At 45.7% G+C, this 144,179-nt stretch overlaps 2 protein-coding genes across 3 annotated transcripts; both read right to left on the reverse strand.

Annotated features, from left to right (window-relative positions):
* Window positions 1–1,541: 1,541 nt before the first annotated feature.
* On the reverse strand, window positions 1,542–56,067 carry LOC138663853 (oocyte zinc finger protein XlCOF22-like). Its single transcript, XM_069750205.1, has 7 exons — window positions 56,026–56,067; window positions 19,702–19,832; window positions 19,393–19,572; window positions 19,186–19,309; window positions 19,004–19,101; window positions 17,171–17,261; window positions 1,542–3,135 (listed from the first exon to the last, which is right to left on the reverse strand). Exons 2-7 carry the CDS (start codon window positions 19,771–19,773, stop codon window positions 1,799–1,801), a joined length of 1,902 nt encoding a protein of 633 aa, XP_069606306.1. The 5' UTR covers window positions 19,774–19,832; window positions 56,026–56,067; the 3' UTR covers window positions 1,542–1,798.
* Window positions 56,068–69,985: 13,918 nt separating this feature from the next.
* Window positions 69,986–122,758, reverse strand: LOC138663857 (oocyte zinc finger protein XlCOF22-like). 2 transcript variants are annotated; one of them, XM_069750212.1, is made up of 7 exons: window positions 122,702–122,758; window positions 93,860–94,041; window positions 93,593–93,772; window positions 93,386–93,509; window positions 91,599–91,711; window positions 91,324–91,414; window positions 69,986–72,014 (listed from the first exon to the last, which is right to left on the reverse strand). In XM_069750212.1, exons 2-7 carry the CDS (start codon window positions 93,860–93,862, stop codon window positions 70,621–70,623), a joined length of 1,905 nt encoding a protein of 634 aa, XP_069606313.1. In that variant the 5' UTR covers window positions 93,863–94,041; window positions 122,702–122,758; the 3' UTR covers window positions 69,986–70,620. The 2 variants fall into 2 exon arrangements, with proteins under 2 accessions (XP_069606313.1, XP_069606312.1); XM_069750211.1 differs by having other exon boundaries at window positions 93,904–94,041; window positions 122,702–122,756.
* Between the last annotated feature and the right edge of the window lie 21,421 nt (window positions 122,759–144,179).

A 144,179-nucleotide genomic window follows, 5' to 3' on the forward strand; every position in this document is an offset into this window, starting at 1 on the left:
CCACACGGACGCCGAAGAGGGAGGACGCTGGGGAGCTCAGCGAGGACCCCGGCAGCACGTCACCGCCCCGCTTTGCCCCTGACAGGTGCGGGAAGGAAGGTCCGAGTCCACTGCAGTGATGGAGACGGAACGCAGCACATGGAGGAGGAGAGGATCACCGCTCAACCTCGGCTGCCCGTGGTAAGAAGAATTCAGGTGCTCCATTCACCGGCCATGACAGCACCTGCAGGACCTCTTCATGCCCCACTGGGGGACAGGAAAAACACTGGAGATAGCAGGAAGGGGAGGATTATTTAACCTCTTTGTGTTCCTGTCCCCCAATAGAGCGGGGAGACATCCTCCAAGGTGACTGTCGTGGAAGGTGACTAGAGAAATAGCCTTTATGGATAGTGGACAACATTGGCTATCATATATACCAATATTCCACTTTGCAGTCGGTACACTGAGGAATGTCCGATTGACCGAAACGTTTGGATCTATATCTTTTACTACAACTCGTGGATTACATTAAATTTCTACCTAAGCAATTTCTTGTGTGCCAAGTTTATTCTACAAGTAAAGCACAGTTTGGGAACCTACTTGAGCATCATTCTGTAGTTGTGCTTACTTTCAACATATTTATCTCCTCAGTGAAAGACATATGAAAGCCTGTGTAGAGTTTGCTAAAAAACACATGAAGGATTCTCAGACTATGAGAAATAAGATTCTCTGGTCTGATGAGATGAAGATAGACCTTTTTGGTGATAATTCTAAGTGGTATGTGTGGAGAAAAGCAGGCACTGCTCATAACCTGCCCACTACAATCCCAACAGTGAAACGTGGTGGCAGCATCATGGTATGGGGTGTTTTTCAGCTGCAGGGACATGACGACTGGTTGTCACTGAAGGAAACATGAATGCGCTCAAGTACAGAGATATCCTGGATTAAAACCTCTTCCAGGGTGCTCTGGACCTCGAAGGTTCACCTTCCAACAAGACAATGAACCTAAGCACACAGCTAAAATAACAAAGGAGTGGCTTCAGAACAACTCTGTGACCATTCTTGACTTTTCCAGCCAGAGCCCTGACCTAAACCCAATTGAACATCTCTGGAGAGACCTGAAAATGGCTATCCACCAACATTCACCATTTAACCTGACAGAACTGGAGAAGATCCCCAAATCCAGGTGTGAAAAACTAGTTGCATCATTCCCAAGAAGACTCGTGGCTGTTCTAATTCAAAAGGATGCTTCTACTTAATACTGAGCAAATGGTCTGAATACTTACGACCATGTGATATTTCAGATTTTCTTTTTTAATAAATTTGCAAAAATGACTACATTTCTGTTTTTTTTTTTCAGTGAAGATGGGGTGCAGAGTGTACATTAATGGGAAAAAAAAATTACTTTTTTGAATTTACCAAGTGGCTGCAATGAAACAAAGAGTGAAAAATTCAAAGGGGTATGAATATCTTCCATACCCACTGAAAATATATAACGGAGAAATATTCAATGACGGCGGAATATTGCATTTAATATGCTTTTAAGATATGGTAAGAGGCATATTAGTAACTGTGTTTATTGTTATTCAAATGTAAGTTCTCACTTGCTTTCTCATTTTCTTATTTGTTATTGTACAGTTTGTCAAAAATATATGATTTCTCTCTGTGTGAGTTTTCCTTTGTGGTCAACAAAAAAATTGATTTTTGAGCAAAGCATTTCTGGCCTAGGTATGAGAATGACTTTTCCCTTTGTGTGATATTTGGTGTTTATTAATACCTCTTTTGTTGGTAAAATATTTCTGAACGTGAACATTTGTTTCTACTTTGTGTGAGTTCGCTGATGTCTAAGAAAATTTGATTTCTTTGCAAAACATTTCCCACATTCTGAACATGAAAATGGTTTCTCCCCTGTGTGACTTCTCTGATGTGTAACAAGAATTGATTTATATGCAAAACATTTACCACATTCTGAACATGAAAATGGCTTCTCCCCTGTGTGACTTCTCTGATGTGAAACAAGATATGATTTATCTGCAAAACATTTCCCACATTCTGAACATGAAAATGGCTTTTCCCCTGTATGACTTCTGTGATGTTTAACAAAATAGGCTTTATCTGCAAAACATTTCCCACAATCCGAACATGAAAATGGTTTCTCCCCTGTGTGAGTTTTTTGATGTGTAACTAAATGTGATTTAAATGTAAAACATTTATTACATTCTGAACATGAAAATGGCTTCTCCCCTGAGTGACTTTTCTGATGTGCAACAAGATATGATTTATCAGCAAAATATTTCTCACATTCTGAACATTCAAATGGCTTCTCCCCTGTATGACTTCTCTGATGTCTAACAAGATTTGATTTATCTGCAAAGCATTTATCACATTCTGAACATGAAAAAGGTTTCTCCCCTGTGTGAGTTCTCTGATGTATATCAAATTGTGATTTGTGTGCAAAACATTTCCCACATTCTGAACATGAAAATGGCTTCTCCACTGAGTGATTTTTCTGATGTGCAACAAGATATGATTTATCAGCAAAATATTTTTCACATTCTGAACATTCAAATGTCTTCTCCCCTGTATGACATCTCTGATGTCTAGCAAGATTTGATTTATCTGCAAAACATTTCTCACATTCTGAACATGAAAAAGGTTTCTCCCCTGTGTGAGTTCTCTGATGTGTATCAAATTGTGATTTGTTTGCAAAACATTTCCCACATTCTGAACATGAATATGGCTTCTCCCCTGTGTGAACTCGCTTTTGTCCAACATGCTCCAATTTATGGTTAAAATATTTCCCACTCTCTGACGAAGAAAATCCTTTCTCCTCTGTGTGAATTTTTGGTTGTGTAACACAAGAAGTTTTGAGGGAAAAACTTTGTTCATATTCTAAACTTGAAATTTGCTTGTTTGCTGTCAGAGCACTATAATATTTAACTCCTCTTTTGTGAATTTTATTTTTCTTAATTGTCTGTGATGAATCAAAAGATAGCAAATGTCTAAAAGGATCAAATGATAGATCTTTGCTGTGAAAGGATGACGGTATATCTGGAATAGTGGCATTGACATCAGTTACATCTTGAATGCTATCAAGGTCATCTGATTTAAAAATTGTAGATGCCAATTGTCCCTCTGATCTCCCGTTAAAGTCATCTGCCAAGAATAAAGATTATTTTTAAATAAATTATGATGAATTATATTTTTATAACATTTTGAAAATACCTAAAGAAATTGTAAGTTATGTAGAAAAATTCAATTATTTGCTAAGACAAAAACAGTTAAAAATCTATCAATAGAGTTTTAAAAGCAATATGGCTTCCGTAAATCAATTCAGGAAAATCTGCAGTCTCAAAGCTAAATATCCCCCTCGATCCTGAGCCTTACAGTGTGCCCAAAGTCTGTTAGCTTCCATGTTTAGCATTGCAGTAACGAGAAGAACCCACTTAAACATTTACAGTGTGCGTGTCCCCAGAAGCACAAGCTGGGCACCACTTATTGGGCAAAAAAATGGCATATTTGCAATTTTCATTCTCCAACATCCAGTGTATGCTAGTTTACAGAGAATATCCGTGGAGTGAAAATAGTCACTACCCCTTAAGATGAAGCACTTTAGGTGATCTGCAAATGGCCCTCCCCAAATATTCAAGCAAAATATGTATTCCCAATGCCAAATGGCATACCTTTCCTTCTGAGCCATGTCATGTGCCCAAACAGTATGATATTTATTATTATTTAGGAGAAGCTGCAAAATATTTTGTGGTGTCCATTTTTTTCGATTTCCCCTTTTAAAATTTTTTAAAAATGAAGCTATATAAATATTTATTGTGATAATCCTTTAGGTGTACATTTCCTGAATATGGTTTATGATGCTATGAGGAGTGCAATTTTCTACAATATAGGCCCTAAAAAATAACTAAAAATGTGATTTGGTCCCCAAAAAGTCTTAGTTACTTACTGGTAATGGGATTTTTTGGAGCCCATGACAGCACCATGAAACAGGGGATCTACCCTTCAAGGACAGGAAATCTACAGACATAAAAGGGCGACACCTCTCCCTCGCATCAGTTGGATTACAGAGCATGAGAGGACTTTCCCATGGTTAATTGTAAAATATATGCCAATCCAAACAAACTAATTTCTCAAACGTGATTATGTACAATGAAGAAGTGTTCACGCACATGTGACGGGAGGGAATACAAGGGTGCTGTCATGGGCTTCAAAAAGTCCTGTTTATTCGATCCCCCATGACAGCACTATGAGAGAATTACAGAGAGGTAAGAATTTAGGGAGGGACCACAGCCTAAAGCATCTAGATCAAGCATATAATGTCTATAAAAAGTGGAAGGAGAAGACCGTGTAGTTGCCTTGCATATTTACTCACTCGAAACCTCCCATCTTCTCAGTCAGGAGTCAGCCCATGTGGAGTGCGCCCTCAAACCTTCTGATGCTGCCTTACCACTTGATGTATAAGCTAATGAAATGATTCACCTAGCTAAAGTGCCTCTTGAAATTTTAAGTCCCTTCCTGGCACCCTGGATGGACACGAATAAAGAATTATCCCTTTTCCAAGGATTAATAACTGACATCTATTCTAATACATCTAGCGAATAGAGCTTCTCCTCCTTCCAATTCTTAGCGTTGGGAAGGAAGAACTATCTCCTGTAACCTATGGAATTTTGAAGCTACCTTTGGTAGGTAAGATGGATCTGGCTTCAAGAAAACTCTACCCTCCAAGTACTGGGTGTATATTGGAAGTCTGGAATGGACTGAATATCACTAACCCCTCGGGCAGATGTCAATGCTATGAGAAGGGCTGCTTTAAGGGAAAGAATCTTTATTGGGGCTGACTCAATGGGCTTAAAAAGAGATTCTGTCATAGCGGTTAGCACTAGGTTAAGGTCCCATGGCATTATCCTCGCTTTAAGCATGGGTCTAGATCTAGCTGATGCCTTAATAAATCTAGCTACCCAATAATTCCCTGCTAGATCATAACTAAACAGGGTCCCCAGAGCAGATATCTAGACTTGGAGAGTTTTAGTGGATAGTCCTATCTCAAGACCATTTTATAGGAACTCCAAAATCTGACTTACTAGGACTCCCCCTCCCCAAAAAAATTTTTGAATTTGAGGTGGACATAAACTTCTTCCAGGTTCTGGTGTAAATTTTGGTGGTGGACACTTTCCTGCTCCTTAGTAGAATGGCTATCAGATTAGAAGAAAACCCTTTTTCCCTCAACAATGCCCTCTCAAATTCCATGCTGTCAGATGTAGGCTGGACACTCTTGGATGGCAGACTGGCCCTTGAGGAAGGAGATCTGGGAGCTCCGGTAATAACCATGGATTGGTGATTGACATAGTCCTCAGCCACGAAAAACATCGCCTTTTGGACCAAATGGAGGCAATTACAATAATCCTTGCCTTGTCCTCTCTGACCTTCCTAACTACCAATGACAACAGGGCTAACGGAGGGAAGGCATAAACCAGAATGAAGTCCCACCAGACAAGGAAGGCATCCACCACCAGTGGATCTTTTCTGGGGCCAAGAGAACAGAACTTTTCTACCTTCCTGTTCCCCCTGGTGGTGAAGAGCTTTATGTCCAGACATGTCCACCCCACATCTCTACAATCTGCCTGAAGATGGCCTGATAAAGCACCCACTCTCCCTTCCTGAGTTGTTTGCGACTCAAAAAGTCCCCTCTGATGTTCTCTGTTCCTCTTATGTGAAGAGCTGTTAATGACAGGAAATGGTTATCTGCTATGTTGAATATCCCATCTGCCACTTCCATTAAGAGTGTGAATAGGGTCCCCACTTGGGCAATGATCTCACCAAGATGGGCCCCCCAACCGTAGGGCTAGCGTCTGTAGTCAGTACTTGAAATATATGATTCACCCAGGGAACCCACCTGGATAGATTAGAGAAATCCAGCCACCACACAAGGCACTGTATTGAGGATGGGGATATAGATGTTATACCTTACAGGTTCCCCCTAAGAGAACTGTCATTAAGCAAGATGTCCCACTGTAAGGCTCTCCTACAAAATGGATCCCTCCGGGCGGACCCCACCTGATACCAGCCCATGTGGGGCGCCTTTGGGCCGCGTCACCAGGACCCACCCAGGACGCGTCCAATGGGCCTGCCCCGAGTGCATCACCAGGGCCCACCCCGGACGCATCGTAGGAGCATGCCTGTCATGATTCCAATGGCAGGGAATCACAAAAGGACAAGCACCAACGAGCTCTAGGGTGATGGAACCTGAGCTGACCGCGACCCTAAACCTGAACACACAAATAACAATAGCCGGGGAACGTGCCTACGTTGATCCTAGACGTCTCGCACCAGCCGAAGATCTAACTTCCCCTATTAGAAGAAACACAGACCTCTCTTGCCTCCAGAGAAATACCCCACAGAAATAGCAGCCCCCCACATATAATGACGGTGAAATGAGAGGAAGGCACATACACAGTATGAAAACAGATTCAGCAAAATGAGGCCCGCTAAAACTAGATAGCAGAGGATACAAAAGTAAACTGCGCGGTCAGCAAAAAACCCTTCAAAAAACCATCCTGCAATTACTTGAACTCATGTTCCAACTCATGGAACATGAGGAGCAATTACAGCCCACTAGAGCAACCAGCAGCAAAGAAACAATTATGTGCAAGCTGGACAAGACAAAAATAAAGCAAAACGTGGAACAAGAAAATCAAAAACTTAGCTTGTCCTGAAGATTACTGAAGCCAGAAGCTGAGGTAACAAAACACTCTGATAACCTTGATAGCCTGGTGGGGAAATGACAAGAAAGCCCGGTTAAATAGGAAACTCCCAAATCCTAATAGAACAGGTGGACACCAGAGACAGCAGAACACAAATCACCCAGTACCATCAGTAACCACCAGAGGGAGCCCAAAAACAGAACTCACAACAGTACCCCCCCCTTGAGGAGGGGTCACCGAACCCTCACGAGAACCACCAGGGCGACCAGGATGAGCCCTATGAAAAGCGCGGACCAAATCATCAGCATGAACATCAGAGGCAACCACCCAAGAATTATCCTCCTGACCATAACCCTTCCACTTGACCAAATATTGGAGTTTCCGTCTGGAAACACGAGAATCCAAGATCTTCTCTACAACATACTCCAATTCTCCCTCCACCAGCACCGGAGCAGGAGGCTCAAGCGAAGGAACAACAGGTACCTCATACCTCCGCAACAACGACCGATGGAACACATTATGAATAGCAAACGATGCCGGGAGATCCAAACGAAACGACACAGGGTTAAGAATTTCCAAGATCCTATAAGGACCGATGAACCGAGGCTTGAACTTAGGAGAAGAGACCTTCATAGGAACAAAACGAGAAGACAACCACACCAAGTCCCCAACACGAAGTCGAGGACCCACGCGGCGACGGCGATTAGCAAACTGCTGAGCCTTCTCCTGGGACAACTTCAAATTGTCCACCACATGACTCCAAATCCGATGCAACCCATCCACCACCATGTCCACTCCAGGACAATCAGAAGGCTCCACCTGACCAGAGGAAAAACGAGGATGAAACCCCGAATTACAAAAGAAAGGAGAAACCAAGGTAGCAGAACTAGCCCGATTATTAAGGGCAAACTCGGCCAGCGGCAAAAAGGTAACCCAGTCATCCTGATCAGCAGAAACAAAACACCTCAAATAAGTTTCCAAGGTCTGATTAGTTCGCTCCGTCTGGCCATTCGTCTGAGGATGGAATGCAGACGAAAAGGACAAATCAATGTCCATCTTAGCACAGAACGTCCGCCAAAATCTAGACACAAACTGGGATCCCCTGTCAGAAACGATGTTCTCCGGAATCCCATGCAAACGAACCACGTTCTGGAAAAACAGAGGGACCAACTCAGAGGAGGAAGGCAACTTAGGCAAGGGTACCAGATGAACCATCTTAGAAAAGCGGTCACACACAACCCAGATAACGGACATTTTTTGAGAGACAGGGAGATCCGAAATAAAGTCCATGGAAATGTGCGTCCAAGGCCTCTTCGGGATAGGCAAAGGTGACAACAATCCACTGGCTCGAGAACAGCAAGGCTTAGCCCGAGCACAAACCTCACAAGACTGCACAAAAGAACGCACATCCCTCGACAAGGAAGGCCACCAAAAAGACCTGGCCACCAAGTCTCTAGTACCAAATATTCCAGGATGACCTGCCAACGCAGAAGAATGGACCTCGGAGATGACTCTACTGGTCCAACTATCCGGAACAAACAGTCTCTCAGGCGGACAACGATCAGGTTTACCCGTCTGAAACTCCTGCAAAGCACGTCGCAAGTCTGGGAAGACGGCCGACAAAATCACCCCATCCCTAAGGATACCAGTGGGCTCAGAATTTCCAGGGGAGTCAGGCACAAAACTCCTAGAAAGAGCATCCGCCTTCACATTCTTTGAACCTGGCAGGTATGAAACCACAAAATTGAAACGAGAGAAAAACAGTGACCAACGAGCCTGTCTAGGATTCAGACGCCTGGCAGACTCAAGGTAAATCAGATTTTTGTGATCAGTCAAGACCACCACACGATGTGTAGCACCCTCCAGCCAATGACGCCACTCCTCAAATGCCCACTTCATGGCCAAAAGTTCCCGATTACCCACATCATAATTCTGCTCAGCGGGCGAAAGTTTTCTAGAAAAGAACGCACATGGCTTCATCACCGAGCAATCGGAGCTTCTCTGTGACAAAACCGCCCCCGCTCCAATCTCGGAAGCATCAACCTCAACTTGGAAAGGAAGCGAAACATCAGGCTGACGCAACACAGGAGCAGAAGAAAACCGGCGTTTAAGTTCCTGAAAGGCCTCCACAGCCGCAGGAGACCAATCAGCAAAATCAGCACCCTTCTTAGTCAAATCCGTCAAAGGCTTAACAACACTAGAAAAATTAGTTATAAAACGACGATAGAAATTAGCAAAGCCCAAGAACTTCTGCAGACTCTTAAGAGATGCAGGCTGCGTCCAGTCACAAATAGCCCGAACCTTGACGGGATCCATCTCAATAGTAGAAGGGGAAAAAATATACCCCAAGAAAGAAATCTTCTGGACTCCAAAGAGACACTTTGAGTCCTTTACAAACAAGGAATTAGCCCGCAGGACCTGAAACACCTTCCTGACCTGCTGAACATGAGACTCCCAGTCATCAGAAAAAACCAAAATATCATCCAAATACACAATCATAAATTTATCCAGATATTCACGGAAAATATCGTGCATAAAGGACTGGAAGACTGAAGGAGCATTAGAAAGTCCGAAAGGCATTACCAAATACTCAAAATGACCCTCAGGCGTATTAAATGCGGTTTTCCAGTAATGGACTGGATTATGAGTTTGTAACCATGGCAGACCAAGTACTAGAACATCATGTAAATTATACAATACCAGGAAGCGAATCACCTCCTGATGAACGGGAGTCATACGCATGGTCACTTGTGTCCAGTACTGAGGTTTATTCATAGCTAAAGGTGTAGAGTCAATTCCCTTCAAAGGAATAGGGACTTCCAGAGGCTCAAGACTAAACCCACATCGCTTGGCAAATGACCAATCCATAAGACTCAGGGCAGCGCCTGAATCTACATAGGCATCGACGGAAATGGATGATAATGAGCAAATCAGAGTCACAGACAGAATTAACTTAGACTGTAACGTACTAATGGCAACAGACTTATCAACCTTTTTTGTGCATTTAGAGCATGCTGATATAACATGAGCTGAATCACCACAATAAAAGCACAACCCATTTTTCCGCCTATAGTTTTGCCGTTCACTTCTAGACTGAACTCTATCACATTGCATTGTCTCAAGTGCCTGTTCAGAAGACACCGCCAAATGGTGCACAGGTTTGCGCTCCCGTAAATGCCGATCAATCTGAATAGCCATAGTCATAGACTCATTCAGACCCGTAGGCGCAGGGAACCCCACCATAACATCTTTAATGGCCTCAGAAAGGCCATCTCTGAACTTTGCAGCCAGGGCGAACTCATTCCACTGAGTAAGCACTGACCATTTCCGAAATTTTTGACAATATATTTCTGCTTCATCTTGCCCCTGAGAGAGAGCTAATAAAGCTCTTTCAGCCTGAATCTCCTGGTTAGGTTCCTCATAGAGCAAACCCAATGTCAGAAAAAACGCATCCACATTAAGCAACGCAGGATCCCCTGGTGCCAATGCAAATGCCCAATTTTGAGGGTCACCCCGCAGGAAAGATATAATAATCTTAACCTGCTGAGCAGGGTCTCCAGAAGAGCGAGATTTCAAAGAAAGGAACAGCTTGCAATTGTTCCTAAAATTCAGAAAACTAGATCTATCTCCAGCAAAGAACTCTGGAATAGGAATTCTAGGTTCAGACATAGGAGCATGTACAACAAAATCTTGTATATTTTGAACCTTAGCAGCAAGATTATTCAAGCTGGAAGCTAAACTCTGGACGTCCATGATAAACAGCTAAGGTCAGAGCCATTCAAGGATTAAGAGGAGGAAAAAAAAAAAATCAGCCAGGCTGCAATTAAGGCTAGGCAGCAACCTCAGAGGAGAAAAAAAAAAAAAAAAAAAAACTTCCTCAGACTACTTTTCCTCCTACTTCAGCCCAAACATTTTGGCCGGCTATACTGTCATGATTCCAATGGCAGGGAATCACAAAAGGACAAGCACCAACGAGCTCTAGGGTGATGGAACCTGAGCTGACCGCGACCCTAAACCTGAACACACAAATAACAATAGCCGGGGAACGTGCCTACGTTCATCCTAGACGTCTCGCACCAGCCGAAGATCTAACTTCCCCTATTAGAAGAAACACAGACCTCTCTTGCCTCCAGAGAAATACCCCACAGAAATAGCAGCCCCCCACATATAATGACGGTGAAATGAGAGGAAGGCACATACACAGTATGAAAACAGATTCAGCAAAATGAGGCCCGCTAAAACTAGATAGCAGAGGATACAAAAGTAAACTGCGCGGTCAGCAAAAAACCCTTCAAAAAACCATCCTGCAATTACTTGAACTCATGTTCCAACTCATGGAACATGAGGAGCAATTACAGCCCACTAGAGCAACCAGCAGCAAAGAAACAATTATATGCAAGCTGGACAAGACAAAAATAAAGCAAAACGTGGAACAAGAAAATCAAAAACTTAGCTTGTCCTGAAGATTACTGAAGCCAGAAGCTGAGGTAACAAAACACTCTGATAACCTTGATAGCCGGCGGGGAAATGACAAGATAGCCCAGTTAAATAGGAAACTCCCAAATCCTAATAGAACAGGTGGACACCAGAGACAGCAGAACACAAATCACCCAGTACCATCAGTAACCACCAGAGGGAGCCCAAAAACAGAACTCACAACACATGCCTCAGCATGCAGCCACTGCCTGAAGACACCACCAGCCGGCTCCAGACCATACTTATCTGTCTTCGGGGCAGACCACTGGTACTCCGGATACCTGCTCCGTCCACAACCGTGCAGTCCCACTGGCCCAATGTGGTGCTTCCAGGGACTCTGCACAGGACCCCCGTTGCCTGAACCATCCGGCCAGGCTTGGGAATAACTCCTTCTTCGACAGATATGTCTGTAGAAGTTCACCCGTCAAGGGCAGGAAACCAATTGATGCATGGGAGAGGTGATGCCCTTTTAGGTCTGTAGGTCTCTTGTCCTTAAAGGGCGGATCCCCTCTCTCGTGGTGCTGTCATGGAGCTTCGAATAAAATAGGTTTTGTAAATTTCTTTGTACATATGATAATGGGTTGTTTAAAGGGAACCTGTCACCCCGAAAATCGCGGGTGAGGTAAGCCCACCGGCATCAGGGGCTTATCTACAGCATTCTGTAATGCTGTAGATAAGCCCCCGATATTACCTGAAAAAGGAGAAAAAGACGTTATATTATACTCACCCAGGGGCGGTCCCGCTGCTGGTCAGGTCAAACGGGCGTCTCCGGTCCGCTGCGGCGCCTCCCATCTTCATTACAAGACATCCTCTTCTGATCTTCAGCCACGGCTCCGGCGCAGGCGTACTTTGCTCTGCCCTGTTGAGGGCAGACAAAGTACTGCAGTGCGCAGGCGACGGGCCTCTGACCTTTCCGGCGCCTGCGCACTGCAGTACTATCCTCTGCCCTCAAGAGGGCAGAGCAAAGTACGCCTGCGCCGGAGCCGTGGCTGAAGATCAGAAGAGGACATCTTGTAATGAAGATGGGAGGCACCGCAGCGGACCGGAGACGCCCATCCGACCTGACCAGCAGCGGGACCACCCCTGGGTGAGTATAATATAACATCTTTTTCTCCTCTTTCAGGTAATATCGGGGGCTTATCTACAGCATTACAGAATGCTGCAGATAAGCCCCTGATGCCGGTGGGCTTACCTCACCCGCGATTTTCGGGGTGACAGGTTCCCTTTAAGCCTTTTAAAGTCCTAAAAATATAAAAGGATGTTTGAAAAATGCTCTTGATATTTTAGTAGAACTACATAAGTGCTATTTATTCAATATTTTCTGTGGTATTACTATTTGTTTTAATGGAATACAATATCAATGTTTAAACTTTCTAATTCTTCAAAATATAGGCAAATTTCAAATTTTTCCATAAATAAATTCAAAACAAATTAAGCTAAAATTACCACTAGCAAAAAGCACAAAGTGTCACGGAAGCAAAACCCAACAATCTTATTATCACTTGTATCAGGTTAAGAGGAAGGTGCCGCATTTTTATATTATTAATATTATTTTAAAAAAATGTTAAATTCCTTAATTTTATGACATATTTTCAAGTGCACAGGATTTATATATTTTTTTTTAGTAATTTATTTTGCAGACACTGGGGGCTGCCATTTTGCTTTGCAAGAGTGTAAGAGTCGCTGCACGACACTTGCACTCTGCAAATACGGCAGCCCTGGGCATATAGATCAGTGGTCAGATGCCGAGCCTATCTATATCATTGTATCTGCATTAGCTGTGACCTGGGCATGCTCTCCTGGGCTGTCCAGGTCACAGCTATGGGAGGAGATCGTGGCCATTTTGTTGTAGCCCACAGCGTATCCTGTAGGCTTTATTTTACCCTGTCATTGCACACTGCGAGATCATGCTGGCAAATATCAGCGTTACCCCGCAACTGTGACCGTCACCCGCTGTAAAGCCACCGCCGGTACTGTCGGTCACAGCGCTGCGAGATCATGCTGGCAGATGTCAGCACTACCCCGCAGCTGTGACTGTCACCCATGGTAATACTACCACCGACACTGTCGGTCACAGCGCTGCGGTATCATGCTGGCAGATGTTAGCGTAATTCCGCAGCTGACTGTGACCCGCAGCGATGACTTGCGGTAAAAAAAGCAAGCGCGGGCTGATGAGACTACTTCTTCCATTGGGCTATGTCTGATGGGAGAGTAGTATCATCTGCTGGTGCCTGTGCTCACAGTTAAAGATAAAAAAGTTACATACAGTACATATTCACATAAAAATAAAAACCCATTATACTCACCTCACACAAATCCCCGACGCACTCGTCTCCTAGAAATAATGTAAAATAATAAACAAACCTATAATCCTTATCTGCCATAGTCCAGGTAATCCAGAATGTCCCACAGCGACCTCACGTATAGAACAGTCACATCGGGAGATGTGACCGCTCTACTCGGCCGCCGGCGATACACTGACAGGAGGTGATCGCCTCTGCAGTGTATCACTGCATCACCGTGAGAGTTCACCGGAGTTCATTAGCTCGGTGCTCTCACGGCATCGCTGTGTGAGAATTTTCCCATGCAGCAGTGGTGCCGTAAAGGGAGAGCACCAGAGCTAATGAACTCTGGTGAACTCTACCTTACCTCCTATCAGTGTGTCGCTGGCTGTCTTTGAGAGCAGTCATATCACTGATGTGACTGCTCTCAAAGTGATCAGGATCGTCGTGGGACATTATGGATTATCTTCTCGTCGGACAAATGAGGAATATTTGTGGCTTATTATTTTATTTTTGTTGCAGGAGATGAGTGAGTCAGGGATTAGGCATTCGGTAAGTATGGTTAATTAAGATTAATAAAGGACTTTATTCTGGCTGTGTGTTTATTTACCATATAACTATAGGATTAGTAATGGATAGGTGTCTTATAGATGCCTCTCCATTACTAAGCCGTGGGCTTGATGTCACCCGACAATACAAAGATGACATCAACCACACAAAAATTATCCCACTTGCCACCGCTAGAGGGCAAGTGGGCCGAGCGCCGCTAAGTGCCAGAATTGGCACATCTATAAGATGCTGAGAGCTGATGTTTTTAGCCTGGGTGAGGCCAATATCCATGGCCCCTTCCTAGGCTATTAATATCAGCCCGCAGCTGTCTGCATAGCCTTTCCTGGCTATTAATTATAGGGGGACCCCACATCATTTTTTGTAGAGGACCCCATTTTAATAGCCAGTAAAGGCTAAGTGTACAGCTGTGAACTGATATTAATAGCCTGGGAAGCTCCATGGGTATTATCCCCTTCCCAAGCTATAAACATTTGCCCCCAGCCGTTGGCTTTCCCTCTGCTGGTTATTAAGATTACGCGGGAGCCCACACCTTTTTTTTCTTTAAAATTAACAGTTGCTGTCTGATTACAGCCTATGTACGTTCGTTCTGTTAACGCTCCTACATAGGCTGGTGACCATGTGTGCGTAGGTTTGTGTGTGTTTGTGTTTACTTATAGGCTTAGTTATGGCGGTGTCGGGCTGATTGTGAGAGTGTGAACGTGAGCGTCAGTGTGTGATTGTCAGTGTGTGAGCGTCATCCTGTGAGCGTGTTAGCATGTGAGTGTGAGCGTCAGCGTGTGAGCGTGAGTATGAGCATGAGTGTGCATCAGCGTGAGTGTGAGCATACTACTCTCATAGACCAACACACTGCTCTCCTGAAATACTATGTGCTGCTGTCATCCTGCTCCTTCCACCATATATTTCTCTCTGTGACCTCCCATAGACCAGCACACTGCACTCCTGAAATACTCTGTGCTCCTGTCACCCTGCTTCTTCCACCATATATCTCTCTGTGACCTCACACAGACCAGCACACTGCTCTTCTGTTATACTCTGTGCTGCTGTCAACCTGCTCCTTCCATCATATATCTCCCTATGTGACCCCCCATAGACCAGCACACTGCTCTCCTGAAATACTCTGTGCTGCTGTCACTGTGCTCCTTCCACCACATATATCCATCTGTGACCACCCCATAGACCGATATCCAAGAAATATTGTTTCTCCTTGCGTAGACTGACATGCTAAGCATGCCGAGATGAGGAGACTTGAAGCCGCAATGCTCCTCTGGGAAATAATCAAATTATGCTCTCTATCCCCCTGTGCCTGATCTCTCTCCCCATGTGTGCTCTCTATCCCCCTGTGCCTAGTCTCTCTCCCCATGTGTGCTCTCTCCCTGTGCCTGGTCTCTCTCCCCATGTGTGCTCTCTCTCCCTCCTATGGACTCCTCTCCCCCCTGCATGTCTCTCTCCCCATGGGTCACTCTTTATCCCCCCTGTACCTGGTCTCTCTCCCCATGGGTGCTTTCTATCCCCCTGTGCCTGGTCACTCTCCCTGCTATGCACTCCTCTCCCACTGCATATCTCTCTCCCCATGAGTCGCTCTCCACCCTATGCACTCCTCTCTCCCTTACATGTTTTTCTCCCCATGGGTCACTCTCCCTCCTAATGCACTCCGCTCCCTCCTGCATGTCTCTCTTCCCATGGGTCGCTCTCCCTCCTATGCCATCCTCCACCCCGGAATGTCTATCTCATGCGTCGCTCTCCCTCCTATGCCATCCTCCCCCCCTGCATGTCTCTCTCATGGGTCGCTCTCCCTCCTATCACCTCTTCTCCCCCTGCATGTCTCTTTCCCCATGGGTCGCTCTCTCTCCTATGCAGTCCTCTCCCCTGCAGGTCTGCCTGATTGTTTATTGGGGGGTTCTGCTTATGCCAGTGCCAGGTGGCAAAAATAAACAAGGCCTTTCTGGTCTAAGGAAAAACAAAACATAATATACAGCACAGTCTGTGATGTCATGGTGATCAGACCGTTCAGGGAAAAAACATACACTGATTATGTTTCCTTGTCAGGACACACAGCACTGGAGTTCCACTCTCCAGGTCTACTGAACACCTAATGACTCAAAAGGCTGGCTATTGATATCCCAAACCACACCATGGAGTGGAGATATAGTGAACAATCTTCCACCCGCTCTATGGTTGTTCACAAAAACCCAGCACTTAAAATGGCCGATTAACCCCTCCCAACACATTGTGTGCTGGAGGAAACTTCTAAGTTTCAAATCACTGAAGCTAATAACCTCAGTGAAACATATCTCCCCTCCAGTACTTTGCTAGTGACTTGGCATGGTGTGACAAAGTGACATGTCAGATGTGACATACGGGGCTTGGTTAGGAACAAAACTGGCTGCAGCAGAAAATGCAACAGATTTAAATGAGAGGATTTTGTGCAATAACTACTGTAGACAAAAACTATGACTTCTCTAGATAATTATATTATGTGGTAGCTGTCAACAATCCAAACTACCACAGTGGACAATATTTTCTGTCGGACGAGTTTCTTTAACATTAGGACTACTGGACTCGTGACCCCGACTAGAACTACTGCAAGTAAGTAGTCAAAATGACTATACCAGTAGTCCTAGTGTTAAGAAATATTAGAAATTTAGAGAGAACTTTTCAACATAGTGCAGTAAACTGGAGTTGCACTCATTTATGATGGACCATTGGAGCTCATAGAAGTCCTGACATGAAAGGTAGAAAAAGTGTTAGTGCTCCCCGCTTCAGGAGAGATCCTGCAGTAATTTTTATTCCAGTCATTAGAGCCATTAACCATGCACAGCTTAGACATATGGCATAGCTGGAACATTTTTTCATGTAATTTATTTTGAACCTCTTTGATGTTAGACAGATCTTTTCTCACAGAAATTTAAAAAGTCAGGATAAAGGGAAACTCTGCTGTTATTGCACAGAAATTCACACTTGGCCAACATGAAAAAATATTACATTAAATTTCTGACCTCGTAGATTCAACAACGGATGACTCCATTCAGTGGTCTAGTGGCAGAATGGTGACCTTCAAATTTGATATGACCGGACAAGACCACTGATAAAGCAGTGTCAGCTAGTGACTGAGGAGAATCTGTGACTTCTGCATGTAGTGGTTATACTCACCTGGGTAGTCATATATAGGAATCTCCTCTTTACAACGCTCATCATCCCACACATAGGTCTGTGTAGTATTAATATGGGTCAGATCTTCACCCTGAAACAAATATTGTAAAAGTCACAGACAGATGGAGAAGTCACATCTATGATCAGCTCTAATTCTGCCATCTCCACCATTCTCATTACACAAGTATAAAACATATACTGTATATACTCGAATATAAGCTGAGATTTTTAGCCCATTTTTTAGGCTAAAAGTGCCCCTCTCGGCTCATACATGAGTCATTGTCCCAGGGGGTCGGCGGGGGAGGGGAAGCGGCAGCTGTCACATCATACTCACCTTCTCCAGATGCGTTCTCTGCACTTCCCTGCTTCTCCGATGGTCTCCGGCGCCCGCAGCTCTTTCTGTGTTCAGCAGTCATGTGGTACCACTCATTAAAGTAATGAATATGGACGCTTCTCCACTCCCATAGGCGGAGCGCATATTCATTACTTTAATGAGCGGTACCATGTGACCGCTGAGTATAGGTACAAGCTACCGGCGCACGCCGGAGACCATCGGAGAAGCAGGCCATACAGAGAGGCCACGCCAGGAGTGGGTGAGTATGACGGGGGAGGGGGAGCCATGCGATATTCACCTGTCCCCGTTCCACTGCCGGGCTCTGTCTTCCGCGTCCACTGGCTGTGATGTTCAGGTCAGAGGGCGCAATGACATGATTAGTGCGTGCCCTCTGCATGAACAGTCACTGCAGAGACCCGGAAGACACAGCGGCGCGCGACGGTGGAACAGGGACAGGTGAATATCACAATTGCCGGTGTCCTGAGCCAGTGGCGACTCCCGCACCTGGCCCCCATAGCTTGCTGGTGTCCCCGCCTGCCCAGGCCCCCGGCACTCAGTGCCCGGCGATGAGAGGTGAGAATGTCATATATATATTTGTATATATATATATATTTTTTTTTTAAATCGCAGCAGCAGCATACAGGGCATATTGTTCTATGGAGCATCTTATGGGACCATCAACCTTTGTGCAGCATTATATGGGGCATAATATTCTACGGTGCATATTATGGGGCCATCAACCTTTATGGAGCAACATATGGGGCATAATATGCTATGGAGCATCTTATGAGGCCATCAGCTTTTAAGCAGCATTATATGGGGAATAATATGCTATGAAGCATCTTATGGGGCCATCAACCTTTGTGCAGCATTATATGGGGCATAATATTCTATGGAGCATCTTATGGGGCCATCAACCTTTATGGAGCAGCACATGGGGCATATTATTCTATGGAGCATCTTATGGGGCCCCTCAACCTTTATGGAGCAGCATATGGGGCATATTATTCTATGGAGCATCTTATGGGGCCATTATTAACCTTTGTGCAGCATTATATGGGGAATAATATTCTATGGAACATCTTATTGGGCCATCATTAACCTTTTATGCCGCATTATATGGGGCATATTTTAATATGGAGCAACTTATGGGGCCCATCATGAACTTTATGAAGCATTATATGGGGCTCCTGATTCAATATTGATATTCAAAAACACTTAACCTACTGATGTCTCAATTAATTGTACTTTTATTGTTATCTATTTTTATTTTTTAAATTTACCAGTAGCTGCTGCATTTCCCACCCAAGGCTTATACTCGAGTCAATACGTTTTCCCAGCATTTTTATGGCAAAATTAGGGGTCTCGGCTTATACTCGGGTCGGCTTATATTTGAGTATATATGGTAATACTGGTGGATAAAACAAGACTGAGCACAAGACCTTCACAGCCATCTACACATCATAGTAGAGATCTCATGACACCTTCTCTCCATCTACCTTATGATCCTGAGGAACATCGGGATTTTCTTGTTTACAGTCCTGTGGATAAAGAGGACGGGGACATCTCTCTGGTGTTGTCCTCTTACTGGATAGAACTGGAGGAAACACATGCAGGGGACTGAATTTATTCTTTACATACAGATAATTATAGGCCGTGTGTATTTACTCCTGTTCATTACCTGCTGATGTGAGGGGCTGGGGATCCTCCATCATGATGTCCTTGTACAGATCTTTGTGTCCTTCTAAATACTCCCACTCCTCCATGGAGAAATAGACAGTGATATCCTGACACCTTATAGGAACCTGAAACATACACTGATACTGTCATCCCCCAGATCCCTTCATAGCGTTACTGTATAATGTCCCAGCATTCCCAACAGTGTCACCTCTCCAGTCAGCAGCTCAATCATCTTGTAGGTGAGTTCAAGGATCTTCTGGTCAATGATGTCCTCATGTATCAGGGTGTGAGGTAAACGCCCCGTGATTGGGCTCATGGCCCTTCCCCATCCCTCAGACACAGGGGCCTGACAGCGCTCACTAGACGTCTTCTTCACGACTGTGTAATCCTGGTTATGGAAAGACATATTAATAAATCTCACTGCAGACATTTCCAGAGTCCTCACCTCTCCAGTTCTGTCCATCTGTTATTCCCATAGATAAGAATGATGTAATGTGACATCATGAGAATCTCTCACCTCTCCAGTAAGCCGGAAGAGGATCTCTAGGGTGAGGTGTAATATCCTCTCTGTTACGCTGACCCTGTCCATCCTTGATGAGTAAATCAGAATAAAAGATCTCCACTGGGAGTATCCGTTCTTGTAGGAATCTGAGTGGGGAGAAGATGAGTGGTTGTAACATCATAAATAATCCAATATAATAAAACAATTACAGACGATATTCAGGGTAAATGTATCAGGAGATAGAACATGCAGATGTCTTCTCTGTCTTGCAAGGACTGGAAAATAAGATGAATTGCTGACTAACACATCCCCTTTATGCTCCCAATCACTAGCTATGTTGGCCAACTGATTGGCTGTAGGAATCGCAAGACCTTTGGGACTCAGCCGGAATTAGATACAAAGCAATGGTGGTATACTTTGTTATTTTACAATATTCTGTTTAACAAAACATTTAAATGGCCACTGTCACCCCTCCAGCCGTTATAAACTAAAAGAGCCACCTTGTGCAGCAGTAATGCTGCACTCTAACAAGGTGGCTCTTTTAGTTTTTGGTGCAGTTATTCCCAAAATAAAGCATTTTATAATTTTGCCAAAATACCTTTCTTTAGACCTGGAGGCAGGTCTTAACCCCCCTCTTGGAAACGCCACACTGCCGTCACTCATATCTCCTGGGGTGCCGGTCGCCGCCACCTCTGCGGTGTTTTGCTATGAAATCCGGCGCCTGTGCTGTTCTCTTCTGCCTGGGGCAGGCGCAGTGAGCTCTGGCCGTCTGACCTCACCTGCTGTGTTGCAGACTGTGCCTGTGCGGCCACCCAGCTGATGAATCCCAGCCCCGCAGTGTGTTATGCATTATGCATAGCAAAACACTGCGGAGGGGGCGGCGACCTGCCCCCAGGTCTAAAGAAAGGTATTTTGGCAAAATTATAAATGGCTTTATTTTGGGAATAACTGCAACAAAAACTAAAAGAGCCACCTTGTTAGAATGCAGCACTACTGCTGCACAAGGTGGCTCTTTTAGTTTATAACGGCTGGAGGGGGTGACAGTGGCCCTTTAAGGCTCCTATACACATTAGACTAAGGCTATGTGCACACGTTCAGGTTTTTTCGCTCTAAAAACTCATTAAAAAAGCATACATTATGCATTCTATCATTTAGAATGCATTCTGCATGTTTTGTGCACATGGAAGCGTTTTTTTCCACGAAAAAAATGCATCGCCAAAATAAAATGAGCATGTTCATTATTTTTGCGGATTTTCTGCGTTTTTCCCGCAATTCTATGCGTTTGGGAAAAAACGCACAAAAAACGCGTCAAAAAACACACAAAAAAAAACGCATGCGGATTTCAGGCAGAAATGTCCGTTTTTTGTCAGGAAAATTTCTGCAAGAAATCCTGTGCACATACCATGAGGCCATGTGCACACGTTCAGGTTTTTTCGCGTTTTTTTCACGCTAAAAACGCTATAAAAACTCATTAAAAAAACACACAGAAAACACCAAAAACGCGGTAAAAACGCATGCGGATTTCTGGCAGAAATGTCCGGTTTTTGTCAGGAAAATTCCTGCAAGAAATCCTGACATGTGCACATACCCTGAAGTCAGCTGGAATTGCAGGGGAGATAAGGATCTGGGATTTCTGAAGCTGATCCCTTTGTTTTCCCTTAAGATAAGCCTTTCTAGAGTAGTCTGCCAAGGACTTTCTCACAGAGACCACAGGAAAATCCAGCTGAGCAGAAAGGTTTACTATATGGGGAAGTCAGAAGAGACAGCTGCCAGCATGATCATTTGGCCAACAGTTATCTCATGAGTACGGGGTCATTAGTATTACACTGACTGGCCGGAATAATAAAGGTACCGTCACACTGAACGATATCGCTAGCGATCCGAGACGTTCAGTTTGACACGCAGCAGCGATCAGGATCCTGCTGTGATGTCGTTGGTCACTGCAGAAAGTCCAGCACTTTATTTCGTCGCTGGACTCCCTGCAGACATCGCTGAATCGGCATGTGTGACGCTGATTCAGCGATGTCTTCACTGGTAACCAGGGTAAACATCGGGTTACTAAGCGCAGGGCCGCGCTTAGTAACCCGATGTTTACCCTGGTTACCAGCGTAAAAGTAAAAAAAAAACAAACACTACATACTTACCTTCCGCTGTCTGTCCCTGGCGCTGTGCTTCTCTGCACTGGCTGTGAGCGCCGGCCAGCCGGAAAGCACAGCGGTGACGTCACCGCTCTGCTTTCCGGCCGCTGTGCTCACAGTCAGTGCAGGAAAGCACAGCGCCGAGGACAGACAGCGGAAGGTAAGTATGTAGTGTTTGTTTTTTTTTACTTTTACGCTGGTAACCAGGGTAAACATAGGGTTACAAAGCGCAGCCCTGCGCTTAGTAACCCGATGTTTACCCTGGTTACCGGCATCGTTGGTCGCTGGAGAGCTGTCTGTGTGACAGCTCTCCAGCGACCAAACAGCGACGCTGCAGCGATCAACATCGTTGTCGGTATCGCTGCAGCGTCGCTGAGTGTGAAGGTACCTTAACTCTGCACTACTGTAGTGCAGAGTATCGTCTGAACAATCAAATACTTATGTTTTAAGATCCCACTAATGAGGGTTGTTGAAAAATGTCTAAAAAAGATTTTAAAGTGAAAAAAAAAATCACAGTTTTTAGAACGAAAGAAAGAGAACATTCTCTTTATTGATGAAGACCTAGAGAAGGCATCTTCCATATATTTCAAATAACTTTATTATTTTATTATTATTCATTTTTTTAGCACCATTTATTCCATGGCGCTTTACATGTGAAAAGGGGGCAAATATAGACAAATACAATTAAACATGACCAAAAAACTAAAAAAAACAGGCATACAGGTACATATGGAGGGAGGACCCTGCCCGCGAGGGCTCACAGTCTGCAGGGGATGAGTGAGGATACACTAGGAGAGGGTAGAGCTGGTTGTGCGGCGGTTCAGTAGACTGGGGATCACTGCAGGTTGTAGGATTGTCGGAAAAGGTGAGTCTTCAGGTTCTTTCTGAAGGTTTCTATGGTAGGCGAGAGTCTGATGTGTTGTGGTACAGAGTTCCAGAGTATGGGGGAAGCACGGGAGAAGTCTTGGATGCGGTTGTGGGAAGAAGAGAGGAGAGGGGAGTAGAGGAGGAGATCTTGAGAGGAGAGGATCGGAGGTTGCGTGTAGGTAAGTACCGGGAGACCATGTAACAGATGTATGGAGGAGACAGGTTGTGGATGGCTTTGTATGTCATTGTGAAAGTTTTGAACTGGAGTCTCTGGGCGATAGGAAGCCAGTGAAGGGCATGGCATAGGGAAGAGGCTGGGGAATAGCGGGGAGACAGGTAGATTAGTCGGGCAGCAGAGGGAAGGATGGATTGGAGTGGTGCCAGAGTGCTAGAGGCCAGAGAGTAGGAGGTTGCAGTAGTCGAGGTGGGAGATGATAAGGGCATGCACTAGTGTTTTTGAGGTGTCGCGGTCAACTAATGCGCAGATGCGGGAAATATTTTTGAGTTTGAGACGGCAGGAGGAGGCAAGGGCTTGGATATGTGGCTTGAAAGAGAGGGCAGAGTCGAGGATCACCCCGAGGCATCGGGCGTGTGGGACTGGGGAAAGAGAACAGCCATTAATAGATAGGTCTGGTGGAGGGGTAGAGTGAGATGGGGGAAAGATGATGAATTCTGTTTTGTCCATGTTCAGTTTTAGGAAGCGAGCAGAAAAGACGGATGAGATAGCAGACAGTGTGGGATTTTGGTGAGTAAGGAGGTGAGGTCAGGTCCGGATAGGTAGATCTGCGTGTCATCAGCGTAGAGATGATACTGCATATCGTGGGATTCTATGAGCTGTCCCTGACCAAAGGTGTAGATGGAGAAGAGTAGGGGTCCCAGTACTGAGCCTTGAGGAACACCGACAGACAAGGGGCGGAGTGAGGAGGTGGTGTGGGGGAGGGAGCCACTGAATGTTCGGTCTGTCTGACTGAACTGAAAAAACGCAAATTTTTTATTTGAGGCAGAAAGAAAGCGAAAGACCCTCATACATCCATGGTACCTGTCAACTGTTTAAGATCCTAATTTTCATCTTTGGAGGTCGCTGGTATTTGCTGGGTTCATATGTATATGCATCAAGAATGGGGATAAACGAGTACCGGTATTTATTTTTTAGCTGGTGGAGTGGATGGTAACATATTGTGGAGGGCAACTTGTAGTGTCATAAAAAGTGTGTGGTGTGTGACAGGGTCACTGGCGCCGTACGTCAAGAGAGATATGTGTTGCAAAGGTTGCTTTCCAGTGTGATATGAAAGCCATAAGTTTATCCTCCAGCATGATATTTGCTGAGAGTATTCCAGTAGCTATATGGGTCTGGCTTTCCTGGTGGGTAGGTCAGAGATGGGCGGGACGCTTACCCACCATATCTCCACCTCCAGGGTATGGCTGGAGGGAGTTACATGTTCAGCCAGTTTTTTTTCTCTGTCTGTGTTGTGTGGAGGTACGAATCCTCCAGACTGAAGCTCCTGTGAGAGCTGCCATATGTGTTGTCCCATAAGGCAGATGTCATACTGGGAAGGGCTTTATATGAACTTTTTTCTTTCATTTGAGCCAGAAAGGCTGTTTTCTGTTAAGAGTTTGGGCTTATTGGTTTATGACGCAATAAACCACCCAAACACTTTAACCAAACTTGTTCCTGTGTCTTCCTCAGGAAGAAGCTAAGTGAGCCGACCTACCACAGGTGGGAAACGTAAGTACTATGGGGACCTAATACTATTTGTGGGAGAATGGCAGTGTAATGTGGAGCAAGACTGTAGTTGTGGGCAAAGTAATCGTCTCCAGCGCCCCAAAATGTTATATGAACCCAATTGTCCTGGACTTGTGCTGTAAGGGTGTTATGTCCATGCAAGCCACATAAAACCTATGATGCTGGTCTGCCAGGACTAGATGTTTCACAGTTCAATGAGGGAGACCACCATTCAAAAACAAACTTTTATTGAACATTAACTTGGGGAAGGTTATATGCAGTAGGTAACGGGTACATATCTTATCAAATGTTTCATTCATCATGCATAACACTTTCCTCACACAATTTCAATCCCTTTTCTTTTCTATTGGCTTACATGTTCTGTGTCTTCACTATTCTTCACTACTTCACCACAACCCAGCTCAACACTACAGTTCAGTTTGCAAGAGTCCTTTCCTCCACCAGTGGTTCTGCGTCCCTTTTTTAAAAATGTTTATTGCAGGAGAATTTTGGTGCAAGTATGGCCGGTACTTTCTGTATTTTTAAGACTATAAGAGGCATTGGACCATAGACGCACAACAAATTTTCAGAAGGAAATTGGGAAAAAAAAAATATATGAGTCAAATGGGGATCCGTCTTACAGTCCTGAATTCAGCTAACCCTGGAGGAGATCATCAGTGCAGGTGGAGCAGAGTCACGTGGTGTTTTGTGGTCAGACGATGATATTAGCCAGACTGGTGCGGAAGGTTCAGCGGTGCTCGGTGGTGTGGTGGCTCCACTGACATTTCGTGAACGCCCGGTGCCCCCACACATCCAATGCTGCGATGCGGTGGTCTCCGGGAACTTCCATCCCAGGCTGGTGCTGCAGGTTCAGCGGTGCTCGGTTGGTACAGGGGCACCGGCATCATTTTGTGAAAACCCGGAGCCCCCAAACTTCCATTGCCTCAATGCTGTGGTCTCTGGGAAAATGGCCGCTGGAGGCCATGCATGTGCAGATTGAGCTCTCGGGTCTGAGAGCTTATCTCCTGAGATATGTTTGCTAAGATCTCAATCTGCGCATGCGACCCCTCTGGCGGCCATTTTCCCAGAGACCACAGCATCGAGGCAATGGAAGTGCAGGGGATCCGGGCTTTCACAGCACTCCACTCAGGCTTACAAGACAGATACGCATATAGTCCCTTAGTAACAACAATCATCCTTTATTAGTTTCAGTCCTTGAATGCGGGTATAGGACCCTTCAAAGGTTTGCAACGTCCAGAAAGGGGGTAAACTACTTCAGCCATCCATAGATTACGACATGAGGGAGTCCCAGATACATGTCGGTTCTAGACCTGCTGGATAGAGGCATTCAGGAACTCTAAGCTGTTCCAGATATTGGATGAAGCTAGCACAACACTGCCTCCTCCAAGTTAATTTTCTTTCAACTTACCAGTCCTCTTCTAACCTTGTTTAGACCCAGGTTTTACTCCTTGAATCAGTCTCCGAACCATTCACAACCCGCCAAGCCACCCAGCATTCCCTTGCCTTCAAGCCACAGGCCTCCACGTTTGACACTATCGTAGACCACGTAACAGTCGTCATTCTCCAGGCTAAGTCGATTTTTCCAGCATCACTGCTCTTCTAATTGCAAGACTTGATCCTGTCAACTATGAAAAATGTAACGTGGCGCGGGGCAAAAGCCGTTGGCGAGGTACTAGTCTTCAGTGTCCCGACATGTTACACATAGGTGGGGGTCCTGGCTGGATGTGTCGACTTGTGCATAGAGGGCTTTACACCCGTGCAGGTCGCATGTAACGGATGACCCTGGTTTGCCAGAACCAGATGTTTCACAGTTCAGTGAGGGAGACCACCATTCAAAAATAAGCTTTTACTGAATATTAACTTGGGGAATGTTATATGCAGTAGATAGCGAGTACATATCTTCTGAAACATTTCCTTGATCATGTGTAACATTTTCCTCACTAAAATTCAATCCCTTTTCTCAATCACTCTTCCTCCTTTCTATTCCGGATCACGATGAAAGGAGAGCTTGGGTAGCATGTGGGTAAATTACATTATGTGGGGGGCTGGGGGGGGGAGATAGCACAACTCTAGGAAACTGCAACACATACCTAGAATAGAAAGGGGAAAAACTGACCCTGCACTGAGACTAGGCTGATACCCTATGATGGAGTGGGCGACCCATTCCTTGCAAATAGACCCACCGACGATCCTAGGTTAAACTCTAGCTAAGACAAATAGATAGGGGGAAGGAGGTCCCTGAAAGATCTAAGGACTGGGTATAAAAACAGGTCACCTCCTAATAGAAAACACAGAGACGGTTGTAGAAACCAACTGAAAACAGAAACTAAGGATAGCAGAACCAGAGATCCCAGAACTGCACAATATCAAACACAGAAAGCTATCAAAGCACCTAGCCAGAACTCTAGCAGATTAACACTGTTGTCCAGCAAGAAATGGGAGGCAGGTACTGGGTAATAAAGGGTGATACAATCACCTGACCTAAGACAACCCAGCACCAGGGGAAAAAGACCAGCAGCCAGAAAACCACAACAAGATGGCGGATGGTCAAAAAACAAAACAGATTCTAACACTGTCTTGTGGTATTGAAAATACTGTGGGGACATATTACCATGGTGGTACTGTGGGAACATTATACTGTGTTTGGGGGGTGGGCAGTACTGTTGAATGCAACACTGTAAATGCTGCTGAAGGAAAGCTAGTGCTATGATCTTGGATTGAGCTGGCGGTCCACCGTGAGGCTTGCTACCGGCAGTCCAGTTAAACATTTCACCCGCAGATCATGGGGCAGAGTACCCCTACAGAAGCAGCTTACAAATTTTACCAAAATTTACTGCCAGTCTCAGCCTCTTTATTTTGAGACTCCTACTCAATGATGTTACCTTAGGATTTCGAATTGTACTCTATTTTCTTGTTTGTTCTAACTGGGGCCATGAATAAGAAGGGACCTGGTGGACCACAAAGTGAAGGAACTGGACGCACTCTCAGCCATCCAATCTCAAACCGCCAATGTCACGAATCAAAGGGGAGATATTTTTATCATCCCACGTGCTGACACCAATATGTCAGGAAAAGGGGTTGTTTGGTTGGCCCCGGTTCTTTTCTGAAAGGGATTTATCTATATCCCACTTCCCAGTTGCAGCTCTCTGGCCCCCCTTACCCTCAGGTCAGTCAGCGTACTGCACTAGGATAATTAGTTGCCAGAAAATCTGCCTTACTTTGTACTGGCTAATGAGCACACTGCAGCGAGGGTGATATAACTACTCCCACTCAGGCGGGGACAATAATTATGAATGCCATCAGTCACTACCAGGTTTCTCAAAGGCGCAGGACAAATCCGCTGCCACCAGCTCCAATTTCTTCATTAACAACGGGTCCGGAGCCAACCCAATTGGTAGCGTAAGTCACTTCAGAGGATGTGACAGTACGTTATAGAGCAAGGAGAAACAAAGCTAGTATTTTTATATATTTTACTTCAAAAGATAGGCAGTGTTTACAAAAGTATAAAAGATATTATAAAATGAGACAATTATATATATACAGAATGAATACAAATAAATAGGGATTAACAGAAGAAAATAGACTTTCAGTTCTCTCATATCATTTGATAGCAGACCATGCAGTGCGGGGGAGGGGCATATGTCCCAGTGCATCGCAGATGTGACTCTCAGCTCGTTCCTTGGACAAAGACTAGTGAAGACTGAGGTCTCACTCACTTATCCCTGTGCCCAAAACCAAGGCACTCCCCCTGTGGTGACCTCACTCAGAGTCTGAATACTCCCCTTTCTTAAAATTATGAAAAGCCATTTCTACACATATCTTGTCGTATGAACCTCGTAGAAGAAGGACAAAGTTATTACTATGCTCAGCAAGACTTGGGGGTTCATTTAAGTATAAACACGTCTTGGCTATGAGCCCCAGTTAAGCAGTAATGCGTTTCTCAATTTCTGCCAAGCGCTGAGCTCCCAAAACCCACCAGTTGGGAGCCCTGCCCCTGCGGTTTCCAGAAATATGAACTGCCTATTTCTGTGAATATCCTGTTTGGATATATTTGGTCTTAAAGGACCACTGTAGCTACACAAAAGGATTGCCATGTGTTGCTACTCTTTTCTTTCGGTTTCACAGCTGCAAACAAAAACATTCCTGAGGGAAGGGGAAAAGAGTGGCTTAGAATTACAAGGAGCTGACAAGCAGAGTGAAGAGAAGAATTTTCTAGGTAGAGGGGGGACAAAAAAGCCCACAGCATGTGTCTGTAACCAGCTCTAATGGAACCTACTGGATGTAGCAGAGCTCAGTGTGCGTGATAATATTGAATCAAATACATAATATTCCTGACAGCCCACAAGCAGGGTGGATTTGATTTAAATCTAACTGATTTAAATCACGATTTAAATCACTAGTCAGTAAGGCTTGATTTAAATCAGTGATTTAAATCAAAGTTTCTACCTAACTGAATTTGACTCCGCAGAGGTCCCAGCCTCTTCTTCACGGCAAAAATGTTACAACATGAACAGAGTTGAGAAAAAGACCTTAATCTTATTGTTCTACAAACCTATGAATACAGAATCAACCCCTTCAGTGCCAAGTCCAAGAAGTTAGACAATATGTTTCTGATTGTTTGGAGTGGAATAGATCTGCACAACACAAGAAGAATGTGAATCTAAGAGTGAGGAGGAGGAAGGGCAAGCAGACAAGAAAATGAAAGTGAAACTTTGAGCACAATACTGCAGCATAGCCACAGACAGACAAGTCTGGATCTGTTTGTGTGTACGATCTGAGGTTTATTACATTCTTTCCTTATAATGGCAGCAGGCCGTAAAAGAGACCCAGTTTGGGAATATTTTAATGAAGCTCCTTCGCCTATCGGTAAGGCAGGCATGCGTGCAAAATGCAAACGATGCAACAAAGAGATGCAAGGCCTGGTGGCGCGAATGAGGCAACATCATGAGAAGTGCGGTGATGAAGATTTTGCAGTTTTGAGAACTGTGTAAGTAAAGCGAATCCTACAGAAACCTCTGGAAGAGCATGGCATTGTGAATGTTACACATATACAGCCTTTATTCTACTTAGTTAAACAACTCAACTTTATCTCATGATGGAAGAACCTTTGGATGGTAAAATATTTTCCTCAAAAAGCAGTTTATTGAAAAAAAAAAATCTGATTTAAATCAAAAAAATCCGATTTAAATAAAAAAAATCCGATTTTTTTGATTTTTTTAAAAAAAACATTGATTTTTATCCACCCTGCCCACAAGTAGGGTTGCAGAGTACACATGTGCAACGGACAATTAGGGTTTTATTCCTGAGAGACAGCCTGATAAACGGGTACCACATCTAAGGAAGGCAGCAGTCAAGCAAATTAAACACTACTCAACTGAGTCAGAAGTTGATGCAGAGAAACAAAATATCCATCCATGACAATTTAGGACATGGCAGTATAGGTGGAAGAGGCAGGGGAGGACAAATCCAACACTTTTTTGTTTATTATTTTATTTTTTTTTTGTTATGGAACGGACTTTAACCCCTTCATGACCGGGGGATTTTTCGTTTTTCCGTGTTCGTTTTTCGCTCCCCTCCTTCCCAGAGCCATAACTTTTTTATTTTTCTGTCAATTTGGCCATGTGAGGGCTTATTTTTTGCGGGACGAGTTGTACTTTTGAACGACATCATTGGTTTTAGCATGTTGTGTACTAGAAAACGGAAAAAAAATTCCAAGTGCGGTGAAATTGCAAAAAAAGTGCAATCCCACATTGGTTTTTTGTTTGGCTTTTTTGCAAGGTTCACTAAATGCTAAAACTGACCTGCCATTATGATTCTCCAGGTCATTACGAGTTCATAGACACCAAACATGACTAGGTTATTTTTTATCTAAGTGGTGAAAAAAAATTCCAAACTTTGCTAAAAAAAAAAAAAAAAAAATTGCGCCATTTTCCGATACTCGTAGCGTCTCCATTTTTCATCATCTGGGATCGGTTGAGGGCTTATTTTTTGCGTGCCGAGATGACGTTTTTAATGATAGCATTTCGGTGCAGATATGTTCTTTTGATCGCCCGTTATTGCATTTTAATGCAATGTCGCGGCGACCAAAAAAACGTAATTCTGGCGTTTCGAATTTTTTTCCCGCTACGCTGTTTAGCGATCAGGTTAATACTTTTTTTAATTGATAGATCGGGCGATTCTGAGCGCGGCGATACCAAATATGCGTAGATTTGATTTTTTTTTTATTGATTTATTTTGATTGGGGCGAAAGGGGGGTGATTTAAACTTTTATGTTTTTTTTATTTTTTTCACATTTTTTTAAACTTTTTTTTTTAACTTTTGCCATGCTTCAATAGCCTCCATGAGAGGCTAGAAGCAGGCATAGCACGATCGGCTCTGCTACATAGCAGCGATTTGCTGATCGCTGCTATGTAGCAGAATTGCACGTGTGCTGTGAGCGCCGACCACAGGGTGGCGCTCACAGCGACGGGCAATCAGTAACCATAGAGGTCTCAAGGACCTCTATGGTTACCATTCACAAGCATCGCCGACCCCCGATCATGTGACGGGGGTCGGCGATGACGTCATTTCCGGCCGCCCGGCCGGAAGCAGTAGTTAAATGCCGCTGTCTGCGTTTGACAGCGGCATTTAACTAGTTAATAGGTGCGGGCAGATCGCGATTCTGCCCGCGCCTATTACGGGCACATGTCAGCTGTTCAAAACAGCTGACATGTCCCGGCTTTGGTGCGGGCTCACCGCGGAGCCCTGCATCAAAGCAGGGGAGCTGGCATCGGACGGTATAGTACGTCCGATGCCGGTAAGGGGTTAAACAACCTAGAATCTGCAAAACTAAAACTAGCTATCCTAAACCAAGAGGCATAGGTCCAAGTGAAGGAACAGGTGGACGTGGCGGTATGGTGTTAAGAGACAAGGGAGGAGTAATCCAACATTTTTTTGGTTTGTTATTTTTGTATTTTTCTGTGATTTTTTTTTATATTTCTTTAATGGAACTTAACTAAAACAACCTAGATTTAATTAAACTAAAACTCGCTATCTAGAACCACCAGGCGTATAGTGGGTACGGAAAGTATTCAGACCTCTTTAAATTTTTCACTATATTTAATTGCAGCCATTTAGTAAATTCAAAAAAGTTCATTTTTTTCTCATTAATGTACACCATGCACCCCATCTTGATTATTAAAAAAGAAAAACTGAAATATCACATGGTCATAAGTAGTCAGACACTTTGCTCAGACACTCATAAGTCACATGCTGTCCAGTTCCTTGTGATCCTCCTTGAGATGGTTCTACTCCTTCATTAGAGTCCAGCTGTGTTTAATTAAACTGTTAGGACTTGATTGGAAAAGGCACACACCTATCTATGTAGGAGCTCACAGTGCATGTCAGACCAAATGAGAATCATGAGGTTAAAAGGAACTGGCCAAGGAGCTCAGAGACAGAATTGCGGCAAGGCAAAGATCTGTCCAAGGTTACAAAAGAATTTCTGCAGTACTCAAGGTTCCTAAGAGCACAGTGGCCTCCATAATCCTTAAAATGGAAGAAGGTTGGGACCACCAAAATTCTTCCTAGACCTGGCCATCCAGCCAAATTGAGCAATCGTGGGAGAAGAGCCTTGGTAAGAGAGGTAAAGAAGAACCCCAAGATCACTTTGAGCTCCAGAGATGCAGTAGGGAGAAGGAAGAAAGTTCCACAAAGTCAGCTATCACTGCAGCCCTCCACCAGTAGGACCTTTATGGCAGAGTGGATCGACGGAAGCCTCTCCTCAGTGCAAGACATAAGAAAACCCACTTAGAGTTTGCTAAAAAAAACACATGAATGACTCCGAGACTATGAGAAATAAGATTCTCTGGTCTGATGAGATGAAGATATACCTTTTTGGGGATAATTCTAAGCTGTATGTGTGGAGAAAACCATGCAGTGCTCATCACCTGCCCAATACAACCCAACAGTGAAACATAATGTTGGCAGCATCATGCTATGGAGTGTTTTCAGCTGCAGGGACAGGACGACTGGTTGCCATTGAAGGAAACATGAATGCGGCCAAGTACAGAGATATCCTGATGAAAACCTCTTCTAGAGTGCTCTGGACCTCAGAATTGGCCAAAGGTTTACCTTCTAACAAGACAATGACTAAGCTCATAGCTAAAATAACAAAGGAGTGGCTTCAGAACAACTCTGTGGCCATTCTTGACTGGCCCAGCCAGAGCCCTGACCTTAACCCAATTGAGCATCTCTGGATAGACCTGAAAATGGCTGTCCACCAACGTTCACCATCCAACCTGACGGAACGGGAGAGAATCTGCAAGGAAGAATGGCAGAGTACGCCAAATCCAGGTGTGAAAAACTTGCTGCATCATTACCAAGAAGATTTATGGCTGTACTAGCTCAAAAGAGTGCTTCTACTCAATACTGAGCAAAGGGTCTGAATACTTTTGACCATGTGATATTTCAGTGTTTCTTTTTTAATAAATTTGCAAAAATTTCTACATTTCTATTTTGTTCAGTCAAGATGGGGTGCAGAGTGTACATTAATGAGAAAAAAAATAACTTTTTTGAATTTATCAAATGGCTGCAATGAAACAAAGAGTGAAAAATTTTAAGTGATCTGAATACTTTCCACACCGACTTTAGGTCCAAGTGGAGGAAGAGGTGGACGTGGGGGTATAAGTGGAAGAGGAGGACTATTTAGCCAACACAGTTGTTTGGGTTTTTTATTTGTGGAAGAGAAACCCAAATTAAACTAATGACAAATAGAGTAGAATACTAGCTGTGTGCAGCCTGTCACCTGTGTGCAAAAACCTTAAACTTCCTCTGAGCCTCCTCAATGTTCCTTTGGACCTCCTGCCATAAATCCCTCAACCGCTGTACAGCAACATCAGCCACAGGGCACCCGGAGTCCAAACGAGAGAACTCCCCGAAATGTAGATTGAACCCGTCATGGCAGAACAAAGGGGAGATGCCTGTGGAGTGATTCACATGGTTATTAAAAGCGAACTCTGCTAACGGCAAGTCATCACTCCAATCCTCCTGCCTGGAAGTGGAAAGAGCGCAAAATTTGTTCCAACGACTGGTTGGTCCGTTCCGTCTGACCATTGGTCTCCGAATGGTATGCAGAAGAAAAAGACAACGCAATACCCAATTTTTTGCAAAACGCCCTCCAAAACCTGGACACAAACTGCACTCCACGATCAGACACCATACTAAAGGTCAAACCATACAAACAAACCACATGTTGTACAAACAACCTGTTTGTGCAGAAGGTAAAGCCACCAAGGGTTTAAAGTGTGCTTGTTTAGAAAACCTGTCCACAAACTACCCATATGACAGTATTACCCTTAAAAGAGGGAAGATTGGTGATAAAATCCATGGACAAATGTGTCCATGGTCTATCAGGAACTGGCAAAGGCACCAATTCCCTGGCCGGCCGATTATTATGAGAGCTCTTAGCGGGGGCACAAACTTCACATGCAGACACAAACTCCTTCACATCAGATGAAAGCGAGGACCACCAGAAAACCCTCGCGATGGCCCCACAAGTAGCCAAGATCCCAGGAAGTCCACCCAATGCTGAGTCATGAAACTCTTGAAGAACCCAAGAAGAAAATGAATTGGGACAAACCGCTTATCAATCGGTTTGGATGGGGGGGCATGAGATTGAGCCTCCCGAAACTCCCGTTACAATCCAGATGACACATCAGTCACCACCACCCCAGATTAAAGAATGGAGCATGGAGGATCCAGGCTCCGAAACAAGGCATTGGCCCTAACATTTTTGGAGCCATGACAAAAAGTGATCGAAAACTGGAACCGGGAGAAAAACAGAGACCATCTAGCCTGCCTAGGGGTCAACCTCTTAGCCGATTCAATGTACGCCACATTTCTGTGATCTGTAACCACCTCCAAAAAATGCCTCCATTTCTCAAAAGACTACTTGACCGCAAGACGTTCCCGATTTCCCATGTCATAATTTCTCTCTGCCGGGGAGAACTTCTTGGAGAAGGTGCATGGTTTCAGATTGGTCAATGTGGCGTGCCCCTGAGACAACACCACCCCCACCCCCACATGTGAGGCATCAACGTCTACTATAAAGGGCTCAGATGGATCTGGCTGTACCAGAACCGGGGCAGTCATGAAACATTTTTTTTTTTTACAAAAACGCTGCTACTGCTGAGGCAGGCCAGTTCTTAATGCCAGCCCCCTTCTGTGTCAAATCGGTGAGAGGCTTGATTACCAGTGAGAACCCCTTAATTAACCTCCGGTAGTAATTGGCGAATCCCAAAAAGCGGTGTAGACCTTTTAGGTCACGAGGTTGAACCCAATCTACAATGTCCTGAACTTTCTTGGGATCCATGCAAAACCCCTCCCCAGAGACGATGAACCCCAAGAAAGACAGTTCCTGGACAAAAAATTTGCATTTTTCCAACTTAGCGAAAAGCAGGTTCTCCCTGAGTCTCAGGAGAACTGCCCGAAGATGACCAACATGGGCCTGCATAACAGATGAATAAACCAGAATTTCATCTAAGTAGATAAGTACAAACCATCCAATAAAATCAGAAAACACAAAATTGATGATGTTTTGGAAGACCGCAGGAGCATTGGTCAAATCAAAAGGCATAACTAAATTTTCGAATAAACCTTCAGAAGTGAGGAGCGCAGTTTTCCACTCATTCCACTCCTGTACCCGAATCAGGTAATATGCCCCCCCCCCAAATCCAGTTTAGAGAACCATTTGGTCCCAGACAATTGATTGCACAAATCGAAAATGAGTGGAAGGGGATACGTGTTTCTCATGGTAATCTTATTAAGTTCCCAAAAGTTAAGGCATGGGCAGAGGCTACCGTTTTTTGTTTTTTTCCTTACAAAAAAGAATCCTGCGGCAACAGGAGGAACAGAAGGGCGAATATGTCGCTTGCGGAGACTTGCAGATATGTACTCCTTCATGGCGGACTGCTCAGGACCAGAAAGGTTGAACAACCAGGCCTTAGGCAACTTAGCCCCAGGAATAAGATCAATGGCACAATCAAAAGGGCAGTGTGGTGGCAACCCCTCAGCATGACTTTCAAAGAACACATTCTCGAAGTTCTTCAGGTACTCCAGAATACCCTCCAGATAGACGGACGACACAGATACAGAAATTAGACAGTTATTTTTACATTTAAGCACCCATTTAACAATCTCTCGGGCCTCCCAGTCAATGACCGGATTATGACATTACAACCAGGGGAAACTGGAAAACTAACCCGGCAGGGAGGTTGTCCAAAACAAAACAGGCTATATGCTCCATATTAACAGGGCCCGTGTTAAGGATGAACTCCTTAGTAATGGAGAGGATCCCGTCCTTGGTGAAAGGTGTAGAGTCAATAGCCACGACCTTCATGAGTTTCCCCAACCTGAGTGTCCCTATCTCACAATGGGCAACCAACTAAGAGTCAATCAGATTCACAGTAGACCCGCAATCCACAGAAGTAGAGGAGGGGAAAAAACAATTGTTCACACCAAGTTCTACATTCAATAATAATTTGAAGATTGAGGAAGACGGTAACTGGGAGTCTGGGCAGCCTCCTTGGCAGCTACCCAGACCTAGGAGTTTCCCGAGACCTTGGAAACCGGCGGACAGGAGGTGCAGTCTCTTCTCCAATGGCCTAGACCTCTACAATAAAAACAGAGATTTCTCTCCCTTCGTCGTCTCCTCTCCCTTTCCTTCGTGGAGACAGAACCCACCTTCATCGGCTCAGATGATGATAGGGGTTCAGGCTTAAAAGGTAACAACAGAGCCTCACGATGCACCACTCCCCTCTCTCGCAGCAGACGGTCCATACAGACGGCCTGTGTCAAAGCTTCTTCCAGAGAATCAGGTGGTGGATGCAGGGCTAGAACATCCTTTAAATGCTCGGACAGTCCCCTGAGAGCCGACTTATTCCATGACACTTCCGGTGCCCATCGCCTGTACTCAGAACAGTACGACTCGGCAGAGAACTTCCCGCGAGTGAGACCCATAATTGTGTCCTTAGCCAATCTCACTCGATCGAGTTCATCGTAAATGAGACACAAGACCTCGAAAAAATGATCCACAGATAATCTCTCAGGGGAGGTAGGGGTCAGGGAAAAAGCCCAGGACTGCGAGCCCTCACGTAACAAAGATATCACTATCCCCACCCTTTGACTCTCATCCACTGAGGACCTAGGACGAAGGGAAAACAATAACTTGCAACTCTCCCTAAAGACCCGGAATTTACTTTTATCCCCAGAAAAGGTATCCGGTAATTTTACAGAGGGTTCAGGAGAAGAAAAGGAAACATCTGAGACAGCTCATCCATACTGCAAGACGGAGGGCACTAACTGTATCCGCCAACTCCCTTTGCACCTGTCGGTGAGAAGCAACCAAAGCTCTTTGCTCCACAGACAGATTCTGCATCATTTTGGTCAGGTTAGCTACCTGATCTGACAAAGCTTGGTGCGGATCCATATCAGAGGAAAAATGGAAAAAAAGTGTAGAATTCACTCCACTGCCTGGTGTCGTAGAGAGGCAGTGAGTTGCTGAACTGTGAATTGCCGAGTGCTTTTTTTACAAGTTTAATTTTGTTGGTCTTTCTTAACCAATTTATTTCCACTCAGGTTTTCAGTCTGTGATTTTACTGTGTGTTTAAGGGTTAACAACATTGCACTTAAATCCTGAGGTGTAGCTATATTCACAAGGGGTTAATTAAGGGTGGGGAATCATAATTAAGGGTTTATACGTGGCAGCTGGTTGGGGGTTTCAGTCCATTGGAAGTGCATTGAGCTGTTGGTTGGGTTAGTGCAAAAGGAAAAAAAAATCCCTTTAAATCTTCATTCTTAGCGAGTGTGTCCGGAGTGTAAGTGCGAACGGAAGCAAGTGTGTGACTTGTGATTCAGTGACTTTGGATTCAGGGAGTTTGCAAGGGAGGAATCACTGAATTGCGGTTTGCATTTCATTAATATTTTATATTTTGTTTTACTTAACATTTCTGTCTGGTACAATCCCCATTAGGAAATGAGCTCCATATTTGACAATGCCATCCAGTGTACATCTTGCCACATGCATACAATCCTTGATCAGCCGGTCGAGGGTGCATACTGCTGTGCGAGATGTGAGCACGGTTTTGCATTTGGAAGCCCAGGATCTGGATCTAAATGTGCAGCTGGCAACACTGAGATCCATTGACAATATGGAAAGGAATTTTCTGCTCACTGAGCAGGGGCTCAATGGGATAGATGAGGGGGAGGTGGTATTATGGAGCTGCAGGAAAGTGAGGCAGCTAGCTGGGTGAAAGTTAGAAGGTGCGGTAGAGGGAAGAGTGCAAGGGAGGCTAGTCCTGATCTGGCACACCCAAATGAGTTTGCCAAGTTGGCAAATAAGGGGGGTGTCAGTGCAGAGGACCCAGCGGTCATGGTGCACATTGGCACAAATGACAGCGTTAGAGGTAGGTGGAAGGTCCATAAAAACGATTTCATGGAATTAGGCTGCAAGCTTATAGCAAGGACCTCCAAGGTGGTATTCTCTGAAATACTGCCTGTGCCACGCCAGAAAGGCAAAGGGAGATTAGGGAGATAAATAAGTGGCTCTGGTATTGGTGTAGGAATGATAGGTTTGGGTTCTTGGAGAACTGGGACATCTTCTCAGTTGGCTACAGGTTCTACGCTACGGACGGGCTGCACCTCAATGGGGAAGGTGTAGCTGTGCTGGGGGAGAAAATGGCTAGAAGGTTGGAGGAGTGTTTAAACTACGGATGAGGGAGGGTATTCATTTTCTAAGAGGGGAAGATAGTGCAGATAGAGACCTGGGCACAAATAAAGAAATTGTGGGTGGAGACAAGGGGAGGGAGGAAAAATAATAAATTACTGATAGGGGTTTGTTTTAAGTCTCCAAAAATAATGGAAGCAACGGAGAATATCCTCGTAAAGCAAACAGATGAAGTGGCGACTCAAGGAGAAGTCATTATTATGGGGGACTTCAACTACCCTGAAATAGATTGGGGAACGGAAATCTGCAGTTCCAGCAAAGGTACCGTATATACTCGAGTATAAGCCGACCCGAGTATAAGCCGACCCCCCTAATTTTGCCACAAAAAACTGGGAAAACTTATTGACTCGAGTATAAGCCTAGGGTGGAAATGCAGTGTTTATACTGGCCCCATAGATGCCCCAATACAGTGCTCTGCAGTGTTTATACTGGCCCCATAGATGCCCCAATACAGTGCTCTGCAGTGTTTATACTGGCCCCATAGATGCCCCAATACAGTGCTCTGCAGTGTTTATAGTGGCCCCATAGATGCCCCAATACAGTGCTCTGCACTGTTTATATTGGCCCCATAGATGCCCCAATACAGTGCTCTGCACTGTTTATATTGGCCCCATAGATGCCCCAATACAGTGCTCTGCAGTGTTTATACTGGCCCCATAGATGCCCCAATACAGTGCTCTGCAGTGTTTATACTGGCCCCATAGATGCCCCAATACAGTGCTCTGCAGTGTTTATACTGGCCCCATAGATGCCCCAATACAGTGCTCTGCAGTGTTTATACTGGCCCCATAGATGCCCCAATACAGTGCTCTGCAGTGTTTATATTGGCCCCATAGATGCCCCAATACAGTGCTCTGCAGTGTTCATAGTGACCCCATAGATGCCCCAATACAGTGCTCTGCAGTGTTCATAGTGGCCCCATAGATGCCCCAATACAGTGCTCTGCAGTGTTCATAGTGGCCCATAGATGCCCCACATTAATCTGTGCGATGGCCGCTGCTGCTGCAATAAAAAAAAAAAAAAGCCATACTCACCTCGCTACTTGCAGCTCCCAGCGTCTGGTCCCGGCGTCTGTCTGCACTGACTGATCAGGCAGAGGGCGCCGCGCACACTAGTGCGTCATCGCGCCCTCTGACCTGAACAGTCAGAGCGCAGATAGACGCCGGGAAGATGGATCGGCGGCTGGAACGAGGACAGGTGAATATAACATACTCACCTAGTCCTGGCGATCCTCGCGCTGTCCCCTCCTGTCTTCCGCGCTGCAGCTTCTTTCTCTGTCAGCGGTCACCGGCACCGCTGACAGAGAAATGAATACGCGGCTCCGCCCCTATGGGAGGTGGAGCCGCTTATTCATATCTCTAATGAGCGGTCCCACGTGACCGCTGAAGAGAGGAAGAAGCTGCAGCGCGGAAGCCCGTGGGACGGCAGGGACAGCGCGAGGATCGCTGGGACTAGGTAAGTATACCCCAGCGCCCTCACCCCCTCACCCGCCGACCCTGCCACTACCGTGACTCGAGTATAAGCCGAGGGGGGCACTTTCAGCCCAAAAATTTGGGCTGAAAATCTCGGCTTATACTCGAGTATATACGGTAATCAGTTTTTGACAACTGTGAGAGACAATTACCTTTCACAACTGGTTCATGACCCAACAAGAAGGGGGGCACTGCTAGACCTAATATTAACCAACAGGCCAGACCGCATAGCAAATATAAGGGTTGGGGGTCACTTGGGAAATAGTGATCACAAAATAATAAGTTTTCATGTATCCTTTAATAAGATGTTTAGTAGAGGAGTTACAAGGACACTAAACTTCAGGAAGGCAAATTTCCAACTGATGAGAGATGATCTTGGTGCAAATAACTGGGACGATATCCTGAGATATAAAAATACACAAAGAAAATGGGAGACGTTTATTAGCATCCTGGATAGGACCTGTGCATAGTATATACCTTATGGGAATAAACATACTAGGAATAGAAGGAAACCAATATGGCTAAATAGAGCTGTAAGGGGCGCAATAAGTGACAAAGAGAAAGCATTTAGAGAATTAAAGGAAGTAGGTAGTGATGAGGCATTAAATAAATACAGAAAATTAAACAAATTCTGTAAAAAGCAAATCAAGGCAGCAAAGATTGAGACTGAGAGACTCCTTGCCAGAGAGAGTAAAAATAATCCCAAAATATTCTTTAACTACATAAATAGTAAGAAACTAAAAATGATAGTGTTGGCCCCCTTAAAAATAGTCTGGGTGAAATGGTGGATGAGGATAAGGAAAAAGCCAATATGCTAAATGACTTTTTTCAATCAAAATTTACACAAGAAATTCCCATGGCAGACAATATGATCAGTGATAGCAAAAATTCCCCATTAAATGTCACATGCTTAACCCAGCAGGAAGTACGGCGGCATCTAAAAATCACTAAAATTGACAACTCTCCGGGCCCAGGTGCGATACACCCCCGAGTACTGTAGGAATTAAGTACAGTCATTGATAGACCATTATTTTTAATCTTTAAAGAGTCCATAATAACAGGGTTTGTACCACAGGACTGGCGTATAGCAAATGTGGTGCCAATATTGAAAAAGGAGACAAAATAGGGATTTTTGTGTGTACTCACCGTAAAATCCTTTTCTCCAAGCCACTCATTGGAGGACACAGGACCATGGGTGTTATGCTGCTGTCACTAGGAGGCTGACACTAAGCTGAGACAAAAAAAGGTTAGCTCCTCCCCTGCAGTATACACCCTCATGCTGGCTTCCAGAGACCCAGTTCAGTGCAAAAGCAGTAGGAGAATAACAACAAAATATCATGTAACATTAGAGTATAACATGTCAAAAACAGTCAAAAACCAAAAAAGGTAAGGGCGTAGGACTACCTTGTCCTGATGGAAGGCAAGAAAAGGAGCCCGGCAGGATAAAGCGGCCAATTCTGAGACCCGTCTGATAGACGTCACGGCTACGAGGAAGGCAACCTTCCAGGAGAGGACAGAAAGCGGAACGTCCTGAAGGGGTTCAAACGGAGGTTCCTGAAGAACCCCCAGGACCAAGTTGAGATCCCAGGTCTCCAACGGCATTCTGTAGTGGGGTACCACATGGGAGACCCCCTGAATGAAAGTCTTGACTTGAAGGTTGGCAGCGATCCTGCGTTGGAACAACACGGATAACGCTGAGATCTGACCTTTGAGGGAACTCAGTGCCAAGCCGGAATCCAAACCGGACTGAAGGAAATCCAAGATGCAAGGGATAGAGAAAACGAGCGGAGGGTTACCTCGGAGCCTGCAACACAAGAAGAAGGTTTTCCAGGTGCGGTGGTAAATGGAAGCGGAGGACGCCTTGCGAGCGATTATCATAGTGGGAATGACCTGCTGAGAGAAACCAGCTCAAGTCAGAATCCAGGTTTCAACAGCCACGCCGTTAAACATAGGGCCCCTGAGCTCTGGTGGCAGATCGGCCCTTGGCGAAGCAGGTCTGGGCGGTCTGGTAACCGCCAGGGGACGTCGGCTACGAGCTGAACGAGCTCCGCGTACCAAGCGCGACATGGCCAATCTGGAGCGACCAGAATGACCGGAACCCCCTCCGTCTTGATCTTCCGGATCACCTTCGGCAGTAAGGGAAGTGGAGGAAACACGTATGGGAGTTGGAACTGATGCCACGGGGATATCATCGCGTCCACTCCGATAGCCTGGGGATCCCGAGAACGTGCAATGAAGTTGTGAACCTTGGAGTTCAATCTGGACGCCATCAGATCCACGTCCGGGGTCCCCCAGCGAAGGCAGATCTGCCGAAAAACCTCTGGATGGAGTTCCCACTCCCCCGAGGCAAGGCCCTGAAGGCTCAGAAAGTCTGCCGCCCAGTTTTCGACGCCCGGAATGTGCACCGCGGAAATGGTGGAGTGGTTGGCTTCGGCCCAACGAAGAATGTGGGAGACTTCCTGCATCGCCGCCCTGCTGCGGGTACCCCCTTGGTGGTTTATGTATGCCACCGCTGTGACATTGTCCGATTGGACTCGGATTGGGTGACCCGCGAGCAGGGGGTGAAAGCATCTCAGGGCAAGTCTGATAGCACAAATCTCCAGGATGTTTATAGGGAGCCTCGACTCCCGAACTGTCCAACGACCCTGGGCAGAGTGGTGAAGAAACACCACACCCCAGCCGAGGAGACTGGCGTCGGTAGTCACCACTAACCAGCGGATCAGGAGAAAGGACTTCCCCTGGAGGAGAGATGGACCCAGGGTCCACCATACGAGAGATTGTCTGATCCGCGGAGACAAAGGGCAAGGACGGTCGAGGGATAAGGGACTCCTGTCCCAGTTGTCCAGCAGAGCCTGTTGCAAGGGGCGGAGATGGAGTTGAGCGAAAGGAACCGCTTCGATTGCTGCTACCATTTTGCCCAGGATCTTCATGGCGAACCGAATGAATCGCGGGCGAGGATGGCAGAGCGTCCGGGCTCCTTGCTGAAGCTCTTGGGCCTTGGACCGAGGAAGCAAGACCAGTCCCCTTGAAGTGTCCAGGATCATTCCCAGAAAGGAGATCCGTCGGGCAGGAATGGGGGAGGACTTGTCCAAGTTGATCAACCAGCCCAGGCGCGAAAGAGAATCCAAGGTAATGTGGACGCTTGCCTCGCAGGCCTGATAAGACGGACCCTTTATGAGGAGATCGTCTAAGTAAGGCAACACGACTACTCCTCGCGAATGAAGAATGGCCATGACGGCCGCCATGACCTTCGTGAATACCCTGGGTGCCGTGGCAAGGCCAAAGGGTAAGGCCGTGAATTGGAAATGGTCCTCTAGGATGGCAAAGCGGAGGAACCTTTGATGTGGCGGGAATATTGGAATGTGAAGATAGGCATCCTTGATGTCTATCGATGCCAGGTATTCCCCTCTCTCCATCGAGGAGATGACCGACCGGAGCGATTCCATCCTGAAGTGCCGTACCTTTACGCACTTGTTCAGGAGCTTCAGATCCAAAATGGGGCGCACTTTCCCGTCCTTTTTTGGCACGACGAAGAGGTTTGAGTAGAAACCTCTGAACCTCTCGTGTTCCGGAACCGGAACAATGACCCCGCTCTGGCGGAGGGAGCGAATGGCGCAAAGAAGGGCGCGAGACTGAGCTCCCGAACTGGGGAGACGAGAGGGAAAAAACCGAGTTGGAGGGGAGACAGAGAACTCTATTTTGTAGCCAGACGACACCAGATCCCTGACCCATTCGTCGTGGATGACGGAGAGCCAGGCTTGCTGAAAAAGAAGTAGACGTCCGCCTACTTTGGTGGTATCGACTGGAGCCATTCCCGAGTCATTGTGAAGGGAATCTGGCAGGCCTGGAGCTTCTGGTTCTGGGTTGCCTAGGCTTTCCTCGCCAGGACTGATTCGGCCTGAAAGAGGGACGAACATCTCTGTCTGAGCGAGCGGATCGGTCCGATCTGGAAGAGGCGGCAGGATTGGAGCAGGTTGGACTGCTACGAAAGGGCCGAAAATGAAAATATGGCTGGCACTGGAAGGCCGCCTTGGGCCTCTGTTGGGGAAGGAACTTGCTCTTTCCCCCTGTAGCTTCGGAAATAAGCTGGTCTAGCTTTTCTCCAAAAAGACGCCCGCTCTGAAAAGGGAGAGAAATCAGAGATTTTTTAGAGGAGGAATCTGCGCGCCACTCTCTGAGCCAAATAGCTCTTCTGATAGTGATGGCGTTTGAAGCCGCCGTTGCTGCGCAATTCGCTGCATCGAGAGATGCGTACATCACGTAATCACCCGCCATGGCAATCTGTTTAGCAAGGTCCGCCACTTCAGACGGGAGATCCTGTTCTTAAACGGATTTCGCTAGAGCATCTGCCCAGGAAACCATTGCCTTGGCCACCCAAGCCGCGGCGAAGGAGGGAAATAGGGAAGAACCTGAGGCTTCGTACACTGAGCGAGCTAGGCAATCTAGCTGGCGTTCAGTGGGATTCCTAATCGAAGCGCCATCCGGAATGGATAAGAGTGTTTTGGAAGCAAGGCGCGAAACCGGAGGATCTACTAGTGGGGATTCCGTCCAGTCTTTCACGAGATCTGCTGAAAAAGGATACTTCGATTCCAGGGCCTTTTTGCCCGTGAAACGCTTATCTGGACGCTCCCTGTGTCGCCTGACTATATCCAGGAAATCTGGGTGAGAGGCGAAAGTCTTATGAGAATGCTTGGTTCTAGTAAAGGAGATTGAGTGGTCCGGAGCAGAATTAGGGTCGTCGTCCACTTTAAGTGCGTGATTGAATGCCTCAATGAGGGAGTCGACAGTGGATCTAAACTCTGGAGCATCCGGGTCTAAGGATACATCAGACTCATATTCAGAGTCGTGAACGCTATGAGCCCCCAAAGAGGGTGAGCGAGAGGTGGAGCTGCCAGAAGCTGACTGGCGTGGTGAGCGCTCAGGAGAGGTAGTGCGGATCCGTTTTCTGGATGACCGTGCCTCTTTCCGGAGAGAGCGGCCCCTGCTGGCCGACGATTCCCCTGTTACGGAGGGATCTCTTAACACGTGCAAAGGATTACCCCGCTCCCCAGGGGGGTTCTGAATGGATTTGATGGCATTGGCTAAAAAATCCACGGACTGCGAAAGTGAGGCGACCCACGCGGGGGGACTAGGTACGCCGGGGTCGGTGGCGGTGGAGGGCTCCTGGGCACATGGGGCATCGCAGGCTGAGCAGAGGGGGGAACTTTGAGGCCGAGGAAGTGGAGCCTGGCAGGTGGTACACGCAGAAAAAAAGGTCGCATGTACCTTAGAGGATTTTTTAGTCTTTGACTGGGACATGGTGTACACTAATGCAAGATAGACCTCAGGGTCTATAAACTAAGGAAGCGAGGGCGGCGCTGCCGGGGAGAAGCTGACATGGTCTCCTTACCCGTGGTCCTGTGTCCCGCAGAGGAAGAGGGAGACGGCAGGTGGAGTAGGCGACGGCCGGCGTGCACAGCGCTGCACATGGGGGAAGCTGCGGCTGGGAGAGCTGGAGCTGTGGCGTGCAGTGAAGAATCCAAGATGGCCGCCGAGATCAGGGGGAGAGATCTTGCAGACAGCGAGAAGCGCCAGGACTGTGGGGCGGCGCTGCAGGATGACGCGAAAAAGGGGGCGGAGCCTATCAGGATGTGGCCTGCAGCTAGGCCAAAGCCGGGGGACTAAATTTGCGGCTTCGGCCCGGCGCGCAGCCGCTGAGTACCGGAAGCTATGGGGCCCAGAGAAAAAAAGTGCCGCTGCTAAGAGGGAGCCCTCCGGACCGCCAAACGGCCGACCACCCCCCCTCCCCGAGGCACTTACCCCGATAAAGAGCCGCGCAGGGGGGCAGAAGCTGCTGCACACAAGGAACCTGGTGAGGTGTGCCTGAGGCGATAAGGACGGTGCATGGGTGGGGGAGCCTCCATCCACCATCCCCTGAAAGGGGGGTGGAGAGGAACCGTCCACCACCTGCCATCAGCCGCATATACAGTGGTGCTGCAGTGGGGGCTGCACGGACGCCACAACGTAGAGTGCCTCTGATCAGCCGAGGAAAAAACCTGGTGGGCAGGGCAGATGTCCGGCAATAGGCCTGGCTGCAGAAGAGGATACGTAGAGGACCTCCATGTGCTCGTCTGTAAGGGGGGTGGGGGAGATCGGTCCCTAGAAAAGGCCCGTCGCCCCCAAAAATCAGCTCAGGCAGTGGCTTCCCACGTTGCAGGAGAGGGTACGGAGAGGTGAACTCCCGTGCTCGCCTGTTGTTGGTTCGGGGAGATCGGAGCCTTGAAAGGTTCCGTCGCCCCTTCGTCCGATAGAAAAAGGGAAAAAATTAAATCCAGTGTGCCTCCTACGGACACTAAGCTTGAACTGGGTCTCTGGAAGCCAGCATGAGGGTGTATACTGCAGGGGAGGAGCTAACCTTTTTTTGTCTCAGCTTAGTGTCAGCTTCCTAGTGACAGCAGCATAACACCCATGGTCCTGTGTCCCCCAATGTGGCGAAGGAGAAAACTGAACTCGGAAATTATAGGCCAGTAAGCTTAACCTCTACTGTGGGTAAAATCCTGGAGGGCATTCTAAGGGATGCTATACTGGAGTATCTGAAGAGGAATAACCTCATGACCCAGTATCAGCATGGGTTTACTAGGGACCGTTCCTATCAAACAAATCTGATCAATTTCTATGAAGAGGTAAGTTCCGGACTGGACCAAGGGAACGCAGTGGACGTAGTGTATATGGACTTTTCAAAAGCTTTTGATACAGTGCCACACAAAAGGTTGATACATAAAATGAGAGCAATGGGAATAAGGGAAAATATGTGTAAGTGGGTTAAGAGCTGGCTCAGGGATAGGAACCAAAGGGTGGTTATTAATGGAGCACACTCGGACTGGGTCACAGTTAGCAGCGGGGGTACCACAGGGGTCAGTATTGGGCCCTCTTCTTTTTAACATATTTATTAATGACCTTGTAGGGGGCATACAGAGCAGAATTTCAATATTTGCAGATGACACCAAACTCTGCAGAGTAATCAATACAGAGGTGAACAATTGTATATTACAGGAGGATTTATGTAAACTAGTAGCTTGGGCTGATAAATGGCAAATTAGCTTTAATGGGGATAAATGTAAGGTCATGCATTTGGGCAGAAGAAATAAGATGTATAATTATGTGCTTAATTGTAAAACACTGGGCAATACTGTCACTAAAAAAGACCTGGCGGTATGGGTGGATGACAAACTCACATTTAGTGGTCAGTGTCAGGCAGCTGCTGCAAGGGCAAATAAAATAATGGGATGCATTAAAAGAGGCATAGATGCTCACGAGGAGAACATAATTTTACCTCTATACAAGTCACTAGTGCGACCACACTTAAGCTAGGTTCACATCTATGCTAATCTAGATCTTCAATTGAAATTGGCTGTTGCCTTTGCTTGTCAAGAAGAAAGAAGAAGACAAAGACTGAAAAGACGTCGTCGTCGCTACTGGCAATACCCCATCCTTAAACTCCAAGAGAGCCGTGTCTAAATGGCGCATTTTGGGAACACCAATCAATCTAAAAATTGAGACAATTGATGAGGTTGTGAAAGCATGTGTTGTTATGCACAATTACATCCTGGCAAAAGAGAGACCCAACTTAGAACCTGAGGAACCTGTTACTTTGCATGATTACTAAGATCACCCTCTGAGGACTACAGTGGAAGTTGCCCAGATGAGGGATAAGTTTGCTGCATACTTTATTTCTAATAAGGGACGTGTGGCATAGCAAGACAGAATGGTTTAAGCTGCTAAGTATGTACTTGTAATGTTTAAATGTACCTGTAATGTTTGCTGAATTAAATAATAAAATACCTGTAGTAAAACACTTGTTACAAGTTCCTTCAACAATACAATACACACGTGTGTTTGCAGCGGCAACGCTTAAAGAGACAAAGGAAACACAGATATTGTGCAAAGAAAATAAACATTTATTTAACAAAAAAATAATTGGGTTTAGGATTGGGGTCTATCTGAGGGTGAGATGGGGTGGACCTTGGGGGTGTGGAGCTGTGATGATTGGGTGCTAGTTGATGAGGAAGGTGTTACAGGGGTTACAAATTGAAGGATTGAATCATGGATGGAATCATGGGAATGGATAGACAAGCTGGAAGGGACAGACACAAGCAAAGGTATTGACACATTTGACAACAGAGACACATTGGTAGGTGAGGGTGGATGTGGTGGGTCCAATTTTGTCAGGGTTTTTTGCCTCCGGGTCTTCGTCCTGGTGGGAATGCGTTTAGTTTTGTGCCTTTGTTTTCTTGGCCAAGTGAGATTGCTGGCCTTTGTAGCGGTCTTCTGATGTGGTGCTGGACTGGGCAGCATGGTGGATGATGCTGGCTGCAGGGGTACTGAACTTGGGAAAAGTAGTGGTGGATGCTGCAGGGGTACTGAACTTGGGAGCATGGTGGATGCTGCCAGCTGCAGAGGTGCTGAACTTGGGAGCGTGGTGGGTGCTGCTGGCTGCAGGGATGATGAAGTCGGCAGCGTGGTGGATCTGTGAACTGGATGTGGTGGTGGTGGTAGAGGACAGTTCAGTGCTGTGGGAGTTTGAAAGTTGATGTTCGGCTGCTGGTAATATCCTCCGGCCTCTGGATTGTAGCTTTGGGACTTCTGCTGCTGCTGCAATACGTGGCTGTAAGCAGCCTGGCAGGCCTGCATGACGTTGATCTGGAATTGAGGGGTAAGGTTTTCCATCACTTCCCACTCTATTGAAGAGAAAAAAAATGTTGTGCTGGTCTCTCAAGGTCAGCTTCCAGGCGGCAAAGGCGTTTGTTGACATTCTGTAGAAGTGTGTTCACATGAGTGAACCCACTCTTCAGTCTATCACCAAGCACCTTAATCCCATACTGGAAGACCGAGCTTAAGTGCATAAACTCAGGCATGTGTGACCTCTCCCAGGCCCTCTGCCGCTGACGAGAAGACCCAACAAAAGCAGAGGGCAGAGGGCTGGGAGAGGGGAAAACTTGATGGACCAGCGGCTGCCTGTTCCTCAGTTTGTGAGGCCTGACAGGTTGCTACATCGCTGGTGGATGTTTTGGATTGTGCCTGTTCGATGAGGGGCCGCTCCAACAGAGGACAATCCAGGTAGTGTGGTGCTGCACCAGGTTCTGTGGTGAAAATAAAATAAAAACAAAAGGTTAAATAATAGTAAGACAACTCAAAAGATACTCACGTTTGTGTAGCAGGCCTCAGAAAAGCAAGACTACGTGGTATTTGTATATTCTTATTATCCTTTGGGCAGCACCACTTTTAACCTGGTTCTCTTGTCTCACATCCTTGTTGAAGCGATCTTTCATCGAGCGCCAACGCACTCTTATTCTCTTCACTGTGAAGGGGAAAAAAAGTAAAAAATTAATTGTAAAACAATGCACCTACATTTACAGTTTCACTGGCGCGTCAGACCACATTGCAATACTTACCAAAATCATTTTTGGTACATGGCGTGGCACGGTCCCAATCATGCAGCAGCGATCTGGCCACTTCTTCCCAGAGTCGTCGACTCACAACAAAGTCGGAGTGCTGACGATCACGGGTGTCCCACAACGTTACCTGCTCTTGCACAAGGTGAATTAGTTGCTAGATTTCAATGTCCTGTTTGGCTTTTTGCTGTTCTGGAACCTATAGATCAAGTAAAGCAAAATAATTTTACGTACAAATGAAAAAAAAAAAAAAATCAATTACAACTCTGATGAAAAGAATACTTACACCACGTCTTTCCTCCTTAGACACATGAGCCCGACGACCCTAGGAAGAATCATTTCCACTCAACTGCTCCTGCTTTTCATCAGTGGAAGGTACCTGTAAAGAAATTACATGATTTAACACAGGTATAGTATTGCCAGTCAATACATACCAATCAGTATAGCAAATGTGGACCCGTGGAAGCGCCAGGAGGGCGCGAAACGGCCGTCGTCAGGCTTGCCGCACTTCATGTTTTTGTACCCCCGGCTGTGATGTTTTTTACTCAATAAAAGTTACCTCTCGTGATGGATCAGTGAGTGCTGCCTTTCCTGTTTTCTTCTTTGATTGGTATAGCAAATGTGATTACATAGGCTGGTTTCAAACTTGCGTTTTAAAACGCATGCGTAAAAAAAAAACGCATGGTGAAAAAACGCATGTAAACGCGTGCAAACGCTGCGTTTTTTTTACGCATGCGTTTTGCATGTGGTGAAAAAAACGCGGCGTTTTAACGCGTTTACATGCGTTTTTTCATGCGTTTGCGTTTTTTAAACGCATGCAGATAAATGTGCGACAGCTGCCAATCATCAAAATAAAATAAAAAACCCACTATAAACAGAAAGAGCTAGGGTTAGGGGTAGGGTTAGGGATCCTAACCCTAACCCTAAAGGGATCCTAACCCTACCCCTAACCCTACCCCTACCCTTAAAGGGATTAGGGTTAGGGGTAGGGGTAGGGTTAGGGGTAGGGTTAGGGGTAGGATCCCTTTATCAATTTTATGGTTTGGGGTGGTTTATCAGTGTGTTTTTTTGTTTTTTTTTTTAATAAAAACGCATGCGTTTTTAACGCATGCACACGCATGTGGTTAAAAACGCAGGTGTTTACATAGACAGCAATGCATTTTTTTGCGGCAAAAAAACGCATGCGTTTTTTTGCGGCAAAAAAAAAACGCCGCTAAAATTACTACATGTTGCATTTTTGCAACACAACGCATGCATAAAAAAGACGCATGCGGTGGAAAAACACGGCAAAACGCATGCAAAAAAACGCATGCGTTTTTAATGTGAAGTATAAGGGAAAAAACGCATGCGTTTTTTTTGCGTTTTTTACCGCAAAAACGCAAAAAAAAAACCGCAAATGTGAAACCAGCCATCATCGGTGTCATGTCCACCCTGGGAAGCAGTCAGTTCTTCACTTGAGGACATGGTTGAAGAGCAGGCAGCAGTCAAGTGAAACACTACAGAAAAAAAAAAAAGAAAACAAAATTTAAACTTGTTAAGAGCCAAACACAATGTAGCCCCCCCCCCCAAAAAAAAAAATGGACACCAATACTTACATTACAGGAAGTAGTCCAACAGCACAGCAGTCAGCACAGGACAGGGACAGATGGCAGAACCAGGACAGATGGCAGCACCGGGACAGACGCCAGCACCGGGACAGACGCCGGCACCAGGAGACAACCAGTCTAAAGGAACAGAAAGAAAACTAAGAGAGACAGACAATTTCATACTTACATAGCCAGTGTTGTCCTCACCAGGATGGCAGCACCAGGACAGACGCCAGCACCAGCAGAGAGGGCAGCACCAGCAGAGACGGCAGCACCAGGAGACAACCAGTCAAAGGAACAGATAAAAAAAATTGAGACAGATATTTTCAAAGATTCTATGCTTACATAGCTAGTGTTGTTCTCACTAGGACGGCAGCACCAGGGCAGACGCCAGCACCAGTAGAGACGGCAGCAACAGGAGACAACCAGTCTAAAAGGAACAGAAAAATAAATTTGTACAAAGTACAGACAGCAGTGAGAGAGACAGACAGACATTCTCAAAGCTTCTATACTTCCATCCAGAGTCTTGTGCTTCCATCCAGAGTCTGGAGAGTAATGGATTACCTGTCTCCAGACCACCCTTTATACATCAGTGATTTTGCAGGTGGTAACATAGTTTCCTGGACATGATTAGTGGGAAGTACGCATGCCTATCGAACACATGCGTATGTATGTCCTTGCGTACCAATGCGTTCCCATAGACAGTAATGCATTTTTTGGCGCAATCGACCACATGTGGACGATTGCGCAATATTTGACTCCTCAAAAAATACAACATGATGCGTTAGTTGCGCCCCACTGCACACTGCAAAACGACGCATGCGTACGCAAAAGCATGCGAGCGTCCTTGCGTACACCATGTTAAATATATGTACGCATGACGCATGCTGATCTATGCGAATCAAACGCTGCGCACAAAGATGCAAATGTGAAACCAGCCTTAGGGTATGTGCACACGTTGCGGATTTCCTGCGGATCACCAGCGTTTTTTTTTTAAGGTGCAGAAATGCTGCAGATCTGCAAGTGATTTAGAGTACAATGTAAATCAATGTGAAAAAAAAAAAAAACGCTGTGCTAATGGTGCGGAAAATTCCGTGCGGAAACGCTGCAGATTAAAAGAAGTAGCATGTCACTTATTTTTTGTGGATCTGCAGCGTTTTTGTACCCATTCCATTATAGAAATCCGCAGGGGTGAAAAAACGCAGTAAATCCGTAAAACACCCGCAACAAAATCGCACAAAATCCGCACAACAACCGCTACAAATCCGCACCTGCGTTTTCTGCCAAGAGATGCAGAATCCGCACCAGAAATTCATAAGCCTAATCCGCAACGTGTGCACATAGCCTTAGAATATTGTGCACAGTTCTGGTCTCCGGTGTATAAGAGAGACATAGCTGAACTGGAGCGGGTGCAGAGAAGAGCGACCAAGGTTATTAGAGGACTGGGGGGTCTGCAATACCAAGATAGGTTATTACACTTGGGGCTATTTAGTTTGGAAAAACGAATGCTAAGGGGTGATCTTATTTTAATGTATAAATATATGAGGGGACAGTACAAAGACCTTTCTGATGATCTTTTTAATCATAGACCTGACACAGGGACAAGGGGGCATCCTCTACGTCTGGAAGAAAGGTTTAAGCATAATAACAGACGCGGATTCTTTACTGTAAGAGCAGTGAGAATATGGAACTCTCTGCCGTATGATGTTGCAATGAGTGATTCATTACTTAAATTTAAGAGGAGATTGGATACATTTCTGGAAAAGTATAATGTTACAGGGTATATACACTAGATTCCTTGATAGGGCGTTCATCCAGGGAACTAGTCTGATTGCCGTATGTGGAGTCGGGAAGGAATTTTTTTCCCCAATGTGAAGCTTACTTTTTGCCACATGGGGTTTTTTGCCTTCCTCTGGATCAACATGTTAGGGCATGTTAGGTTAGGCTATGAGTTGAACTAGATGAACGTAAAGTCTTCCTTCAACCTGAAAAACTATGTTACTGTCACTATGTTACTAAGGCTACTTTCACACATCAGGCTTTTTGTTTTAGGAAAAAACTGGGAAGTAAAAAATCCATGCGCATTAAAGAAGGCCGTATCCAGCTAAAAAACGGATCCGCCGCATCAGTTTTTCACAATTTACGTTGGATCCGTTTTTTTTTTTTTAAAATGAGCCTGATTTAGCCTGAAAACAAAAAACTGATGTGTGAAACTAGCCAAAGGGGGTGCTAGCAGGAACGCAGGGAAAGGGAGGAATGAGGCACACAGTGCACACAGGACCTGAACTAGGCTGGTCACGTGATCACTGCACGGACGATCGGGCGGAGCTATCACACGAAAACGGAGGGTCTACAAAAACACAGGACACAGAGTACTAAGACAGAGACGTAGTCAAAGGCTAAGCCGAGGGTCGGGAGCCAGACGGGAGTGAGGTACCAAGGGGCAAAACAGCAGATTAGTCAGAGACAAGCCAAGGGATCAGAAAGCCAGGACAGACAGAGAAGTACCAAGCAGAAAACAGGGGCAATAGCCAGGAGACAAACCGGGTCACACACAGCAAGGCACACACGCACAGAGGCACAAAGATTACAGATGAATAACCTGGGTCAGCTATCTCAAACTGAGTAGACGGAAGTATAACCGACTCAGAACCCAGGAACCACCAGTATTAAATAGCCGCCTCAGAACCAAAGAGAGGCGGACTAATTTAACCCAGACCTGACCAGGACAGAGGTAGAACCAGCGCATCCAGAGTCATGACACCTTGTACCTGAATCGACTGTCATCTTCCTAAGCATGTTGTTACCTTTTTCTCTATGTGCATGCAACAGGTGGCGTAATCGACCTTCGAAGATGAAGCCAGGTTGTGACCTTCCGGTCAACTGGCCTTATATCTGAATGGACTGTCATCTTCCTACACTTGTCGTCACCTCCTTTCTGTGCATGCCACAGGTGGGGTAATCGACCATGGGAGCACTGAAGTAACAGCTGCTCTTATCCCAGCAAGCCAGCGAAAGGGTGAGACTCTGTAATGAGCACCATCTTGGAGTATTTAGCTGGAACTGTTCTGTGTGTTGTCCATTTTGTGGTTCAATAAATTATTGCCACACTGTTTTACCCTCACCCTGTGTTGTCTGAGTAGCATTATGTACACGTTAAAGAGAAAACGGCCGTTCGGTGGAACAATTCCCACCGACCCCGTGTCTTCACATTAATTCATTAAAAAAGTCTGAAAATGGCGCGAGAGCTGCTACTGCACAGGCGGTACCATCTTGCTAGAGAAAAAAAAATCCAACTTCAAGATGGCACCGCCAAAGCATGCGCAGTAGCAGCTATCGGATCGCCGATACCTGCTACTGCATACTCAGCTCCATTTTCAACCTTTTTATTTAATGACAATGTATACCATAAAAAAATTATTAACTGCACATTACACATGAATTCAGGCTGCAGCATAGGCGTGACAGCTGGCGCCTGCCTGCAGAAGGGGATTTTGTGCTTGAATATTAACAATATTCATTATGTAAAAATGGGCCAGGTCACTGAGGGATCTGTGATCTGTCAGAAGCCATGCTGATGAATACCTAATCAGAGCACCACATAAAGCCCCCCATAGGCCGCCCCGGAGCACGAGCATATCATGAACTCAAAACTGAAAATAAAGATTAAACAACAACCACAAGACGGATTTCATCACCAGGTATCACTGTAATCAGTATAACGGTGCCAACCTAACACTGATACTGCTGACAGGTTCCCTTCAACATTTAAGCCTCACTTCAGGGTCTGATGGCACAGCATGCAAATCACCTGTCGCTTGTCTGCAGCACTTTCCCTGACAAAATACCATGCCGGCAAACTTTTTTGAGTTGGCTTTGGTGTGCTCATTTCAGTGACACTTTGGGCAGTAGTAGCCGACGTACTAGTAACATAGTAACATAGTTAGTAAGGGGTTAGGGGTAACCCACTGTGCCTTTGCACCTTGCTGCCTTATTTTGCTGTGCTGCTTGGGCAACATGGCAATCTCCTATTCCTCCGAACTGCGCACATCACTAAGATTGCCTTTGCTCCATGTGAGGTCTAAGACCTCACCATCCCCCACATCTTCTTCCACCGACTCCTCAAGCCTGCCCTCCTTGCCAGTCTGCACACTGCAGAAAGTCGCTGCAGTTGACAACTGAGTTTCGTCATCATCTGACATGTCCTGCAGTGCTCCACTGACCATGCACATTAGTAAGTGGAAGGCACTTACTCATCCTCCAACATAGCAAGTGGTTGGTTATCAATGCAGTCAGTCTCCTCCACTTCTGGGGCAGGGGCAGGTGGATGGGCCACAGAACCACAACCAGAGGAGTCATCAAAAAGAAAAGAGACTGCTGCATGACTTTGGACTTTGACTGATCGGCTGATGTGCAAGGGGTGAGGTGGAAGCCGGATGACTATGGCCGTCAGGTGGGTGGAAGATAATGCGAAGGAACTGGAGCCCTTCTCAGCCATCCAATCTAACACCTTGTGGCCTCAGCATTCGTGCAGCAGTGTTCAGGCCTAGGAAAGGACGCAGAACATCCTGTCACCCGCATGTACCACAGAAAGGTGTTGTATTTTGGCACATAGCAGGTACAAAATGACCATATCCTCTCCCTGCATCGGCTACACCACCACCATCAGCAGCACCATAGGCACGTGATGCTCTCATTTTTGGAAGTGGTTTCTCTAAACACTAATCTCAAAGAGATGGCGGAAGAGTAGATTTGTTAATTTGCAGTACTGGAAAGCACACAGCTGTCCTGAAAAACTATTTATTTGACCTATAAATGGCAACGAGGTGGCTGATGCCAATTATTTACTTCCCAGACCACTAAAACACAAAGCAGCCTAAAGGCACAGTACTCGAACAGGCGGATGGTGCAGAGTACACACAGCGGCTTTTCTGCAGAGTGCGCAGTCAGAATCTGTCCTTACATTACTGAGAGCATAATGTAACAATCCATCGTGATCCGACCTTTATAAAGGCCGGGTCACGTGCTGCGCCGGCCAATCACAGCCATGGCATGGCATTGATCGCTTCGGAAGTGCCCATAGTCTATTAGAATATTGCTTGATGTACTACAGCCTTTCTACAAGCTTTATTAGACTGGGGAACCCAAATAGGAAAACAGATGTACAGTAAGTCAGTGTTCGGGGTTTGGTAACGGACACTAGGTGTCCAGTGCGTACAATGTACTTTACCATCCGGGTTAGTTCATCCCTAGTAGCAGCAGAAAAGCAACAAAATAGTCTCAGCGCTGAAGGGGTTACTGCCCCCCCCCCCAAGTAATGGGGAATGTCCAGCACCTACCTCCACCTGCAGAGCTGCACACCACATATATGGCTGCTCTGTGCGCACAGGACCTGTGATGAGGTCACATGAGGGGAGGAGTCAGGGGTCACATGATCAGGGGCCTCAGTGTATGCAGGACTCTGCTTTAAGTTTATGTGTGGGGTCAAGAGGGGTTTACAGTGTGGATGTAGCAGAGCCGTGTGTGTACGAGATGTACGGAGCGGAGCCGTGTGTGTACGAGGTGTACGGAGCGGAGCCGTGTGTGTACGGAGCGAAGCCGTGCGTGTACGAGGTGTACGGAGCGGAGCCGTGTGTGTATGAGGTGTACGGAGCAGAGCCGTGTGTGTACGAGGTGTACGGAGCAGAGCCGTGTGTGTACGAGGTGTACGGAGTAGAGCCGTGTGTGTACGAGGTGTACGGAGTAGAGCCGTGTATGTACGAGGTGTTCGGAGAGGAGCCATGTGTGTACGAGGTGTACGGAGCGGAGCCGTGTGTGTACGAGGTGTACGGAGCGAAGCCGTGCGTGTACGAGGTGTACGGAGCGGAGCCGTGTGTGTATGAGGTGTACGGAGCGGAGCCGTGTGTGTACGAGGTGTACGGAGCGAAGCCGTGTGGTTACGAGGTGTACGGAGCGGAGCCGTGTGTGTATGAGGTGTACGGAGCAGAGCCATGTATGTACGAGGTGTACGGAGCGGAGCCGTGCGTGTACGAGGTGTACGGAGCGGAGCCGTGTGTGTATGAGGTGTACGGAGCAGAGCCATGTATGTACGAGGTGTACGGAGCGGAGCCACGTGTGTACGGAGCGGAACCGTGTTTGTACGAGGTGTGTGGACGGAGCAGAGTCGTGTGTGTGCGAAATGTTGCCCCACAGTCTGGTGATGTCAGTGCAGACATCCTTAAGAACATGTGCCTGCTATGCATTGGCCGGAGGCAGAAGTAGCGCTCTGGAATACTCAAGGATACCCTCATTGAGGCTAGGGCGCATACACATCGGCTCACTGCACAACATGACTAAGGCTACTTTCACACTAGCATCGGAATCTCCCCGTCGCAATGCGTCGGGCAGAGATTCCGACGCTAGCGTTTGACGCACTGCACAACGGGTGCAGCGGATGCATTTCTCCGGCGCATCCGCTGCCCCATTGTGAGGTGCGGGGAGGTGGGGGCGGAGTTCCGGCCGCGCATGCACGGTCGGAAAAAGCGGTCCGTCAGGAGCAAAAAACGTTACATTTAACGTTTTTTGCTCCCGGCGGTCCGCCACAACACGGTGCAACCGTCGCACGACGGTTGCAACGTGTGGCAAAGCGTCGCAATGCGTCGCCAATGTTAATCTATGGGTCAAAAACGCATCCTGCAAACAACTTTGCAGGATGCGTTTTTTGCCATAGACGACGCATTGCGACGTCTGGCAAAAAACGCCAGTGTGAAAGTAGCCTAAGGCTATTTGCGCACGTTTAGTATTTCAGAAATGTCTGCAAGGTTTCTACATCTCTCTGTATGCGTTTGTGTACAGCAAGGAAGGCTTTTTGAGCTAAATACAGATATTTTAAAATCAATTTTTGTGATGTAATTTCTTGGTTCAACATCACCTTTTTAATTCTGATGCAGTGTGGCATCATGGTAGTGGGATTAGTGCTATGTGTAAGCAGCTGTCATTGACACCTAGCCCTAGGCTTAGTAATGAAAAGGTGTCAACCTGGCAACCTCATAACTAAGTCGGTAAGTAAACACACACACATTGTCACCAGCCTATGTAGGAGCTTTCACACAAAGAACCCATATAGGCTGTCACCAAACAGCAACTGTTAATTTCAAAGGAAAAATAAAAAATTAAGTGGGTTCCCGTGCAATTTTCATAACTAGCAGAGGGAACGCTGAGGGCTGATATTAATATTCTGTGAAGGAGCCAATAGCCATAATGGTTTCCAGGCTATTAATATCAACTCACAACTGTTTGTTTAGCTGTTTAGCTTTTTTCAAGCTGGTGTTATAAAGTATTCTAATTTACTGAGATAATGACTTGTGGGTTTTCATTGGCTGTAAGCCATAATCATCAACATTAACAGAAATAAACATTTGAAATAGATCACTCTGTTTGTAATGACTCTATATAAAATATGAGTTTCACTTTTTGTATTGAAGAACTGAAATAAACGGACTTTTTGATGATAATCTAATTTTGTGAGAAGCATCTGTATATATTAACATAGTAGCATAGTTATTAAGGTTCAAGGAAGACTTTAAGTCCATCTAGTTCAACCCATAGCCTAACCTGACATGCCCTAACATGTTGGTCCAGAGGAAGGCAAAAAAAAAACCATGTGGCAAAGACAGCGTCGGACTGGAGCACCTTGGGCCCACCAGAGAAAATCATTCTTGGGGCCCACTATGTAGCTACATAGAAATAGATACAAGACCACCAATTGTGCGGTAAAAAGCGCTAATATCAGGGTATAATATAAGGTAGTTCACGTCTTAATAATGTAGCAAGGGTTGGGGTAGCCCCCTCACAGAATATAATGTAGCCCCCTCATAAAATATAATGCAGTCCCCTCTCATAGAATATAATGCAGCACCCCACAAAATATAATGCAACCCTCTCAGGTATGACGCAGTCCCCACCATAGAATATAATGTAGCACCCCCATAGGGTATAATGCAGCCCCCCCTCATATAGTATAATGCCACCCAGCACAGAATATAATGTAGTCCCCTGAGAGAATGCAGTTCCACCACAGAATATAATGCAGCCCCCCCATAGAGTATACTGTAGCCCCCTCATATAGTATGATGTAGCCCCCATAATATTATGTAGTCCCCTGAGAGAATAATGCAGCCCCACCACAGAATATAATGAAGCCCCCCATAGAGTATACTGTAACCCCTCATATAGTATGATGTAGCCCCCATAATATAATGTAGTACCTTGAGTATAATGCAGTCACCCCACAGAATATAATGTAGCCCCCCAGGGCCGTATTTAGAGTTTCTGCTGCCCTTGGCACTTTTAGCGCTGCCTCCCCTTTTGGTGAGTATGACACTATCGGCAGTGACTTTGGCAAAAATCGCTGATGTGAAAGTCGCCTTTTGCAGCAGATCGGGCAGTTTTTCTGCATCTGCCGCGTAACGGATCACTTATGGCAACACTGCGTTCGGCCTCAGTCATTCTCTATGGGATTTGCGGCACTTGCCGTGATCTGGCAAATGTGGTACCATACCTCCCAACTTTTGAAGAAGGGAAGGAGGTATAAAGTTTGCGGGGCGCGTAGTGCGCCGCGGCAAATTTTAGGCCACGCCTCTGACTAGACCCATTTCACAACTAGTCACACCCATATCCACGTTCCAACCGCAGCCATTTAGCACTGCTGATCACACTGTTTTATATACAATAATTATAAACAAAAAAATATGGCCACACAGTGCTCCATACTGTATAATGACCGCACATGATGCTCAATACTGTATAACGGCCACCACACATGATGCTCCATAGTGTATAACGGCCACACAGTTCTCCATACTGTATAATGACCACACATGATGCTCAATACTGTATAACGGCCACCACACATGATGCTCAATACTGTATAATGACCGCACATGATGCTCAATACTGTATAACGGCCACCACACATGTTGCTCAATACTGTATAATGACCGCACATGATGCTCAATACTGTATAACGGCCACCACACATGATGCTCCATAGTGTATAACGGCCACACAGTTCTCCATACTGTATAATGACCACAAATGATGCTCAATACTGTATAACGGCCGCACATGATGCTCCATACTGTATAATGATCCCACATAATGCTCCATACTGTATAATGACCACACATGATGCTCCATACTGTATAACGGCCGCACATGATGCTCCATACTGTATAATGATCCCACATAATGCTCAATACTGTATAATGGCCACACAATGCTCAATACTGTATAATGACCACAAATGATGCTCCATACTGTATAACGGCCACACATGATGCTCCATACTGTATAATGACCACAAATGATGCTCCATACTGTATAACGGCCACACATGATGCTCCATACTGTATAATGGCTACACATGATGCTCCATACTGTATAATGATCCCACATAATGCTCAATACTGTATAATGACCACAAATGATGCTCCATACTGTATAACGGCCACACATGATGCTCCATACTGTATAACGGCCACACATGATGCTCCATACTGTATAATGACCCCCCTCCTGTATGCATGGCTCATCTCCCTCCTATCCCGTATACATAGCTCATATTACCCCTCCTGTATGCATGGCTCATATTCCCCCCTGCATGGCTCATATTCCCCCCTGTATGGCTCATATTCCCCCCTGCATGGCTCATATTCCCCCCTGCATGGCTCATATTCCCCCCTGCATGGCTTATATCCCCCCCTGCATGGCTCATATTCCCCCCTGCATGGCTTATATCCCCCCCTGATGGCTCATATTCCCCCCTGCATGGCTTATATCCCCCCCCTGCATGGCTCATATTCCCCCCCTGCATGGCTTATATCCCCCCCCTGCATGGCTCATATTCCCCCCCTGCATGGCTTATATCCCCCCCTGCATGGCTCATATTCCCCCCCTGCATGGCTCATATTCCCCCCCTGCATGGCTCATATCCCCCCCTGCATGGCTCATATCCCCCCCTGCATGTCTCATATCCCCCCTGCATGGCTCATATTCCCCCCTGTATGCAGGCTTATCTCTCTGCTCCTGCTCCTGCTCGGCGCGCCGGCTTATGTCCTCCTTCATTCCCCCCCCCGTTCCCCCGTCCCTCATACTCACCTGTCTTCCCACTGCACGGCCGTGCCGACATCCCTCGCGCTCTGTCCCGACTCCAGGCGGCGGCGCCGGCGCAGCACCTTCTTCCTGCTTGAGCGGTCATGTGACACCGTTCATTAAGATCATGAATATGCGCATATTCATGATCTTAATGAGCGGTGTCACGTGACCGCTCGTGCAGTGCAGACGCCGAGACCATCGCTGGAGCAGGCAGGGTGAGTATTCAAGGCGAGCAGGCGAGCGGGCGGGCGGCGGCGGGGGGGGCCCTGGAGCGGGGGGAGGGCCCTGGAGCGGGGGGAGACCCTGCCAGCAGATGCCAGTGTCAGGGCCCACCGGAGGATCCTCCGGTTCCCCGGTGGGCCAGTCCGAGCCTGGGCAAAGAGTAAGCTCCACTTTGGGGAAAAAAATTCCTTCCCGACTCCACATACGGCAATCAGCCTAGTTCCCTGGATCAAAACCCTAACAAGGAATCTAGTATATATACCCTGTAACATTATACTTTTCAGGAAAGGCATCCAGTCCCCTCTTAAATTTAAGTAATGAATCACTCATTACAACATCACACAGCAGAGAGTTCCATAGTCTCACTGCTCTTACAGTAAAGAATCTGCGTCTGTTATTATGCTTAAACCTTCTTTCCTCCAGACGTAGAGGATGCCCCCTTGTCCCTGTCTCAGGTCTATGATTAAAAAGATCATCAGAAAGGTCTTTGTACTGTCCCCTTATATATTTATTCATTGAAATAAGATCACCCCTAGCGTTCATTTTTCCAAACTAAATAGCCCCAAGTGTAATAATCTATCTTGGTATTGCAGACCCCCCAGTCCTCTAATAACCTTGGTCGCTCTTCTCTGCACCCGCTCCAGTTCAGCTATGTCTTTCTTATACACCGGAGACCAGAACTGTGCACAGTATTCTAAGTGTGGTCAAACTAGTGACTTGTATAGAGGTAAAATTATGTTCTCCTCATGAGCATCTATGCCTCTTTTAATGCATCCCATTATTTTATTTGCCTTTGTAGCAGCTGCCTGACACTGGCCACTAAATGTGAGTTTGTCATCCACCCATCCAGGTCTTTTTCATTGACTGTTTTGCACAGAGTTTTAAAATTAGAAGAGAAGAGGGCCCAATACTGACCCCTGTGGTACCCCACTGCTAACCGCGACCCAGTCCGAGTGTGCTTCATTAATAACCACCCTTTGTTTCCTATCCCTGAGCCAGCTCTTAACCCACTTACACATTTTTTCCCCTATCCCCATTGTTCTCTTTTTATGTATCAACCTTTTGTGTGGCACCGTATTAAAAGCTTTTGAAAAGTCCATATACACTACGTCCACTGCGTTCCCTTGGTCCAGTCTGGAACTTACCTCTTCATAGAAATTGATCAGATTTGTTTGATAGGAACGGTCCCTAGTAAACCCATGTTGATATTGGCTTTATTGGTTAATTATTTTACATTATTTCTAGGGGACGAGGGCATCGGGGATTTAGTGTTAGGTGCGCATAATTTTTTTTTTTTTAATATGGATGTAATTATACATTTTTTTTTAACTACTGTATGAGCACAGGCGCCAGCAGGTGATACTACGTCTCCTATCAGCGGCAGCTGCTGTCACTGTTATCAGTGACAGTTGACGTAGCCCGATAGGAGCAGTAGTCTTATCAGCCCACGCCTGCTGACCTGCGGTAAGCTTTTTACCGCAGGTCACCAATGTGGGTCACAGTCACAGCTGTGGGGTCACGCTGACATCTGACAGCATGACCCCCGAAGCGATCCGACCGATGGTCTTACCAGCGGTAGCGCTAACACCGATAAGAACCTTCACACAAGTGTTTCCCACGCTGTCACACAGATGACAGCGTGAGAAACACCATGGGAAGTAGGTGAAAATGTAGAAAGAGGCTCTTCTACATGATGTCACCTCTGCTCTCCACTGTCAATCAAGGAACGGATGCCTTGCTTGTGGGGAGAAGGTAAGAATTGCCGTGGACTGATGCATCCACCAATGCCTTTTTATGCCTAATTTGCATATGAATAAAATGTGAATTTCCACACCACGAGGCACCAGATAGATTGGTTTGGAAAGCTTTTCGAGCTGACAATGCACTGGCATAATTTGGTTCTATACCAGTACATCCATTAGAACTTCCTTCACTGATGCTTAGGGCTCACACCGAGTGTGTACAACAATACAGATATCTAGGGAATGAGGTCAATTGCTAAAAAGTGAGAGCAGCATAGAAAAGAAAAACAAAAATCAGGGTGCAGGGCCCCTCAGGCATGTACCAAACCTTGTCATAAAAGTCCAAAAATCAGAGGCAGCACACCATTCTGGATAAAGTTATGAAGGTATTCAAATTTAATAGTTTCGGCCCATGGAAAGCCTTTCTCAAGTTATTATAATTTGTGGTAGATCAGCTGACTTGGCTGCACACGGAGTTACACACAGGTACATTGTCTCTTTAAATTGAACGCCATCGATGTATCCTGAAAGATGAGAAAAAGAGGTTAGATTATGCTTACCCAGGGGGCGGTCATGGTACGATGGGCGTCGCGGTCCGGTCCAGGGCCTCCCATCTTCTTACGATGACGTCCTCTTCTTGTCTTCACGCTGCGGCTCCGGCGCAGACGTACTTTGCCCTGTTGAGAGCAGAGCAAAGTACTGCAGTGCGCAGGTGCCGGGAAAGGTCAGAGAGGCCTCAACAGGGCAAAGTACGCCAGCCCCGGAGCTGCAGTGTAAAGACAAGAAGAGGACATCATCCTATGAAGATGGGAGGCCCCGGACCGGACCGCGATGCCCATCGGATCGTACCACCCGCCCAGGTGAGTATAATCTAACCACTTCTTCTCATCTTTCAGGATACATCGGGGCTTATCTACAGCATTACAGAATGCTGTAGATAAGCCCCTGATACCGGTGGGCTTAGCTCACCTTTGATTTTGGGGGTGACAGGTTCCCTTTAAATCTTCCGTTGGTTTATTATACATGTGGCATAAACCAATGTGAAGTGAAAATAAACACAGACAAGGTAATGAATCCTCAAGACATTGCTAATGAATTTGCAAATTACTATCACAAGCTATATAATTTAGAAACTGAGCCCAATGACCCCACAACCAGCCCTCTCTGCTCCTCACGTTGGATGCGGAGAAGGCATTCGACCTAGTACATTGGGGATACCTCAGGGAAGTGAGGAAATTTGGATTTACTGGCCCTATCCTATCCTGTATCATGGCCTTATACATCTGCCCTTCAGCACAAATATATTCTTCAGGAGTTCTGTCCAATTAATTTCGATTACGGTACAAGACAGGTGTGCCCACTTTCCTCTCTGATTTTCACCCTAATAATGGAACTTTTTGCCCAGGCCATTCTTTCTGCCCCTAATATTACAGGTATAAGGATAAGGAAAACAGACCATAGAATAGGGCTGTTTGCGGATGATGTGGTCTTAAGTATAGCAAACCCACTGGAGTCATTAACCCCTTCACCACTAAGCCTGTTTTCAACTTCCTGACCAGGCCATTTTTTTAAATTCTGACCACTGTCACTTTATGAGGTCATAACTCTGGAACGCTTCAACGGATCCTGGTGATTCTGAGATTGTTTTCTCATGACATATTGTACTTTATGATAATGGTAAAATTTCTTCGATATGACTTGCATTTATTTGTGAAAATAACAGAAATTTGGAATTTTATGCCCTTAAATCAGAGAGATATGTCACACAAAATAGTTAATAAATAATATTTCCCACATGTCTGCTTTACATTAGCACAATTTTGGAAACATAATTTTTTTGTTAGGAAGTTATAAGGGTTAAAAGTTGACCAGCGATTTCTCATTTTTACAACAAAAATATTTAGAATTGAGAGTCCTCAGTGGTTGATACCTTTTAATGGCTAGCGGAAAAGATGGTAACAAATTGCAAACTTTCTAGACTACACAGACCTCTTCGTCAGTTAGCCATGAAAAGTATCAACCACTAAGGACTCTCAATTCTAAATATTTTTTTTTTAAAATTAACATTTAACTTTTTTCCACAAAAATGTTACTTCCGATCCAATTTGTTTTATTTTCCCAAGGGTAACAGGAGAAATTGGACCCCAAGTTGTTGTGCAATTTGTCCTGAGTACGCTGATTCCCCATATGTGGGGGTAAACTACTGTTTGGGCGCACGGGAGAGCTCGGAAGGGAAGGAGTGCTGTTTGACTTTTCAATGCAAAATTGGCTGGAATTGAGATTGGACACCATATCACGTTTGGAGAGCCTCTGATGTGCTTATACAGTGGAGACCCCCCACACGTGACACCATTTTGGAAATTAGACCCCCTAAGGATCTAATCTAGATGTGTGGTGAGCACTTTGAACCCCCAAGTGCTTCACAGAAGTTTACAATGTAGAGCCATAAAAAAATCTTTTTTTTCACAAAAATGAGCTTTTCACCCCAAATTTTTTATTTTCCAAAGGGTAACATTAGAAACTGGACCCCAAAACTTGTTGTGCAATTTGTCCTGAGTACGCTGATACCCCATATGCAGGCATAAACCACTGTTTGGGCGCATGGCGGAGCTCGGAAGGGAAGGAATACCATTTGGAATGGAGACTTAGATGGATTGGTCTGCAGACGTCACATTGCGTTTGCAGAGCCAAGAACTTTAAACCCCCCAAGTGTTTCACTAAAGTTTATAATGCAGAGCCGTGAAAATAAAAAAAAAAACTTCCACGAAAATGATTTTTTAGCCCCCAAATTTTTATTTTCACAAGGGTAACAGGAAAAATTGGACTGCAAAAGTTGTTGTCCAATTTGTCCTAAGTACGCCAGTACCCCATGTGTGGGGGGAACCACTGAATGGGCGCATGGCAGAGCTCGGAAGGGAAGGAGTGCCATTTTGGAATGCAGACTTTGATGGAATGGTCTGAGGGCGTCACGTTGCATTTGCAGAGCCCCTGATGTACCTAAACAGTAGAAACCCCCAAGTGAACCCATATTGGAAACTAGACCCCCAAAGGAACTTATCTAGATCTGTTGTGAGAACTTTAAACCCCCAAATGTTTCACTTAAGTTTATAACGCAGAGCCATGAAAATAAAAATTTCCACAAAAATGATTTTTTAGCCCCCAAATCTTTATTTTCACAAGGATAGCAGGAGAAATTGGACTTCAAAAGTTGTTGTCCAATTTGTCCGGAGTATGCTGATTTTCCGCAGAGCAGTACTAGTATGGCGCATGTCAGGAAGGGATTAACCCTCATATCTCAAATTAAGGACTTTGGAAATGCTAGCTACTATAAAGTTAATGCTTCTAAATCGACGATTTTGGAAATGGGTATTGGGTCTAGCCTCAAAAAATCATTAAAGCAGATATTTCCCAATAGTTGGGCAGCAGGGGCTATCCCAAACCTTGGTATTTCGCTCACTTTTCCCATCAAAAATCTGGAAAGAGAAAACGTTAATGCAAACTATTTCCGGGAAATCCAGAAATACAGTAAATTCCCAATATCATGGATTGGAAGAATTTCTGTGAAAATGATGTTGCTTCCTAAGATACTATATTATTTCCAGAACGTGCCTATATTGGTTCCAGCACATACGTTAAAGAAGTTACAGAGTTTGATATTGAGATTTATCTGGGAGCGCTCAAAAAAACAAAATTTCGGCATTCTATATTTACCACTAAATAAGGGGGGCTTGGGATGTCCAAATATACAAAGGTACTACCTGGCTTCTTTGATATACCAACTAAGGTACTGGTGGAATGACGACACTTCTAAGCTTTGGGCAGATCTAGAATCCAGTATAGTATAACATGAGAAAATGTCCCACTTCCTATGGCACCTAAGATTATCAAGTAATTTCTCTCCCAATACTTCCCTTACAATTGTAGTTGGAATATATGTTTGGATGAATAAAAATAAAGGATATAAGTTGGTCCCCTTTAGATTGGATAAAGCTCCGCTCGAAACACTGCAGTTTGCCATTCCATTCCTTAAGCTAGATGATTGGATAGAAAAAGGAGTAACTCGGCTGGGGACATGATGCAAGCTAATGCTCTGTCTCCCTTTTCTTCACTGTTTGATAACTATAGCATTAGTAAGAGACTTTTTGAAATATCTTCAAATCAGACACTTTATGAACAGCATGAATAATGGGTCAGAAAGCTTAAAATCTGATTATAAATACTATTTTTCTGTTAATAAGCACTCTTCTAAAAGGATTTCTGGTAATTGCTGTTGGAGAAAATAGTACAGAATAGGGTCTTAGCCGAGATATTCAGGGTTAATACAATTAAATTGTACCCACCAGACAGAGCTGTTATTAAAGCATGTAGGATTATCCGCTGCAGAAGATCCCCTAGTCACTGGGTGACAGAAGTATATAGATGAATGGGAAAGCGTGGATTTGATCTGCGCTGCTGAATAACTGAAGATCCAGAAATATTTGCATACTAAAATGTGGTTTATTCAACGCGTTTCGAAGTACAATGACTTCTTCATCAGGATATGCCACATTCAGCTATGTATTTGTAAGTCTGGGTTATTGTTAAAAATTCTCTGGTTCCTTATAAAGAAGTCATCTGGAATATTAACCAAATCTTGTACTATTGGTTAATGATTGCAATTATTTGAATGGCTGTTGTCAATGTATCTTCTTACTCTGGAACCAATAAAGTTTAAGTTACAAAAAGAAAATAAACAGCCCTTAGGGCAAAACAAAATGGTATAGAGTCTTTGCATCTGCGGGGATCCGCTCACTCAGGATAACAGCCACACACTGGTTCAGCTTTTCCTTCTCAGGTCACAAAGCGCTGCAGTTCCTCTCTGCAGCCCTACTGAACACTGAATGCCTTTGCTGGCTGATTATTTAAACCCCCGACTACACTCTTGGGTGGAGAAAAGGTACACAACCTCCCACCGGCTCTATGGTTGTCCACAAAAATTTGGCTATTAAAATGGCTGTTTAACCCTTTTCAACACATAGTGTGCGGGAGAAAACTACTGGGTTTCAAATCACTGAAGCCAATAGCCTCAGTAAAACATATCTCCCCCCAGTACTTTGCCAGTGACTTTGTCCCAAATTGTATAATCATAATCAGCAGGTCTGGTCAGAGAAGCCATGTTTTTTAAAATTTGGATATACTGTATAGAACAGACCTGGGCAAGATGCGGCCCGCGGGCCGCATCCGGCCCGCCTGATGATTTTAAACGGCCCGGCACCGCTCCAGCCGCCAGACGCTTCTGAGCAGCCCATGATTAAGATGGCCGCCGGAGTGCATTGGTCATTTGATTGCACCCTGCCATACCCACTGACTCCGCTCGCTGTGTGATGCGTTGATCATATGGGGCCCCATGTGATCTTGCATCGGCGGTCAGGGCTGCGGTCAGGGCGACGCTGGTGGGCGGGGCGGTGCTCACTGGCCGGCCCTGTACATCACGTGCGTACGTCACTCCAGCACCGCGCGAGATATGCTGCGGTGAAAGTTGCTGGCTGGCGGTCTCCTTCGGGTGAGTATCCGCGCGGTCGGGGGGAGAGGGGGTCCCTGTGTTGCTGGGGAGTGTGAGGGAGGGGGACTACTACATGGGGCTACCGCGGCTATCACATACTGGGGGTGCAGGGCAGGGGGGATTGCTATCAGTGGGGATCATCTACAAGGGATGGCTACATTAAGGGATACTACATATTGGGGCCCAATACTACCTAAAGTGCGGGATATCACACACTGGGGGGGGGGGGGGCAGGTCAGGGGGATTGCTATCAGTGGGGATCATCTACAAGGGATGGCTACATTAAGGGATACTACATATTGGGCCCCAATATGTAGTATCCCTTAATGTAGCCATCCCTTGTAGGTGATCCCCACTGATAGCAATCCCCCTGCCCTGCCCCCCCCAGTATGTGATATCCCGCACTTTAGGTAGTATTGGGCCCCAATATGTAGTATCCCTTAATGTAGCCATCCCTTGTAGGTGATCCCCACTGATAGCAATCCTCCCTGCCCATAATTGGGGGTTACATGGAGAATACTACCTAAAGTGGGGGATATCACGTACTGGGGGGGGGGCAGGAAGAATAATCTTTTGGCCGACAGTTATGATCCCTGATCTTCCCATTAAATCACCTGAAACACAAGTTATGGCGGACCAGCTTAGAGCCTATGTTATATAGGGGACGCTGCCATATAGTGCAGCCACCGGATACCCAGGGCGACAAGGGGGTGCAGGATACACAGGGGTGCAGGATACACAGAGAGACACAGGGGTGCAGGATACACAGAGAGACACAGGGGTGCAGAATACACAGGGTGACAATAATTGGGGGCTACATGGAGAATACTACCTAAAGTGGGGGATATCACATACTGGGGGGGGGCAGGGCAGGGGGGATTGCTATCAGTGGGGATCACCTACAGGGGATGGCTACATTAAGGGATACTACATATTGGGGGCTACATGGAGAATACTACCTAAAGTGGGGGATATCACATACTGGGGAGGGGGGAGTTTAACATACTGTTTGTTTATGAAAAGATAGAATATGACATATGTATACTATTGGGTAAAAATTAGTTAATTATATTAGTCCGGCCCTCTAAAACCATCCCAATTTCTCATGCGGCCCCATGGCAAAATTAATTGCCCACCCCTGGTATAGAAGAACTGACACTGGACACACACTGTAAAACTTCAGTAGGACGTTTATTGTTTGTTGCACATACATTGATAACATTTAGATGGATTCACATAAACTCTCCTACAAAACGTGATTAACAAAGTCATTACTACAGGACTATGAGAAAGTGATTTGTTTTACAAGAAACGGCAGAGCAAAAATTTGAGAGACTCCGGGCCCTGTGGCAGGATACTTCAGGAGTGGCCTCCAGCTTGTTAGTACAAGACAGAATCTTTGTCACTTCAGCTTCTCTACTTGCTATAATGAGACTCACTGGTCTTGTTCACATAAAGAGCATTTCAGAATAATAGAAACTGCCTAAATATGAGGACCTTGTCTGATCTATATGTCCTTGTATAAAGAAATATGGAGATAGCGCTATTCTTCTGTATAAAATATTTGATGTTGCTGTAGCCCTAATATTTCTGTACAGGGGTCTCTGTATAGATAATCTTACCCCAGTATTAGAAATTGAAGTAAGAGAGGTAGAGAGATGGAGACATAATATTTGAATTGGAATGGATCACACTAGACGTTCCAACAAAGAAGAAATGGATCATATATGCAAATAGGAGCAGGGTCGCCGCTGCAGGAAGCTGGCGGTGCCAGGAGTAAGGCAATGCAGCAAGCCCCGGGTTGGGAGAAGTGGGTGTCTCAGCAGTGCAAAGCAGAGGCGGAGTCCCCACTGTGCAAATTGGTCTCCTGATGGTCTTTAACACTTTCCCCTCAAATTGAGTTCGCAACACTTTCCCCTCAAATTAGGGTAGTTGATGGGGGGGGGGAATGCATCTTGTAGCCCAAACATATGGTACATTATGACGCGTAATTATAATACGGTATATTAGTAACTACATGTGTTATAATTCAAGTTTAAGTTCTAACTTGCTTTCTCGTTTACTGATTTGTCATTACTTTCACTCTCTGTTATGCGTTTTCTTGTACAGTTTGTCAAAAATATGGTTTCTTTCTGTGTGAGTTATCCTTTGTGGTCAACAAAATATGATTTTCTAATAAAGCATTTCCGACCTTCTAGTTATGAGTGACTTCTCCCTTTGCAAGATATTTATTATTTAGCAAGACTACTTTTGTTGGTAAAATATTTCCCACATACTGAACATAAAAATGGTTTCTACTTTGTGTGAGTTCTCTGATGTCGAAGAAGATGTGATTTCTTTGCAAAGTATTTCCCACATTCTGAACATAAAAATGGCTTCTCCCCTGTATGAGTTCTCTGATGTATAACAAGAATTGATTTATAAGCAAAACATTTCTCACATTCTGAACATGAAAATGGCTTCTCCCCTGTGTGACTTTTCTGATGTTTAACAAGACTTGATTTATCTGCAAAACATTTCTCACATTCTGAACATGAAAATGGCTTCTCCCCAGTGTGAAATCTCTGATGTGTAACATATTGTGATTTCTTGGCAAAACATTTCCCACATTCTGAACATGAAAATGGCTTATTCCCTGTGTGAGTTTTCTGATGTATAACAAGATATAATTTATCTGCAAAACATTTCCCACATTCTAAACATGAAAATGGCTTCTCCCCTGTGTGAGTTCTCTGATGTGCAACAAAACGTGATTTACATGCAAAACATTTACCACATTCTGTACAGGAATATGGCTTCTTCCCTGTGTGCGTTTTCTGATGTGATACAAGACATGATTTATATGCAAAACATTTCCCACATTCTGAACATGAAAAGGGCTTGTTCCCTGTGTGCGTTCTCTGATGTACAACAAGACTTGAATTAGTTACAAAACATTTCTCACATTCTGAACACGTAAAAGGCTTCTCTCCTGTGTGAGTTCTCTGATGTGCAACAAGACTTGAATTAGTTGCAAAACAATTACCACATTCTGAACAAGGATATACCTTCTCCCCTGTGTGAGTTTTTTGATGAGTAACTAAATGTGATTTATATGCAAAACATTTTCCACATTCTGAACATGAAAATGGCTTATTCCCTGTGTGATTTTTCTGATGTGAAACAAGATTTGATTTACTTGCAAAACATTTCCCACATTCTGAACATGAAAATGGTTTCTCCCCTGTGTGCGTTCTCTGATGTGTAACAAGACTTGACTTGCTTGCAAAACATTTCCCACATTCTGAACATGAATATGGTTTCTCCCCTCTGTAAACTATTTTTTGTCTAACATGCACTAATTTCTGGCTAAAATGTTTCCCACACTCTGAAGTACGAAATCTTTTATCATCTATGTGAATTTTTGGATGTGTAACACAAGACTTTTTGAGGGAAAAACTTTTTTCATATTCTAAATTTGAAAATTGCTTGTTTTCTGTCAGAGCACTTTGATATTTAACACCTCTTTTGTGAATTTTATTTTTCTTAGTAGTCTGTGTTGAATCAGAAGATAGATCTTTGCTGTGAAAGGATGACAGTACATCTGGAATAGTAGAATAGATGTCAGTTATATCTTGATTGATATCAAGGTCATCTGATATAAAAATTGAAGATGCCAATTGTCCATCTGATCTCTTGGTGCAGTCATCTGCCAAAATAAAGATTTTTAAATAAATTATCATGAACCCTACTTTTATAACATTTCTAAAATACCCAAATAAATTACAAGTTATGTAGAAAAATTCAACTATTTACTAAGACAAAAACAGTTAAAAATCTAACAGTAGACTTTGAAAAGCAAAATGGCTTCCATAACAAATTCAGAAAAATCTGCATTCCCAAAGCCAAATGCCCTCTTCGCTCCTGAGCCTTACAGTGTGCCAAAAAACTGTTAGCGTTCACACGTTTAGTATTGCAGTAAAGAGAAGAACCCACTTAAACATTTACAGTGTGTGTGCCCCCAGAAACAATAGCTGGGCGCTAAGACAGCATATTTTCAATTTTCATTCTCCAACATTCACTGTGCGCTAGGTTGCAGAGAATAACTGCGTAGTCAAAATAGTCACTACTCCTAAAGATGCATTCACTGAGGGAATGTGAGTCAATTATATGTGGATAATCAACCAAAAAGATAAGTAGAAATGGATGGCACTAGAGCGACATAATGTAAACAGGACTTAAAGCAGAATCCCAAAATGTCAGGTGTCACGCATGCTGGGGGTAGTGGTGCTCTGCTCGATAATAAAGCATGAAGAGTTCATATAAGCAGTAGAAAAGAAATCTGCGGCACTCACCCCAATTGTAGCAGTGAAGACGTGAAACTTTAATGGAGAAAATACATCAATATTACATCCATCTGGACATAAGGTAAGCAGGAGGGTGCGGTAATGGAGCTTGGACGACGGCCGTTTCGCACGTAATGTGCTTCGACAGGATCGCTTCCTTCACGTTGGGTGAAGTTTAACCCACGTGTGTATTCTTATGAGTACCGCCATATAGTCCGTCGTTACTTGGCAGCAGGTTCCATCTCTGCACGGTGGACCCCGGGCTGCGAACGCACCATACTCTATTTGTCTTAATATTTGGTGCGTTCCGCTGGCCCTAACATTACACTAGCGCCAGGGTCTGGCTAGTGATGACGGACAAACAGCAATCCTTGCGGTATATCCAGCAGCTGGAGGGTAGGTTGGCGGCTCTCGAGAGCGCAACCTCAGCTGTGGATGTTACCGCAGTTGCTGTACAGGCTGCCAGCGTGGCTGCAGCAACTTTGTCCATTGCCACCCCTGTTCCGACATTTTCTCGCCTCCCGCTGCCAGAAAATTTTTCTGGTGATAGCAAATTTTGTAGGGGATTTGTGAGTCAGTGCTCTATTCATCTCGAGCTTCTGGCTGCACGTTTCCCCACAGAGCGGGCTAAGGTGGGATTTATTGTGTCTCTATTGTCGGACAGGGCGTTGGAATGGGCTACGCCGCTGTGGGAGCGTGGCGATCATGTGGTGCAGAGTGCTCCGCTGTTTTTGAGCACTTTGAAACAGGTCTTTTTAGGACCTCAAGTCACCCATGACACTGCGCTCCAACTGCTGGCATTAACTCAGGGTGAGTCCTTGGTCAGTCATTTTGCCGTCCAATTCCGCACTTTAGCATCTGAGCTGGAATGGTCGGATAAAGCTCTTATCCCCATATTTTGGAGGGGCTTGGCTGACCACGTAAAGGACGCTCTGGCCACTAGGGAGATTCCTGCCACACTGGAGGAGTTAATAACGGTCTCCACTCGAATTGACCTCCGTTTTAACGAGCGGAGGTTAGAGCGAGTCCAGTGTAGGCAGAGGTTTCGGCTGGCTCCTACCTTCGCCAAACCTCTGGAATTTCCGGTCCTGGTTCCTGAGTCACATGAGGCCACGAAAGTGTCACAAGCGGGATCTAAGTCCCGGACCGCTTGTGCACTCAGGGTCTGTCATGTTTGCCAGCAGTCTGGACATCTAGCCACCAGATGTCCTCAGCGGTCGAGGAAACGTCAGCGTCTAGTGGTCGTAGGTGGTGGTACACTAGACACGGCGACGTTTGCCTCTAAATTGTCCTTTAAGGGGACAATTACTTTAGGCTCATTCTCCCACTCGGTAGAGCTCTGCGTGGATTCTGGGGCGGAGGGCAATTTTATGTCTTCTGCCTTCGCCCAACGCCACGCAATACCTCTGGTTATGCTAGCTCAACCTGTAACGGTACGAGTGGTGAATGGGTCGACTCTGCCCTCACAGATAACTCACCAGACCATCCCTTTTACTCTGTCCATGTCGCCATCTCATCAGGAGATTATTTCTCTGCTCGTCATTCCAGAGGGAATTGATGAGGTCCTGTTGGGAATACCTTGGCTACGGTACCACTCTCCTCATATCAAGTGGTCCTCAGGCAGAATTCTGGGATGGGGTGAATCTTGTGGGGGTAGGTGTCAGAGGGAGTGCGTTCAGGTTGCTACAACAGAGGTACCCGCAGATCTATCCTCTCTCCCCAAGCAGTATTGGTCTTATGCAGTCGTGTTCTCCAAAAAGGCGGCGGAGACCCTTCCGCCCCATCGCCCCCATGACTGTCCTATTGACCTCTTGCCTGGTGCTGAGCCTCCCCGGGGTCGAGTCTATCCGCTATCTCTCCCGGAGACGGAGGCAATGTCACAGTACATCCAGGAAAATCTGGCAAGAGGGTTCATCAGGAAGTCAGTGTCACCTGCTGGGGCAGGGTTCTTCTTCGTGCAGAAGAGGAGTGGGGAATTGCGTCCATGCATAGACTACAGGGGTCTTAACGCCATCACCGTTAAGAATAAATACCCTTTGCCTTTGATATCTGAGCTATTCGATAGGCTTCGGGGAGCAAGGGTATTTACTAAATTAGATCTGCGGGGTGCTTACAACCTGATTCGCATCCGTGAGGGGGACGAATGGAAGACGGCTTTTAACACCAGGGATGGGCACTATGAATATCTGGTGATGCCCTTCGGGCTCTGTAATGCCCCAGCCGTTTTCCAAGACTTTGTGAACGATATCTTCCGGGATATGCTTTCCACCTCGGTCGTAGTCTATCTGGATGATATTCTCATCTACTCTCCAGATATTGACTCCCACCGGAGAGATGTTTGCAAAGTCTTCGACCTCCTACGGGCAAACTCCCTCTATGCCAAGTTGGAGAAGTGTATGTTTGAGCAGGAGTCCTTACCTTTCCTAGGCTACATCATCTCAGCCCAGGGATTGGCTATGGATCCTGCCAAACTACAGGCTGTGATGGACTGGCAGGAACCCCATTCTCTTAAAGCGGTGCAGCGCTTTATGGGGTTCATCAATTATTATCGCCAGTTCATCCCGCACTTCTCAACTTTGGTAGCTCCCTTGGTTGCCCTCACCAAGAAGGGGGTGAATCCCAAATTGTGGTCTGAGGAGGTCTCCAAGGCCTTTATCTCTATAAAGTCACACTTCGCTAGCGCTCCCATTCTACACCGCCCCGATGTTGATAAGCCCTTTATCATGGAGGTGGATGCCTCTTCTGTTGGTGCTGGAGCAGTCCTCTTCCAAAAGAATGCTCAAGGTCGGAAGCATCCTTGCTTCTTTTTCTCCAAGACCTTCGCACCAGCAGAGAGGAATTATTCCATCGGGGACAGGGAGTTGCTAGCCATGAAGTTGGCTTTCTCGGAATGGAGACATCTCTTGGAGGGAGCACGTTTTCCCTTCCAGGTCTTCACAGACCATAAAAATTTGGTGTACCTGCAGACAGCCCAGCGGTTGAATTCTCGCCAGGCCAGATGGTCCTTGTTCTTCTCCCGGTTTCATTTCACCCTCCATTTCCTTTCTGGGGAGAAGAACATTCGGGCCGACGCTCTCTCTCGCTCCGTTGTGTCATCTGCGGAGGAGCCTCGGCTTATTGTCCCCACCGAGAGCTTGAGAACTGTGGCCCCGGTTTCGCTAGAGTCTGTGCCCCCGGGCAAGACTTTTGTTCCCTCCAATTTGCGACCGGAGGTTCTCTCTTGGGCACACTCGTCCAGGGTGGGTGGACATTTTGGTACCAAAAGGACATCTGAGTTACTGGCGAGGACGTACTGGTGGCCGCATATGGCTCGTGATGTCACAGAGTATGTTCGGGCGTGTGTCTCTTGCGCCAAGAACAAGACTCCTCGACAACGGCCAGCTGGTTTGCTTTATCCTCTGCCGGTGGCGGACAGGCCCTGGGAGATGGTCGGGATGGACTTTGTGATGGGCTTACCCAAGTCTCGTAACTGCACCATTATCTGGGTGATCACTGACCATTTTTCCAAAATGGTGCACTTGGTGCCTCTTCCACGGCTACCTTCTGCACGGGCGTTGGCTGTCTTGTTCGTCAAGCATATCTTTCGCCTACACGGTATGCCAGACAAAATTGTTAGTGACCGGGGTCCCCAGTTTGCGTCTCGATTCTGGAGAGAGCTTTGTCGTCTACTCAGTATTGAGTTGAATCTCTCTTCGGCATATCATCCCGAGACGAATGGGTTGGTAGAGAGGGCCAACCAGACCTTGGTCACATATTTACGACATTTTGTTTCTGCCAGGCAGGATGACTGGGCATCCTTGCTACCGTGGGCAGAGTTTGCACTTAACAATGCCGTAGCCGACTCTACCGGTCAGACTCCATTCCTCCTAAATTACGGCCAGCATCCGCGTGTTCCTGTGCCCATGCCTGTGTCTTCTGCTGACTCCAGGGTGGCAGACTGGGCTGTGGAGGCACGGGACATTTGGGACCGCACGCAGGATGCCATCCGGGCCTCCAAGGAGAGAATGAGGTCCTCCGCTGATGTTCATCGGCGTCCCGCTCCGACCTTTGCTCCTGGCGACTTGGTGTGGCTCGCCGCCCGTAACATCAGGCTGCGAGTTGAGTCCACTAAGTTTGCTCCTCGCTACTTGGGTCCCTTCAAGGTTCTCGAACAAGTTAATCCTGTGGTCTACCGTTTGGCTCTTCCTCCACGCTTGGGTATCACCGACACCTTTCATGTGTCCCTCTTGAAACCCGTATACATGTCCCGGTTTTCCGAGTCATCTGCCGGGACATCGGGTTCGTCTACGGACGATTACGAGGTGAACACTATTTTGGGGTGCAAGGTGGTACGCGGCAAAAAGTTCTATCTGGTAGATTGGAAGGGTTATGGCCCAGAGGACAGGTCAAGGGAGCCTGCTGAAAACATTCGGGCCCCACAGCTCATTGCTGCCTTCGAGCGTAGCGAGGCCCAAGGAGGGGGGGGGGGGCCCTAGGAGGGGGGGTAATGTTAGGTCTCGAGTTCCCGCTTCTGCACAGGGGGAATCTCGAGCCATCTCCGCTGCGGTCTCCCATTCTTATCCAGCCGCAGTGGAGTCTGCTCAGCAGGGACATCGGTCCCAGCGTCTTGCTCAGTCTCACGCTGTACAGAGAGTTACTGCTGCTTCTTCAGCTTCTGCCATTAAAGTCAGTGCTGGTCAGCAGCGAGCGGACTTCTCTGGGACTAAGTCCTTGTCTGCACACACTGAGCATGCCCAGGGCAAGATCTCCCGTTGGAGATCGAGGGTCATGTGCTCAGGCTCTGCAGCACATTCCATTGGTCCTCTTGGCAGGTCTTGGAAGGGCAAAGTTTCTGTGGCCACTTCCTGTGCTGCAACTATATAAACTGCACATGACCGCACGGCCATGCGCTAGTGTACAATTGTTAATGTGTGTATGTTGTGAGTGCAAGTTGTCCTTGGATACCCCTACCCTATTGAATGTCTGTTCGCGGAAGGTGTATGGCTGCTATCTAGCACCCGACTTAGCCTACAGCACAAATCACACATTACAGCGACCAGTTGCTGTGACCGCCAGTACGGCGCCGTGCACTTCCTCTGTGCTTTCCTTACCCAAGCCTGGGTGGTTAGTGGCGTTCGTCAGTGCGGCACCGCATGCACTCTTGTGCCTTAAAATCGTTATTTAGTTTCTTTACACACCCAGTTGCGGTGTTATGCCAGCAAGGGTCTAATCGGACTTCAATCCTTGTTGGGGTTGAGTTCGCTGACTACTTGCTCGCGCTCTATGTGCGGTACCGAGGTCCTGTGACGCAACAGGATCGCTTCCTTCACGTTGGGTGAAGTTTAACCCACGTGTGTATTCTTATGAGTACCGCCATATAGTCCGTCGTTACTTGGCAGCAGGTTCCATCTCTGCACGGTGGACCCCGGGCTGCGAACGCACCATACTCTATTTGTCTTAATATTTGGTGCGTTCCGCTAGCCCTAACACCTGCCATGTGCCCAAACAGTATGATATTATGCTATTTAGGAGAAGCTGCAAAATATATTCTGAGGTTCATTTTTTCCATTTCCCCTTGTAAAATTAAAAAAATTTGGGCTACATCAACATTTATTATGAGACACCTAAAAGGGTTAAAATTTCTGAATATGGTTTTTAATACTATGAGGAGAGCAATTTTCTAAAATATAGGCCCCTTCAAGTAACTTCCAAATGTGATTTGGTCCCCAAAAAATAGGTTTTGCAAATTTCCTTCAACATATAATTGGTGTTTAAAGTCCTAAAAAAGAAAATTGAAAGAATGTTTAAAAATTGCGGCTGACATAAAATAGAAATATGATATGTGCTATTTATTAAATATTTTGTGTGGAATATTTGTTTTAACGGCATACAAAATCAACGTTTGAACTTTTCTAAATTCTTAAAATATTTGGAAAATTTCAGATTTTTTCATAAATAAACTCCAAGCAAATTAACCTAAAATTACCACTAACGAAAAGTACGTGTCACGAAAAAAAAAACAAAAAAAAAACAACAATCTCAGAAGCACTTGGATCAAGTTATGCATTTTAAAGCGATTACTTTGTAAAGTGACTCATGTCTAATTTGGAACATGGGGCCTGGTTAGGAACAAAACTGGCTGCACAAGAACGATTAAATGAGGGGATCTTGTGCAATAACTACTGTAGACAAAAACTATGACATTTCTGTGTAATGATAGCGTATGACATGGTAACTCTTAAGAATTCAAACTATAGTAGGGGTCAATATTTTCTGTCTCGAGTTTCTTTAAGAAAATTGTAGTTACTTATCGGTAACGGCATTTTACAGAGCCCATGACAGCATCACCCGAGAGAGGGTCAGGACAGGAAACCTGCTGAATTATAGGGTGGTACCTCTCCTCCGCATCAGTTGGTTTTCAGAGCATGAGAGGATCCCCAGACAGTTTTTATTACAACCATCACCAATGAAACATTCCTAACTATACACCTCATAATGTAGTGCACACCAACCAGTGTTAAAATGAAAGGAATATAAGGGATCTGTCATGGGGTTTGTGAAATCCCATTACCGGTAAGTAACTAAGATTTTATCCCTTCTCCCATGACAGCACCACATGCGAGATTTATATAGAACAGACATCTTAGAGTGGGATCACTGTATGTAACACCTTTCCTTCAAAGGATAGATTATCATAGGAAAACAGATTCGGTCGTTAATTTTTATTGAAGGTGAAAAGAGAGGACCATGTTGCCGCCTTACATATCCTGGTGATAGACACTTCCACCTTCTCTGCTGTAGATAAGCCCCTAATGGCGGTGGCCGCAGCTTATATGTGAAAAATGAGGTGACAGATTCCCTTTAAGATGATCCTACTCTACTTTTAGAAATACATACATCGTGAAGAAGTCATTATTATGGGGCATCATTACACTTTTCCTTTTCAAGTTAGTAAATGGGCCCTTCCCTAATTCACCTTGGTTCTCCTGAAGGAGTCCCAAGAGGGACTGATAAGAGTTATCTGATGATAAAATTGAAAGCTAACTGATGACATTGTTCTCTCGTGTGTGTGTGTGTGTGTGTGTGTGTGTGTGTGTGTGTGTGTGTGTGTGTGTGTGTGTGTGTGTGTGTTTGAAAAAATAACTTCCACTTCAGGTTTCGTACATAGAGGTTTAAATCTTTCACACAATGCAAACACTTGTAGTTGTTTGTGGGTACAAATCCCAGGCCTTTTTGTAACACCCAATATTCTTTTTTGTTAGGGTAGTATGGTGTCAGGTTCAGGATTTGGCCCTGACTTGTCAATGCCTCATCCTCAAATCTTACCCCATTGGGGCTTTCTGCTTTAAAAAAGAGCTTGACGATGAAGAGGATGGCAAAGAGGACCTGCTTATGTTGGATACTATTGGTTTATCTTGCCAAGCACCCTTTTGTTTGGAGGATCCCCTAGTTTGTTTTGATCGAGATTTGAAATATCGGCCCCTCCCAGGAAAGGTACCCCTATGGTTACAGTCACCCCTTTCTGTGTCAGAGGTGTCGATGACCAATGATGACACCTCAGTTGGGGGGGTTGTTTGGTAGATTGTAAGCCCAATTCTCCTTAAATTCGGCTAAATCTCTAGTGAATTGGGTATGCTTTCTTTCCTTCAGCATAGACTGAAATTTCTCAACTGCTGTCTGCAAAATATTTTCGCTTCTATTAAATTTCGGATCTGCTTTATGTTTAAGGAGTTTTTCAATCTGTTCATTTAATTGTTCTGAGAAGACCTCAAGAGTTTTGTCTCTTCTAAAATTAAGATGTTCATAAATCTTAATGAGGACTCAGATGCTTTTAACCATGCTGATAGTAATTAGGGGTTTGAAATACGTGGTGGCGGTTGGATATTAATCCTTACACCTCTAAGGACTATTATTTTTTATATAGTTTTCTAGCACTTTTACTTCTCACCATGCTCTGTTTTCTTTGTACTGGATGTAGAGCTATAGATCTCCTTAACCCCTTCATGACCTTGGGATTTTTCGTTTTTCCGTGTTCGTTTTTCACTCCTCTCCTTCCCAGAGCCATAACTTTTTTATTTTTCCGTCAATTTGGCCATGTGAGGGCTTATTTTTTGCGGGACGAGTTGTACTTTTGAACGACATCATTGGTTTTACCATGTCGTGCACTAGAAAACGGGAAAAAAATTCCAAGTGCGGTGAAATTGCAAAAAAGTGCAATCCCACACTTGTTTTTTGTTTGGCTTTTTTTGCTAGGTTCACTAAATGCTAAAACTGACCTGCCATTATGATTCTCCAGGTCATTACGAGTTCATAGACACCTAACATGACTAGGTTATTTTTTACCTAAATGGTGAAAAAAAATTCCAAACTTTGCTAAAAAAAAAAAAATTGCGCCATTTTCCGATACTCGTAGCGTCTCCATTTTTCGTGATCTGGGGTCGGGGGGGGGGGCTTATTTTTTGCGTGCCGAGATGAAATTTTTAATGATAGCATTTTGGTGCAGATACGTTCTTTTGATTGCCAGTTATTGCATTTTAATGCAATGTCGCGGCGACCAAAAAAACGTAATTCTGGCGTTTCAATTTTTTTTTCTCGCTACCCTGTTTAGCGATCAGGTTAATGCTTTTTTTTAGTTGATAGATCGGGCGATTCTGAGCACGGCGATACCAAATATGCGTAGATTTGATTTTTTTATTGATTTATTTTGATTGGGGCGAAAGGGGGTGATTTAAACTTTTATATTTTTTTCACATTATTTTTAATTTTTTTTTTTTACTTTTGCCATGCTTCAATAGCCTCCATGGGAGGCTAGAAGCAGGCACAGCACGATCGCCTCTGCTACATAGCAGCGATCTGCTGTTCGCTGCTATGTAGCTGAAAATCAGGTGTGCTGTGAGCGCCGACCACAGGGTGGCGCTCACAGTTGCCGGCGATCAGTAACCATAGAGGTCTCAAGGACCTCTATGGTTACAATTCTGAAGCATCACCGTCCCCCGATCATGTGACGGGGGTCGGCGATGACGTCATTTCCGGCCGCCCGGCCGGAAGCGGTAGTTAAATGCCGCTGTCTGCGTTTGACAGCGGCATTTAACTAGTTAATAGGCGCGGGCAGATCGCGATTCTGCTCGCGCCTATTACGGGCACATGTCAGCTGTTCAAAACAGCTGACATGTCCCGGCTTTGACGCAGGCTCACCGCCGGAGCCCGCATCAGAGAGGGGCTTCTGACCTCGGACGTACTATCCCGTCCGAGGTCAGAAAGGGGTTACAAACAGTTTTTAGTACTGTTGGTACCTCCCAACGGAGCACCACTGAAAGGGAACCTGTCAGCAAGTTTGTGCACAGTAACCTACAGACAGTTTCAGATCGGCACCGTTATACTGATTAAAATAATTGTTGTTTAATCTTTATTTGCAGCATGATCGCATATGTACTGTGTATATACAGTGGGTACGGAAAGTATTCAGACCCCTTTAAATTTTTCACTTTTTGTTTCATTTCAGCCATTTGGTAAATTCAAAAAAGCTCATTTTTGTTCTCATTAATGTACCCTCTGCACCCGATCTTGATTGTAAAGAAAACAGAAATGTATAATTTATTAAAAAAGAAAAACTGAAATATCACATGGTCATAAGTATTCAGACCCTTTGCTCAGTATTGAGCACCTTTTGAGCTAGTACAGCCATGAGTCTTCTTGGGAATGATGCCACAAGTTTTTCACACCTGGATTTGGGGATCCTCTGCCATTCTTCCTTGCAGATCCTCTCCAGTTCCGTCAGGTTGGATGGTGAATGTTGGTGGACAGCCATTTTCAGGTCTCTCCAGAGATGCTCAATTGGGTTTAGGTCAGGGCTCTGGCTGGGCCAGTCAAGATTGGTCACAGAGTTGTTCTGAAGCCACTCCTTTGTTATTTTAGCTGTGCGCTTAGGTTCATTGTCTTGTTGGAAGGTGAACCTTCGGCCAAGTCTGAAGTCCAGAGCACTCTGGACGAGGTTTCCATCCAGGATATCTCTGTACTTGGCTGCATTCCTTTCTGGGGAGCTTTGTCTCCAAGGTGCATCAGATACTTCAGTAGCACACAGACCAGGAAGGCCATGTCTCTGATGCACTTGACAAATAATGTCAACCAATGCGCCCTGGAATGCACAGACTCAGGACATTGTGTCAGCTGGAGACGTTTTAGCAAAGAGGTCTCCGACAGCACGTAATCGCACACCTCAACCCACTGGCTGGTGGTGGCGTCTCCAGATCTGTAAGCATCCCGGACATCATCCAGACCTGAGTAAGTTCAAGCCCTTACACTTTTGGGTTCCCTTAAGGACAGGAAACCAAACTGATGCAGAGGAGAGGTACAACCCTGTTATGCAGTAGGTTTCCTGTCCTTGATGGGAGAATACCCTTTCTCAGGTCGTGCTGAAATGGGAGAAGGGAAAAATAGTAGACATTTATGGAGAACTTTTTAAGATGCACTAAATCGGAGTTGTATTCATTTAGGATGGAACCACTGAAGCTCCTATATTCCTGACTAGAAAGGTAGAAAAAGTATATGTGGTCCCCATTTCAGGAGAGATTGTGCAGTAAATTTTCTTCCTTAGGATCAAAAACATCATGAAATTCATGAAAAGAAGTGATAAGAGCCATCAACCATGCACAGAGACATATCATTGGTGTAACGATTTTGTAAACGTTTTTTTCTCACAGAAACTGAAAAGTCAGGTTAAAGGGATACTCTGCTGCTATTGTACAGAAATTCACATTTAGCAGCAGTTAAAAAATGTCAATTTTTATTTTCTGACCCTGTAGATTTAAATATGAATGATTTCAGATCAAGATCTTGTATAAATGCTTAAACTAATGGAGACCATTTTGTTTGGAGTACCGTACATTCTCCTGCTAGACCACTGGTGACCTTTAACCCCTTTCTGACATTGGATGTAATATTCCGTCCATGTGACCTGGGCCTATCTGACTAGGTATGGAATAGTACGTCATCGCGATCGGCCGCTCAAACGGGGGGGTGAGGGGTGTGCCCGGGTGTTTTTGACAGCTGACACACTGCACTAGGTGTCAGGAGCAGTTACAGACCGCTTCCGGCATTTTAACCCCCGAAATGCTGCAATAGAACATGATTGCATCATTCCAGAAGCTGACAGCCTCTCTGCCTTTGTATCGGAGGGCATGAAACGGGGTCCCGATTGTTGCCATGGTGCCCCGATGATTTCATGACAACATCCGGGTCAACAGAGCTAAGAAAGTTGCTGATCATGTGCAGTGTATGATAAGCAAGTCTCGCTGTGAGTGCAGAGTTGACAGCTTCTATTGCATGAAGATGGGGCTTCATCTATTTGCTATAGAAACGATCAGCCTGCAAAAAATAATTGTCCCATAGTGGGACAAAGTAAAAATAAGTTATGAAAAAGTTTCAAAAAAATAAAAAATTAAATAGTAAAAACATATATTTTTTTAAATCGAAAATAATAATAAAAATCAATATATAATTTATCATTAAATAAATATTTGAATGACAAAAAATCTAAACAATGAAAGTACACATATTTGGTATCACCATGTCCGCAATGACCCAACCTATAAAAGTGTCCCACTAGTTAACCCCTTTAGTGAACACCATAATAAAAATAAAAAAACGATTTATCATCATACCCACGAACAAAAAGTGGAATAACACGCAATTAAAAAGACTGATATAAATAAACATGGTACTACTGAAAACGTCAACTTGTCCTGCAAAAAACAAGCTGCCATACAGCATCATCAGCGGAAAAATAAAAAAAGTTATAGTCCTCAGAATAAAGTGATGCAAAAATAATTACTTTTTCTATAAAAGTTTTGTGTAAAAGCGCCAAAACATAAAAAATTATATATATAAATGAGGTATCACTATAATCGCACTGACACGAAGAATAAAACTGCTTTATCAATTTTACCACACACTGAACGGTATAAACCCCCTCCCAAAAAATAAATTCATGTATTGCTGGTTTATGTTCATTCTGCCTCCCAAAAATCAAAATAGAAAGTGATCAAAAAAAGTCACGTGCCAGAAAATGTTACCAAGAAAAGCGTCCAATTGTCCCACAAAAAACAAGCTGTCACATGACTCCGTGCTCCAGAATATGGAAAAATTATAGCTTTCAAAATGTGGTGATGCAAAAACAATTTTTTTGCAATAAGAAGCGTCTTTTACATAAACATAAAAACCCAATATAAGGCCTCTTTCACACGTCCTGATATTTCCGGTACTTGCGGCACATGTGTGTGTCATGCGTGCACTGCATCAGTACCACTCGGATGGGCGCCAGGGATCAAGCATTACAGTAAGGCTACGTTCACATTTGCGTTGCGCGCCGGTGCGTCGGCGACGCAACGCACGACGCACAAAAAACGCGCGCAAAAACGCTGCATTTTGCGACGCGCGCGTCGTTTTTTGACGAAAATCGGACGCACGAAAAATGCAACTTGTTGCATTTTCTTGCGTCCGACGCTAACGTCGGAAACGACGCACGTGTCGAAAAACGCGACCAAAAAAACGCACGCGTCCCCAATGTTAAACATAGGGGCGCGTCGCCGCTGCGTCGCCGACGCAACAGCGACGCACATTAGCGTAACGCTAATGTGAACGTACACTAAGTGGTGTCCCACAGCACCGGGTGCTGAACACTGCTCTCATCATTCTCCCCTGCTCTGCCGGCGATCGGTGCGAGCAGGGGAGAATGATGAAAGTTACATTTAAGTGATAAAAGAGACAGCAGGCGGTGGCTGGTGGGACTATTACCCCCATCAGCCTACCCCTGCTGCTGCTAATAACAGTGACAACAGAAGCGGCTGATGGGGGTATTCATCTGCCGCAGCTTGCGCTATAAATAAATGAAAAAAAGGTGTGGGTTCCCCTGTATTTTCTATAACCAGCCAGTCAAAACTCACAGCTGGGGGCTGCAACCCTCAGCTGTTATTTTCAGCAAGGTTGGTTATCAAGAATAGAGGGGTCCCCATGCTGTTTTTTTAAAATTATTTAAATAAATAATTTAAAAAAACAACATGGGGTCCCCCCCCATTTTTGACAACCAGCCTTGCTAAAGTTCACAGCTTGGGGCTGGTATTTTGTCAGGCTGGTAAGGGGCCATGGATACTGATCCCCCAGCCTAAAAATAGCAGCCTGCAGCAGCCCAGAAAAGGCATATCTATTAGATGCGCCAATTCTGGAGCTTTGCCAGGCTCCTCCTACTTGCCCTGTAGCGGTGGCAAGTAGAGTTCATATTTGTGGGGTTGACGTCACCTTTGTATTGTCAGGTGACATCAAGCCCATGGCTTAGTAATGGAGAAGGTCTATAAGTCCATTACTAATCCTATAGTTACATGGTAAAGGCAGTCAGAATAAAGTCTTTTATTAGAAATAAAACAAAACACAGTTTTACTTATCTATTTAAAAATAACAAACACAGTTTTACTCACCAAAAGCCTGTTCTACCAAAGCCCTCATTCTCCTGTAATAAAACGAAAATAAAAAAACAACAATATACCATACCTCACATTTGGCATCTCTGCAGACGGTACTCATAATGTCTCAAGGTTATACTTTACTACTCTTTTTTTGTGTGAACATCTTTCACTTTGGGGGCTTGCCTGTTTGTAAAGATCATAGTTTTTTTTTATCCATGACCAGTTGGCAATGATTTTTCATCTTTAAAGCTATACTTATTATTTACCCAGGCTCAATCAGCTCCAGCCTTGGTATGAGGATTGGATTTGTATATTTTATAACTATTAAATTGTCAATCCTAGCGAATTACTATACAGCTCTATACAGCTGTTGTACCTAATGCGGTTGTGCCATGTGGGACACACGTTTTTTTTTTTGTCCGGTGTATTATTTATTTTTGTAATCATTTCCATCTGAACACCGGCATCTTTAGCTGCTTTCTCACGTATATACCTCTGTGTTTTTGTTTGCTATTGGATATGTGCAATAAAATTTTGTATGATTTTTTCATTATAGAGCCCCTTTTATTCCTTATTTGGATCTTTAACCCCTTCATGACCCAGCCTATTTTGACCTTAATGACCTGGCCATTTTTTGCAATTCTGACCAGTGTCCCTTTATGAGGTAATAACTCAGGAACGCTTCAACGGATCCTAGCGATTTTGAGATTGTTTTTTTCGTGATATACTGGGCTTCACGTTAGCAGTAAATTTAGGTAGTTAATTTTTGCGTTTACTTGTGAAAAAAACAGAAATTTGGCGAAAATTTCGCAATTTTCAAATTTTGCATTTTTATTCTGTTAAACGAGAGAGTTATGTGACACAAAATAGTTAATAAATAACATTTCCCACATGTATACTTTAAATCAGCACAATTTTGGAAACAAAATTTTTTTTGCTAGGAAGTTATAAGGGTTAAAATTTGACCAGCGATTTCTCAATTTTACAAGAAAATTTACAAAACCATTTTTTAGGGACCACCTCACATTTGAAGTCAGTTTGAGGGGTCTATATGGCTGAAAATACCCAAAAGTGACACCATTGTAAAAACTGCACACCTCAATGTGCTCAAAACCACATTCAAGAAATGTATTAACCCTTTAGGTGCTTCACAGCAGCAGAAGCAACATGGAAGGAAAAAATGAACATTTAACGTTTTAGTCAGAAAAATGATCTTTTAGCAGCAATTTTTTTATTTTACCAAAAGTAAAAGGAGAAACTGGACGACGGAAGTTGTTGTCCAATGTGTCCGGAGTACGCTGATACCCCATATGTGGAGGGGAAATACTGTTTGGGCGCACGACAGGGCTCGGAAGGGAAGGAGCGCCATTTGACTTTTTGAATGAAAAATTGGCTCCAGTCTTTGGCGGACACCATGTCGTGTTTGGAGAGCCCCTGTGTGCCTCAAGATTGGAGCTCCCTCACAAGTTACCCCATTTTGGAAACTAGACCCACTAAGGAACTTATCTAGCTGCATAGTGAGCACTTTGAACCCCCAGGTGCTTCACAAATTGATCCATAAAATGAAAAAGTACTTTTTTTCACAAAAAATTTCTTTTAACGTCAATTTTTTCATTTTCACATGGGCTATGGGATAAAATGGATCCTAACATTTGTTGGGCAATTTCTCCTGAGTACACCGATACCTCACATGTGGGGGTAAACCACTGTTTGGGCGCACGGCAGGGCTCGGAAGGGAAGGAGCGCCATTTGACTCTTTGAATGAATAATTAGCTCCAATCGTTAGCGGACACTATATCGCGTTTGGAGAGCCCCTGTGTGCCTAAACATTGGAGCTCCCCCACGAGTAACCCCATTTTGGAAACTAGACCTCCCAATGAACTAAACTAGATGTGCAGTGAGCACTTTGAACCCCCAAGTGCTTCACAGAAGTTTATAAAAGCAGAGCCGTGAAAATAAAAAATCATTTTTCTTTCCTCAAAAATTATTTTTTAGCCCACAATTTTTTATTTTCACAAGGGTAACAGGAGAAATTGGAGCCCAAAAGTTGTTGTCCAGTTTGTCCTGAGTATGATACCCTATATCTGGGGGAAAACCAGTGTTTGGGCACACGTTGGAGCTCAGAAGGGATGTAGTGACGTTTTGAAACGCAGACTTTGATGGAATGGTCTGCGGGCATCACGTTGCGTTTGCAGAGTCCCTGATGTGCCTAAACAGTAGAAACCCACCACAAGTGACCCCATTTTGGAAACTAGACCCCCAAGGAACTTATCCAGATGTGTGGTGAGCACTTTGAACCCCCAAGTGCTTCACAGAAGTTTATAACGTAAAGCCATAAAAATAAAAAAACATTTTCTTTCCTCAAAAATGATTTTTTAGTCCGCAATTTTTCATTTTCACAAGGGTAACAGGAGAAATTAGACCCCAATTGTTGTTGTCCAGTTTGTCCTGAGTACGCTGATACCCCATATGTGGGGGTAAACCACTGTTTAGGTGCACATCGGGGCTCAGAAGAGAGGGAGCACCATTTGACTTTTTGAACGCAAGATTGGCTGGAATCAATGGTGGCGCCATGTCGCGTTTGGGACCCCCTGATATGCCTAAACAGTGGAAACCCCTCAATTCTAACTCAAACACTAACCCCAACACACCCCTAACCCTAATCCAAACCCTAACCATTACCCTAACCACAAGCCTAATCCTAACCCCAACACACCGCTAAACCTAATGTTATCCCTAATTCCAACCCCAATCCTAATCCCAACCACAACTCTAATTCCAGCCCTAACCCTAAGGCTATGTGCCCACGTTGCAGATTCGTGTGCGGATTTTTCCGCACCGCTTTTGAAAAATCCGCAGGTAAAACGCACTGCGTTTTACCTGCGAATTTACCGCGGATTTCCTGCGTTTTTTGTACGGATTTCACCTGCGGTTTTACACCTGCGGATTTCTATTGAGGAGCAGGTGTAAAACGCTGTGGAATCCGCACAAATAATTGACATGCTGAGGAAAATACAACTCAGCGTTTCCGCACGGTATGTTCCACACCATGAGCACAGCAGATTTGCTTTTCCATAGGTTTACATGGTTCTGTACACCACACGGAAAACTGCTGCGAATCCGCAGCCAAATCCACACCGTGTTCACATACCCTAATTCCAGCCCTAATTCTAACCCTAACTCTAATTCTAACCCTAAATCTAATTCTAACCCTAACCCTAGTTCTAACCCTAATTGCATCCCTAATCCTAGCCCTAACCCTAGTTCTAACCCTAAGGCTTCATTCACACTTGCGTCGCGTGACGTACATCGCAATCCGTCGTTTGGGGGAAAAACCGGATCCTGCAAATGTACCCGCAGGATGCGTTTTTTTTCCCATAGACTTGTATTGACGACTGGATCCGTCGTGTTTTGGTGGACCGTCATCACGAAAAAACGTTCAAGGGAACATTTTTTCATACGTCGTGTCCGCCATTTTCTACCGTGCATGCGCGGCCGGACCTCCTCCCCGGACTTCAAAATGGGCAGCGGATGCGTTAAAAAACTGCATCCGCTGCCCACGTCATGCAGAAATTTCACAACGTGCGTCGGTACGTCGCACCGGCGCTTAGAGACGGAGCCGTACCGACGCAAGTGTGAAAGAAGCCTAACCCTAGCGGAGAAATTAAAATAAATATAATTTATTTATTTTATAATGTTCCCTACCTATGGGGGTGATAAGGGGGGGGCTATTTACTATTTTTTTATTTTGATCACTGTGATAGGATGTATCACAGTGATCAAAATGAATGAATGAATGAATGAATGAATGAATGAATGAATCTGCCGGCCGGCGGCAGCTCTCATCCTGGAAGCCGAACGGACACCAGGAGTGACCCCAGGACTCGGTAAGTATGGGGGTGTGGGATCAGACAGCGGGGAGGGGGGGGGGTCACCGGACAGGACGGGGGGCTGGAGGGGAGAGGAGTGCAGCGGGGACAGAATGGAGGGGTAGGAAAGGCTGACAGCGGCGATCTGTCGGTGGGGGGGGGGCAGATTGGGGTCTCCAGCCATGGCCGATGATATTGCAGCATTGGCCATGGATGGATTGTAATATTTCATAAATTTTCATTGCTGAAATATTACGATTGCTCTGATTGGCTGTTGAAAGTGAAACAGCCAATCAGAGCGATCGTAGCCACGGGGGGGGAGGGGGGTGAGGGGGCGTAGCCACGGGGGGGCGAAGCCCCCCACCTTGGCTGAAGTACCACTCCCCCTGTTCCTGTAGGTTGGGTGAAATTGGAGTTAACCCTTTCACCCGGCCTGCAAGAACGAGATCATTCTGTGACACAGCATATGCGTCACGGTCGGATTGGCACCGACTTTCATGACGCATACGCTGTGTCGCAGATCGGGAAGGGGTTAATATAGACGCTAACACACATGATCTGATGATTCCCTTTGAGATCATCTTTACTCTCAGATATCTTTCTTTTTCTTTTGGTAGTATAATATACAATACCTGTCTGTCGTTCTGTCCCACGCCGTAATACATGTCTGTGGGATAATAAGTTTTCAACCTGGACAGTGCCAAGATGCGACCATCCAGGCTGAGAACCACTTGTGAATGAGCTGCTGGAAACACAGCGTCAGTGACCAGAGGTGACGTCACAGAGGTTACTACCAGTCAATGATGCTCCGTTCTCAGCCGGGCCGAGCTGAGGTGACTTCGGTGATTTTCCCGCTAGCATGGTGAGCCGGATCAATCCCCTCAAAGTGACTTCAAATGCGAAATCGCTGTTTAACTTTTAACCCTTATAACGTCTAATCCTAACACAAAAAAAAATTGATTACAAAATTATGCTGATGTAAAGTAGACATGTGGGAAATGTTACTTACCACAATTAAGTATTTTGAGTGACATACCTCTGTGATTTAAAGGCGTGAAAATTCAAAGTTGGAAAATTGCAAAATTTTCAAAATTTTTGCCAAATTTTCACAAACAAACACAAATAACATCAAAGAAATTTTACTGCTATCATGAAGTACAATATGTCACGAGAAAACATTATCAGAATCATCAGGATTCATTGAAGTGTTCCAGAGTTATTACCTCAATAAGGGACAGAACATACAAACCACCCTCGGGTTGAAGGGGTTAATTGTGATATCACCAAACAAGACAGCCGATAAAGCAGTGTCAGCCAGTGACTGAGAAGAATCTGTAACTTCTATGCATTTAGCAGTTACTACTCACCTGGGCGATTATCTGTAAAAATTTCCTCTTCACACCGCTCATCACCCCTCACATATGTCTCTGTAGTATTAATATGGGTCAGATCTTTACTCTGAAACAAATATTGTAAAAGTCACAGACAGATGGAGAAGTCACATCTATAATCAGCTCTAATCCTGCCATCTCCACCGTTCTCATTACACAAGTATAACACATATAATACTGGTGGATAAAACAAGACTGAGCACAAGACCTTCACAGCCGTCTACACATTATAGGGGGAAATCTCATGATACCTGCTCTTCATCGACCTGATGATCCTGAGAAACGTTGGGATTTTCTTGTTTACAGTCCTGTGGAAGAAGTGGACGGGGACATCTCTCCGGTGTTATCCTCTTACTGGATATAACTGGAGGAAATACATTTATTCTTTACATACAGTGGGGAAAAAGTATTTAGTCAGCCACCAATTGTGCAAGTTCTCCCACTTAAAAAAATGAGAGAGGCCTGTAATTGACATGATAGGTAGGCCACAATTATGAGACAAAATGAGAAACCAAATCCAGAAAATCACCTTGTCTGATTTGGCAAGATTTATTTTGCAAATTATGGTGGAAAACAAGTATTTGGTCACTTAAAAACATGCAAGATTTCTGGAACTCACAGAACTGTAACTTCTTCTTTAAGAGGCTCCTCTGTCCTCCACTCATTACCTGTATTAATGGCACTTGTTTGAACTTGTTATCAGTATAAAAGACAACTGTCCACAACCTAAAACAGTTACACTCCAAAGTCCACTACGGTGAAGACCAAAGAGCTGTCGAAGGACACCAGAAACAAAATTGTAGCCCTGCACCGGACTGGGAAGACTGAATCTGCAATAGGCAAGCAGCTTGGTGTGAAAATCAACTGTGGGAGCAATGATAAGAAAATGGAAGACATACAGTACATGACCACTGATAATCTCCTTTGATGTGGGGCTCCACGCAAGATCTCACCCCGTGGGGTCAAAATGATCACAAGAACAGTCAGCAAAAATCCCAGAACCACACAGGGGGACCTAGTGAATAACTTGCATAGAGCTGGGATCACCGCAACAAAGGCTACCATCAGTAACACACTGCGCCGCCACGGATTCAGATCCTGTAGTGCCAGACGTGTCCCCCTGCTTAAGCCAGTACATGTCCGGCCCCGTCTGAAGTTTGCAAGAGAGCATTTGGATTATCCTGAAGAGTCTTGGGAGAATGTCATATGGTCTGATGAAACCAAAGTAGAACTGTTTGGTAGAAACAAAACTCATCGTGTTTGGAGGAGACAGAATGGTGAGTTGCATCAAAAGAACACCATACCTACTGTGAAGCATGGAGAAGGCAACATTATATTTGGGGGCTGTTTCTCTGTAAAAGGACCAGGACGACTGATCAGTGTACATGAAAGAATGAATGGAACCATGTATTGTGAGATTTTGAGTGAAAATCTCCTTCCATCAGGAAGGCCATTGAAGATGAAACATAGTTGGGTCTTTCAGTATGATAATGATCCCAAGCACACCACCAGGGCAATGAAGGAGTGGCTTCGTAAGAATCATATGAAGGTCCTGGAGTGGCCTAGTCAGTCTCCAGATCTCAACTCCATAGAAAAACTTTGGAGGGAGTTGAAAGTCTGTGTTGCCCTGCGACAGTCCCAAAACATCACTGCTCTAGAGGAGATCTGAATGGAGGAATGGGCCAACATACCACCAACAGTGTATGCCAACCTTGTGAAGACTTACAGAAAACGTTTGACCTCTGTCATTGCCAAAAAAGGATATATAACAAAATATTGACATCAACTTTTGTTAATGACCAAATACTAATTTTCCGCCATAATTTGCAAAATAAATCTTGCCAAATCAGACAAAGTGATTTTCTGGATTTGTTTTCTCATTTTGTCTCTCATAGTTGTGGTCTACCTAAGATATCAATTACAGGCCTCTCTCATCTTTTTAAGTGGGAGAACTTGCACAATTGGTGGCTGACTAAATACTTTTTTGCCCCACTGTACATATAATTATAGGCCATGTGTATATAGTCCTGTCTATTACCTGGCGATGTGAGGGGCTGGGGAACCTCCATCATGACATCCTTGTACAGATCTTTGTGTCCTTCGAAATACTCCCACTCCTCCATGGAGAAATAGACGGTGATATCCTGACACCTTATAGGAACCTGACACACACAATGATACCGTCATCCCCCCGATCTCTTCATAGTGATACTGTATAATGTCACAGCATTTCCAGCAATGTCACCTCTCCGGTCAGCAGCTCAATCATCTTGTAGGCGAGTTCTAAGATCTTTTGGTCATTGATGTCCTCATGTACCAGTGGGTGAGGTGAAGGCCCCGTGGTTTGGCTCAGGGTTCTACCCCATTCCTCAGACACAGGGGTATGACAGCGCCCACTAGAGGTCTTCTTCACTACTGTGTAATTCTGGTTATAGAGAAAGACACATTAATAAATTTCACTACAGACATTTCCAGAGTCCTCACCTCTCCAGTTCTGTCCATCTGTTATTACCATAGATAAGAATGATGTAATGTGACGTCATCAGAATCTCTCACCTCTCCAGTAAGCCGGAAGAGGATCTCTAGGGTGAGGTGTAATATCTTCTTTGCCATGTTGTCCCTATCCATCTGTAATTATTCAATCATGAAAATTCTCTTAGAAAATCTCCAATGAGAGTCTGATTTTGTAGGTACCTGAATGGGAAGAAAGTTATGATGTTACATCATAAAGATCTCATGCAATAATCCAATTACTGGAGATAATAAGGAGAAACATATATACCGGTAATGAGGATAAATATAGACAAACATCCGCGCTCCTTAGACATGAGAAAGTTTATGGGAAACAGAGGAAAGTCCACATCACGCAGCAAATGGTATTGCAAACACCTGTCAATTGTTTGCTAAATTTGAGGAATGGAATCACTTATGAAAAACATATACCTTTGCACTAAGTATATTACATAAATAAAGCATACAATCAACGTGGACTGCCTGACAAAAGCATGCAAATACCGGCAGGCGCCGGGGATGTAAATGACTGCAGAGGAGGCGGCGCACATAGGGGATGAGGGATGGCTGGGAGGTGTTGGTGTCCGGGGGGAAAGGACATGCCTCCCGGACAGACTACAGGCATGAGGGGCAAATTATAAAAACAAATATTTCAGGGTTGGAAGGGACCCCAAATAAAAGAGCCACCTTGACAGAATGCAGCATTAGTGCTGCACAAGTTGGCTCTTTTAGATAAAAACGCCTGGGGGAGGTGACAGGTTCCCTTTAAACAGTCCATGTGGATTGCATGCTTTATTTATGGGATATACTTAGAGCAAATGTATGATTTTCATTAGTGATTCCACAGAACATATAATGATGACACAAAAGAGAATAGTAAAACCAAAAACACTCAGTTTGAAAAAATGTTGCAGTAATCCGCAAGTGCTAGTAAAAGATGTAAAAAACAGGGTATTTGGTTGATACGTTTTTTGCAAAAAATGTATACTAAGCTGCTCTACCAATCTTCACGGTATACCCTTATCGGAGCAGTCCTAACTAATGTATGCAATCCCTATCTGATGTATTTAAAAACCTGATCATCTGTATATAACCTGTGTGAACAGGGTTCAGAGAGGAAAAATCCATGTGTGCATACAGGGTAGAACAGCTTTTGTGCAGATAGCCCAAGAGGAGTGGTGGAACTCCCCAGTCTTGTAGACACAAGAGAACAATTATGGAAACAGGAACACATGGGCTACTTGCACAGTGAACAAGTCTGTATCATCATGTTCACACACCACCAAGAAACCTGAAGACACAAAAGAGAATAGTAAAACCAAAAACACTCAGTTTGAAAAAATGTTGCAGTAATCCGCAAGTGCTAGTAAAAGATGTAAAAAACAGGGTATTTGGTTGATACGTTTTTTGCAAAAAATGTATACTAAGCTGCTCTACCAATCTTCACGGTATACCCTTATCAGAGCAGTCCTAACTAATGTATGCAATCCCTATCTGATGTATTTAAAAACCTGATCATCTGTATATAACCTGTGTGAACAGGGTTCAGAGAGGAAAAATCCATGTGTGCATACAGGGTAGAACAGCTTTTGTGCAGATAGCCCAAGAGGAGTGTTCCTGTTTCCATAATTGTTCTCTTGTGTCTACAAGACTGGGGAGTTCCACCACTCCTCTTGGGCTATCTGCACAAAAGCTGTTCTACCCTGTATGCACACATGGATTTTTCCTCTCTGAACCCTGTTCACACAGGTTATATACAGATGATCAGGTTTTTAAATACATCAGATAGGGATTGCATACATTAGTTAGGACTGCTCTGATAAGGGTATACCGTGAAGATTGGTAGAGCAGCTTAGTATACATTTTTTGCAAAAAACGTATCAACCAAATACCCTGTTTTTTACATCTTTTACTAGCACTTGCGGATTACTGCAACATTTTTTCAAACTGAGTGTTTTTGGTTTTACTATTCTCTTTTGTGTCTTCAGGTTTCTTGGTGGTGTGTGAACATGATCATACAGACTTGTTCACTGTGCAAGTAGCCCATGTGTTCCTGTTTCCATAATTGTTCTCTTGTGTCTACAAGACTGGGGAGTTCCACCACTCCTCTTGGGCTATCTGCACAAAAGCTGTTCTACCCTGTATGCACACATGGATTTTTCCTCTCTGAACCCTGTTCACACAGGTTATATACAGATGATCAGGTTTTTAAATACATCAGATAGGGATTGCATACATTAGTTAGGACTGCTCCGATAAGGGTATACCGTGAAGATTGGTAGAGCAGCTTAGTATACATTTTTTGCAAAAAACGTATCAACCAAATACCCTGTTTTTTACATCTTTTACTAGCACTTGCGGATTACTGCAACATTTTTTCAAACTGAGTGTTTTTGGTTTTACTATTCTCTTTTGTGTCTTCAGGTTTCTTGGTGGTGTGTGAACATGATCATACAGACTTGTTCACTGTGCAAGTAGCCCATGTGTTCCTGAGAACATATAATGATGTACAACATGCAAATGTTGTAGTTTCAGATCGTATAAATTGGAATGTCATGAACATCACCCACTTGCTGCACTCATGACTCAGATATGACTGTAAAGTAAGACTTTGCTTCTCACACTCACTTGTCCATTCAGCTATCACAATAGGCTGACAATGAGCTAAGCTCACACATCCACACTACTTTCATATTACTCACAGCCACCACTTGCCATTTTTGTAGACCATCCAGATACCTGCCCTGGGTGACACACTAATACACACATGCACAGCTAACTTTTAGAAGCACCTATTAGGTACTCTTCTTGCACTTTGGAATTCACTGGGTGAACACAAGTTATGCTTTTCGTCTTTGAGGTTGTGGGTACATTTAGTGCCACAAGAAGCAAACTTATTAAACATTAAATTTGATATACAAAAATAAAGCTCAATGGTCAAAACATGCCCAAAACATCTAACATAAAGATTTACACACAAGGCAAAAAAGGTACAAAGGTAAATGGGTTAATTACATAAATTAAACATCTTATGGATTGAACTTTCTGGCAGCGCAAATCACAGCAAAAATTAGGACAATTCTACAATTCTTGCTTATTCTGGATCTTCAGACCCCTTTTTCACTCTTTGTTTCATTGCAGCCATTTGGTAAATTGAAAAAAGTTCTTTTTTTTCTTATTGGTGTACACGCTGCACCCGATCTTGATGAAAAAAAAAACAGAAATGTAGAAATTTTGGCAAATTTATTAAAAAAGAAATACTGAAATATCACATGGTCATAAGTTTTTAGACCCTTTGCTCAGTATTGAGTAGAAGCACCCTTTTGAGCTAGTACAGCCATGAGTCTTCTTAGGAATGATTAAACAAGTTTTTCACACCTGGATTTGGGGATTCTCTGCTATTCTTCCTTGCAGATCCTCTCCAGTTCCGTCAGGTTGGATGGAGAACGTTGGTGGACAGCCATTTTCAGGTCTCTCCAGAGATGCTCAATTTGGTTTAGGTCAGGGCTCTGGATGGGCTGGTAACAAATTGTTACTCCATTGTTATTTTAGCTGTGTGCTTAGGGTCATTGTCTTGTTGGAAGGTGAACCTTTGGCCAAGTCTGAGGTTCAGAGCACTCTGGAAGTGGTTTTCATCCAGGATATCTATGTACTTGGCTGCATTCATATTTCCTTCTGTTATGTGTCTCATACTTACCTCGCTGCTGAGTCCCGGCACGTCCCTCCTCGCTTCCGGTCTTCTGCTCTTCCTGTGTGCTCGGCTCCTGCTCCTCCTCGGGTGCGCACGCGCTCTGGCTACTACGGCGCACGCATCTCTCTTTGATCCTGGCCGTGGCTTCTGTGCCGCTCTGTGGACTCTGACCCGGAAGGTATGCTTTTGCCCTCTTTATCAGGCCGCCTCTTCCTCTCGTCGGTGCCTGATTGTCATTTGTGTTCTGCAAGTGAATCTGGCTCCACGTCTCTCCTGCGCTCTGTCCTGCATTCTTGTTCGACGCTCACTTCCCGTTGCTGTATCCTTGAGCTAATCCTGGTCTTCTCCTTTGCTCCCTCCTAGTGCCTGCCTTCCGGTGTCCTCTTTCCTGTCCGCGTTCCAGTGTCCTTGTCTATCTGCCAGCCTCCGTCCTCCACCTTGTCCGTGTTCCAGTCTCCAGCCTGTCTGCCCGTGTCCTCCGTCTGGTCCCTGCTCCTGCCTTTCTGCTCGTCCTCTCCATCCAGTCCGTATTCCCACACTTTCCCTGTTTGTCTCCTCGTTACTCCCTACAGATCCCTATTAATTGCCTTTTGTCCGTCCCTCCAGACCAGCTGCCGTGGTGATAGTCTCCCTCGGGTCTGTCCCTAACGCTCCCTGTATGGGGGTGGTGCACTTGGTCAGCTTGCCCGTGGGAGGTTCGTTGTCACGGTCCAGTGGGTCCACCCAATAGTGTCCACAGTTAATCCTCACGCCTTCATTGGTAACCAGTCGTCCTGCCCCTGCAGCTGAAAAACTTGTTTCACTGTTGGGATTGTGTTGGGCAGGTGTTGAGCAGTGCCTGGTTTTCTCCACACATACCGCATAGAGTTATCACCAAAAAGGTCTATCTTTGTCTCATCAGACGACGAAAATATCACATGGTCATAAGTATTCAGACACTTTGCGCAGACACTCATATTTAAGTCACATGCTGTCCATTTTCTTGTGATCTCCTTGAGATGGTTCTACACCTTCATTGGAGGCCAGCTGTGTTTAATTAAACTGATAGGACTTGATTTGGAAAGGCACACACCTGTCTATATAAGACCTCATAGCTCACAGTGCATATCAGACCAAATGGGAATCAGGAGGTCAAAGGAACTGGCCAAGGAGCACAGAAACAGAATTGTGGCAAGGCACAGATCTGGCCAAGGTTACAAAAGGATTTCTACAGTACTCAAGGTTCCTAAGAGCACAGTGGCCTCCATAATCCTTAAATGGAAGAAGTTTGGGACCACCAGAAGTCTTCCTAGAACTTGCCGTCCAGCCAATCTGAGCAATTGTGGGAGAAGAGCCTTGGTGATAGATGTAAAGAAAAACCCCAAGATCACTGTGGCTCAGAACCAGAGATGCATTAGGGAGATGGGAGAAAGTTCCACAAAGTCAACTATCACTGCAGCCCTCCACCAGTCGGGCCTTTATGGCAGAGTGGCCTGACAGAAGCCTCTCCTCAGTGCAAGACATATGAAAGCCCACATAGAGTTTGCTAAAAAAACACATGAAGGACTCCCAGCCTATGAGAAATAAGATTCTCTGGTATGAGGAGACGAAGATAGACCTTTTTGGTGATAATTCTAAGCGGTATGGGTGGAGAAAACCCGGCACTGCTCATCACCTGCCCAATACAACCCAACAGTAAAACATGGTGGTGGCAGCATCATGCTATGGGGGTGTTTTTCAGCTGCAGGGACAGGACGACTGGTTTCCATTGAAAGAAACATGAATGCGGCCAAGTACCCTTGCAGGAAAACCCCTTACAGGGTTCTCTGGACCTCAGACTTGGCCGAAGGTTCACCTTCCAACAAGACAATGACCCTAAGTACACAGCTAAAATAACAAAGGAGTGGCTTCGGAACAACTGTGTGACCATTCTTGATTGGCCCAGCCACAGTCCTGAACTGAGCATTTCTGGAGAGACCTAAAAAATGGCTGTCCACCAACGTTCACCATCCAATCTGATGGAACTGGAGAGGATCTGCAAGGAAGAATGGCAGAAGATACCCAAATTCAGGTGTGAAAACACCAAGGTTACTTACTGGTAGCCGGTTTTTCGGGAACCCATGACGGCACACCTGAGAGAGGGGATCCGCTCAGCCAGGACAGGAAACCCTACTGAAAATAAAAGGGCGATACCTCTCGGTCGCTTCAGTTGGTTTTCAGAGCATGAGAGGCCCCCCTGGTTAGTACACATGACAATCCAACACCACATCATATTAACTAAAAAAAGCACCCAAAACAATAGTGCACACCGAAAGGGTGATAAAGGGGGGGAATATACGAGTGCCGTCATGGGTTCCGGAAAACCGGCTACCAGTAAGTAACCTTGGTGTCTTCCCTTCCCCCATGACGGCACACCTGAGAGACTTTTGTAGAATGAAACCTTAGGGAGGGACCACCGCTTGTAGTACCCTTCTTCCAAAGGTTAGGTCAGCAGAGGAGGAAAGGTCTAGCCGGTAGTGCTTGAAAAAAGTTGAGGGTGAGGACCAGGTAGCAGCCTTGCAAATTTGATCAATTGATACCTCAGCCTTTTCCGCCCAGGAGGTAGCCACGGCTCTGGTAGAGTGAGCCTTGATGCCTTCAGGAACCGGAGTGCCACAACAGAGTAGGATAAACTAATGGCCTCCCTAATCCATCTAGCAATAGTACTTTTAGCCACCCCACACCCTCTTTTGCTACCCTGAAAGGCTATGAATAGGGTTTGGTCTTTCCTCCACTGACTAGTCATAGATATGTATTGTAACATAGATCTTCTCACATCTAGCATGTGGAACTTTTGTTCCCCTGGATTTTTGGGATTACTACAGAAAGATGGTAAGGTAATCTCTTGACTCCTATGGAACTTTTGAACCACCTTGGGGAGATAAGCCGGGTCTGGTCTTAGAACGATCCTGTCATCAAAAACCTGAGTATAAGGAGGGCATATTGACAGGGCTTGCAAATCACTTACCCTATGTGCCGATGTTAAGGCTACTAGAAGAACTGTTTTAAGGGTAAGAAACTTAGGTGATAACTCCTGTAAGGGCTCAAAAGGGTGTTTAGTTAGAGCTTCTAAGACCAAATTTAGATCCCAAGGAGGGATTTTTGGGATAATGACCGGCCGAGATCTACTGCAAGATTTTATAAATCGTGAAACCCATCTATTTGAGGCAAGATTACAGTTATATAGTGCCCCCAAGGCTGAAACCTGAACTTTAAGGGTGCTGGTTGCTAACCCAAGATGTAATCCTGCTTGCAGAAATTCCAGGATAGGACCCACTGGAGCCACCTCCCCCAATGGTTCACCCAGGAAGTCAAGAAATTTTTTCCATGTCCTACCATAGATTCTAGAAGTTATGGGTTTTCTGCTTTTCAACAGGGTGGAGATTAAACCTGGTGAGAATCCTTGGCGACTTAGTAACGCCCTCTCAAATTCCAGGCTGCCAGATGGAAGCCCTTCACCTGAGAGTGGGTTACTGGGCCCTGGGTTAGTAGGTCCGGAATTTCTGGCAAAATCCATGGATCTGTTACCGACATCTGCCTTAGAAGGGAGAACCATGGTCTCCTTGGCCAAAATGGAGCTATGAGGATAATTTTTGCCTGATCCTCTCTGATCTTCCGGATCACAGCTGGGATCATCACTATCGGGGGGAATGCGTAGGCCAGAGAAAACTTCCAAGGTATTAGTAGGGCATCTACTGCGAAGGGATGTTCTCTTGGATTCAAGGAGCAGAATTTTCTGACTTTTTTGTTGTGTGAGTTGGCAAACAAGTCTATTTCTGGTGAGCCCCAGGCTTGGACTATTTGTTGAAATATCTGGGGGTTTAAGGACCATTCCCCCTGTCTTAAGCCTCTGCGACTCAGGAAGTCTGCTTGAGTGTTTTCTATGCCCCTGATGTGTAGTGCCGACAGAGATAACAGGTGTTGTTCTGCTAATTGGAAGAGTGGTTTTGATGCATTCATGAGGCCTTTGGACCTCGTCCCCCCCTGATGATTGACATACGCCACCACTGCTCGATTGTCTGTCAGGATTCGAGTATGGCGACCCTGGAGTAAAGGAAGAAAATGTCTTAGGGCTTTCTCCACTGCCCATAGCTCTTTTTCGTTTGACCCATAGTTTTTCTCTCGTATGGACCAGGTACCTTGTACAGAGTGAGACCTCAGATGAGCTCCCCAACCTGTACCGCTTGCGTCGGTCGTGATGATGTCTTTGACTGGATTTTTCCACCGGACCCCCATTGTCAGGTGGTGTTCTACAGTCCACCAAACTAGGGAATCCCTTACGCCCAGGGAGAGACATAGATTTCCTTCTAAATGCCCTCTTAATAGTCTTTGAGCTGAGAGAACTTCCCACTGTAGTTGTCTTAGGTGGAATTGTGCCCATTCTACTGCCGGAATACACGATGTTAACGAGCCTAGAAGGGACATCGCCTTTCTGAGAGTCATTGCGGGTTGACGTATTGCTGTACTGGCCAGGTTTATTATCTTGTCCACTTTGTTTTCTGGAAGGAGGCAGAGCTGACGCTCGGAGTCCAGTATTAACCCCAGGAAGGACTGTATTTCTACTGGCAGTAGTCTGGACTTGGGGATGTTTATTATCCAACCCAGCTCCATTAGAGTTGATGTTACCACTGAAACTTGATGAGTGCAGTGGGACTCTGACCTCCCTATTACCAGGAAATCGTCCAGATATGGGACAATTACTACATCCCGGGACCGGAGGTATGACATTACTTCCACCATCACTTTGGTGAAAACTCTGGGGGCTGTAGACAGGCCGAATGGAAGGGCTGTATATTGATAATGCTTTACCTGATTCTGAATATAGAGAGCTACTCTCAAGTATTTCCGATATTCCTGATGTATTGGTATATGGTAGTATGCATCCTTTAAGTCTATTACTGCCATGAAGCAGTGTTGGAAGAGAAGTTTTATGGTCGTGTTTATAGACTCCATCTTGAAAGTGTAGTTCTCTATAGATTGGTTGAGCTTCCTTAGATTTATAATAGTTCTCCAAGAACCATCCGGTTTTTGGATCAAGAAGAGGGGGGAGTAAAACCTGTCTCCCTCTTCCTGAACCGGGACTTCCTGAAGAACCTTTTTGTGGATAAGTCCCAAGATCTCGGTTTCTAGGGCAGATTGTTCCTGCTGGGACTTCCGTCGGGGAGTTATTATAAAGTTTTGTCTGGGTGGACAGACGAATTTTATTTTTAAGCCGTTTTTGATGATGTTCATGACCCAGATACTGGGGGAGATATTTACCCAGGCCGGAAAGAAGAGGGAGAGTCTTCCTCCCACTTCTGGCGTAATGTCATTGGGGGGATTTTTTTGCCGATGTGGAGGGCCCTTTAAACATATAGCCCGATCCTCTCTTATCTCTAAAGTCCCAATTTTTTCTCACCCCTGGGGGGCGACCTCTATTATATCTTCTCCTCCGAAAAAAAGGTTTTTTAGAATCTTTAGGCATGTTGGGAAAAACCTTCTTTTTATCTCCTGCATGTTCCAGGATGTCTTCAAGTTTTTTCCCGAAGAGAAGTTGGCCGTCACATGGAATAGAACACAGCTTGTGTTTAGATGGCAAATCCCCCGGGCAACCTTTGAGCCAAAGGGCTCTTCTTGCCGCGTTGGACAAGCCCGCTGCTCTTGCCGTTAGTCTTGCGGAATCCGCAGAAGAGTCTGCCAAAAAAGCTGCTGCTCCTTGCACTAAAGATATATTTGCAAGGATGTCAGTTCTGGGTACTTTGTTTCTTAGCTGATCCTCTATCTGTTGTAGCCAGACTATTAGAGCACGGGCCGTTACATGTTCCAGCAATTGCCGGCTTTTGGCCCCCCGCTGAGGCTTCCCAGATGTGTCTCAGAAAACTATCTGCTTTTTTGTCAAGCGGGTCTTTGAGAACACCAGAGTCTTCTAACGGAAGGGATGATCTTTTTAAACATTTGGCTACTGCCCCGTCAATCTTAGGGATCTTCTCCCAGGACTCAGAGTCTTTATCCTCCAAAGGATATCTCCTTTTGGATGAAAAGGGCAAAGAACCCATTTTTTCAGGCTTTTTCCACTCTTTCTCAATTAACGCTTTTATTTTTGCATTAACCGGAAACGTGCGTTTCCTTTTCTCTGATAGGCCACCAAACATGACGTCTTCTAGTGACCTAGGTGTCTTCTCCTCTTTAAGCCCCATTGCAGATCTAACTGCTTTAACCAATTTATCTACGTCCTCAGTTGGGAAACATGGATGACCTCCTGAATCACTGTCCGAGGAGGAATCTGAAGACTGGACAGAGGCCGAGGAGGTAGAGGGAGACCGGGATGTTTTATGACTCCCCTGACTCTGAGAGGCATCTGACTCTGTGGACGCCTTACCGCTTCTCCTTCTTGGTTCGCTAAGGGCCAATTTCAAGGAGTCTTTTATTTCAGCCTGTATTATGGCTTTTAGGCTAGTGGCAAAATTAGGGGTCTCTTCTTGTATAGTTTTACTAATGCAGTCAGCACAGAGATCCTTCTGCCACTGAACTGTAAGCGGGTTTTTACAAAGGGCACACTCTCGGTTCTTTGTTTTAACACCAGCTTTCCTGGACCCCTAGTGATCAAAAAAGACAAAAATGGACCCTGTTACCATAAGGGTGACATTCACGTAGATCACTCACCACCACCGACAATCAAGGGTACCGATTTTGGAGGCTGGACAGATGCACGTGAAGCGTCCCTCCTGGACGCCGACGAATCTTGCCGGACAGAACGACTGCTGTTTCTACCACTTGAGCGGCTGCTCTTGGTATGCTGGTGGCTCGGCAAGGCATCTGGTGAGAGCTCCATTTGCTGCTGCTGCTGCTGTGAATGCGGCTGCTGCTGCTGCTGCTCCTGCTGTCCTACTTCCATGGTGAAGTTTTTGGACATGAGCGCGTCTTCTGTGGTCCAACCCCCTTTTGTGGGGGGACCACTGCACTCCCCGCCTCCTTCGGTGCCCAATAATGACCCCTCCCACTCTCTGCCGCACCGCCGGGGTTCCCTCTCACCGGCCGGCGTTTTCTTCATGGGCGCCGCCATCTTGGATCCGGCGCCCGCCCCCGACGTCACGCGGGCACGCCCATTCCCAGCGTGCCTTGCGCGTGACGTCAGACGAGCGACCCGGAAGCGGCCACCGCACCCGGACGCCGGCAGAGAGGGGAGGGCGGCGTGGCAGCCATGGAAGGGAACCCGGCCCTCTGACCATGCTGCCCAACGCCCGCTCGGATGCAGAGACCCGGAGGACCCGCAGACGGCGCCTCCAGGACCCGAACTCCGACGCACAGGCGCTGCCTGTTCTTCCACGCCGGGACGGGACCTAGGTAAGTGAAACCGCCGTGTTCAGCACTAGGGTCCCAGTCAGGACAGGAAACCCAACTGAAGCGACCGAGAGGTACCGCCCTTTTATTTTCAGTAGGGTTTCCTGTCCTGGCTGGGCGGATCCCCTCTCTCAGGTGTGCCGTCATGGGGGAAGGGAAAAACTTGTTGTATCATTCTCAAGAAGACTCACGGCTGTACTAGCTCAAAAGGGTGCTTCTACTCAATACTGAGCAAAGGGTCTACATATTTACAGTGCCTTGCAAAAGTATTCGGCCCCCTGGAACTTTTCAACCTTTTCCCACATATCATGCTTCAAACATAAAGATACCAAATGTAAATTTTTGGTGAAGAATCAACAAGTGGAACACAATTGTGAAGTTGAATGAAATTTATTGCTTATTATAAATTTTTGTGGAAATTCAAAAACTGAAAAGTGGGGCGCGCAATATTATTCAGCCCCTTTAACTTAATACTTTGTTGCGCCACCTTTTGCTGCGATTACAGCTGCAAGTTGCTTGGGGTATGTCTCTATCAGTTTTGTACATCGAGAGACTGAAATTCTTGCCCATTCTTCCTTGGCAAACAGCTCAAGCTCAGTGAGGTTTGATGGCGATCGTTTGTGAACAGCAGCTTTCAGCTCTTTCCACAGATTCTCGATTGGATTGCGGTCTGGACTTTGACTTGGCCATTTTAACACCTGGATACGTTTATTTGTGAACCATGCCATTGTAGATTTTGCTTTATGTTTGGGATCATTGTCTTGTTGGAAGACAAATCTCCATCCCAGTCTCTGGTCTTTTGCACACTCAAACAGGTTTTCTTGGCTCCATCCATCTTCCCATCAATTTTAACCATCTTCCCTGTCCCTGCTGAAGAAAAGCAGGCCCAAACCAAGATGCTGCCACCACCATATTTGACTGTGTTGCCTTTAAGCCAAACATATCGCTTGGCATGGTTGCCAAAAAGTTCAATTTTGGTTTCATCTGACCAGAGCACCTTCTTCCATATGTTTGGTATGTCTCCACTTGGCTTGTTGCAAACTTTAAACAACACTTTTTATGGATATCTTTGAGAAATGGCTTTCTTCTTGCCACTCTTCCATAAAGGCCAGATTTGTGCAGTGTACGACTGATTGTTGTCCTATGGACAGACTGTCCTGCCTCAGCTGTAGATCTCTGCAGTTCATCCAGAGTCATCATGGGCCTCTTGGCTGCATCTCTGATCTGTCTTCTCCTTGTTTGAGATGAAAGTTTAGAGGGACAGCCAGGTCTTGGTAGATTTGCAGTGGTATGATACTCCTTCCATTTCAATATGATCACTTGCTCAGTGCTCCTTGGGATGTTTAAAGTTTGGGAAATCATTTTGTATCCAAATCCGGCTTTAAATTTCTCCATAACAGTATCACGGACCTGCCTGTTGTTGTTGTGTTCCTTGGTCTTCATGATGCTCTCTGTGCTTCAAACAGAACCCTGAGACTATCACAGTGCAGGTGCATTTATATGAAGACTTGATTACACACAGGTGGATTATATTTATCATCATTAGGCATTTAGGACAACATTGGATCATTCAGAGATCCACAATGAACTTCTGGAGTGAGTTTGCTGCACTGAAAGTAAAGGTGCCGAATTATATTGCACGCCCCACTTTTCAGTTTTTAAATTTCCACAAAAATTTAAAATACCGTAACCAACAAATTTCATTCAACTTCACAATTGTGTTCCACTTGTTGTTGATTCTTCACCAAAAATTTACATTTGGTATTTTTATGTTTGGAGCATGATATGTGGCAAAAGGTTGAAAAGTTCCAGGGGGTCGAATACTTTCGCAAGGCGCTATATGACTATGTGATATTTCGGTTTTTATTTTTAATAAATTTGCAAAAGTTTCTGCATTTGTTTTTTTTTGTTCAATCAAGATGGGATGCAGAGTGTACGTTAATGAGAAAAAATGAACATTTTTGACTTTAACAAATGGCTGCAATAAAACAAAGAGTGCAAATTTTAAAAGGCTCTGAATACTTTCCATACCCACTGTATCTGTGGATGGTGTTGGTATCAGATTACTATTGATATAGCATCATACTATTGCATTTCCATTGTGCCATGTGATGCTAGAGACGTCCAGTCTGCAGGAGGAAGAATTATCTTCACCTTTGATGTAGCAGCTATTTGCTAATGAGGAAGTACAGAGTAAGGCCATGTGCTCACGTTCAGTATTTTTCGCGTTTTAAAAACGTGATAAAAACGCGAAAAAAACGCTTACATATGCCTCCTATTTACAGTGTATTCCGCATTTCTTGTGCAAATGTTGCATTTTTTTTTCCGCGAAAAAAAAAAAATCGCATTGCGGAAAAAAAAAGCAACATGTTCATTAAATTTGCGGAATTGCGGGGATTCCGCACACCTAGGAATGCATTGATCTGCTTACTTTCCGCATGGGGCTGTGCACACCATGCGGGAAGTAAGAAGATTATGTGCGGTTGGTACCCAGGGTGGAGGAGAGGAGACTCTCCTCCACGGACTGGGCACCATATAATTGGTAAAAAAAAAAAGAATTAAAATAAAAAATAGTGATATACTCACCTTCGATGGCCCCCGGAGTCCTCCCGCCTCTCATCGGTGCACACTGCCGCTTCCGTTCCTATATGGTGTGTGTGTGAAGGACCTGCGATGACGTCGCCGTCTTGTGATTGGTCGCGTGACCGCTCATGTGACCGCTCACGTGACCATGACGTCATCGAAGGTCCTGCACACACACCATCTATAGGAACGGACGCCGCTGAGGAGATCGGCTGTCTGCAGGTAAGTATAACCTTTTTTTTTTATTATTTTTAAACATTCTATCTTTTACTATTGATGCTGCATAGGCAGCATCTATGGTAAAAAGTTGGTCACACTTGTCAAACACTATGTTTGACAAGTGTGACCAACCTGTCAGTCAGTTTTCCAAGCAATGCTACAGATCACTTGGAAAACTTTAGCATTCTGCAAGCTAATTTCGCTTGCAAAATGCTAAAAAAAAGGCAAAAAAAACGCAAAAAAAAAAAATGCGGATTTCTTGCAGAAAAGTTCCGGTTTTCTTCAGGAAATTTCTTCAAGAAACCCTGACGTGTGCACATACCCTAAAGGTATGTGCACACGTCAGGATTTCTTGCAGAAATTTCCTTTAGAAAACCGGAAATTTTCTGCAAGAAATCCGCATTTTTTTGTTTGCGTTTCTTTTCCCGTTTTTTTTCAGCATTTTGCAAGCGAAATTTCCGGTTTTCTTCAGGAAATTTCTGCAAGAAATCCTGACGTGTGCACATTCCCTAAAGGTATGTGCACACGTCAGGATTTCTTGCAGAAATTTCCTTTAGAAAACCGGAAATTTTCTGCAAGAAATCCGTATTTTTTTTGCGTTTTTTTCCTGTTTTTTTCGCTTTTTTTTTTAGCATTTTGCAAGCGAAATTAGCTTGCAGAATGCTAAAGTTTTCCAAGCGATCTGTAGCATCGCTTGGAAAACTGACTGACAGGTTGGTCACACTTGTCAAACATAGTGTTTGACAAGTGTGACCAACTTTTTACTATAGATGCTGCCTATGCAGCATCAATAGTAAAAGATAGAATGTTTAAAAAAAATAAAAAAAATAAAAAAAATGGTTATACTTACCTGCAGACAGCCGATCTCCTCAGCGGCGTCCGTTCCTATAGATGGTGTGTGTGTGCAGGACCTTCGATGACGTCGCGGTCACGTGAGTGGTCACGCGACCAATCACAAGATGGCGACGTCATCGCAGGTCCTTCACACAGAGCATCTATAGGAATGGAAGCGACAGCGTGCACCGATGAGAGGCGGGAGGACTCCGGGGGCCATCGAAGGTGAGTATATCACTATTTTTTATTTTAATTCTTTTTTTTTTTTACCAATTATATGGTGCCCAGTCCGTGGAGGAGAGTCTCCTCTCCTCCACCCTGGGTACCAACCGCACATAATCTGCTTACTTCCTGCATGGTGTGCACAGCCCCATGCGGAAAGTAAGCAGATCAATGCATTCCTAGGTGTGCGGTATCCCTGCAATTTCGCAAATTTAATGAACATGTTGCTTTTTTTTTCCATAATGCGATTTTTTCGCGGAAAAAAATGCAACATTTGCACAAGAAATGCGGAATACACTGTAAATAATAGGAGGCATATGTAAGCGGTTTTTTTTCACATTTTTTTTTTGCATTTTTATCACGTTTTTATAGCGAAAAATACTGAACGTGTGCACATGGCCTTAAAGTTTGCTCTTCCAGAAACTGTCAGATACTTGCTAATTAATTTACCTACATAGAGGAAGCTTCAGTGATTTTGAATTTTGATTTATCTGATCCTGAACTAAATCTATAACACAGAACTTAAGTTGAACTGCTGACTAAGACTTCTCCATGCTCCCAATTACTGGCTATGTTGGTCACTGTTTTAGCCACTGATTGGATGTAGAGATCAAGTTTGTTAATGCTGCAATTTTCTCCCAATCCATTGATATATTGCATTCCCTTCCCTCCCGCACTTCATCAAGCTCACCTTTGGTCTTTGAACCAGTCCCTGAAGAAGAAGTTACCAGGCTATTCGCATCTTCTCGCCCTACTACCTGCACCACTGATCCTATTCCCTCTCACCACCTTCAATTCCTCTTCCCGGCTGTCACCACCCACCTAACTAAAATATTTAAAATCGCTAAACTAGTATCTTTCCCTCCTTCTTCAAACATGCCAACATACACCCATTACTTAATATACTATCCATAGATGAGAAATGCGCTGCTAACTACAGACATGTCTCTAGTCTTCCCTTCTTCTCTAAACTCCCAGAAGGTTTTGTCCACTCCCATCTGAATAAGTATCTCATAGACTCATCTTCCATAACGCTAATTCTCATCTCATTTACCGACACTGGAATCGGCATTAGCAATACTGCAGGAGATATTCATTACACGTGACATGAGAAATAACGACTTCATGATGAGGACGACATCTTCATCTTCTACTACAGCTCTAGAAACATATCTGGCCAGAGTCCATCACTGACTACATCACCACCGGCCGTCTGCATGAATGTTAGTGTGTGTGGGGGGAGTCAGAGAGAGATAGCCATCAGCCAAATGATCATTAGGCCAACAGTGATCTCATGTGTATGGAGCCAATAGTATCACACTGACAGGCAGAGATAATACCCTGCACTACAGTAGTACAGGGCATCACCGGAGCCATCAGAGGCTTGTATGTTGTATGATCGCACTAATGAGGGTTGTGGAAAATAAATCACAAAAAATATATCTGTACCGTGTTATCCAGTAGATAGAAAAATCATCAAAATGGAGAGTCCTCAGTAGTTGGTGCACTTAATGGCCGACTGAGAAGATGGGAACAAATAGCCGCTCTCCAGACTCCTCTGGTCTCTTCATCAGTCTATATTAAATTTGTTAAAATCTTTGCACCCGCTAAAGGCATCAACTACTGAGGACTCTGAATTATTATTTTTTATTATACGTGAGGCAAACATAGATGGGGGGCTCTGTTCTCTTTAACATATCCTAATATATCACCATGACAGTCGGGGCCTAACAATGGGGTCCTAAAACGATATCATTAAATTATAAAGTGGAAAAAAAATAAACTAAAATACAGCTACATTGTTTAGAAAGACAAAAAGTTTTACTCCTGGAATAATATGTCCCCAGAGTGTCACGGGTTTACCGTGACAGGGAGGGGCCAGAGTGTCTGATTTCATGTACTCCTACACTGATTAGAAGCACTTTTAAGGCTATGTGCACACGTACAGGTTTTTTCGCATTTTTTCGCGCTAAAAACGCTATAAAAACTCATTAAAAACGCATACATTATGCATTCTATCATTTAGAATGCATTCTGCATGTTTTGTGCACATGGATGCGTTTTTTTCCGCGAAAAAAAACGCATCGCGGTAAAAAAATGAGCATGTTCATTATTTTTGCGGATTTTCTGCATTTTTCCCGCAATTCTATGCATTTGGGAAAAAACGCACAAAAAACGCATCAAAAACTCATCAAAATCGCAGTAAAAACACATGCGGATTTCTGGCAGAAATGTCCGTTTTTTGTCAGGAAAATTTCTGCAAGAAATCCTGACGTGTGCACATACCCTAACAGAGTAGGTTTCTGTCAGCAGTGCTCTGGTTAAACTGTGCAGTTTGGAGTCTCTTAAGCTTCCTGCTTGGAGGATCTTAGTTGTTTAGTATTGCCCACTCCCTTTTCTTACAAATACTCGCCTCTGGATTGCCACTGTTAAATCTTGTACAGCCTGGAGTGGAGTGGAGGAGTCAGCTGTTGGTAGAGGCCTTTGGAGTATTGTTATGTGACTGTTCCTTGGTGTTATGGCTGTGTGCAAAATCCTCATCCTCTCCTATTTTGCTTTCCTTCCTTATCTCCCTGTTGTTCCTCTCTGTTGTCTGTGAGTGCATATTTTGTATGATTGGTATTTTCATTTATCCCTGTACGTCCTTCCTTGTTTGTCTGGTTTGTGTATTTACATACAGTATTCCTCCTCATTTTCTTGGGTGGGGTAGGGGGACAGATAAGGGCTGATTTAGGAGTTCGGCAAGGTACATGGCGCAGCATTTTCACCATCAGTACTAATTTGGGGAGCAGGGACATCTAGGGCGCCACTAGCGTTCGGGTCAGTGAATGAGCCCCTGCTCCCGGGTAATCCGAAAACAGAGTTGTGACAGCCTCCATTACAATGTAAAGCTTGCATCGCAGTTAACAGCCCCTCATTCATCTATATAGCACCTGCCCACCGGGTCCAGATCCACTTGATCTAGGTGATTGATGCTATGTCCCGGTGTCTAATGTATCTGCATCAGGAATGGGGAGAAGGGAGGATTTATATATTAGGAGATTGGTGGGTGGTGCCATATTCAGGACCGCCATCAGGGCATTACTGGTTTATGGAGTTAGTTTAAAAGATGTATGTGACACATTCCTGTAAAGAAAAATATACCTAAAAAGATTACTGGATATTTTAAGAAATGTTTAACCCCTTAATAACAGTCAATACGTCTTTTAACTGACCTGAGATATAAGAGAATAGCCTCCCCATACAGGCGATAATCCAGCAACTGTCGGCTGTACACTATAGCTGACAACTTGCGGCATCAGCCACGATCAGTGTTTGCACCATCCAAATCTGTTTAACCACTTAGATGCTGCTGTCAATAGTGACTACATCATTATAAATGGTTAACAGAGTGTGAGGGCTTCCTCTTTATCCAAATTGGTGCCCTCAGATCACGATTGTGTGGTCCTGATGTTTGCCATTGCAATTCATGACCAAATAGCGGCCTTAGTGTCTGACTGCTGTAATAATCTGTTCAGAAGTTAGAGACATTTAGGTGGTAAAAATATATTTTTTCATTCCCATCATGCCACTTTGCATTAATTCCTGTAAAGCACCTGAAGGGTTAATAAACTATCTGATAGCAGTTTTCAATATGTCAGGAAGTGCTGTTTTTAAAATGGTATCACGCTTGGGGGTTTCCCAATATATGAGACCCCCAAAGTCACTTCAAACATGGATAAGTCCATAAAAAAATAAATTTTGTAAATTTCTTTGAAAAAATGAAAAAGTGCTGCTACATTTTTAAACCCTGTGGTATGACTATCTGGATTACAGGGATAATCATTCAAATTTAGAAAATTGCAAATTTTTTAACATTTTTCTCAAAATTGTTGATATTTTTTATAATCACAAAACATATTGACCTAAGTTTACCATCATCATAAAGTATGTGTCATGAAAAAACAATCTCAAAATCACTGGGATTTGTTGAAGCGTTGCAGAGTTATTACCACATAAAGTGACACTGGTCAGATTTAAAAAATATGGCTCCGTCACTAAGGGGTTAAAGGGAATCTGTCACCCCAAAATTCGCCTATAAGCTAAAGCCACCGCCATCAGGGGCTTATCTACAGTATTCTGTAATGCTGTAGATAAGCCCCCGATGTAACCTGAAAGATAAGAAAAACAGGTTATATTATAGTCACCCAGCGGCGGTCACGCTGCGGTTCGGGTCCAATGTGCGTCACGGTCCGGTCCAGGGCCTCCTGTTATGACCTGGTGGTCAGGACAATAATGGACCTGGTGGTTAAGAGCACACGGAATGACCTGATAGTTACTGATAATATAGGATGAGCTCTGGGACGTGGGAACTCTGCTGACCGCAATCCCTAATCCTATCAACCACACTAGAAATAGCCGTGGATTGCTCCTAACGCTCCCTATGCAACTCGGCACAGCCTAAGGAACTAGCTAGCCCTGAAGATAGAAAAATAAAGCCTACCTTGCCTCAGAGAAATTCCCCAAAGGAAAAGGCAGCCCCCCATATATAATGACTGTGAGTAAAGATGAAAATACAAACACAGAGATGAAATAGATTAAGCAAAGTGAGGCCAGACTTACTGAACAGACTGAGGATAGGAAAGGTAGCTTTGCGGTCAGCACAAAAACCTACAAAAAGACCACGCAGAGGGCGCAAAAAGACCCTCCGCACCGACTCACGGTGCGGAGGCGCTCCCTCTGCGTCCCAGAGCTTCCAGCAAGCAAGACAACAATCAAAATAGCAAGCTGGGCAGAAAAATAGCAAACCAGAGAAAAACAAGCAGTCACTTAGCTTCTGCTGGGAAGACAGGTCACAAGAACGATCCAGGAGTGAACTAGACCAATACTGGAACATTGACAGGTGGCATGGAGCAAAGATCTAAGTGGAGTTAAATAGAGCAGCCAGCTAACGAATTAACCTCGTCACCTGTGGAAGGAAACTCAGAAACACCCACAGCCACCAGAGAAAGTCCATGGACAGAACCAGCCGAAGTACCATTCATGACCACAGGAGGGAGCCCAACAACAGAATTCACAACAGTACCCCCCCTTGAGGAGGGGTCACCGAACCCTCACCAGAGCCCCCAGGCCGACCAGGACGAGCCAAATGAAAGGCACGAACCAGATCGGCAGCATGAACATCAGAGGCAAAAACCCAGGAATTATCTTCCTGACCATAACCCTTCCACTTGACCAGGTACTGGAGTTTCCGTCTCGAAATACGAGAATCCAAAATCTTATCCACCACATACTCCAACTCCTCCTCAACCAACACCGGGGCAGGAGGATCAACGGATGGAACCACAGGCGCAACGTATCTCCGCAACAACGACCTATGGAACACATTATGGATGGCAAAAGAAGCAGGAAGGGCCAAACGAAATGACTCAGGATTGATAACCTCAGAAATCTTATACGGACCAATGAAACGAGGCTTAAACTTAGGAGAGGAAACCTTCATAGGAACATAACGAGACGACAACCAAACCAAATCCCCAACATGAAGTCGGGGACCCACACAACGCCGGCGGTTAGCGAAACGTTGAGCCTTCTCCTGGGACAATGTCAAATTGTCCACCACATGAGTCCAAATCTGCTGCAACCTATCCACCACAGTATCTACACCAGGACAGTCCGAAGACTTAACCTGCCCTGAAGAGAAAAGCGGATGGAAACCAGAATTGCAGAAAAACGGCGAAACCAAAGTAGCCGAGCTGGCCCGATTATTAAGGGCGAACTCAGCCAACGGCAAAAAGGACACCTAATCATCCTGATCAGCAGAAACAAAGCATCTCAGATATGTTTCCAAAGTCTGATTAGTTCGTTCGGTTTGGCCATTTGTCTGAGGATGGAAAGCCGAGGAAAAAGACAAATCAATGCCCATCCTAGCACAAAAAGATCGGCAAAACCTCGAAACAAACTGGGAACCTCTGTCAGAAACGATGTTCTACGGGATACCATGTAAACGAACCACATGCTGGAAAAATAATGGCACCAAATCAGAGGAGGAAGGCAATTTAGACAAGGGTACCAAATGGACCATCTTAGAAAAGCGATCACAAACCATCCAAATGACCGACATCTTTTGAGAGACGGGGAGATCCGAAATAAAATCCATAGAAATATGCATCCAGGGCCTCTTCGGGACCGGCAAGGGCAAAAGCAACCCACTGGCAAGAGAACAGCAGGGCTTAGCCCGAGCACAAGTCCCACAGGACTGCACAAAAGAACGCACATCCCGTGACAAAGACGGCCACCAAAAAGGATCTAGCCACCAAATCTCTGGTACCAAAGATTCCAGGATGCCCAGCCAACACTGAACAATGAATCTCAGAGATAACTCTACTAGTCCATCTATCAGGGACAAACAGTTTCTCTGCTGGGCAACGGTCAGGTCTATCAGCCTGAAATGTTTGCAGCACCCGCCGCAAATCAGGGGAGATGGCAGACAAAATTACCCCCTCTTTGAGAATACCCGCCGGCTCAGGAACACCCGGAGAGTCAGGCACAAAACTCCTTGACAGGGCATCAGCCTTCACATTCTTAGAGCCAGAAGGTACGAAACCACAAAATCAAAACGGGAGAAAAATAACGACCATCGAGCCTGTCTCGGATTCAACCGTTTGGCAGACTCAAGATAAGTCAAATTCTTGTGATCTGTCAAGACCACCACGCGATGCTTGGCTCCTTCAAGCCAATGACGCCACTCCTCGAATGCCCACTTCATGGCCAACAACTCTCGATTACCAACATCATAATTGCGCTCAGCAGGCGAAAACTTTCTAGAAAAGAAATCACATGGCTTCATCACCGAGCCATCAGAACTTCTTTGCGACAAAACAGCCCCAGCTCCAATCTCAGAAGCATCAACCTCAACCTGAAACGGGAGCGAAACATCTGGCTGGCACAACACAGGGGCAGAAGAAAAACGACGCTTCAACTCCTGAAAAGCCTCTACAGCTGCAGAAGACCAATTGACCACATCAGCACCCTTCTTGGTCAAATCAGTCAACGGTTTAGCAACACTAGAAAAATTAGCGATGAAGCGCCGATAAAAATTAGCAAAGCCCAGGAACTTTTGCAGGCTCTTCACAGATGTCGGCTGAGTCCAATCGTAAATGGCTTGGACTTTAACAGGGTCCATCTCGATAGTAGAAGGGGAAAAAATGAACCCCAAAAATGAAACCTTCTGAACTCCAAAGAGACACTTTGACCCCTTCACAAACAAGGAATTCGCACGAAGGACCTGGAACACCATTCTGACCTGCTTCACATGAGACTCCCAATCATCCGAAAAGACCAAAATATCATCCAAATACACAATCAGGAATTTATCCAGGTACTCTCGGAAGATGTCATGCATAAAGGACTGAAATACTGATGGAGCATTGGAAAGCCCGAATGGCATAACCAGGTACTCAAAATGGCCCTCGGGCGTATTAAATGCTGTTTTCCATTCATCGCCTTGTTTAATACGCACAAGATTATACGCCCCTCGAAGATCTATCTTGGTGAACCAACTAGCCCCTTTAATACGAGCAAACAAATCAGACAGCAACGGCAAAGGATACTGAAATTTGACTGTAATTTTATTGAGAAGGCGGTAATCAATACAAGGTCTCAAAGAACCATCCTTCTTGGCCACAAAAAAGAACCCTGCTCCTAACGGTGATGACGACGGGCGAATATGGCCTTTCTCCAAGGATTCCTTTATATAACTCCGCATAGCGGCGTGTTCTGGCACAGATAAATTGAACAATCGGCCCTTAGGAAACTTACTACCAGGAATCAAATTAATTGCACAATCGCAATCCCTATGAGGAGGTAGGGCACTGGCTTTGGGCTCATCAAATACATCCCGATAATCCGACAAAAACTCTGGAACTTCACAAGGAGTGGAAGACGAAATAGACAAAAATGGAACATCACCATGTACCCCCTGGCAACCCCAGCTGGACACAGACATAGATTTCCAGTCCAATACTGGATTATGAACCTGTAGCCATGGCAACTCCAAAACGACCACATCATGCAGATTATGCAACACCAGAAAGCGGATATCCTCCTGATGTACAGGAGCCATGCACATGGTCAATTGGGTCCAGTACTGAGGCTTATTCTTGGCCAAAGGCGTAGCATTAATTCCTCTCAATGGAATAGGATACTGCAAAGGCTCCAAGAAAAAACCACAGCGCCTAGCATACTCCAAGTCCATCAAATTCAGGGCAGCGCCTGAATCCACAAATGCCATAACAGAATAGGATGACAAAGAACAAATCAGAGTAACGGACAATAGAAAGTTAGACTGTACCGTACCAATGGTGGCAGACCTAGCAAACCGCTTAGTACGCTTAGGACAATCGGAGATAGCATGAGTGGAATCACCACAGTAAAAACATAGCCCATTCCGACGTCTGTGTTCTTGCCGTTCAGCTCTGGTCAAAGTCCTATCACATTGCATAGGCTCAGGTCTATGCTCAGATAGTACCGCCAAATGGTGCACAGCTTTACGCTCACGCAGGCGTCGATCGATCTGAATGGCCAAAGACATAGACTCATTCAGACCAGCAGGCATGGGAAACCCCACCATGACATCCTAAAGGGCTTCAGAGAGACCCTTTCTGAAGATTGCTGCCAGGGCACATTCATTCCACTGAGTGAGCACAGACCACTTTCTAAACTTCTGACAATATATCTCCGCTTCATCCTAACCCTGACACAGAGCCAGCAAGATTTTCTCTGCCTGATCCACTGAATTAGGTTCGTCATAAAGCAATCCAAGCGCCAGGAAAAACGCATCAACATCACGCAATGCCGGATCTCCTGGCGCAAGGGAAAATGCCCAGTCTTGAGGGTCACCACGTAACAAAGAAATAATGATCTTTACTTGTTGAACAGGGTCACCTGAGGAGCGAGGTTTCAAGACAAGAAACAATTTACAATTATTTTTGAAATTAAAGAACTTAGATCTATCACCAAAAAACAAATCTGGAATTGGAATCCTAGGCTCTGACATCGGATTCTGAACCACAAAATCTTGAATGTTTTGTATCCTTGTAGTGAGATTATCCATCCAAGAGGACAGACCTTGAATGTCCATGTCTACACCTGTGTTCTGAACCACCCAGATGTAAAGGGGAAAAGAGAGACAAAACACACTGCAAAGAAAAAAAAATGGTCTCAGAACTTCTCTTATCCCTCTATTGAGATGCATTAGTACTTTGGGCCACCTGTACTGTTATGACCTGGTGGTCAGGACCAGTGTCGGACTGGGGCACCGGGACACCGGAGAATCCTCCGGTGGGCCCCACCCCCAGCCTCTTTCATTTGTCCCTGCCCTGCATGCTAATAGTGTGCAGAAAGCGGTGTACACTTTATTCTATAGCCGATGCACAGGCTGTACTGAAGAAATTATGTGGTGTGCAGTCGCGTGGCAGCTCCTTCACATGATCATCACCTGCTGGCTGCTGCTGCCGACGCTGACTGTGCTATTGATAAGAGCAGCCCATGCGCAGTGAGCGAGTGTGTGCCAAGTGCCGACCTCACTTCAGCCAGCACAGTCAGAGGAACACAGCTGGCTGCGTGAGGCTGAGTCAGAGAGGAGACAGAGAGACACACATGCACGCACTGCACACAACAGGCTCAGCAGACCCACCACAGTCACCTGTTTCTTGTTGCAGTGCATCTCCACCTCTGCCCTCTTCAATCATTACCAAAACTGTGGACTGAGGTGTACTAATGCTGATTGGCTGACATGCAGCCAATCAGCATTTGTTTTCTTTGTGTGACCTCACAGCACACCTCAGGCAATGAGCTGTGCTGTGATTGGTCGGCTGTCCTGCCCAAGCTGCACAGGCACTGGCACACAGTCGCACAGCAATATCATATAGTCGGAGGCTGGAGCTAAGGGACATTGGATGATTGCAGACAGTAATGTGTAAGTAAAATATACCTGCAGGCAGCCTGCAGCATAGTTCTCCAGCCACCGAGAGTTATGTGAGGCCCCCCTGCAATCTAAAGGTGACACAAGGTGGGGGTCCCTCATAGAAAATTTCCTGTGGTCCCCCATCCCCACTGTCTCCTAAGGCTAGGTTCACGCTTGCGTTGTGCAGTCCGTTCAACAAATCCGTGAAACGGACTGCACTAACGCAAGTGCCGACTTTGGCGCTCTATCTGCGCTAGCAGTGACGGACCTGGAAACTCTGCAGCCCGCGTCTCCGGGTCCGTCACTCAAATGACGGCACATCGCTAGCGCACGCCCATTGTGGACGTGCGCTAGCGATGCGTTCGCCATTGAAAGTAATGGCGGCGTTAACGGACTACGTTACACCGCATTATGCCGCAGTGTAACGTAGTCCATTAAACGGGTTCACACAACGCTGTGTGAACCCAGCCTAATTTACTGCGGGTCACCTCTTCCACCATCCACCATTTCACCTCTGGGAAAGGGAGCCCTCCGGAAATTATGTGACACAGTGGGGAAGGGGTCCTCATGAAATCAGGTGACACAGTAAGGAAGGGAGCCCTCCGGAAATTATGTGACACAGTGAGGAAGGGGTCCTCAGGCAATTAGGTGACGCTGTGGGGAACGGGCCCACAGGAAATTAGGTGACGCTGTGGCGAAGGGGCCCTCAGATATTTGACCCCCTCTCGACATCTGCCTTACATGTATGGCGCATGTTAAATGCCACTATCAATCTCTGACAGCCGCATTTAACATGTGGCGCCGCCATGAGTGTGCATCATTCTTTTGCCCATCGGGGCGCCTGTTACTTGATCACGGGTTGCCATGACAGCAAAGGGTCAGCTGATGACCCCTGTGCCTGTCATTACAGAGCTCCTTTGAAACACCACAGGAGACTGTGATTCCTGCAATATACAGCGATGTTTTGGCATCACTGTATATAGCACGGGCGATCAGACTATCACATCTTTAAGTACCCAAAGGGCAATAACAGTGAAAATTAAAAAAATACTTTGAAGTTCAAATCATCCCCCTTGTATCCTATTGAAAATAAAGATGTTTAAAAAAATGTAAAAATTCAGCTCTATCAAAATATAAAACAATTAACCCGATCAGTAAGCACTGTAAGGCTATGTTCACACATATACATTTTTTCTGCGTTTTGCAGCGTTTTTGTTTACAGTACACATTGCTTGCAATAGGTGAAAAACAACTGAAACTAAACACTGAAAAACTGCTGCAAGAAATGACATGAGGCATTTTGCAAAACCTATGCTTTTGTACAAAATAGTGAGGACAAAAAAACAAGCTGTGTGCATGAGATTTCTGAAATCTCATAGACTTTGCTGCTACTGTGAAATACAGCTGAAAATTTGCATTAAAAAAACGAAGAAAAACGCAACGTGTGAACGTAGCCTAAACGGCAAAAAATTCAAGAATGTGAAATTTCCTTTTTTCTGGTTGCCACAATTCCACAAAAAAGTTGTAACAAAAGATCAACAGTTCACATCTATCCTAAAATTGTACTAATAAAAACGTCATCTAGCCCTGCAAAAAATAAGCTGTCACACAGCTCCATCTGCCAAAAAATAAAAACATTACTAGTCTCATAAGATGGTGACACAAAATCATTTTTTTCTCAAATTTCTATTTTTTTTTTCACTACTAAAAAAGTAATGAAGGAGGTGATGGGCAATGATGGTGGTGGGGGAGGCAATGATGGAGGTGATCGGCAATGATATTGGTGGGGGAGGCAATGATGGAGGTGATGAAATGGACAATGATGGTGGGGGAGGAGGCAATGATGCAGGTGGTCGAATAGGCAGTGATGGGGGAGAAAGCAATGATGGAGGTAGTGATGAGGACAATGATGGGGGTGGAGAGGGGCTGCATTATACTTTATGAGGGGGCTACAGTATACTCTGGGGGGCTGCATTACAGTATATTCTGTGGTGGGGCTGCATTCTCTCAGTTGACTACATTATATTCTGTGGTGGCTGCATTATACTATATGAGGGGGGCTGCATTATACCCTATGAGGGGGCTACAGTATATTCTATGGTGGGGAATGCGTTATACCTGAGGGGGTTGCATTATATTTTGTGGGGTGCTACATTATATTCTATGAGAGGGGACTGCGTTATATTTTATGAGGGGGCTAAATTATATTCTGTGAGGGGGCTACCCCAACCCTTGCTACATAATTAAGACGTGAACTACCTGATATTATACCCTGATATTAGCGCTTTTTACCGCACAATTGGTGGTCTTGTATCTATTTCTATGTACTTACATAGTGGGCCCCAAGAATGATTTTCTCTGGTGGGCCCAAGGTGCTCCAGTCCGACGCTGGTCAGGACAATAATGGACCTGGTGGTTAAGAGCACACGGAATGACCTGATAGTTACTGATAATATAGGACGAGCTCTGGGACGTGGGAACTCTGCTGACCGCAATCCCTAATCCTATCAACCACACTAGAAATAGCCGTGGATTGCTCCTAACGCTCCCTATGCAACTCGGCACAGCCTAAGGAACTAGCTAGCCCTGAAGATAGAAAAATAAAGCCTACCTTGCCTCAGAGAAATTCCCCAAAGGAAAAGGCAGCCCCCCACATATAATGACTGTGAGTAAAGATGAAAATACAAACACAGAGATGAAATAGATTAAGCAAAGTGAGGCCCGACTTACTGAACAGACTGAGGATAGGAAAGGTAGCTTTGCGGTCAGCACAAAAACCTACGCAGAGGGCGCAAAAAGACCCTCCGCACCGACTTACGGTGCGGAGGCGCTCCCTCTGCGTCCCAGAGCTTCCAGCAAGCAAGACAACAATCAAAATAGCAAGCTGGACAGAAAAATAGCAAACCAGAGAAAAACAAGCAGTCACTTAGCTTCTGCTGGGAAGACAGGTCACAAGAACGATCCAGGAGTGAACTAGACCAATACTGGAACATTGACAGGTGGCATGGAGCAAAGATCTAAGTGGAGTTAAATAGAGCAGCCAGCTAACGAATTAACCTCGTCACCTGTGGAAGGAAACTCAGAAACACCCACCAGAGGAAGTTCATGGACAGAACCAGCCGAAGTACCATTCATGACCACAGGAGGGAGCCCGACAACAGAATTCACAACAGCCTCCTATCTTCATACGATCACGTCTTCTTCTTTGCTTCCTGTCTCGGCTCCTGCGCAGGCGTACTGATTTGCTCTGTTGAGTGCAGAGCAAAGTACTTCAGTGCGCAGGCGCCGGGAAAGGTCAGAGAGGTCCAGCGCTTGCGCACTGCAGTACTTTACTCTGCTCTCAACAGGGCAAATCAGTACGCCTGCGCAGGAGCTGCGACAGGAAGCAAAGAAGATGTCATCCTATGAAGATGGGAGGCCCCGGACCCGGACTGCAACGCCCATCGGACCCGGACCGCCCCTGGGTGAGTATAATCTAACGTCTTTTTCTTCTCTTTCAGGTTGCATTGCAGTATGCTGTAGATAAGCCCTTAATGGCTGTGGCCGAAGTTTATAGGCAAAAAATGGGGTGACAGATTCCCTTTAATAGACTAGAGTAGAGCAGGGACTGGCCCAAAGACTCTACCTTTGAGGCATGGTGCAGAAGTGGAGTTTTTCCAAGAACGGGTGATCGGAGCGTGGAAGGTTTGAGGGTTGGAGTCTCAAGGGACCCAAAAAGTTTGCCAGTATGGGGCCCCAAAATTCCTAGTGGCAGCTCTGTATACTGTGTGTGGGTGGGATGGCGCTGCTGGGGGAACATTTTACTATGTGGGACTAAGAAAGGGGCAATGCACTATGGGAAAAATGTGTTTCCTCAGTTCCTGTTTTCCAAAGTTGGGTCTTAGGTATCAGAGGAAAAGGAACAAAATGCTATGATTCTTAGGAGGTAACAGAAAAGCACCAAAATAGTCTCAGCGCTGAAGGGGTTACTGCCCCCCCCCGCCCAGTAATGGGGAATCTCCAGCACCTACCTCCACCTGCAGAGCCGCACACCACATATATGGCTGCTCTGTGCACACAGGACCTGTGATGAGGTCACAGGAGGGGAGGAGTCAGGGGTCACATGATCAGGGGCCTCAGTGTATGTGCAGGACTCTGCTGTGCTGGTTGTCATGGTGCTGGATGAGGGGAAGTTTATGTGTGAGGTCAGGAGGGGTTTACATTGTGATTGAGTCGTGTGTGTACGAGGTGTACGGAGCGGAGCCGTGTGTGTACGAGGTGTACGGAGCGGAGCCGTGTGTGTACGAGGTGTAAGGAGCGGAGCCATGTGTGTACGAGGTGTACGGAGCGGAGCCATGTGTGTACGAGGTGTACGGAGCGGAGCCATGTGTGTACGAGGTGTACGGAGGGGAGCCGTGTGTGTAAGAGGTGTATGGAGCAGAACTGTGTGTGTACGGAGCGGAGCCGTGTGTTTACAAGGTGTACGAAGCAGAGCCGTGTGTGTACGAGATGTATGGAGCAGAGCCGTGTGTAGCAGGTGTACGGAGCGGAGCCGTGTGTGTATAAGGTGTACGGAGCGGAGCCGTGTGTATGAGGTGTACGGAGCGGAACCGCGTGTGTATGAGGTGTACGGAGCGGAGCCGCGTGTGTACGAGGTGCACGGAGCGAGCCGTGTGTGTACGAGGTGTACAGAGCAAGCCGTGTGGTGTACGAGGTGTACGGAGCGAGCCGTGTGTGTACGAGGTGTACAGAGCAGAGCCGTGTGTGTACGAGGTGTACAGAGCAGAGCCGTGTGTGTACGAGGTGTACGGAGCAGAGCCGTATGTGTACGAGGTGTACGGAGCAGAGCCGTATGTGTACGAGGTGTATGGAGCAGAACCGTGTGTGTGTATGAGGTGTACGGAGCGGAGCCGTGTGTGTACAAGGTGTACGGAGCAGAGCCGTGTGTGTGTATGAGGTGTACGGAGCGGAGCCGTGTGTGTACGGAGTGGAGCTGTGTGTGTACAAGGTGTACGGAGCAGAGCCGTGTGTGTACGAGGTGTACGGAGCAGAGCCGTGTGTATGAGGTGTACGGAGCAGAGCTGTGTGTACGAGGTGTATAGAGTGGAGCCATTTGTACAAGGTCTATGGAGCGGAGCCGTGTGTGAAGGATGTGTGTCACATCTACCCTTGATGAAGCTGGCATGATGTGTGGATGTGACCGGGGGTATTCATTACAAACCACCTAGTCCAGTGATGTGGAACCTTTAGGGTATGTGCCCACGTTGCGGATTCATGTGCGGATTTTTCCACGCAGATTCTAAAAAATCCGCAGGTAAAACACCCTGCGTTTACCTGCAGATTTTCCGTGGTTTTTGTGCGGAATTCACCTGCGTTTTTACACCTACGGATTCCTATAATAGAATAGGTGTAAAACGCTGCGGAATACGCAAAAAGAATTGACATGCTGCAGAATAAACAACGCAGCGTTTCCGTGCAGTATTTTCCACAGCATGTGCACTGCGGATTTTGTTTTCCATAGGTTTACATGGTACTGTATACCGCATGGAAAACTTCTGCGAATCCGCAGCGACAAATCCGCAACGTGTGCACATAGCATTTAGAGCCAGAGTGCCCAAATTGCAATCCAAAACCCACTTATTTATTGCAAAGTGCCAACATGACAATTTACTTGAATACTGAGGTTAGATTAGAAACACAACTTGTACATTAACTCAACAGAGTCTATAGCAAAGAGCTTGGAAGCGCTGCACTCCAAGCTTAACATATTCCCCACCGATTACAGAGTCGGTCTGTTCTTGAGAATAGAAAGAATTTTTAATAAAAAGTAAAATTGCAAAGTTGTTGGTGTTTACAGCCTCTTTGCACTTGTGACATTTTATCATGATGAAAATTACCCTTTAAGCATCGGATGTCAAACTAAATACACAGAGGGACAAAATTAAAAGCTTGGATGAAGTCGTGGGCCAACCTTGACATTTGTTAAAAAAAAAGTCTGCAATAGAGAAAATTTTTCCTTTTATAAAAAAAAGATTAACTTTTAGAATAATATGATACTAGCTGGCCCGTGTAAAATTTTCATACATTTGTTGTCAGGGGCGCAGGCAATTTCAGGAAAATCAAGCTGGTCAAACGTTATTTAGCGATGAGCGAACGTGCTCGCCACTACTCGTTACTCGCCCGAGTATCACTGTACTCGTTCTACTCGCCGAGCACCGAGCATTTCCGGGATTATTCGGCGGTAACTGGTGTCTCCACCCAGCATTTTTGGCGGACTTTAGAGACCCAATCACTGTGCAGGGATTGTCTGCCAAGCCATGAAACGCCGCAGCCATCTTTGTTGTGGTCGTGCAGTGATTGGCTTGGCCGCACAGCATCATCCCGAGTATAAGAGACCTGGCGCCGCCCTGCTCGCCGGATTCAGCGAGTGTAGGGAGAGCTGCTGCCGAGATAGGGTCGGAATCGTGGTTTTTACAGTTAGTGTAGGTCTGCAACTGTTCAGTCCACAACTCCTGAGAAACCAACAGTCCTTTTTAGGGCTAATTCGTTGGTCCCGATATTGCAGCGCTAGGTAGGCAGGGCACAGCATATCCACATCCGTGCAAGGCCTGCAGGCACTGCATGTGCATACATAGCTCCCACTGCATCCCTCCCAAAGCTCCATAACTGTCTGCTGCTGCTGCTTCTTTACTATATACTGTACCTAGTTGCAGTTTTCTTTTTTTTTTTCCAAAAAATTCACTCCCCCCAAAAAAAATATACAGTCTGATATATCAGACTGAGGCCTGGTGCATCTGTTTAAAAATCATAGTTTGTCAGGCATACGTAGCATAGTTGTGTGTGCTAGCCTTGTTCTACTATTTTTTTTTTATAAATTAATCCAAAAGCCCCCAAAAATTAATACAGTCTGTTATGTCAGGCTGAGTCCTGTTGTATCTGGTTTTGAAAAATCGTATTTCAACAGGCATACATAGCATAGTTCTGTGTGCTAGCCTTCGTCAGTTTTTGGGGGTTAAATTCACAACAACAAAAAAAAACACATTAATACAGTCTGTGATGTCAGGCTGAGTCCTGGTGTATCTGTTTTTGAAAAATCAAATTTCCGCACTAGCATAGTTTTAAATTCACCAAAAAACAAAAAAGGCCTCAAATATCTGTGAGCTTCAAGTTTGGGAATTTTAGGCCGGTTTCCCACTGTTTTTGCTGTCTCTTGCTCTAATTATATACAGTAATATTTTGCATTTAAAAAAATACAGGACACATATTTGGCAGTGTGGTTTTTGTGTGACAGACCTCATATATCTGTGTGCTCCAAGTTTGGGCATTTTAGGCCGGTATTCCAGTATTTTTGCTGTCTGTTACTCTACTTATATACAGCACTATTTTGCATACCCCACAAAAAGTACAGGCCACGTATTTGGCAGTGTGGTATTTCCGTGACAGGCCTCATATATCTGCGTGCTCCAAGTTTGGTCATTTTAGGCCAGTTTTCCACTGTTTTGGTGTCTGTTACTCTACTTATATACAGCACTATTTTGTATTTAAAAAAATACAGGCCACATATTTGGCAGTGTGGTATTTACGTGACAGGCCTCATATATCAGCGTGCTCCAAGTTTGGGAATTTTAGGCCGGATTTCCACTGTTTTTGCTGTCTTTTACTCTGGTTAAATAAAGCACTATGTTAGGGTTGGCGGAATGCACCGAATAGATTTATTAAGTGGGATTGGTGCGTTCGCAACCCGGGATCCACCGTGCAGGAAAGAACCTGCTGCTAAATAAATGGCGGCACTATATGGTGGTATAAACCAGCTGTGTTAGCTTCACAGAGCAGCCGAGAAGGCAAAGCTCTGTGCCCTGTTAGACTTTCACAGAGGCACAGGCCAACTACCCGATGTGAGCAGTGAGTGGTCATGCATGCACACAAAACTCCTCGCTGGAGGTGCCAGCATTCTAGGGGCTTATTTCAGCTGGGTCCCTGAACACACTTAAACACAATCTCCTTGCTGGAGGTGCCAGCATTCTAGGGGCTTATTTCAGCCGGGTCCCTGAACACATTCAAACACATGACCACACTAGCACAAAGCACATAACATAAGAGGATACTATCGCGTGGCCGTGCGGCCATGCGAGCCTTAAATAGCTGCAGCACGTTTAGGACCTTTCAAAGAAGGACCAATGGAATTGCTGCAGTACCTGAGCATGTGACCCTAGATCTCCACTGAGAGATCTTGCCCTGGGCATGCTCAGTGTGCAAAGCAGAACTTAGTCCTAGTATCTACACGACCTTCCGTGAGAAGGACCAATGAAAGTCGCTGCAGTACCTGAGCATGTGACCCTAGATCTCCACTGAGAGATCTTGCCCTGGGCATGCTCAGTGTGGTCAAATTAGGACTTAGTCACAGAAAAGCCTGCTCGCCGCAGATCAGTGCAGGGTACAATAGCAGAGCCAGGAGAGGCAGTAGTAACCCTTTGCACAGAATCAGTCTCAGTGAGACACTGGGAGCGACGTCTCCACTGAGCAGGCTCCACTGCGGCCGATGCAGAATGGGAGACCGTAGCAGACACGGATCGAGATTCCCCCTGTGCAGCAGAGGAAACTCGACTCCTAATGAATCCTCTTGCCAGATTCTCTTGGATGTACTGAGACATTGCCTCCATCTCCGGGAGAGATAACGGATAGACTCGACCCCGGGGAGGCTCAGCACCAGGCAAGAGGTCAATATGACAGTCATAGGGGCAGTGAGGCGGAAGGGTCTCTGCAGCCCTTTTGGAGAACACGTCTGCATAAGGCCAATAGTGCTTGGGGAGAGAGGAAAGATCTGCGGGTACCTGTGTTGTAGCAACCGGAACGCACTCCCTCTGACATCTACCTTCGCAGGATTTACTCCATCCCAAAATTCTCCCTGAGGACCACTCTATATGAGGAGAATGGTAGCGCAGCCATGGTATCCCCAACAGGACCTCATCAATTCCCTCAGGAATGACTAATAGGGAGATAATCTCCTGATGTGATGGAGACACAGAAAGCGTGATAGGAATGGTTTGGTGGGTAATCTGTGAGGGTAGTGTCGACCCATTTACCACTCGAACGGTTACTGGCTTGGCGAGCATCACCAAGGGTATTGCGTGACGCTGGGCGAAAGCGGAAGACATAAAGTTAACCTCTGCCCCAGAGTCCACACATAGCTCTACCATAAGAGTGGATGGGCCTATGGTAATTGTCCCCTTGAAGGACAACTTTGAGGCAAACGTCGCCGTGTCTAGAGTACCTCCTCCAAATGCCACTAGATGCTGACGTTTCCCTGACCGCTGAGGACACTTGGAGGCAAGATGTCCTGACTGCCAGCAAACATGACAGACCTTATGTGCACGAGAGCAGACTGAGACTTGGATCCCGCTCGTGTCACCTCTATGGCCTCATGTGACTCGGACTCCTGGACTGGAGATTCCAAAGGTTTGGCGAAGGTGGGAGCCAGCCGAAACCTCTGCCTACACTGGGCTCGCTCCAACCTTCGCTCGTGAAAACGAAGGTCTATGCGAGTAGGTACAGCTATGAGCTCCTCCAGTGTGGCGGGAATCTCCCTAGTAGCCAAAGCGTCCTTCACATGGTCAGCCAACCCCCTCCAAAATACGGCAATGAGGGTTTTATCTGGCCATTCCAACTCAGACGCTAATGTCCGGAAGTGAACAGCAAAATGGCTGACCATGGTTGAACCCCGAGTCAAAGCCAGCAGTTGGAGCGCTGTATCATGGGTGACTTGAGGTCCTAAAAAGTCCTGTTTCAGAGTGTCCAGAAACCGAGGAACACTCTGCACCACATGATCGTTGCGCTCCCACAGCGGCGTAGCCCACTCCAACGCTCTGTCCGACAAGAGAGAGATTATGAATCCCACCTTTGCCCGCTCAGTGGGGAAACGTGCAGCCAGGAGCTCGTGGTGTATACCACACTGGCTCACGAAACCCCTACAGGACTTACTGTCCCCTGAGTATCTCTCAGGCAAAAGAAGGTGAGATAGGGTCGGAACAGAGGTGGCAGTGGGTAAAGCTGCTGCAGCCACGCTAGCAGCCTGAACAGCTATTGCGGTAACATCCACCGCCGAGGTTGCACGCTGAAGAGACGCCAACCGGCCCTCCAGCAGCTGGATGTACCCCTGCAATCGCTGTTCATCCGCCATTACTTAGCCAGATCCTGGCACTAGTATACTGTTAAGGTTGGCGGAACGCACCGAATATATTTATTAAGTGGGATTGGTGCGTTCGCAACCCGGGATCCACCGTGCAGGAAAGAACCTGCTGCTAAATAAATGGCGGCACTATATGGCGGTATAAACCAGCTCTGTTAGCTTCACAGAGCAGCCGAGAAGGCAAAGCTCTGTGCCCTGTTAGACTTTCACAGAGGCACAGGCCAACTACCCAGATGTGAGCAGTGAGTGGTCATGCATGCACACAAAACTCCTCGCTGGAGGTGCCAGCATTCTAGGGGCTTATTTCAGCCGGGTCCCTGAACACATTCAAACACATGACCACACTAGTGCAAAGCACATAAGAGGATACTAGCGCATGGCCGTGCGGCCATGCGAGCCTTAAATAGCTGCAGCACGTATAGGACCTTTCAAAGAAGGACCAATGGAATTGCTGCAGTACCTGAGCATGTGACCCTAGATCTCCACTGAGAGATCTTGCCCTGGGCATGCTCAGTGTGCAAAGCAGAACTTAGTCCTAGTACCTACAGGACCTTCCGTGAGAAGGACCAATGGAAGTCGCTGCAGTACCTGAGCATGTGACCCTAGATCTCCACTGAGAGATCTTGCCCTGGGCATGCTCAGTGTGTGCAAAGTAGGACTTAGTCCCAGAAAAGCCTGCTCGCCGCAGATCAGTGCAGGGTACAATAGCAGAGCCAGGAGAGGCAGTAGTAACCCTTTGCACAGAATCAGTCTCAGTGAGACACTGGGAGCGACGTCTCTGCTGAGCAGGCTCCACTGCGGCCGATGCAGAATGGGAGACCGCAGCAGACACGGATCAAGATTCCCCCTCTACAGCAGAGGAAACTCGACTCCTAACACACTATTTTGTATTTAAACAAATACAGGCCACATATTTGGCAGTGTGGTATTTCCCTGACAGGCCTCATATATCAGCGAGCTCCAAGTTTGGGCACTTTAGGCTGCTTTTCCACTTTTTTTGCTGTTTCTTACTCTGGTTAAATAAAGCACTATTTTGCATTTAAAAAAATACAAGTCACAAATTTGGCAGTGTGGTATTTCCGTGAAAGGCCTGTTATACACAGCACTATTTTGTATTTAAAAAAATACAGGCCACATATTTTGCAGTGTGGTATTTCCATGACAGGCCTCATATATCAGCGTGCTCTAAGTTTGGGCATTTTAGGCCGTTTTCCATTGTTTTGGTGTCTGTTACTCTACGTATATACAGCACTATTTTGCATTTAAAAAAATTATACAAAACACCAAAAAAATGTAATACAGTCTGTTATGTCAGACTGAGGCCTGTTGTATCTGTGGTGGAAAGATTGTAGCTTGAGAGGCATAACTTTCATCGTTCTGTCTGCAAGCCTTGTTCTTTTTTTTTAATTCTACAAAACTCTAAAAAAAGTTAATACAGTCTGTTATGTCAGCCTGAGTCCTGGTGTATGTGTTTTTAAAAAAACGTATTTCCACAGGCATACATAGCATAGTTCTGTGTACTAGCCTTGGTCAAATTTTTTTGGGTTACATTCACCCAAAAAAAAAAAAAATACAGTAATACAGTCTGTGATGTCAGACTGAGCTCTGTTGTATTTGGTTTCGAAAAATGGTATTTCAGCAGGCATACATAGCATAGTTCTGTGTGGTAGCCTTGTGCCACTTTTTTTTGGGGGGAGGGGGTTAAATTCACAAAAAAGCCCCCAAAAATGTAATACAGTCTGTTATGTCAGGCTGAGGCCTGTTGTTAGTGTTTAAAAAATGGTAGCTTTGCAGGCATACTGATCAGATATAATTTAGCTCAAAATAAATACATTTGTGTTGAGCTTTTGAAATAGTGCAGTAGTCCATTTAAAATGGGCAAGGCAAGGGACGAGGAAGTGGACGTGATGCTGATGGTGCATGCAGAGGACAAGGCCGTGGCCAAGGTGAAAGTGGACCACAACAATGACCCACATCTACTCACTCGAATTGGTGTCCGAGTTTCTAGGGGACCGCAGCACACCACTATTGAAACCAGAGCAATGTGTAATGGTTGTTAGTTGGATAGCGGATAATGCTTCCTGCCACTTGACCCCCACCATGTCTTCCACACAGTCAAGTCTGAGTAGCAGTGAGTGTGGCCCGGATATTCCTCACCCTGACCCTCCTTCCTCCTACCATGCTGACTGCCCTGACACAACTGATCCCACACTTGGACACTCTGAAGAGCTGTTCAGTTTTCCATTTCAAGATTCTGGACTCTCGGAGATTGCATGTACAGAAGCTCAAAGCTTTGACCAGCCCCGGTCACACGAAGGCAATGGTGGGAAAGTTTCACAAGAGGTAGAAGATGATGAGACACAATTGCCAGAAAGTCAGGAGGAGGAGCAGGGTGCGGATGTGGAGGACGAGGTGGTGGGTGACATAGTGACTGACCCAACCTGGCAGGAGGACATGCAAAGCGAGGGCAGCAGCACACATGGGGAAGGAGGCATATACCCCAACAGGTGGTGGCCACAGTCAGAAGGCGTGCATCTGTTCCCCGTAACACCAACATGAGGGAAGTTGCCATTCCAACTGTTAGATCTTCCCGAGTATGGTTATTTTTTAAAGACTCTGCTGATAACCCCAAACAGGCCATTTGCAGCACCTGCCATGCCTGCATCAGCTGGGGTAGCAAAACAACCAGCCTGACCACCACCAGCATGATCAGGTGGCCGAACCCCAGGCTCCAGGAACACTTCTGCAGGTGACACCACTGCTTCTTCCACTGTTTTGCGCAAAAGGCGAAGCCAATCCCCAGTCCACCGTGCATGTGAAGATCGTTCTAGCCCTGCACCTGTTGTTGCCCACAGTCAAGCAGCACCATCATCAAGCCCATCCACGTCCTTGTCACAGCACAGCCTTCAGTTATTTATACCCCAGTCTTTGGAATGCAAGCGGAAATACCCAGCCAATACCTCCCACAGGCCACAGTCCTAAATTGTAACATTTATCTTCTGCTTGCGCTAGAAATGTTGCCTTTTAGGCTAATTGAGACGGAAGCTTTCCGCAACCTGATGGCGGTGGCCTTCCCAAGGTACTTGGTCCCCAGTTGCCACTATTTCTCCTGGAGTGCTGTACTGGCATTACACCAGCATGTGTCCCACAACATTACCCGTGCCCTCAACAATGCTGTTACAGGGAAAGTCCACCTAACCACGGACACATGGACAAGTGCTTGTGGGCAGGGATGGTACATCTCACTGACGGCACACTGGGTTAACATTGTAGAAGCTGGGACCCAGTCGGACCTTGGGATGGAACACATCCTCCTCACACCAAAGATTGCAGGCCCTACGTCAGTGTTGCCCCCACAGTCTACAGCTCCTTCACCTCCGTCTCCTCCTTCTCCTCTTCATCCTCCATCTCTGAAATTAACACATCAGTCAGAAGCTGGAAGCACTGCAGCACTGCCTCAGCCAAGCGGCAACAGGCTGTGCTGAAGCTAATCTGCATAGGTGACAAACCGCACCATGCAGAAGAGTTGTGGACAGCACACTGAAAGAGCAGTCAGATTTTTGGATGACTTTGATGAACCTACAGCCAGGCATAGTCGTGCGTGACAATAGCCGGAACCTGGTGATGGCTCTGAGGCAAGGTGAGCTCACACACGTACCGTGCTTGGCCCATGTGCTTAACCTCGTGGTTCAACGTTTTCTAAAAAGCTACCCGGAGCTGCCAGATCTGCTAGTGAAAGTACGCCGTCAGTCCGCCCATTTTAGAAAGTCAGCTACAACTTCAGTCGCCCTTGCTGTGCTTCAGCAGCATTTGCAGCTTCCTGCTCACTGACTGGTGTGTGACATCCCCACACGCTGGGACTCTATGCTGCATATGTTGGAAAGGATTTGTGAGCAGAAGAGGGCAGTTGGTGACTACCAACATCAACAAGACCGTCAATATTCAGTTCAGACTCCACACATAAGACCTCAGGAGTGGACATGGATGTCAGACATATGTACCATCCTCCAAAACTTTGAGGACTGCACCAAGATGGTGAGCGGCAAAGACGCCATAATTAGCATCACCATCCCACTTCTCAGCATTCTGAAAACCTCTCTGCTCACAATTAAAGAGGATGCATTGCAGGCAGAGCACGAGGACATGGAGCAAGGAACCATACAGGGGGATTACACTCAGCCAAGCCTCATGTCTTCTCAACATGGATTGGTAAGCAATGAGGAGGAGGAGGAAGAACAGGAGCTACTTTCATGAGCTATGGACGGTAGTACAAGCACAGCACAGCTGTCATACCGTCTGTTCAACGGGGATGGCCTGAGGACAGGGAAGAGGAGGATGAGGAGGACAGCATGGTCAGTCGTCCTGTTGGTGAGGACATGAAAGTCTTGCTTGTTAGCAGTCTGGAACACATGGCTAACTTTACTGTTGCGCTGCATTTCACATGACCCTTGCATTATAAAAATTTTGGGTGACACTCATTACTGGTTGGTGACACTTCTAGACCCACACTACAAGGAGAACTTTCAATCTCTTCTGCCAGAGGCAGAGAGGTGTACTAAAATGTTGCAGTACCAGTACCTTGTAGCGGAATTACTTAGAAAATTCCCATGTGAGAACGCTGGCAGCAGACGTTAGTTTGTTGTACAACCAAGGAGTCCAAGCGAGAGAGACAGAAGTACAATCCAGCTCAGGCAGGGGAACAATGGCAAAGTTCTGGGACAGTTTTCTCAGACCCTCCCATCGAGACATGGGGTGCTGTCACAAGAAGTGCAATCTTTTCGAAGATGGTGAGGGAGTACCTTGCAGATCATACAAACGTCCTCCAGGATTCCTCTGTGCCTTTTAATTATTGAGTATCCAAGCTGGACACGTGGCATGAACTGGCTCTCTACGCCTTGGAGGTCCTGGCCTGCCCTGCTGCTAGCATTCTGTCAGAGCGGGATTTTAGTGCCGCTGGTGAAATTATAACAGATAAGCGCATCCGCCTGTCAACTAAAAATGCTGACAGGCTTACTCTTATAAAAATGAACAAGGGCTGGATTGGGAAAGACTTCTGTGCACCACCAAGTGAAAACAACAAAACATAACCTTAAATACAACCTCAAATACATTCTCTGTTTTGGGGAGATGTCTTCCCATGCACCTCTTCACAACCACACATGGGTATCTGGTCTGTTTGTTGTTATCCTCCTCCTTATCCTCATCCTCATCAACCACAACCAGTAGAACACCACGGTGAACAGATTCCATGCCAAAGTCACAATTTTTTTTTTTGCAAGGGTGTAAATATGATGCCCGTAACAAATTGGAAACAAAAACAAATGTTACTCCCACAGGGGGAAATGTCACAAAAAAGAGATGTAAGTCTATTATTTCCAGTTATTCTTATATTTTCCATGTTCCCGATCTCTGGACAGTCCTCTAATGAGGTAGTGTATACTGCTATGGACCTGGTGGTTAGGAGCACCCGGAACGACCTGATAGTTAAACTCACACAGGACAAGCTCTGGGAAGTGGGAGCTCTGCTGACCGCAACCCCTAATCCTATCACAACAACTAGAAATAGCCGTGGAGCGTACCTGACTCTGCCTAGACGCCTCTTCACAGCCTAAGAGCTAACTAGCCCTAAAGATAGAAAATAAAGCCTACCTTGCCTCAGAGAAATTCCCCAAAGGAAAAGGCAGCCCCCCACATATATTGACTGTGAGTTAAGATGAAAGTCACAAACGCAGAAATGAAACAGGTTTCAGCAAAGGGAGGCCAGACTTACTAAACAGACAGAGGATAGGAAAGGTATTTTTGCGGTCAGCACAAAAAACTACAAAAAGACCACGCAGAGTGTGCAAAAAGACCTCCGCACCGACTCACGGTGCGGAGGTGCCACTCTGCATCCCAGAGCTTCCAGCTAGCAAGGCAAAATCATGATAGCAAGCTGGACAAGGAAACAATGAACAAATAATAAACTAGCAGGGACTTAGCTTCTGCTGGAGTAGACAGGTCACCAGAAAGATCCAAGAGCGAACTGATCCAGTACAAGAACATTGACAGCTGGCATGGAGTAACGATCGGAGTGGAGTTAAATAGAGCAGCCAGCCAAAGAACAAACTACGTCACCTGTGGAAGGAACCTCAGAAGCAGCAGCTCCACTCACAGCCACCAGAGGGAGTCCATGGACAGAACTCGCCGAAGTACCATTCATGACCCCAGGAGGGAGTTCGATAACAGAATTCACAACAGTACCCCCCCCCCTTGAGGAGGGGTCACCGAACCCTCACCAGAGCCCCCAGGCCGATCAGGACAAGCCAAATGAAAGGCACAAACTAGATTGGCAGCATGATCATCAGAGTCAAAAACCCAGGAATTATCTTCCTGACCATAACCCTTCCACTTGACCAGGTACTGGAGTTTCCGTCTCGAAATACGAGAATCCAAAATCTTCTCCACCACATACTCCACCTCCACCTCCACCAACACCGGGGCAGGAGGATCAACGGAGGGAACCATAGGCGCCACGTATCTCCGCAATAACGACCTATGGAACACATTATGGATGGCAAAAGAAGCTGGAAGGGCCAAACGAAATGACACAGGATTGAGAACTTCAGAAATCTTATACGGACCAATGAAACGAGGCTTAAACTTAGGAGAGGAAACCTTCATAGGAACATAACGAGACGACAACCAAACCAAATCCCCAACACGAAGTCGGGGACCAACACAGCGCCGGCGGTTAGCGAAACGTTGAGCCTTCTCCTGGGACAATGTCAAATTGTCCACCACATGAGTCCAAATCTGCTGCAACCTGTCCACCACAGTATCCACACCAGGACAGTCCGAAGGCTCAACCTGCCCTGAAGAGAAACGAGGATTGAAACCAGAATTACAGAAAAAAGGCGAAACCAAAGTAGCCGAGCTGGCCCGATTATTAAGGGCGAACTCAGCCAAAGGCAAGAAGGACACCCAATCATCCTGATCAGCAGAAACAAAGCATCTCAGATATGTTTCCAAAGTCTGATTAGTTTGTTCGGTTTGGCCATTTGTCTGAGGATGGAAAGCCGAGGAAAAAGACAAATCAATGCCCATCTTAGCACAAAAGGACCGCCAAAACCTCGAAACAAACTGGGAACCTCTGTCCGAGAAGATGTTTTCCGGAATGCCATGCAAACGAACCACATGCTGGAAAAACAATGGCACCAAATCAGAGGAGGAAGGCAATTTAGACAAGGGTACCAAATGGACCATCTTAGAGAAGCGATCACAAACCACCCAAATGACCGACATCCTTTGAGAGACAGGGAGATCTGAAATAAAATCCATGGAAATATGCATTCAGGGCCTCTTCGGGACCGGCAAGGGCAAAAGCAACCCACTGGCACGAGAACAGCAGGGCATAGCTGTTGTGAATTCTGTGGCAGAGCTCCCTCCTGTGGTCACAAGTGGTACTTCGGCTGATTCTCTCTGGGAGCTTCCGTTTGTGGAGGAAACTGGTACTGCTGCTTCTGAGTTTCCTCCCTCAGGTGATCTGGTGAGGTCGTTAGGTGCTTCTCTACTTAACCCCACCTAATGCTTTGATTCATGCTTCCTGTCAATGTTCCAGTGTTGAACTTGTATTTCCCTGGATTATTTCCTGTGGCCTGCTGCTCTGCATAGCTAATTGCTTCTTTGCTATTTGTTTGCTATTTTTTCTGTCCAGCTTGTCTATTTGTTTTGCTGGAAGCTCTGGGACGCAAAGGGTGTACCTCCGTGCCGTTAGTTCGGTACGGAGGGTCTTTTTGCTCCCTTTGCGTGGTTTTCTTTAGGGTTTTGTGTAGATCGCAAAGTTATCTTTCCTATCCTCGCTCTGTTTAGAAAGTCGGGCCTCAATTTCCTGAATCTATTTCATCCCTACGTTTGTCTTTTCATCTTAATCACAGTCATTATATGTGGGGGGCTGCCTTTTCCTTTGGGGTATTTCTCTGAGGCAAGGTAGGCTTATTTTTCTATCTTCAGGCTAGTTAGTTTCTCAGGCTGTGCCGAGTTGCATAGGGAGCGTTAGGCGCAATCCACGGCTGCCTCTAGTTGTGTTTGGAGAGGATTAGGGATTGCGGTCTGCAGAGTTCCCACGTCTCAGAGCTCGTTCTAATATTTTGGGTTATTGTCAGATCACTGTATGTGCTCTGACCTCCATGTCCATTGTGATACTGAATTGCCTTTCATAACACATAGCCCGAGCACAAGTCCCACAGGACTGCACAAAAGAACGCACATCCCGTGACAAAGAAGGCCACCAAAAGGATCTAGCCACCAAATCTCTGGTTCCAAAGATTCCAGGATGACCCTCCAACACCGAACAATGAACCTCAGAGATAACTCTACTAGTCCATCTATCAGGGACAAACAGTTTCTCCGCTGGACAACGGTCAGGTCTATCAGCCTAAAACTTCTGCAGCACGCGCCGCAAATCAGGGGAGATGGCAGACAAAATTACCCCCTCTTTGAGAATACACGCCGTCTCAGGAACACCTGGAGAGTCAGGCACAAAACTCCTTGACAGGGCATCAGCCTTCACATTCTTAGATCCCGGAAGGTACGAAACCACAAAATTAAAACGGGAGAAAAACAGCGACCATCGAGCCTGTCTAGGATTCAACCGTTCGTCAGACTCGAGATAAGTCAAATTCTTGTGATCCGTCAAGACCACCACGCGATGTTTAGTTCCTTCAAGCCAATGTCGCCATTCCTCGAATGCCCACTTCATGGCCAACAACTCTCGATTGCCAACATCATAATTGTGCTCAGCAGGCGAGAATTTTCTAGAAAACAAGGCACATGGTTTCATCACCGAGCCATCAGAACTTCTTTGCGACAAAACAGCCCCTGCTCCAATCTCAGAAGCATCAACCTCGACCTGAAACGGGAGCGAAACATCTGGCTGGCACAACAAAGGGGCAGAAGAAAAACGACGCTTCAACTCCTGAAAAGCCTCTACAGCCGCAGAGGACCAATTGACCACATCAGCACCTTTCTTGGTCAAATCAGTCAACAGTTTAGCAACACTAGAAAAATTAGCGATGAAGCGACGGTAAAAATTAGCAAAGCCCAGGAACTTCTGCAGGCTCTTCACAGATGTCGGCTGAGTCCAATCATAAATGGCCTGAACTTTAACAGGGTCCATCTCGATAGTAGAAGGGGAAAAAATGAAACCCAAAAATGAAACCTTCTGAACTCCAAAGAGACATTTTGACCCCTTTACAAACAAGGAATTCGCACGAAGGACCTGGAACACCATTCTGACCTGCTTCACATGAGACTCCCAAATCATCCGAAAAGACCAAAATATCATCCAAATATACAATCATGAATCTATCCAGGTACTTTCGGAAGATGTCATGCATAAAGAACTGAAACACAGATGGAGCATTAGAAAGCCCGAATGGCATAACCAGGTACTCAAAATGGCCCTCGGGCGTATTAAATGCTGTTTTCCATTCATCGTCCTGTTTAATTCGCACAAGATTATACGCCCCTCGAAGATCTATCTTGGTGAACCAACTAGCCCCCTTAATCCGAGCAAACAAATCAGACAGCAGCGGCAAAGGGTACTGAAATTTGACTGTGATCTTATTAAGAAGGCGGTAATCAATACAAGGTCTCAAAGAGCCATCCTTCTTGGCCTTAAAAAAGAACCCTGCTCCCAACGGTGATGACGACGGGCGAATATGACCTTTCTCCACGGATTCCTTTATATAACTCCGCATAGCGGCGTGCTCTGGCACAGATAAATTAAACAGTCGGCCCTTAGGAATCTTACTACCAGGAATCAAATTAATAGCACAATCGCAATCCCTATGAGGAGGTAGGGCACCGGATTTGGGCTCTTCAAATACATCCCAGTAATCTGACAAAAACTCAGGGACTTCAGAAGGAGTGGAAGGCGAAATTGACAGCAATGGAACATCACCATGTACCCCCTGACAACCCCAGCCGGACACAGACATAGATTTCCAATCCAATACTGGATTATGGACCTGTAGCCATGGCAACCCCAAAACGACCACATCATGCAGATTATGCGACACCAAAAAGCAAATATCCTCCTGATGTGCAGGAGCCATGCACATGGTCAATTGGGTCCAGTACTGAGGCTTATTCTTGGCCAAAGGCGTAGCATCAATTCCTCTCAATGGAATAGGATACTGCAAGGGCTCCAAGAAAAAACCACAGCGCCTGGCAAACTCCAAGTCCATCAAATTCAGGGCAGCGCCTGAATCCACAAATGCCATAACAGAGTAGGACGACAGAGAGCAAATCAGACGGACAAAAGAAATTTAGACTGTACCGTACCCATGGTGGAAGACCTAGCAAACCGCTTAGTGCGCTTAGGACAATCGGAGATAGCATGAGTGGAATCACCACAGTAAAAACATAGCCTATTCCGACGTCTGTGTTCTTGCCATTCAGCTCTTGTCAAAGTCCTATCACATTGCATAGGCTCAGGCCTATGCTCAGAGAATACCGCCAAATGGTGCACAGCTTTGCGCTCACACAAGCGCCGATCGATCTGAATGGCCAAGGACATAGACTCATTCAGACCAGCAGGCGTGGGAAATCCCACCATGACATCCTTAAGGGCTTCAGAAAGACCCTTTCTGAAAATTGCCGCCAGGGCACACTCATTCCACTGAGTAAGCACAGACCACTTTCTAAACTTCTGACAGTACACCTCCGCTTCATCCTGACCCTGACACAAAGCCAGCAAGATTTTCTCTGCCTGATCCACTGAATTTGGTTCATCATAAAGCAATCCAAGCGCCAGAAAAAACGCATCTACATCACGCAATGCAGGATCTCCTGGCGCAAGGGAAAATGCCCAGTCTTGAGGGTCACCACGCAACAAAGAAATAATGATTTTCACTTGTTGAACGGGGTCACCAGAGGAGCGGGGTTTCAAAGCTAGAAACAGTTTACAATTATTTTTGAAATTCAGGAACTTAGATCTATCCCCAGAAAACAAATCAGGAATTGGAATTCTAGGCTCTAACATCAGATTCTGAACCACAAAATCTTGAATTTTTTGTACCCTTGCAGTGAGATGATCCACACAAGAGGACAGACCTTGAATGTCCATATCTACACCTGTGTCCTGAACCACCCAGAGGTTAAGGGGAAAAGAAAGACAAAACACACTGCAGAGAAAAAAAAAATGGTCTCAGAACTTCTCTTATCCCTCTATTGAGATGCATTAATACTTTGGGCCAGCTGTACTGTTATGGACCTGGTGGTTAGGAGCACCCGGAACGACCTGATAGTTAAACTCACACAGGACAAGCTCTGGGAAGTGGGAGCTCTGCTGACTGCAACCCCTAATCCTATCACACAGGGCTGTATTTGCCACTAGGCACTCGAGGGCACGTGCCTAGGGCGGGGCAATGCAGGGGGGGAGGCACCTGAGCAGGGTTTTTTTTTTTTTTAAATTATTATAAAGTCCGGTTTGGGCTTTGGCCGTGGTTACCTTAAGAAGACCCCGCCCCCATCAACACCCCCCCCCCCCGGCGCCTCCTTGCTGGCTCAGTCAGCCCCCCCTTGAAGACATGCAGACAGCGGTGCCGGCTGGTCTGCTCTCAGCGACTGCAACTCGCCCTGAGTGAGCCGCGGTCAGGTGGTACCGCCTGATTAAGGTGATGAATATGCATGCATATTCATCACCTTAATCAGGCGGTACCACCTGACCGCGGCGCTCACACAGGACGAGGGACAGTGCTGCGCAGGGAGTGGGACAGAGCACAGAGGTGGAGGATTCCGTTCCTCTGCGCGGTCCGCGGTGCGTGTGTGAGGTAACTTTACTGATGACAGCCAGCCAGGGAGGACGGGGGGAGCCGGGGAGGATGAAGGAGGACCGTGGTGGACGGGGAGCCGACGACGGCGACGAGCCATACAAGATGGGAGTGTCGCGTCGAGGAGCCGATGATGGAGCCACCCACGCATACAGCCAGGCCCAGGGCAGGGGGGAGATGACGAGCCAGCCAAGCATACGGCGGGGCCCGGGGGGGGGGTTGGGGATGGGATGGGAGATGAGCCAGAGCCAGTGCACGCATAGGGGGGGGGGTGATGAGCCAGTGCAGAGCCACCCATGCTGCATACATACAGCAGGGAGGGGGAGATGAGCCACGCATAGGGGGGGGAATGAGCCAGTGCAGAGCCACCCATGCTGCATACATACAGCAGGGAGGGGGAAATGAGCCACGCATGGGGGGGGGATGAGCCAGTGCTGAGCCACCCATGCATACATACTGCAGGGAGGGGGAGATGAGCCACGCATAGGGGGGGGATGAGCCAGTGCAGAGCCACCCATGCATACAAACAGCAGGGAGGGGGAGATGAGCCACGCATAGGGGGGGGGATGAGCCAGTGCTGAGCCACCCATGCATACATACAGCAGGGAGGGGGAGATGAGCCATGCATAGGGGGGGATGAGCCAGTGCTGAGCCACCCATGCATACATACAGGGAGGGGGAGATGAGCCACGCATAGGGGGGGGATGAGCCAGTGCTGAGCCGCCCATGCATACATACAGGGAGGGGGAGATGAGCCAGTGCTGAGCCACCCATGCATACAGGGAGGGGGAGATGAGCCACGCATACAGGGGGGGGGATAAGCCAGTGCCTGAGCCTCAGCCACCTATGCATACAGGGAGGGGGAGATGAGCCACGCATACGGGGGGGGGGATGAGCCAGTGCCTGAACCACCCATGCATACAGGGAGGGGGAGATTGGGACGTGGATATGGGTGTGATTAGTTGTGAAATGGGTGCGGTCAGAGGCGTGGCCTAAAATTTGCAAACTTTCACCTTTTTCCCTTCTTCAAAGGTTGGGAGGTATGGTATCGCATTTCCCAGATCACAGCAAGTACCGCAAATCCCATAGGGAATTAATGAAACCAAACGCAATGTTGCCATAAGTGATCCGTTACGTGGCAGATGCAGAAAAACTGCCCGATCTGCTGCAAAAGGCGACTTTCACAACAGCGATTCTTGCCAAAGTCACTGCGGATAGTGTCATACTCACCAATGGGGGAGGCAGCACTAAGAGTGCCTAGGGCAGCAGAAACTCTAAATACAGCCCTGCTATCACAACAACTAGAAATAGCCGTGGAGCGTACCTGCCTAGACGCCTCTTCACAGCCTAAGAGCTAACTAGCTCTAAAGATAGAAAATAAAGCCTACCTTGCCTCAGAGAAATTCCCCAAAGGAAAAGGCAGCTCCCCACATATATTGACTGTGAGTTAAGATGAAAGTCACAAACGCAGAAATGAAACAGGTTTCAGCAAAGGGAGGCCAGACTTACTAAACAGACAGAGGATAGGAAAGGTATCTTTGCGGTCAGCACAAAAAACTACAAAAAGACCTCCGCACCGACTTACGGTGCGGAGGTGCCACTCTGCATCCCAGAGCTTCCAGCTAGCAAGGCAAAATCATGATAGCAAGCTGGACAAGGAAACAATGAACAAATAATAAACTAGCAGGGACTTAGCTTCTGCTGGAGTAGACAGGTCACCAGAAAGATCCAAGAGCGAACTGATCCAGTACAAGAACATTGACAGCTGGCATGGAGTAACGATCGGAGTGGAGTTAAATAGAGCAGCCAGCCAAAGAACAAACTATGTCACCTGTGGAAGGAACCTCAGAAGCAGCAGCTCCACTCACAGCCACCAGAGGGAGTCCATGGACAGAACTCGCCGAAGTACCATTCATGACCACAGGAGGGAGTTCGATAACAGAATTCACAACAGTATACCTCTACAATAGAAAATTATTCAAAGACTTTTATATTATATTTTTATTTATAGCCCTGTCTCTGAGCTGTTGCTAAGGACAAACATATCTCGTTGGACACATTCAGGCTTCAAATCTATGAACCTGTGTTCACCCCTCCCTTTTGTTATTTACTTTCATCAGTGGATTCATATTGTTTATTTATTTGTTTTATTTAAAGAAGTTGTCCAGTACTAATAATCTTTATTTAATAATCTTTATTTTTATATAGCGCTAACATATTCCGCAGCGCTTTACATTTTGCATACATTATCGTTGCTGTCCCCGATGGGGCTCACAATCTAAATTCCCTATCAGTATGTCTTTGGAATGTGGGAGGAAACCGTTTTGCCCGGAGGAAACCCACGCAAACACGGAGAGAACATACAAACTCTTTGCAGATGTTGTCCTTGGTGGGGTTTGAACCCAGGACCCCAGCGCTGCAAGGCTGCTGTGCTAACCACTGCGCCACCGTGCCTATATGACATTATCTGGGGTTACTGCCATCCCTACATTGTTTCACCAGATTTTCTATCGCTTTTATTAATTGTTTTCAATTTTATGTTTTTTTGAACGATTCACAACATTCACTGCATCTTTATATCTTTTTTTCGCAACGTGCTCAGGTTATTGATTGCAACAGATTGATGAGAATTATCTACATGAAAACCTCAAGAACTTTGTAAACACTCCGGCTGCGATTTATCATTTTTTGCACCTTTTATTTGAGTATAAATTTAGATTTTATGGATGTATATTTTTGCTCCAACTTCATCTTGGCTTTTGCACATTTTTCAGACCTCGTTATGTTTTCAGTTTGCTCAACAGATTTCTTCTGAGCAGTAAAACTGGAGTAAAAGGGTTCTAAATATTTTTAGAAATCTTAAGGAGGTCATCAAGGCCTTTAAAATGGCCTTTGCTTAGGACATGCTATCATTATCACTTTGTCCCGGCAGGGGGCCTTTCTGATCCGCAGTCCAGTGAACCCTGCGGCCCCCTCACTGTTTACACAGCTTTGTACAATAGCAGATTTTTGGCATGTAAGATGAAGGGCAGCTGTGTCCGTAATGATCAGTGTAGACCACTAATGTGTGACTTGTGGGGTCCAGGACCTCGATAATCAGGCGGATGAAGAAGCCACAGTCATCTCCTAATCTCTGCATCCTCTTCGCCGTCCACTGATCGCCGCGTCCTCTTCGCCATCCACTGATTGCCACGTCCTCTTCGCCATCCATTGATTGCCACGTCCTCTTCGCCATCCACTGATCGCCACGTCCTCTTCGCCATCCACTGATTGCCACGTCCTCTTCGCCATCCACTGATTGCCACGTCCTCTTCGCCATCCACTGATCGCCACGTCCTCTTCGCCATCCACTGATCGCCACGTCCTCTTCGCCATCCACTGATCGCCACGTCCTCTTCGCCATCCACTGATCGCCACGTCCTCTTCGCCATCCACTGATTGCCACGTCCTCTTCGCCATCCACTGATTGCCACGTCCTCTTCGCCATCCACTGATTGCCACGTCCTCTTC

This window comes from Ranitomeya imitator, chromosome 2, assembly GCF_032444005.1.
Source record: "Ranitomeya imitator isolate aRanImi1 chromosome 2, aRanImi1.pri, whole genome shotgun sequence".
NCBI classification, from domain to species: Eukaryota; Metazoa; Chordata; class Amphibia; order Anura; family Dendrobatidae; genus Ranitomeya; species Ranitomeya imitator.

Bases quoted from the DNA above. Each gene is read 5' to 3' on its own strand.
- LOC138663853 (XM_069750205.1), bottom strand. From the start codon at position 19,773: ATGGACAGGGTCAGCGTAACAGAGAGGATATTACACCTCACCCTAGAG. The intron at 19,310-19,392 runs GTGACACTGTTG...TGTATGTTTCAG, and splicing joins TTGAGCTGCTGACTGGAGAG to GTTCCTATAAGGTGTCAGGA. The intron at 17,262-19,003 runs GTAGATGGAGAG...TATTTGTTTCAG, and splicing joins ATGTTCCTCAGGATCATAAG to GGTGAAGATCTGACCCATAT.
- LOC138663857 (XM_069750211.1), bottom strand. From the start codon at position 93,975: ATGGATAGGGACAACATGGCAAAGAAGATATTACACCTCACCCTAGAG. The intron at 93,773-93,903 runs GTGAGAGATTCT...CTCTATAACCAG, and splicing joins TCTTCCGGCTTACTGGAGAG to AATTACACAGTAGTGAAGAA. The intron at 93,510-93,592 runs GTGACATTGCTG...TGTGTGTGTCAG, and splicing joins TTGAGCTGCTGACCGGAGAG to GTTCCTATAAGGTGTCAGGA.